General features: G+C 42.6%; 1 protein-coding gene across 3 annotated transcripts; it reads left to right on the forward strand.

Annotated features, from left to right (window-relative positions):
• Window positions 1-22502: 22502 nt before the first annotated feature.
• Window positions 22503-116869, forward strand: Sema1a (semaphorin 1a). 3 transcript variants are annotated; one of them, XM_071688954.1, is made up of 15 exons: window positions 22503-22653; window positions 24786-24831; window positions 73433-73603; window positions 76102-76189; window positions 82736-82840; window positions 82961-83049; window positions 86022-86163; window positions 86988-87190; window positions 91808-91953; window positions 94985-95073; window positions 99386-99614; window positions 105317-105537; window positions 106671-106878; window positions 107705-107834; window positions 114081-116869. In XM_071688954.1, the coding sequence occupies exons 1-14, from the start codon at window positions 22535-22537 to the stop codon at window positions 107790-107792; spliced, it is 1944 nt and encodes a 647-aa protein (XP_071545055.1). In that variant the 5' UTR covers window positions 22503-22534; the 3' UTR covers window positions 107793-107834; window positions 114081-116869. The 3 variants fall into 3 exon arrangements, with proteins under 3 accessions (XP_071545055.1, XP_071545046.1, XP_071545036.1); XM_071688945.1 differs by having other exon boundaries at window positions 107685-107834; window positions 114081-114218; XM_071688935.1 differs by lacking the exon at window positions 107705-107834.
• The last annotated feature ends 19238 nt before the right edge of the window (window positions 116870-136107 follow it).

The following is a 136107-nucleotide window of genomic DNA, read 5'->3' on the forward strand; positions in this document are numbered from 1 at the left end:
CAGGGATGGGGAAAACCGAGAGAGAGGTTTGTATACATCCCCCGGAGATGGGAGAGGGAGGGAAGCCTCGAGGCTCCGGAGGGAACCGAGGGAGGAAAGACTGCGACTAGACAAGACGATCCCCTGGTGTGATGATGGTGAAACTCAAGGTCAGTGAACGTGTGTGTGTGTGTGTGTGTGTGTGTGTGTGTGTGTGTGTGTTCTAAGTGCTCGTGATTTATTTCCTGCCTTTGCCACATACACACACACCCTGGCAGTACATCGTGGGCTACACTACACCCAAGACACAGCGCGCCAGTGTAGCTGCCACACTGCACCGTGCATTACTTCAAGGTTGCAGCGTGTCTAATAGCCCCTTGCAGGCTGGCAGCCCTAGCACCTCCTCCTCCTCCTACCCCCCAGCATTGCTGCTATTTGTGGCCTGGAGCTGGTGTCGCGCACTGCTTGTGTCCACACCTCATTACTGCAGGGGTTAACTGGCTCACGGGTGCTGCTTGGGGAGAGGGAGGGAGTAGACAAGTGTGTCTGTATGACTGTCAGGACAGCAGTTGGTGAGAGCACCCCCCGTCATTGCTGTGTTGATGCGGTCGTCATATATGATAGTAAAGATATGTGACATAGTCATAGCCTCCCCTGCCATCTGCTAGTCCCTTACCCACGGAGAGTTCGAATCCCACTCGACGCTCAAGTAGTTCTTTCCTTATCAGTGTGAGAGGATAGTGGACGACTTGTAAAATAACATCATTAGAATCAGATGCTGCCATAAGGACCATACTACAATAAACAATTATATGTCTGGAGCCCGAGACGACGTCGCCCTTACTATATTCCAACACATGATCATTTAGACCTACGTCCACAACATGTGCCTGACTAGTTAGGATGTAGAGGGTACGTTAGACCTGCGGGGTCTCAGCTTCAAATGATCAAAGGATGAAAGGAGTGCTTTGGAGGTAGAAACGTGTCCTCACAACCTATGTATGTTAAGGTGGGAGGTGAAGATGTGCATTTGTAAGACTCCCCAGCGTGAGTCTCTTCGTCAGGAGCAAGGAGAATCTCCTGGTCATTAAGGCCCTTTGGCCTCACTGAAAGCTCACCTTATCTTCAGTAAGTCTTCTCCTATATCAGTAAAAGTCTCCGACAAGAGTCTTCCCCAGTAAAGAGACCCCCTAGTAGGAGTCTTCCCCAGTAAGAGCATCCAGCAGAAGTCTTCCCCAGTTAGAGCCGCCCAGCTAAAGTCTTCCCCTGTAAGAGGCCGGAACATTAGTGGAGACATGACGACCATGATCATCCAATATTCCCGTCATCAGAATGCGTAGCCCACACCAGTCAGGTTCCAGCTCAGCAGGAGTGGACGTCGTCTTCCACTAAGCGGAGTAAAACCCTTCTCCCTGGAGTAAACCCTCTCTCCCCGAGCACCCGTAAGTGGACTCTCCTCCCGCCACAACTATAGAGAAATAGGGCGGCTTCATCTCCCGCCACGGAGAAACAGAGCGGACTCCCCTCCCGCCACAACTAGAGAAACAGACCGACGGCCTCCTTCCCTCCCTCTCCTCTGGGGACTCAACACACACAAGCATCCGAGTGTCGCTATGGCGTGGTTGCAGACACCTGGCTGGGTAATGTACCAGCCGCCGCCATATATGTAACATGTTGTCCACTTGCGCGGCTCAGGTGCGACCCGCCTCCACACCTCTGGCGTCCTGGGCATACTCTCCTCTCTCGCTTAGTTTATGGGTCACCATTCTCGCCTTGCGAAACTTTTTCCCGTTCTCTTCTTTCTCTAGTTTAGGTCGAACTTTCTTCCCTTTTTCTCTCTCTCTTCTTTTTACCGTTAATTCATTTGTGTCGGTGTGTCTTTCGCTGACACCGTCTCCATATTGGATTGATTGTATTTTCATTGTATCTCTCCGTTTTTCGTCGCATTGTTACCCATATTCTACTCCTCCTCCTCCTCTTCCTCCCTCCTTCTTCTTCTGCTGCTGTTCTTTGTTCCTCCCCCCCCCACACACACACAGTTATTTCTTGTCTTCGCTTAACTCTTATCTTTCGTTTGCCTTTTTAGAGTAATCTGCGGTGATTTCCTTACTTAAGTCTCTTTATACACCACCTGCTCTCTCTCTCTCTCTCTCTCTCTCTCTCTCTCTCTCTCTCTCTCTCTCTCTCTCTCTCTCTCTCTCTCTCTCTCTCTCTCTCTCTCTCTCTCGTGTGGTGCCTTCCTCCCAACCTTGTTGTCCCCCCCCCACCCCAACCATTCCCCTGCACAGTGCCTCTCTGTGTCCCCCTCCACCGTCTTTGCTCTCCTCTGTCTCCCTAATGTTTCCATGGTTTCATAATCACCTGTTTTACATCTTCCCAATTTCGTTCTCCCGCTTTCCATCACCATTTGCATCTCCTCAAGCACCCTCTTGTCTCTTGCAACTTTGCCCCACTTCTCTCTCCATAACCCATTCTCGCCATCTCGCTAGCACGGAATCATCACCTGGTCTTTGCTCTCCTCGTCTTCCGCTGTCGTGTTCCTCACCAGTCCAGCTCTATCACCTCCTTCGTCAGGAGATTCGCCCGTTTTATAACTGTGGCGAGGATGTGTTAATTCTGTCAGGGATTCACCCGACCTGTATGGTTTATGGGTTGCCCGTATGGGATATGACAGGATTATAAGGGATGATGGAGGCCTGCAAGGAATATAATGGGTTTGCATTAGGTATATGAGCCCCATTCTACATGAACAGATCAAACAGCCATGGTGACATTACGTTCGCACCTCTGACGCAAAAACCCGCTTCGATCGGGAGCAACTCACCATCCCCTCCTACTCGCACACGTGCCTCACTCCTCCAGTAAACTCTCATCATTACATCGGATAACTTTACGTTTACCTCATAGATCCGTAGCTCATTTCCATTAATGCACCTGCGTCTCTCTTCGTACACCATCGGAGACTCGTAAATACCACAGACAAGTCTTTCTGTCTCTCCAATATTTCCCTCCTATCCTTCACAACACCGTCTTGCAACGACCACCCATTCCTTCTGAGAACTTGGTGCTTCTCCCGTATCACTTGCTCTCTGCATGACACAACCCTATCAGCGACCACTCTCCCACACACCGTATCAAGGTACAACTCAAGAGGTTCAACCCGAACACTCGTCCTTGTCCTCTTTGCTTGCAGTGCCAGGCACCCCGTCATTTCTTTCAGGGCACCTACCTCACCGTAAGGCCATATACCTAACGTTCACCAGCCAGACAAACCCAGTCGAGAGCACCGTCACCCACGCTCTTGAGGAACTGAGGTGCATGCAGTCATGTCCACTCCCGACGCCTCTCACATGTCACCTTGCAGCGGGGTTCTTCCTCCGCCTCCTCACTTTTCATCATGCCATTCGCCTTGACTGAGTGGGATCTCTTAGGGCCGCATACCACCTCGTCCCAGACGCACCATGTCCGCCACATTTCAGGAGTTCTTCAGAAATACTCTCTCTCTCTCTCTCTCTCTCTCTCTCTCTCTCTCTCTCTCTCTCTCTCTCTCTCTCTCTCTCTCTCTGCACGGTACGTCACACCAGAGCTCTTTCTTAAAAACTAGTCTTGGGATAGTTATAAAAAAATAGGAGAGAATATATATATATATATATATATATATATATATATATATATATATATATATATATATATATATATATATATATATATATTGCATGTAAATCACAATGATGCGTGTGATCTAAGTGTTTACTGACAACCACAAAGACATAGTTAAGCACGATAACCTTATCATGTTTTATATCCCTTCGTAGTTACACACACACACACACACACACACACACCATAATCAGCACCTGTAATGTTTATTGTTGGCGGTGGTGATGCAGGAGTAATTTTGTGTTCAGCTTTTAACATATTCATGTAATAATTACCTTCCGGAATGGGAATGTGTTTGGCCACCGATATTTTGGCCAAAGAAAAAGATTCCTGTATTCTGTTCCATAAATAAATAGGTCGTGTTGTTTTAGGGCCGAAGCGTCCCTCTCCTTATGGCCTCCAGTAACGGGTCGGGGATGTGAGGTGTGTGTGTGTGTGTGTGTGTGTGTATGTGTGTGTTGTTACCGCGGGAGATGCCTCTCCCTATCCCTTATCCCCCGCGGGTGCGCGAGAAATAATTTAGCCCAACGTCCACTGCACCATTTACTTCCCAAGGGGGGGTTATGGCTCCACCAATATGTGCTAAGTTCAGGGAAGGAGGGAGGGAGGGAGGAAGGATATTATGTGGGATCAGCCTTGTGTGTGTGTGATGTGTGTGTGTGTGTGTGTGTGTGTGTGTGTGTGTGTGTGTTCCAGTTGCAGTGTGATTTATCAGGTGTACAGCAACGAGCTGGAGATTCTGGGACTCCCAAGTGCCTCGCTTGGGGTAGTGTCCCTCGAGATGGCGCTGTTGGGAGATAACGGGTCTGCCACAGGCACCCAGAGTGTAGGTAGGTATGTGCTGCTACACTTGATCTGGTCTGACCTGAGGGTCATGTGCTACTATTGCTGACCTGACCTGGTGTGAGGGTGTAGGTCCTTCCTACGTAAGTACTGTTGCTGCTGAACTGCCCTGGCCTGAGGGTGTTGGTCCATGCTCTTTACGAACTGCTGACCTGACCTGACCTGAGGACGTTGGTCCATAGTCTTCACGAACTGCTGACCTGACCTGACCTGAGGGTGTTGGTCCATACTGACCTGACCTGAGGATGTTGGTCCATAGTCTTCACGAACTGCTGACCTGACCTGACCTGAGGGTGTTGGTCCATACTCTTCACGAACTGCTGACCTGACCTGACCTGAGGGTGTTGGTCCATGCTCTTCACGAACTGCTGACCTGACCTGAGGGTGTTGGTCCATACTCTTCACGAACTGCTGACCTGACCTGACCTGAGGGCGTTGGTCCATGCTCTTCACGAACTGCTGACCTGACCTGACCTTAGGGTGTTGGTCTAATGCTCTTTGGTAAAGTTGGCTTTACAGGAGTTAAAGTATGGTAATATTAAAGGTATGTTTGCGGTATCCGAATTAATATTAGCATCAGCTGTGTGTAAGTCGGGCATTTACGAGTATCTGGCGAGCTTCTGTTGTGAATGATTTTACAGCAGACTGGTGTTGTATTTCTGGAGGCCTTTAGATTCATCTATGGATCACTTGAACTCAAAAAAAAACCCTCAAAATTCATATCGGAAATGCATTTATATTTTCTTTTTTTCGTTAATCTTGATGTCTCTTTTCCCTATTTTGATTATTAGTGTTGATTTTTTATTATTATTATTATTATTAGTATTAGTATTAGTATTAGTCAATTGGGAGGTGAGTTTGAATGGTGAGAGGCTGGAGGAAGTGAAGTGTTTTAGATATCTGGGAGTGGATCTGTCAGCGGATGGAACCATGGAAGCGGAAGTGGATCATAGGGTGGGGGAGGGGGCGAAAATTTTGGGAGCCTTGAAAAATGTGTGGAAGTCGAGAACATTATCCCGGAAAGCAAAAATGGGTATGTTTGAAGGAATAGTAGTTCCAACAATGTTGTATGGTTGCGAGGCGTGGGCTATGGATAGAGTTGTGCGCAGGAGGATGGATGTGCTGGAAATGAGATGTTTGAGGACAATGTGTGGTGTGAGGTGGTTTGATCGAGTAAGCAACGTAAGGGTAAGAGAGATGTGTGGAAATAAAAAGAGCGTGGTTGAGAGAGCAGAAGAGGGTGTTTTGAAATGGTTTGGGCACATGGAGAGAATGAGTGAGGAAAGATTGACCAAGAGGATATATGTGTCGGAGGTGGAGGGAACGAGGAGAAGAGGGAGACCAAATTGGAGGTGGAAAGATGGAGTGAAAAGGATTTTGTGTGATCGGGGCCTGAACATGCAGGAGGGTGAAAGGAGGGCAAGGAATAGAGTGAATTGGAGCGATGTGGTATACAGGGGTTGACGTGCTGTCAGTGGATTGAATCAAGGCATGTGAAGCGTCTGGGGTAAACCATGGAAGGCTGTGTAGGTATGTATATTTGCGTGTGTGGACGTGTGTATGTACATGTGTATGGGGGGGGTTGGGCCATTTCTTTCGTCTGTTTCCTTGCGCTACCTCGCAAACGCGGGAGACAGCGACAAAGTATAAGAAAGAAAGAAAGATTATTATTATCATCATCATCATTCCATCTCTGTTCGTGTTTTCTGTATTGATCATATAGCGTCCTCTCTCTCTCTCTCTCTCTCTCTCTCTCTCTCTCTCTCTCTCTCTCTCTCTCTCTCTCTCTCTCTCCACCACCGCTCACCACATCATGGAGCGACCGCCGCTCCTTGCAAAAGATGGCAGGTTGGATACTGCGAGCCTTCAATAACGAGAGATGGAAAAGCCAGTGTCGGCGCTTTTCAGGGCACTAATATTCTCCCTCGAATGGAATACTAGCGTGTGATAGCATCACCTTTCAAGACGGGTGAAATTGCAGTGTTAGAAAGTGTGCAAAGATATCTCTCTCTCTCTCTCTCTCTCACACACACACACACACACAAGGCTCACATCGGCGCCGTCTAGATCCTCCTGAACTTCTGAGAACGACTGAAAGCAATCGGTGTATATACATAGAGCTGGGACGGACTTGGAGACATCACGATATACATATAGAATAATCCTGGAATATGTGGTTTCCAGTTTTTTTTTTTTTTCCACATATCTGCCATTTCCCGCGTACGCAAGGTAGCGCGAAGATAACTGGGGCTTAGAGGGTAAAATACTCACTTGGCTCCATTGTCTTTGGGAAAGTAACTCAGTCCTGTCCTCTGTCCGCAGACACATCGAGAAGTTTCCGGACGCACGATGACAAACCCCCTCCATACAGAGTTGCCAATGATTCGGTCATAGCCCCGACCGGAGAGATTTCGTAGAGATATCGTAGTCTGATGGAAGGATATGTATTTTTGGAAAAATATGTCATTTAATCTTATATACTGTTAAAAGCTGGTCCTGTCTGTCTTCCGTCCATAGACGTGCCGAAGAAGTTGCCGGCGCACAGCGACTAACGTCCATACACAGGAGCCAGTAATTCAACCATATCCTTGATGGGGAAAAAATTGCTGGTTGTGATAGATTCCCGGTATAGAATGCTACAGCTTAGCGTGAAGAGTGTGAGGTCAAGACGGGAGGTATAAAGAAGAAAAATGACAGGAGCAGATGGTTACATCATTAAACAATGCCATTCCGCCGTTCACCGACACAACACGACTAGGCTTCGTTTTGCCGGTGCACCTGTTCGGTGTAAGTCCGATTCCGGAGTTTAATGGCCAACTGGGTACCGGCCTTTCCAGCCCTACGCAAGGGGTAGCAGACGAATGCCCCGTGGGCCCAAATCTGCTAGTTACCACTGAAAATGAAAGGTGCAGTGATTTCAGAAGGGGGCACACTAAACTACCAGGACCCAGAATTGGGTAAAGCATGGTCTGCATCCATTAGAAACAGTTTGGACTGTACAGTACAGAACTTTGACAATGGTGTGGACAAGCAGCTGTAAAGCGTAGCAGATCTGCCTGAGCGGAGGATCAAGATGGCAGCTTGGCCGGAGAAGGAGGATTGTTAGCTTCACAGTGATCATATTATTCTTCCATTCACTCCTCCTCCACCTGGTGGTAGTACTTCTGCCCCTCTCCTCTTCTCGTATTCCATGGCCTTCTTGGTCGTGGTTCTGGCCCCGTGTGGGGCTCCATCTCTTGGTCTGGTGGCGTCTGGGAGGGAAAGGCCGCCGGGCCCCGTCTCCCCTTCCCTCCCGGAGTGCCCATGTCAGTGTAAACACGGCCACTGGAGTGAGATAATTCTCGAATCGCATTCCTGCCGACTGACGATTATCTGGAGCGAGGATCAAAGAGCGTGCGGCCGCTTAAGACCACACTGACGGAGGAGGGGCCGGGGCTTTCACGATTCTTCGTATCGAGATCCCCTCCTCTCCCTCCACGGTCTTTCTCGTTGCCGTCCATCGTCCGCCTTGGTCGTCTCCACCTCCCACTGCAGCGTCATTGACTTCCCCTCCCTCTGTCTCGTCCTCCTCGTATATCTCCCCGCTGCATATTTCCTCCCTCCCTCTCCCTTCTCTCCCCTTGTTCCTCCTGCACCTTTTATCGGTACATCTCCGACCCCTCTACCCTCTTGCTGTCCATACATCCGCTCTACTTCCCCTCCTCCTCTGCTTAGCCGAGGAGCGTCACGGACAACGACTGCCAACTCGGGGAGCCGCCCCTGCTGAGGCTCCTGCTGGTGCCGCGCACTGCTCTATCTCCCTCCTGATCTGCAGTCCGACTATCCTTTCCACTGTGTTTGAATCCCCTCACGTCCCTCCGTCCGGCTGTATGGCTCCTCTCTCGTCCCTCTGTCCGTCTGTGTGGCTCTTCTTTCGTCCCTCCCTCCGTATCTGTGGCTCCTCTCGTCCCTCCATCCGTCTGTGTGGCTTCTCTCATGTCCCTCCCTCCGTCTCTGTGGCTCCTCTCTTGCCCATCCCTCCGTCTGTGTGGCTCCTCTCTCGCCCATCCCTCCGTCTGTGCGGCTCCTCTCTCGTCCATCCCTCCGTCTGTGTGGCTCCTCTCTCGTCCATCCTCTCCTGTCCCTCCGTCCGTGTGGCTCATCTCTAGTCCATCCTCTCTTGTCCCTCCGTCTGTGTGGCTCCTCTCTCGTCCCTCCCTCCGTCTGTGTGGCTCCTCTCTCGTCCATCCCTCCGTCTGTGTGGCTCCTCTCTCCTCCCTTCTTTTATCTCTAGTCTTATTTAAAGAAAATCAAATTATCCAGAAACGCTTTTATTATTTATTCCGGCTTTGTTTTCAGGCGTTTCTGCTCTGCAGCATTTATGATCATTTTTTTCTCTCTAACTTCCCTTAATAAAAGTTTCCCTGAGCCCCTCTTCCTCCTCCTCCTCCTCCTCCTCCTCCTCCTCCTCCTCCTCCTCCTTCCTCCCTTACTTTTCAGCTTGCGAGTGCGTAGAGGTGGTATATACTTCACCTGCTCCCTTCGTCTCCCTGTCATGGCCTCTTCCCCCCAACCAGTCCGTCTCCTCCCTCCTGATTCCATTACCCAGGTGTAGCAACACCACCACGTACTTGACGGGAATTTTGAATTTCGTGGGAAAAAAAAAACTTCGCAGGGTGAGACTGCTGGTTGTCTGGAGGTTTAACTTTCTCTTGGCGTTGCATGAGCAAGGATGGAGCTTCATGTGGCGGTCGACGAGACGCCGTGGTCTCCACTGCCCGGTGAGGAGAGGCCGGAAGGCGAGGGAATATGACTGAGTGGCCTGTGGGCGCCCTCCCTCCCGAACGATGGGTCTTGGGAGATATAGTCGGAGGTCATAGAGCTGGGTCGCTGGGCTTATATCTCAGGCTCATATCACGGGGTTAGGTCACAAGACCTTTGTTACGAGGGTCAGGGCATGATAGTGACGCGTTACAGGGTCAGGTCATAGGGTTGTGGTAAGAGAACGGTGTCAAATAAGACTGTGCCACGCGAGCAGATCACAGGGCCAGGTAGAGAGGCCATGTTTGTCGAGTTACATCGCAGAACAAGATTACGAAAGCCAGACCATTTATCTCGTCCCAAAACTAAGGGGTGGGCTCCAGTATCACAACTCCGGACTAGCTTTGTAGTCGAGACTGAGTGAGCTGCTGAGATATTCATTGTGTTTGTTGGTAAATGTGATTAAGATTTCAGATGTTAACTAGTTCCAAAGAGGTGTCTTTTATTAGCACTGTCCACCGTATGGCATTAAAGATCTTAATTAATTGAATGGAATTATATAATCTACAGTATCCCAGGGCATCATGTCTCCAGAGCGGGAAAATCGTGCGTTTCTCATTTACTTGATTATTTTGAAATTGTAGAGGCGAGTGAGAGTGATTGGGAGGAGAACAAGAGAAAGTGGCAAGAGGTTAAGAGAAAGGTGCAGGGGCTGAAAAAAGAGGGCAAATGAAAGATGGGGATAAGCGTATATCTTAAGGAAGAATGCAGACGTTATTTATTTATACAGACTTCGTAAACGCCTCTGGCAAAGATGTGACAATGGCATCGTAGCAAAGAGAATGCGAAAATTGGAACCTACTCTAAAAGCAAGAAATCTAGATCACAGCTTCGTGATTGAAAGACCTCCTCACGTTGTAGATCAACCAGTTTCTAACACTTCTAAGGAGTGCGTAAGGAGGACAAGCGAGAACACCTTGAACATCCGGGTGCCCAAGAGTGTACAAAGCACCGCCTGTAAACCATCAGAAACACTTAGAGAGCGTACAGTGGAGGGATTCAAGAAATGCCCTGGGTTTGAAGTGAAGATAGTAATACCAGATCAGCCGAGTTGTTTGTTTACATGGGCCTGCGGGTGGCGGATTCTAAGAACTTGGTCGATCAACGATCCAACTCGGTCAGCAACTTGAACTCTGCCCGAGCTGTGGTGAGGGAAGACCTCCGAAGCCTTTGTGAGGTGTGGGCGGCTGTAGAGTTTGCCGGACTGGCGAGGATGTGGCGATTACTTGACCCTGCTGGCCTTGGCCTCCAGCATCCTGACTGACTTAGAGGAGCAACACAACAGCTAGCTGGAGGGTGACTGGAGTGTTGGGTAGAGGCTCTCTGAATCTATCTTAAGGTATGATAAGATCCCAGACAGAGATGTAAGGGGAAGAGAACGTCAGAAACCATCGTAAGGTTCAGTAAGGTACTAGACAGAGCTGTAAGGGGAAGAGAACATCAGAGACCATCGTAAGGTTCAGTAAGGTCCTAGACAGAGCTGTGGGGGGTAGAGGACGTTCAGAAACCATCGTAAGATACAGTAAGGTCTCAGAGATCAGAAAGCATCGTGAGGTATACGTAAATCATTAATGGTTTCGATGATAATCTCGATCTCGCGTGCTATTTACAAGGACAAATTCGTCTAATATCACTCGCAGTAATGGATGTTAACTCATAGGCAAACATTTTACCTTAAATGAGGCGAAGTATTTTTTCTTCAGTTGTAAACTTGTGGAACGATTTACTAATTAGAGAACATGAAAGCAAGGCCATTTGTGTGTTTAAGCACAGACTTGATAAGCATCTTGCTTCAGATCCAGAACTGATGTTATTTGTACCTCCTTAGCTGTTCGATAAGTTTACTAGGCTTCCTCTTTGAAAACCTTGCAAGGCTTTTTACTTCTGCCTGATTAATCAGTAACTTTTTGATCTCTTTCCACTATCACAAACCGCCTCGTTAGGACCCAATTGTCTGTTGCTGTCTGGTTTCAGTTGCATTTAATTTTGAGGTTAGGGTAGCTCCCTGAGCGAGCCCAGGGGTAGATGAGTGTACGTAAGGTAAGATGCAGTATCTCTCGAGCTAGCACAATTGGTAGGTGCGAACAGGACCATCGAGATCTTGGAGTTGGTGCAGCTTGTGGTAATATGCTCCTGGAGGAGGAGGAGGAGGTGTACCTTGTCATTAGGAAGGGACACTGGAGTCGGTTTTCTGCTGGTGGTGATAGGTTGACCGTGTCAGTGCCAGCTGCGGTTGCCTCGCGTCTCCGCCAGTCTTCGGGACTCCCGTTCCAGCTCTGATTTTTTTTTTTTCTTTCTCCACGACTCTTATTTGCAGCCTCGCTGCTCACTTCCAGGACATTTCGCTCGTGTTGCTGTCAGGACGCATGTAGTGCAGCAACAACCCTCACGACCCCCATGGCTCAGACGAGACGTTTCCACCATACCATTTCCCAGCTCGGTCTCGTCACACTTTAACAACACATTTCCAGTACCCGACACATTTCCAGTCCATGTCAGACCCGTGGAGACCGAGGCAGCACCAGCCATATGTGGTTACGTTACCAGGTCATTGGCAACTCCCGAGGTAAAGAGGAGGGATGTTCTGCATAAAGGATAAACATTATAGTGGACCCTCTGGTAGGCAGCACGCTAAGGCCGTGACAGCCTCGGTTCCTCCACCTAAGGGAGGGTGGTCGGGGGCTCTGCCCACCCCACCTACTCCCTCCCACCCGCCGCCTTCCCTTACACTCTCCTTCTCTCTGGAACTTCTCCTTCCCTCACCCCTCCCTCCTATCACCTCTCCATCCCGTCACGTCTTTCTTCCTCTCCTTCTTATCCTCCATTCTTCCATCTCCATTCTGCTCTCCCTCCCCCTCCTTTTCTGATCCTAGTATCAACCGCCCCCCAACTTTCCTTCCCTTTCCCCTAGCCTCCCTCTCCCCCACCCCCCTTCCTTCCTCTCCGTGCGCTCGCGCGCAAGCCGCCCCCCACTCTCTCTCTCGTCCCCCTCTGCCGCCCGCCCCCCTAACACGTCATCAGGCGGGACCCAGCCACTCGCGAAATTACCCTTTCCTACCTTGTTATCGGCCCCATTCCCGACTCCCCAACTCCCGCCCGCTTACTTCCTCTCTCCCTCCCTCGTCGAGACCCGGATCCTTGGCCTCTACAGACCCCGCCGGGAGCATCTTGGTTGCCTTTCCCGTCTTTCCCGCCAGAGTGTCCATATTTCCAGGGGTTCGGGCCGCCGCCCGCCCGCCCCCCAGAAGTTTTCAAACCCCCGGAGATCCTTAGCACCAGAAGGCCTGAATCTCAAGTGCTCTTGGTTTCCAGGCTGTTCCAGGGGATGATCCTGGAACACACCTCCCTTCCCCAAGGGGTCTTGGAGTCACCGCAAGTCCTTGGTTCTCTGGTGGTACTGGTTTACCCGACTGTCTGGGTTGTTGGATAGGTCTCGTTCGCCAATTAGTCGTGCTTCCATAGCAGTCGTGGTTCCCTAATGCTCGTGGTTCCCCAGTAGTGGTTTCCCCTTAGTCGTGCTTCCTCCGTTGTCGTGGTTCCCCAATAGTCGTGGTCCCCCAATAGTTGTGGTTCCCCGATAGTCGTGGTTCCCCAACGGTCGTGGTTCCCCAATACTCGCTGTTCCCCGATAGTCGTGGTTCCCCGACAGTCGTGGTTCCCGAGGGTCGTGGTTCCCCAGTAGTCGCTGTTCCCCGACAGTCGTTGTTCCCCGAGGGTCGTGGTTCCCCGACAGTCGTGGTTCCCAGAGGGTCGTGGTTCCCCGACAGTCGTGGTTCCCAGAGAGTCGTGGTTCCCGACAGTCGTGGTTCCCCAGTCGTGATGGTTCCTCTGTCATCGCGGTTTTCCCCGATGGTCGTGGTTCTCGGAGAGTCCCATCAGCCAGTTGGCTCAGCTTTCCCAGATTAAAGTCTAAATGCCCGAAGAAGCCATTTGATCTCCCGTGGTCTTGCTTTAGCCTTCTTCTGAAGATCCCAGACGCCCATCCCGCAAAAAAAAAATAGAAATAAGAATAAGATCTTGAATCACAAGTGGTAAAGACCCTCTCTCTCTTAACACACCTCAAAGTGCGTGATACCTGAGTGTTCTTCCACTTTACATGTCTTTCCTCTGTAAGCTTTTGGGTTCCCGCCAAGTCCTACAGCACCCCACACCACACCACCCGACCCCTCAAAAGAAAGGTTCAGATGGTCCAACGGAAACTTGAAGACTACGAAACTTTTCTGGCTCCAGCAGCTCCTCCCACGTCGCCGTTTCTGACCCCGCAAGTTTCAATTTCTGACCCGCAGTTCCTGGAACGCTTCTCGCATCCCTAATCTGTTGCAGAATCTCTCTCTCTCTCTCTCTCTCTCTCTCTCTCTCTCTCTCTCTCTCTCTCTCTCTCTCTCTCTCTCTCTCTCTCTCTCAACTCAGATCTGAGTACGTGTTGCTAGACTCCCACCTCTCGTACACAAGTCTTCACTGCGTCCCTGCGCTACGCCTGTTCGTATATGCAGCGTCTTGTTGCTAAATCGCCGGACACTAAGGCTCCGTTAATCCCTGAAGTGTGTGATATCAGGGATTTATCCATCATGCCAGATTCATAACCGTATAACGCAGACACACACACACACACACACACACACACACACACACACACACACACACATATATATATATATATATATATATATATATATATATATATATATATATATATATATATATATATATATTTTTTTTCTTTTTCATACTATTTGCCATTTCCCGCGTTTGGGAGGTAGCGTTAAGAACAGAGGACTGGGCCTTAGAGGGAAAATCCTCACCTGGCCCCTTTCTCTGTTCCTTCTTTTGGAAAATTAAAATCGAGAGGGGAGGATTTCCAGCCCCCCGCTCCCTCCCCTTTTAGTCGCCTTCTACGACACGTAGGGAATACGTGGGAATATTCTTTCTCCCTCATCCCCAGGGAAAATATATATATATATATATATATATATATATATATATATATATATATATATATATATATATATATATGTATATATATATATATATATATATATATCTGTGTGTATGTGTTTGTCTGTGTGTGTGTGTGTGTGTGTGTGTGTGTGTGTGTGTATGTATGTGTGTGTGTGTGTGTGTGTGTGTGTGTGTGTGTGTGTGTGTGTGTGTGTAGCTGGAAACTAACTCCTGGAACTTTGTATTCATCGTTGGCGTAAATATTACTCAGTAAACAAAATGTTTTACAGACGTTTGTGCTGTAAATGTTCTCGATTCTTTTTTCCCTATCATTCTTTCTTTATTCAACATCGAAGTGTTTATTGATGTGTTGCAGACGATTCTTTGTCAGTGGGGTTTTTTTTTAGTGTTTCACTCGAATGTTCTATTTTTCTTTCAGTGGGATGTTTACGAGAGAGGTGTTCGTTAAGCATATGTTGATCAAGTTGTAAATTTTGTCCAAAAGGTTTATCCTAGTGGCGTAGTTGGTGAAGGAGCTGCTTGTTCGTCAGTGGAATGGTTGAGAGATGATGTTGGTGGGTGGACACCCTCCACATGTCGGGTCTTCATTCACCCTCCACATTTCAGGTCCTGGTACACACTCCACATGTTGGGTCCTCTGACACCCTCCACATGTCAGGTCCTCCACACCACACCACACCACACCACACCACACCACACCACACCACCACACCACACCACCACACCACACCACACCACACCACACCACCACCACACCTGTGCTAATTATGTTCCCCTCCCCCTCACCCACCCACTCCACTGCCTCTGCAGAAAGGAGAAAATTGATATTCCGAGCCTGACTGCCTGGCAGACTGAATGAAGCCAAAAGTTTGCTCTTTAATTGTTTTGTTTCTGAGGCTGGAAGCTGTGGTCCTGCCTCACGGCCATCTTACCTCCCCCAACGTTTTCTTTCAAACTTTTTGCCGGAAATTATATGTATTACGTTTTTTCTTTGAATATATATATATATATATATATATATATATATATATATATATATATATATATATATATATATATATATATATATATATTCTCCTTAGTTTTATAGTATTACTCGTTCACCTGTGTGTGTGTGTGTGTGTGTGTGTGTCTTTTACCGGCGTGGAGGGCCTAGAATGGTAGGGTTGGGGGTCTGGGATGGGGTGAACATATCGGAGATAAATATGAAAATGGGGGGGTTGGGGGTTGGGGCGGGGGGGTGAGTGTGGCGGAGGCAGAAGTTTGCCTGCCGCAGCTGCTTCAGGAGAAGTCTTGATTTAATTACGTGAGGTGTTGGCCCGGGGTGCTAAGGGGAGGAGGGACTAAGGGGTTGGCTGTGCCCTCACTGTATCACACATCTGAGGTAAAAGTCTATATATATATAACCTCGATGTCTTAGGGTTGGACTGCAGCTTAGATTGAAGCTAGTATTAACGTCTATATAATCTATATGAACCTATGTGTCGTGTGAGATCCTCTTCTCCGCTGGTTGACTATAAGATCAGTAAAGGGTTTCAGTAGTCTTCCTCCTCCGGTAATGTGGAGGAACACATGTTCATTTCTTTTCCGAAATTAGCTTTGGATTGGAGAAGGTTCCCAGGCCCAGAGCCTTTCAGCTCCAGAAGGGCTACTGTTCTCACACACCTGTGGAGGGAATGTTCAGGTACACATCTGTTGGCGGGCGAGTCCTGACACATCTGTTGGCTGGCAGGTCCTGACACATCTGTTGACGGGACAGTCCTGACGCATCTGTTGGCGGGCGAGTCCTGACACATCTGTTGGCTGGCAGGTCCTGACACATCTGTTGGTGGGCGAGTCCTGACACATCTGTTGACTGGCAGGTCCTGATGCATCTGTTGACGGGCAGTCCTGACGCATCTGTTGGTTGGCAGGTCCTGACACATCTGTTGCTGGTGATAGACACACTGCAGCTGTCGATGTCTCTAGAATAAGAGAGCAACTCCTGGTCCAGGAGGACGGACTGGCCGGTCCTCTTTGGAACTCTCTGGATGTGGCTCCAGGCCAAAGCCAAAGGCATTGTTCCAGAGCGCCTGTGCTCTGCCCTCCACCGTGAGAATAATAGAGTCCGCCAACGTCACCGTGGAAGATGGAATGGAACTGTTTACGCCGTGGCCAGCCTCGGTTCAGTCAGAAATGAAAAATTCGCGAGAAAACATTTGAAAATTCCTCAGATTTAACTTTGTGGACGTAATACTGGAACGCGTGTTACCTCTCTTCTCGAGAAAATTTATTCCCTTCTGGAATAGCAAAGAATACATGACATAGAAAGCCCTTGGAAGAAGCCTTTATGCTGTCAGTCTTCTAACCAGCAAACGGTCGAAACGATAGTAACCAGGGAGTCGACACATCCAGTCATGTTGTAATGGATTATTATCTTAAAGTGTAACTGGTGAGTCGAGGGGCAGTGATTTCAGAAGTCGTATGACCTTGACCAGAAACGAAGTGATGGGTGATTTAAATGGGAAGGTGGGGGTGATATGGGACTGAAGGCGAGGGTGGAATGAGCCCAGAAGGCGAGAGTGTCCTGGGACTGTGGTCAAGGGAATAGCAGACCTGCCTGATCCTAGGTGATACAGGTGGTGGTGGTGGTGGTGGTGGTGGTCAGGGAATCTACGCGAAGCCGACGTAAGATGCACGTAAGGCAAGATCCAACAGAGTACCATCCGTCATCATAGCACAGCCAGTTACTATAATTTTTCCTCCTTGACGCGTCTGGTCTGGGTCTAGCTCATGATTTCAGGGTTATATTTCTCCTCACATCTTAAGGACAGATTTTCATTGTTGCTCGTCCGATGTATTGTTTGGCTACGATAAGGGACCTACACATGATGGTATGTTAAGGACAGATACTTAACTCTCCCTCATGTCATATATGTAACTGGGCGATGATTTGAAGTCAGTCCTTTAAGTTACAGGGCCTCTCTGATGTGCCATATGCTGAGGGCATATCATGTAATATTTCGGAGCATGTGATGTGCCTCCCTCGCTCTAGATACGATGTATTCTTAGCGATATTTTTAAGGTCAACCATAATTCCGCCTCCACAGATGCATGTGGAGCGTTAAGGTAGGGTAAGACATTGGCGATATCTTAAGGTCAGATCATTAACTTTTTCCGCGCCATCTGATGCATTGTGTGTGTGTGTGTGTGGAGGGGAAGGGGATGGGTGGTGTGTGATGATGACCAGATTGGAGGAAGAGAAGGAGGAGGAGGAGGAGGAAGAGATGATAAAAGGCTGTGTCCGCTCGGTAAACATAGATCTCTCGTCCTCATTCAACTTTTTCTCTCGCCACTTATAGCCGCACAGTTAGGCTCATTAATGATATGGTCGCGGGTTTAGTCTTGGACTGGAGCGCCCTTCATTCACTCCTTTGAAAAGAAGGAAAAAAGAAGAAAAAAAAGGACTGAAGCGTCCCTCTTCCCAAAACGGAATAGACCATCGATTTTTGGCGTTGAGGGAACTTGGGCTGGAACGCTCTGGCTTCCATTGGAAATGTAAACTGAAAGATCGTATTCCTACCCTGGGGAATGTGGAACGGAACGTCCCCCTTGCCTTAATGGAGGGATACGGACCTGAGCCCTACTCTTACCTCATCCTGGATCATGGACTGGAACGCCTTACATCTTTCCTGCGTAATATTTGCTGGAATACCGCAGATCTCCCACCAAGAATGTGGACTGCAACGCTCTCATCCCTTTTACTGGAAACATGGACCGGAACGTTTCCTTTCATGGGAGTGCTTGGCCAGTCATGGAAATGCTCGAGCATCATCCTGGAACCGCCAGCTTTCCAGGAATTAAAAGACTCTTGTTGATGATTAGTTCCATTATCTTTTCTTCGTCCCGGCTTTCCATGGCTTCCTCTATCTTGCCTTGCATCCTCTCCTCATCAGGATTCAATTATCCCGACGACTGTATTTTCCTGAGCTCAAAGTTAACCAGTTTTCTCTTCTTGGACGAGACAAGAGGATATTTTCCCTTCACTCTCTGATCTACGTCGCCCGGATTGAAAGTCATCAGCATCTGTGCCGAGCGATCTTATGATGATGGGTGGTTCCAGTTGTGGATGTCGTCTGGCCGACGACCACGGCGCGGCGCGGACGAGGCTGGCTGGCTGGTAGGCTGGCTGGCAGGGACCCGCAGTACTCGCTGGTATTTGTTCAGAGTTAAAGGTGCGATGTTATTGGTATATGTTAAAGTGTGAAGTATTGGGAAGGTCACCGACTCGGACTTTGATGGGCCCGGTTGAGGGAAGAGCCATTGCCCAAGGGTTTGCCTGGACGCTGAGCGAGCAGAGGAGTGACGTGAGGTATGGTTTGGTTATTCCAGTGGCTAGCCATCTGGTGCTGGGTGTTGGCGGGAAAATATTGTTCATGTCGGTATTGGCGTTAGCTTCTGCTGCTCACAAATGACTTGCTCACCCACGTTACCCAGACACTGCGCGTTTCTTGTCATTTAGAGCGGAACTTCCACGTATTAATTAATCTCTCCTCATCCAGACTACGACGTATTGGCAGATGCGTTCCAGGTGTGAGGTTTTCATCGTTGAGAAGGCGTCGCCCCGATGGCAAGGGAGGTGCACCGATGCCTGGAATAGTCTTTACGGTGGGGGGTCTTCTACTCACCACACCACCCGGTCTGGGCCCAGCCACCAGAGATGACGGGGATGACAACAGACAGACGGTGGAGCCGTCGAGACCAGAGAGGGAGGAGGCATGGTGACACCGCTTGTAGTAAAGTGTCGTGTGTGGTGCTCCCCAGACTGCGCCATCTCGCTGTGAATTTATTTCACCAGCTAATCCCAGAGAAGAGCTGTAGCGCGTCAGGAAAGATGGAAGGGAGTACTGCTCACACACACACACACACACACACACACACACACACTCATCCTGGACTGTTTTATTCCCTCGCTCTGTCTCCTGTTTCCTGTACTCAAACTTTGGTCTCGGCTCTCTTCCCCCTTTGCCATTTCCTCTATCGCTGAATATAATGCAGCTTGCTTTTCCATGCAGACTGGGCTGTGTGTCATCAGGATCCAACCCTACCCCCATGGCGTCATAGGACTGACAGTGCGCCCAACAGTAGCATTTATGGTGGCGAGTTAACCCACCGTGAAGTGCCGCATGTCTTTCTAAATCAGTGCCACTTTGACATCCCCCTAGCGTCTTTTTAACATGCCAGCCTCACGCCTCCTTGTATTCCCTCTGTGACTAGTACCATTCCCTCCTTTTGTACAGCCTTCAACTCAGCTGTTTCCAGCCCTCACTCACCCATGCCCCACCTCTCACACAGCCATTTCCTCCCCTCGCACAGCCGTTCCCTCCCCTCAGACGGCCGTTCCCACCCCCTCACACACACACACACCTCTCCTGACCTCTATATCTGCTCCACTGTAGTGGCTACCCCTTACCCTGGAAACGTAGCTTCAGATGCCTCGTCTCACCTCACCCATCGAGCGTGTGGTTGCGAAGTCCACGTTGTACCTCTCCCTCTCGTCACCATAGTGATGGCTGCCTCTTCATAGCAACATTTACGGTCCTCTCGTTGCCATCAGAAACGTCACTTTCATCGTGTGATCCTCGTCTAAACATAGGTTCGCTATGACCCATTAGTCCTGAATATAAGTTCAGTCAGAACCCGTTGGTTTTGTTCTACGTTCATCCTGACCCATTGGTCCTGAATATAAGTTCAGTTTGAACCCGTTGGTTTTGTTCTAAACATACGTTCATCCTGACCCATTATGGTCTTGAATTTAAGTTCAGTTCACCCGTTGGATCGTTCATCCTGACCCATTGGTCCTTGAATATAAGTTCAGTTCACCCGTTCGTTCGTTCATCCCGACCCATTCATTGGTCCTGATTATAAGTTCAGTCTAAACCCGTTGGTCCTCCTCTTGTAAACAAGGCGTCGTCACTCTTACTCACTCGCCATTACGTCGGTTTTCGAGGCTTCATTTTACCTCCATATTTCTCTCCGGGACGAAGCTGCTTCGTTGTCCTTTGAGCAGCCAGGCTGTTTGAGTCCGCGGCCTGCAGATCTGAGTTCCTTTTGACATCCTGGCTCTCCGGGTGCATCCTGTTGGTGTTCGTCGAGAGAAATTGACTCTTATTTTATTTCATGCGACTCCTTCTTAGATTTTGCGGTGCCGTTGCTCAATAGGAAATGAGCTTATCTCATCTAGTGGTCCTGTTTTAATGTATTGTCTTAGTCAGAGGCCATCTTAGATTGGCTGTCTGTTTGTCTGACACACACACACACACACACACACACACACACACACTCACACACACACACACTCACACACACACACACACACACTCACACACACACACACACACACACACACTCACACACACACACACACACACACACACACACACTCACACACACACACACACACAGACACACACACACACACACACACACACACACACACACATACCAGTCATAAGCCAGTGTGTGTGTGTGTGTGTGTGTGTGTCTGTGTGTGTGTGTGTGTGTATGTGTGTGATGCTGAGCGTAGTCACCACTAGAATCAACAAGGGTTTGTACACAGTGGAGTAGCGTGAATATCACTGGAAACATTTCTACTGAAGGTACCCACCAGAGCAGCCAGGATGGGAAAGGGACTCGAGGTCTGCAGGCTGCGGCCTCAAACAGCTTGACTGCTCAAAGGGACAACAAAGCAGCCTGATCCTCGCGCGAAATGGCAAGATAAAAGAAAATAATCGACCAGTGTTGTGTGTGTGTGTGTGTGTGTGTGTGTGTGTGTTACACCAGTGTGACTCTCTCTCTGAATGTCAGAACACAGAGGGCCATCAGCTGGCTTGCTAGCCGAACTCCCCTGCCATCCGTTCCTCCTCATCCCACTACAACCCCGATGGTGCTCGCCAGGCGGCGCTGGTCTTCAGCCAGTTCCCTGGTGGCCCTTCCTGACCCCATAGGAGGACGAGACGTTACGGAGACTCCGCCTGCTTGTGGAGGGTTACGCCGCGGGTGGAGAAAAGGTCACCTGCCGTGAGTTCGTGTCCCGCCGAAGGACTTCTCGCCGGAAAGTAGTCCATCCGAAGCTGCTGCTGATTGTAGCGCAGCTTTTGAAGGTGCAGGAGACCCTGGAAGAGTGGAGGGGAAGGGGTGTGGGTGTTCTTGGGGTTTATATATGATATTGATCGCTGAAGGTCCTCCATGGAATTGGCAAGTTCACTAACGCGAGGTCTGAACCCATTGGCTGCCTCCTTGTGACTTCTGTACGAGAGACGGTGCGGACGCCCGACTCTGAGGCTTGTTAGCGGAAGGGAGAGTGTGGTTAAGGAAGTGAGGTGTAAGGGGGGAAGGTAGAGTAGAGGGAGAGAATGAGAGCGGCGCGAGCGGAAGGGAGAGTGTGGGTAAGGAAGTGAGGTGTAAGGGGGAACACAGAGTAGAGGGAGTGAATGAAAGCAGCGCGGGGTGGGCTGGTTAAGAGAGGAGGAAGACCTTGGGGGAACTCAATGAGAAAGGGAGGTGAGGTGTGGCCAAGGGGGACATAGGATGATCGTGTAGAACACTGTGAGGGACATATACCAAAAGACTAGGGAGAAATGTATATCATTTATTTCCTTTTCAGAATCGTGATATGATAATGAGATGGTGTTTTTTTTTCTTCTCCTGATTCCCTGCTTAGGGTGGGTAAGCTATCATGTGTTGCCGATAGTGCAACACTCATATGACATGAATGTTGTTTTGTGTTGCTGATTACCTTGTCTTTGTAAGTGTTACATGTTTATTGATATCTTGCTTGTGTTCTGTAAGATGTTTGATATCTAGATTTGTGCGTTACTTTCTAATTTGTTTTTTCTACCTTGTGTTTCTGTGTTGTTCGTGCTTTGTCTCTATATGATTGTGTTGTTACTGCCCTATTTGTTTTCTTATTTGTATTTGTGGTGTGTTCCTGCCTTACCTTTGTTGTGTTGCTATGTGTCCTCTATTGTCTTCCTTCCATACCTGTGTTGTGTTGTTATTTTTCCTGTATTGTCTTCCTACCTTATCTGTGTTGTGCTTCTGTCTTGTGTTTGTTTTTCTACCTTATGTGTTGTGTTCCTTCCTTACCTGTGCTGTGTTGCGATCTGTCCTATACTGACTGCCTTTGTTGTGTTGGTACGTGATATATAATGTCTTCCTTAATACCGTGTGTTGTGTTGCTCTCTCGTGCATTATCCCTTGTTATCTTGACCTGAATTGTGTTACACCCTGGTTGACAGCATCATTCACCAGCATGTTCTCTTCTGTTGCAGGGGACCACGAAGTGATGCGTTTCTTGGGCAACGACACTCACGACGAACACTTCAAGCTGATTCTCCATGACTCCTCCGGGTCGCTGCTGGTCGGCGGGAGGTTAGTACGCCACACTTCGTCCACATGACCCAGGTCCTCTGGGTGCCCTCTCCCTCGACAGGTCCTTCTGCTGCCTTCCTCCTAGCCACGTCCTTTAACTGCCCTCCACCAAACTAGGTCCTCTTACAGCTCTTCACGAAATCAGGGACTTCCACTGCCTTCCACATAGCTAGTTCCTTCTACTGCCCTCGATCTACCTAGTCCACCATACTGCCCTCCACGAAGCCAGGTCCTCTGACTGCCCTCTACTGCCAGCGCACCACAGAGCCAGGTCATCGTCCTCTCCTCCATTTCGCCAGGTCCCTTACAGCTAGCTTGTTAGTCAGGTCCTGTGGCTGCTCTCCATACGACCAGCTCCTGTAGTGTTCCACCATCCAATTATCCATATCCCTTTACTACCTTCCATAGAGGCAGGTCCTGTTACTGCTGCCCATGTGATTAGGTCCTTTATGCCAAATTGGCAGGCCCTGGCACTGCTGTTCAGGTAATTAGGTCCTACTATTGTTGATCAGATAACCAGGGGCTGCTACTACCGGTCATGTAACCAGGCATGATTGTTACACATCCCTCTAATACGTAGGTACTTTTAAGACTCCAGTTCCCATGTAATTTTCTTGTACCTCCCTGGAAAGAGGTCTCCTGGGTCTTATGTAAGGACAGAGCAACCAGATAACATAGCATGAAATTAAGCAAGAGACTTATTAAAATAAAGTGTAAAGAGTTACTTCTAAAGAATAAGAGTGGAGGATGGATGGAATAGCATGACTGAGGACGTGGTTAATGCAGACAGCAGACATAATTTTGAGTTGAATGACAGTAGAGAACAAGCAAGAGATGGGGGTCCAACGAGTGTAAAAGTCCCCTCCACGTACAGTACAAATAGGTAATTACACATACGCCACAAAACGGTGTTGTATATAAGGTTCTAAAAAAGATTAGAAAGCATTTAGATGACATTATACAGAGAATGTACTTGTAGTGAGAGACAGCAAGGTTTTAGGCGAATAAAGTCATGTGTTATAATCTTCTAAGAGTTCTGAGAGACTGAGTTCAGTCTTAGACAAATAGGAAAGCTGTGTGGATTGCCTGTATTTGGAGTGTCGAAAGCATTTGACGCTGTGCTGCATGAGAGGCTGATTAAAGAAGCTGGACCATCAAGTAGGAATAAGGGAGGAAGTTCCTTCGATGGACTGGAGATCATCTTGGTCCAGGGAAACAAAGGATGCAAGTTAGGGGAGCCTTTTCCATTTGGGTCGAGGTGACCAGCGAAGTACCACAGGGTTCTGTTCTGGGACCATTATTCTTCTTGAACAGTGTAAATGACTTGCCTGAAGGTGTGGACGCCTGCCTGAGAATGTTTGCAGATGATACAGACGACAAAGGTCATGAGTGAAGTGAGAAGCGAGGAGGATTGCATCCACGTACAAAGGAACCCATGCAGACTCTAAATCCAAAGTTGGTCTGATACATGGTTGATGAAATTTAACTCAAACAGATTTAAAGTAATGCTGTAGGGACAGAGTGAAAGAGGACCTCTTAATATGATTATTGTCTAGCATGACACAAGCTTCAAGATTCTTTGTGTGAGAGGGACTTGGGAACTCGACATTGTCCCTAAACTGTCACAGATTAGGAAAATGATATAAAAACATCTTTTAAGTTTAAGGTTGGAGGAAATTTTTAGCTGTTCTTATCTAAGTAAGGCCAAAATTAGAATATGCTTCTCAACTTTGGTCACCGCACCTGAAGAAGCGACAAAGAGCTAATTGAGAAGGTCCAGAGGCGGGCAACAATGGTGGTGCCAGGATAAAGAGAGATGAGTTACCGGAAGAGACTTGGATGCTTTAGATTTGCCCACCTTGTGTGTGTGTGTGTGTTTGTGTTTGTGTTTTTGTCTGTCTGTCAGTCTGTCTGTCTGTCTGTCTGTCATAGATTAGGCTATACAAGATTGCCCAGAGGTGCGGGAGGGTGTGCATGGTACATCATGAAAGGCTGCCACAGGACTGCTTGCACTAACGTGCACCTCGCCTGCTTCTGCATGGAGCTCTCACTGAATGCTACATATATATATATATTACATGGAGCATCACTACCCCAGGTCACCTGTTAACCCGTCTTGGTGTTTCTTGCAGGAATGTGATATACAACCTGAGTGTGTCGGATCTTCAGGAGCAGAATGTGAGTATTGCTGCGTCTTCTCTGTAGACACACCTTACATTTAGTGCCACCTTATCTGATGGTTAGGTCGGCCAAACAGGATGCGTTATCTGATGGTTAGGCAGGCCAAACATGGCAGGTTATCTGATGGTTAGGTAGGCCAAACAGGGATTATGATCATGATTATGCTGATGTACAGGTGCGTTTTAGCGGACCATGACGGTTGTGGGTGTGTGAATTATTGTGGCTGATGATGATAACTGACATTATGGGTGTTTGTAGTGGTGATGGGGGAGGGCTTTTGTGGTGGTGATGGGAGGGTTGTTGTGGTGGTGATTGGTTGGGTGTTTGTGGTGGTGATGGAAAGGGTGTCTGTGGTGATGATGGGGAGGGTGTAATTGTGGTGGTAATGGGGAGGGTAATTGTGGTGGTAATGGGGAGGGTAATTGTGGTGGTGGTGGGGAGGGTATTTGTGGCGGTGGTGGTGATGAGAATGAAGGTTGTGGTTGGTGGTGTCTCTAGACGTGGGGGCCTACCACAGCCCACAACGAGCGATGGTTACTGGTAGCTCCTGACGTGGCGGGGTCCTGCCCATGTGGGCTGCGGTCGGTGTTGTCTCCAGACGTGGGGCCCTGCCGCAGCCCATAGGGGTTGGTCCTCCTCGTTACCGCACCTCCTCCACTCGACTCTGGAAATGGCGAAGGAAATGGTCGAGTCTGAGTGACGTTAATGATGCCATGAGGGACTGCCACGTGCATTACCTGCCACTCGTGGTCCAACCGTAATTATGTGGAGGGTTGGCGCGTGCTGGTCCAGGGGCTACGCCACAGACCTGGAACCTGATTAAGGAGTCACTAGACTTAGATGTTTACCATGTGCGTCACATGGTAAGTGTAAGGGGTTACGAGGCGTGCATCACATGGTATGTGTGAGGGGTTACGAGGCGTGCATCACATGGTATGTGTGAGGGGTTATGAGGCATGCGTCACATGGTAAGTGTGAGGGGGTTATGAGGCGTACATTACATGGTAAGTGTGAGGGATTGTGAGGCATGCGTCAAATGGTAAGTGTAAGGGGGTTATGAGGCGTGCATCACATGGTAAGTGTAAGGGTTATGAAGTGTGCATCACATGGTAAATGTGAGGGGTCATGAGGCATGCGTCACATGGTAAGTGTAAGGGTTATGAGGTGTGCATCACATGGTAAATGTGAGGGGTCATGAGGCATGCGTCACATGGTAAGTGTAAGGGTTATGAAGTGTGCATCACATGGTAAATGTGAGGGGTCATGAGGCATGCGTCACATGGTAAGTGTAAGGGTTATGAGGTGTGCATCACATGGTAAATGTGAGGGGTCATGAGGCATGCGTCACATGGTAAGTGTAAGGGTTATGAGGTGTGCATCACATGGTAAATGTGAGGGGTCATGAGGCATGCGTCACATGGTAAGTGTAAGGGTTATGAGGTGTGCATCACATGGTAAATGTGAGGGGTCATGAGGCATGCGTCACATGGTAAGTGTAAGGGTTATGAGGTGTGCATTACGTGGTTGGCTTTATTACTAGTTATTAGATTATTTTTGGAAATGGTGAGGAAGATTTGTAATCCTTTGGAGCCCCTTCTTGTTTCACGGGTCTTCGGCTATCGCTGAAGTAATACATGTTCGTCCCTTCCGTACACATCTTCTTCCCTACCTTCCCATGGTGTCATCTTGTGGACTCTTCCAGCTAGAAGCAGCTGTTCCACGCTAACGCCATCATGGCTCCTCGGGAATTTTAATGTAGATGTCGTGTCTTTCCTTACTTTTCTCTCTGCCACAGTAGACAGATCGATGGCTCACTGTTTTCAATGCATTCCTTTGTCCTTTGGACCTTCTCTGGTAGTTCACTCAGACTCTTCCAATGAAAATGCCGTATTGTTACATTATTTACCTGCGCTTAGTGCAGGTATACGTTATTTATACTGTCCTGGACGTCTCAGGTCTCCGTGTGCTGTTTTAACAATGGGCAAAATGTAATTTGCCTCCGTAACGACCCTTGTGACATGACAGTGTGATGTTGTTTTGCATGATATCAGCTTGTAGTCACTTTGCTTTCACAGTACAGCTTTTGTGTTTACCTCTCCTGATATTGTGTTCACCTTTCGGGCCTGTTTGTATACCTCCTCATCTTCGTCACTTTCCGTTTTCCAGAGTTGAATTTCATGAGCCATTCGTCCGACCGCAGCTCCCTAATGTCAAGATACCTTTAGAGTCTTTCCCTCTTCCATCATAATTTTGGCATCATCAGCAAACATATCAAGGCAAATCATTTGCGTCCATCAGAAATGGTAATGGCCCCTCAACACTGAATCTTGAGGGACCTCACTTATCATCCTCACACAGCTTGAGAAGTCTTCCCTGACATACACTCTCTGTTCCTACTTACTTAGTGTTGCTCTGAGCCCAATGGAGCAACTGTAGGGGATAGTGTCAAAGGCTTTCGGGCACTGTTTTAAGGGAGTACAATCCTCCCACTCTTGTTTTTTTCGCGTCCTTTGTGAACGTTCGTAGAAATCCGGCATGTTCGTCACACAAGATCTCTCTAAATCCATCGTGGCTTCCTGCTTCCATTACTATCGCCGGTCAAGAACTCGTTTCGTCTATTTTCATCATATTTTCTGTAATATCCCGTAGGCTAGGATCGTTAGTGATACTGGCGTAAAGTCACCTTTTTTTTTTCGTTGGTACTAAGTTACTTTGTTACTTTATTGTTCTTAAGTGGCAATGTATATGTCAAATAATGACCGATTGTATATCTAAAGTGAATCTAGAATTCTTCTTCACGCTGAGAAAATTCAATTTTCAGATTCTCTCTCTCTCTCTCTCTCTCTCTCTCTCTCTCTCTCTCTCTCTCTCTCTCTCTCTCTCTCTCTCTCTCTCTCTCTCTCTCTCACAGCTTGGGGTCGCACTGTTTCCTAACTTGGGATTAATCTGTTCTCAGACTTTTCACCAACCTTACAGAAGCTATCTTTCAACTCTGTCTTCTGATACTATAACTGATTATATATATATATATATATATATATATATATATATATATATATATATATATATATATATATATATATATATATATATATATTTTTTTTTTTAACTGGCTTTGCTTTATAGATCATTCGAGTAAAAAAAAAAGTCAATCGTCATTTAAATCAATGTCTATTGTCTTGTGGTAACCTGGCATTAAGTCCCAGTTTCTATAGAATCCACTGATGCCAACTCATCCCGAAATCCCCTCCCCAACGTAGACTCAATTCTAGCCTTAAGCTTAGAAGTGCCAGTCATATGTACTTCGTTTTGAATGGCTGTACTGCACAGCCGATATGGTCATTGGACAGCGTTCATGCGTTCGCCTCTCCTCCCCCCTGTTCAACACTTGACTCAAGAGCGATGATGGTTGGTCTACTATGTAGCTCAGTGTGAATGACATTTACCAATTACTGGCGAGAGTAGTCGACACACTTAATGGCTCGGGCGAGTATGGCCGAGAGCTTTTGTTTGTTGTTTTGAGTGTATTAAAACGTAGTCTAGCGGGGCCCTGACTTGCTTGCTGTACGTATTGTGTTGGGAGAATGTGTTCATAATGCTGTTAAAGGGGGCGTGTGTTTGTGATCCGAGGCTCATCAACACATGCTTTCATGAGCCACAAGAACATATATGCTCCCAGCAGCTGCTGCGTCATGAACACTAGGACTTTGCGTGAGCATGACGGTATTTTTGGAGCATATATTCATTAAGCAATTAGGAACATTCTTCACGACTTATCTCACTTTTTTTTTTACGTGGAGTCGTTGCCTTGAGAACTTTCTTATTATTATTCATTTTTTCAGGCGAGACTCGTAATTTTATCTTCATTTCCTCTTCATTTATATATATATATATATATATATATATATATATATATATATATATATATATATATATATATATATATATATATATACCGGGGTTGACGTGCTGTCAGTGGATTGAATCAAGGCATGTGAAGCGTCTGGGGTAAACCATGGAAAGCTGTGTAGGTATGTATATTTGCGTGTGTGGACGTATGTACATGTGTATGGGGGGGGTTGGGCCATTTCTTTCGTCTGTTTCCTTGCGCTACCTCGCAAACGCGGGAGACAGCGACAAAGTATAATAAATGAAATAAATAATATATATATATATATATATATATATATATATATATATATATATATATATATATATTGCCGGGTTAAATTACACGCCTCTCTTGGTATTAACGCTCCCTCCCCCCCTTTCTCTCTGTCTCCCAACGTCATTTCCCGGGCATTATCATGCACTGGCCTTCTGCCACAACCCCGCCACAGTCTCCACCTTGCCACTACCCACCTCCATTATTACTCTTCGTTCATTCTCGCTCTTTTAATAATGGCTGGGGACCAGCTGGCGAGGTAACTTTTTCCTCCGTGTGTGTGTGTGTGTGTGTGTGTGTGTGTGTGTGTGTGTGTGTGTGTGGACGCGTTCACTGTTATCGTCGCCTTCATTGCTGCCATTATCCTCTTCATCCTTCATGCAGCGTCCCACTAATGAACGATGAATAATGACCAAAGTTACACTCTTAATTGTCAGCCATTTTTGTCTCCCCTTGCTTGCTCGGGCTGCCATTGTGGCTCTCCTCACGATGAAGCTAGATCCTTGGGATGGTAGGAGTTGGGGGTGGTGCATGGTGGTACCTTCAGAAGGTTGGTACCACGATAGGATGGTCACAGTCTCGAGGGTGGTGATGGTATACCCATATGGAAGACGGTTCAAGGGAGGGATGGGCGGTACCGTTTGAGGATTGCTGGTGATGGTGCCCTCTGGAATGATGGTACAAGGAAGGAATGGTACAGTTTTGAAGGTTGTTGGTGATTGGTGCCTTCTGAAAGATGGTACAAGGAAGGAATGGTACAGTTTTGAAGGTTGCTGGTGATTGGTGCCTTCTGAAAGATGGTACAAGGAAGGAATGGTACAATGTTGAAGGTTGCTGGTGATTGGTGCCTTCTGAAAGATGGTACAAGGAAGGAATGGTACAATGTTGAAGGTTGCTGGTGATTGGTGCCTTCTGAAAGATGGTATTACTGTGGATCTTGTGGAGAGTCTGAGGGTTTGTTGGTATTGTGACATTCTGAACATCGGTCAATTAGTTTATGGAGACGACAAGAGTGCAAGGTTTGTTGACGATGACGTATGATAGTTCTTCCCCTGAAGCCTAGGAAATGCTGGCGATGACGTATGATAGTTCTTCCCCTGAAGCCTAGGAAATGCTGGCGATGACGGATGGTAGTTCCATCGGAAGCCTAGCTTTGAGGATGTGGCTGAAGGAGAGTTGGTACTGATGGAACCTTCCAGGTTGCTGGGGGCCTATGGAGTGGATGATACTGCCTTGATACGTTGGTTTTGGAAGTTCCGTCTTCTTCCTCCACAGCTGGCTCTGGGATCAAGCTTCATTTTGTTCCTCTCGTCAGTCTGCCCGTTTAAGCCGTGGCTATTATTCGTATGTACTTATCCCTCCGTTCGCAAGCTGGGCTGGTCAAGTGTGCCCTTGTAGTAGCTTGTCCATTGAGTTTTTGAAAGGATACTTCCCTATTGGCACGACAGGGTTGGATAACCGTAAAGTATTGCCATAATAATGGAAAGTTGCAGTAATTACAAAACGAGGATACAATGTACGCATCTGGTGCCCGAAAAGAATGTTTGATATGTTTACTTGTAGCCATGAGGAACACTAAGGGCTTTTCATTCGATATCTTTAAAGACAGGTCTGGATATATATATATATATATATATATATATATATATATATATATATATATATATATATATATATATATATAAAGTGTATCAGACCAGTCAGGATGTGATGGTGACTTAGGCTTGTGGGCCAAGGCCACTAACTGTCTAATTAGGCAGACGAGCAACACGCGAGCTTGGTTGGAGACCAAACGACAGGAGGGAGTTGGGGCGTCCTTAGCCCCTGGAAGGTATGTTAAACATATTTTGGCCCGGAAAATTTTCCATTGTTTTCTTGTATCGTATTTTATATACAGCATATTATGCCAGTTAGGGATTAGATGCATGTGAAAATATACATATAGGGACTGCGCTTTTGGTTTTTGATAGCGCGAATTGCAAATGATATTGGCATAATCTCTAACGTTGCTGCCTCGGAAGCCATAAAGGATAATCTTGGAGTGCAACAGCATTGAGTGTGGAGAATAATGATTGCAGATTTCCACTGTCGAATCTGCTTCAGTCGTCTTCAATTCAGGTTTGGGAAGTCCGCTCTACCATCTTGGATAGAGCGACTGTTGTATTGTTATACTTGTTGAAGGGGACGTCATTAGATACAGTTGTATAGCGTTCTGTACGAGGCTTCATTTCTTTTTCTGTCGTTAAACAGTGCGTCATTTTTCGGTGTTCCACTGGAAGACTTGATACATATCAGCTGGTTGTAATCAGTCGATCTTTTACCAGTGAAATTTTCGTAAGTATTTTGGTATCACAACTTTGCACCATAATAAAAGGGCATTACTGTCTGTCTGCAGGAACGCGGGGGAAGTTTCTGGACGCACGATGACTAACCCCAGTGCATAGTTGCCTGTGATTCTTTCATTTCTTTGGCAGGATAGAAATTACTGACTCCTTGTGGATAAATCCTCGGTACAATATGCTATTAATGAGCAGGAAGGTTGTGCCGACAATGTGAGATATGAAGAGGACAATTGCGGGGCGAATGGTTACACTACTTAACAGTGTCATTCCGCCGTTCTCCAACGACGTTATGGGAGCGTCTGATCAGCCTAAGTCCGAATCCAAAGGTCAACGGCTAGCTGGTCAAGAGTCTGCATTCGACTAAGTTTTGGGCATGCCTATGATCTAATATCAGGCCTTCTGCAGGATCTTGCAGAGTAGGGCCCAATGCTGCTAGGCTGGGTTTTAGACTAGGGCCCGATGCTGCTAGGCTGGGTTTTGGTAGGCTTGAAGGTTTGTAAGGCTGAGGGATCGTTAAAGCCTTTCTCAACCTTTCACTACGTAGGGAGTAAGGACATCCTTCAAAGAAGGGCGGAATTGTTCGGTTAGACTTATAAATACACGTCTGTGAGACCCCCCTACCCTCATCATGACTGTTGAAGATCAATAATACTGCAGTCTGTTTGGACGCGTTCTGCAGAGCGCAGACGAGTAACGTGTATCATTATACTCATGGACAGTCCTGAAAGGCAAGGTTCTCCGTTTGTGTACACACACACACACACACACACACACACACACACACACACACACACACACACACACACACACACACAGACATAAGGAAAATCATTCTCTGTTGGCATAATCGGGAGCGATAGATAGCTCGGCATAGAAGAACCACCAGGATCAAAAAAATGCCAAAGAAGATAGCGTCAGCCTCCAGAGGTCGAAACAGCACAGATCCTCCCTTGCATAGGTTCACATTATGGACCATCCGCTGAGTGAGTTGTGACAGTGTCGCGCGAGATACGAACCTCGTCGCTGTGTCCTACAGAAGAAAGCGCCGCCCTTGCCTGAGTCAGGACACATTGTTCATTTGTTTCTTTAGTGGCACGTACTACCTGTTGTATATTATGGGGGTTAGTTAAGGTTGGGAGCCTTTATCTATAGAGCGTCTGTCTATTGATTACCATTCGGGTGTGATTCCCGTAGTTCATCGTCGACTTCGTGACCCAGAGTATATAGACAGTATACTTCGGGACGTGGGGGGGTTATGTTAACATACGCTCTGAACTCTTGGTTGATATCTATAATCCAGCCGCTTGACAAGCCTTAGATTTGATGTGTCGGGTGAACGTGTCACACAATGTGAAGTTCGCTTCATCTTTTTCATCTCTTCGTCTGTAGTACTCAGGGAGAGGCTTTGTTTGACTTGAGCGATATTGCTTCCTGTCCATTTCCGCCGTAATTGCTGTTATCTTGGAACATTTGTCTGGCGAGAGCATGATGACAAGATTCAACTTTCATCCTGAATTGTTTTCTGGATTTCTGTCCTTTCTCCGTCCGATGGTTTGTAGATGAAGACTGTAAGTAAATGAGTGGAAATCTTTCAGTCTGGTGACTTAAGACATCTACAATATTATTTGGAGCTTTGAACAGTTCCGTTCTTTATCTGACCTCTCTCTTAACCCACTTCCCAGAGGGCTTTCGTGTTTCGTAACTCCATTATGATCTGTCATTCGAGATCCTATTCATTTTCCCTTATATTTTCTTGTATATTATTTATGTACATTTTTTCACAAAGGCTTCGACCAGCGGATTTGTCTTAGGAAATCGCTTATGAAAGGGATTGGATTCCTCGTGTACCATCCTACCTCTTGAATTATACTGTCGTGTAAGAGAGATGTTGCGTTTCTCGCTGCTCGGTTTGCTGGGAAAGTTTTCCAAAAAGGAAAAAGAAATATCTTTTGTTCACTTGTGTCGTTCAGTTTGCCTTGATGGTTGTTGAGTCGGGTGGAGTCAAGTCTTCAGTGCCTCCATCTCTTTGACGGAGAGCAGACACTGAAGTCTTTGTCTAGTCGTCAGCTTGTTTTATAACCCATACTTTCCTTTGCCTCCACATTATAATGCGTGTACTTAGGGTCCTGTTGCTACTGCAGCTCATGTACGTCACATCTCTGCCATGTACTCCTCCTCGCACTTCAGGACCGTCAGAGTGTGACTTGTTCTCAAATGGTGACTTCCAGAGTACAAATGGATAGAACTTTTACTTGTCCTTCACACGTCTTTTTTTGCCTTTGTTCAGCTTGCGGTTGCTGAAGTCTCACTCCTTTTTTCCCCTTTGCCGCAATACTTTTGTCCTTCGTATACAATACACCTTTAAACCCGCTGCCGTTTCGCTTCTATTCAAGACTACGATGTTCAAACCTTTTTTCTTTTTTTTTCTTCTATATTTTCGTGTCTTTTAATTGGTTTTTAGCTCTTCCTTAACTTCTCTATTGTTAATCGAAAACAATCTGGTGTTTCATTTCGTGGATGTCCACATATTCAGAGCCTTCTGATGTTTCTAGAGCAACTAGTACTGCTTCGTTCTCTCGACTGAGTAACTCCATAGCTCTCTTTTAACCTTCCTATTTTATATATAACATAACCGGGTTTGTTTGACTTACAGATGTGAATAGGGAGAAGCCCAGTGACACTCCTCACACAAACCCCACATTTTACCATAGAGTTCACTTCATTAGCAATACCTCAAGTTATTTTTGAAAGCCCAACTTATTAGCTTAGATAACTTGAAAGCCCAATTTATTAGCTTAGTCTATGAGCGAGCCAGATCTGCCTCCCTCCCTCCCTCCCTCACTTGTTCATTTGATCGGTAAGGCCATCTGAGGCTCCGGCCGAACCACTGGAGTCTGACTGTGGAGTCAAGCCACACTGTTACACTCGTCAGGGTTCAGGTTAGGAGGATGTTCAGATTTTATTCTTTTTTTTTATCCGTTGCATCTCTAGGTTGGGAGCAGTGATGGGTGTTTGTGTTTTGTTTTTGTTTTTTCCTCTGCTTTCGTGAATTGTTATGTCTTCCGTCGTGTGTTTTCCCTTCGGACGAAGGCTAAAATGTCTGCTGATGATGTTGGTAATGACTGATGGTGATGGGAGTGGCTAACTTAAGTTAGTGGTTATGATGTTACTGGGTTGTGATTATGTTCGGTGATAATAGTGACCTGATATTCGCATGTGATGAAGAAAGGTTGTTAGGGCTAATGCTTGTGTGTTTTTGGTTTTTTTTGAGTGATTTAAGATGGACTTGGTCTCGTACCTACATTTACCAGATCCACCAAAGATATCTTGGTTATATAGGTTTATGGACCGCGATTTCCAACCACTCGACCTGTTGGAGAACGAGTTATTATGGTAAGTTAAGGTCCTAGACTAGGCTGGAGGATGGAAAACCTTCCAAACCATAATATTGTATATGTAAGGGAAGGTAAGCTGCTAGATTAAGCTGTGGGTGTTTGTTTACCTTGTTGAGTTCGGAGGTCCTTTACTACTCGTACAGCTCAGGCTGAATCCATGTTGTTGAGTTGGGTCGCTGGTTAATCGTGTTGTTGGAGGGCGCGGCTTCAAGGTGCAGGAAAATACTTATCCAGGGCCTTCTTAAGGGTCTCCCCTGTGTATCCCACGGTGCATCTGATGGTTACAGACAAAGCGTTGAACAGTCTTGGGGCCCCAGATATTCAAAGTATGCTTACCACACCTTTTGATTTCATTATTAATAGTTTGCAGTCTTCCATGTCGCTATCGTGCTATTAGAGAACTGGTTTTGAGAAAAGGTTGGGAACTAAAGCCTTCAAGGTTTTCCAAGTGTAACTTATGATACAAGTCTTCAGTTGCCCTCGATACAACGCAGCTTCGGAGATTTCCGTCGTTTGCAAGAGTTCGGATCCTTTTATAGTGCTGACTGTGAAGGTTCTTGCACACTTCCTGATTCTGCAATACTTCCTGCCCGGGAAACTGATGTTAGGGAAAATGGAAAGTGATGTTAGCATACAGTCGTTTTCTGTTCGTGAGAGTATTATGGTGCCTTGAAGAACGACGCCACTGGATTTTTTCCATTGCCTTGAAGGTCCGCAAGATCCATTTTACCGTCTTTTTGAAAGCGTTATCCGTTGTTGCCGTCTTGTGTTTGTTGAAGACAAAAGTCTTCAGACTCTTATTCCCAGGGTTTGCACATTGTTCAGTCGTGATATGATCGTGGCTACGTCTGCCCAATATTCTGTGATGTTTTTTTATTTCTTCATATTTCCCATGTCTGTGGACAAGTGGAAGTCTTTGTTTATTATACTTGATTCTTCGTAGTCGTCTGATCTTATTTTCACCCTCATTCCTGTATCATCTTCACAAGCTAAATATGAAACTGTGAAACATGTTTACGTCAGTGTCAGACGTGAGAACAGAACATAAGGGGTGCAAGTGGAGCTCCTTGAGGAACTGAGCTTTTTAAGGGTGAGGTACATGAGACTAAGGAGCGGCACTGGAGTTCACTATTTATGGAGACTCTGTTGCTGAGGCCACCCGTCTGGAGGGAGTTCCAGGTGGGAACAGGCGTCAGAGATATAGATAGATAACATCTTCGGTTCAAATGTTGTGTACCCATCTCCCAGTTTTTCCCTCTTATTCCCATCTTGCGCTTTTTTGTTCGCTATGACACCATGGTCACATCGACGACTTTTATAAAGTCTGTATGTACCACACTTCCTTCTTTCTCTAGTACCTCTGCAGTTTCATCGTAGTGGCGAAGGAAAACTGAGAAAAAGGCATGATCATCCTGCCCTGAAACCATGTTGTCTTGGATTATGTAGATGATTTGATTATCTAAAGTGAATATAGTTACATCTTAGGACTTGAAGATTTGGATAATGAATGATGTCAGTGCTATTGGTCATTTATTTTTTTTCTTTTTGATTGCTTTTCTTCCTCTTTTGTGGGGGTGGGGCGATGTAAGTCAGTTTTCAACACTCGATACTTCATACTCGTGCAAGAGGTGTCTTGCATTTCTTTTTAACGACAGATATCCAGGGTTTAGGTCGTGGTTCATTCTCACTGGCTCTCTCTCGAAGTCCTGTGGCGAGGTATTGAGACCTGATATGTGTGTACCATGGGGCATTACACTTTAGGTAGAAAGTCGGCTGGGTCGTTTAAGGTAATTATTTGGCTCACTGGGCGCCAATTCTTATTACTTTTCAGGATGACATATCCAGGCCATCATCCGCGTACATACCTTCATCTGTTCTCAGTAGATCAGTGGAGCTGAATGTTCTCCTCGATCAGCATTTTGCATATGAATGAAAGGCCTTTCTTTCCACTGATCATTTCTTTCTCTTTACTTTTCCTGGGTCTCGTATGACTTCTTGCGTTCTTGGTTCATGTCTTTCTGTTCATCTGAGAGGTTTTCTAGTCTTTGTTAGAGCTGTGGCTTTTTCAGGAAGCAGAAGACCTTCAAAGCCATCGTAAGATATACGTGAGCTGTAGGGGTAGAGGACCTCTGAAACCATCCAGATATATATGTGACTAAAGATAAGGTCCCACACCAAACTGTAGGGGCAGAAAACTTCCAAAAACATCGTAATGTTTACGTAAGGTCAGATAAGGTCTCAGGCTAAGCTGTAGAAGACCTCTGAAATCATCCTTAGAAATAAGTCAAGTAAGATAAGGTCCCAGACCCAAGTGTGTAGGGGTGGAAGACCTTCGAAACCATTCGTTGTTATACGTATAGTAAGTTGATGTTAGTGAGCAGTTCCCATGAAGGTAGAGGTCAATACTGACATGTGATGATAACGGTGGTTATGACATGGAGTCCCCAGTGACCACTTTGGACATGGTGACGAGCACAGCGACTTATCTGTGAAGAGGTACCTCTGTGGTGGTGAGGGCGATGGTTGTGTAGTGTGGCGTCCGCCGCCTAACTTAACCCAGCGACGCTTCATCTTCTCGTCCAGGAAACAGCGGAGTGATTGTTGATGTAATCCATAGGATCCTCACTACTTCAGCTCCCCAGACACACCTGCTTCCAGCCTTGCAGGTGGTTATCGTATTGCAGGGTTCTCTCGAAAGGGAGCATGTTTATATCCTGGGCCAAATGTGTGACCAGAAACATTAGAGGTGAAGTGTACCCTCGAGATGGTAATGTTGCTTTTGTGCCTGCCCACGTCCGCTAGATGACCTGGTTAGCACTGTCTCTCTGTATCTCGCTCCCTCCTCCTCCTCCTCCTCCTCTTCCTCCTGATGTATATATGACAAGTGGAAGAGGGTCATATCTTGTGCATATGGCAATGGCAAGGTCATGTCTCCCCCTCCCTTGTACCCATGGCATGAGAATTGGTGGTCAAGCAGACGGAAGAGGGCTCTTCGCCCCCACGTCATGAACATGGTGTGTCACCGGCCTCTCCATATGCACTCCCAGTGGATGCGATGATACGCCTTGCGTGTCCCACCACCGGATCCTTGTCGCTGCTGCTCCCTGGGATTAATAACTGGCGAGAGTGGCCACCACGTCCCATGTAATCTGGTTTTAATATTTGTGTGGCAAGTGGTGCATGCTGGTGAGGGCGGCGATATTGCCAAGGGGGTCCTGCCGGCTGTGTCTGACATTCCTCAACCTCCTGGGGGTAATAATCCTTTTGTATCTCTTCTCCCTCCATCCTAATGCCTCTCCTTCCCACCTCCTACTCCCTTCTCCTCTCCATCTTGCCTTCTCCTACTATCCCATCGGCTTACTTCTATCCTCCTCTTCTTCCTTCCCTCTTGCCTACCCGCTTACTTCATTCATATCTCCTCGTTCCTTCCCTCTTGTGTCTCATCCTTGCGTTCATCCTCATCCTGCTTCTACCGTCTTGATAGTCTGCTTTCACTTCCCACTCTTTCTGCTTCCTCTCTCGTAACTTGTCTCATATCTTCCGCTCTTACTCTTCCCCTTCCTCTCCCTCGCTCCTCCTAGATGTGGTCTTCTCCCTACGCTGCTTTCTTTAACCTCTCTTCTCTCTCCATCTCCTCCTTTCCTCCCTGTTGCCTCCTCTTCTCCCTCCCTGTTCTGGTCGCCCCACCTCTCCTATATCTTGCTGCCGTCTCCGTGGGTTCGTTGCTGTAGATTACCATTCCCAATTCGACCTTGTCCTCCCTCTTTCCTCTTGTGGTACACACAAGATTTTTTCACCATCCACTGCCCCAAAGGTGGAGAGTCTAGATGGCGGTACGGAGCTATATATACTCCGGTGAGGGTGTTCCTTCAGTGTGTGTGTGTGTGTGTGGCTGTACCTCATGCGTCGAGCGGGAGAGGATCCGTTGGCAGGCTGCGTCGAGTGGGAGAGGGTGCGTTGGCTGGCTGCGTCGAACGGGAGAAGGGTGCGTTGGTTGGCTGCGTAGAGTGGGAGAGGGTGCGTTGGCCGGCTGCGTCGAACGGGAGAGTGGTTCGCTGGTTGATTGCGTCGAGCGGGAGAAGGGTGCGTTAGCTAGCTGCCTGGCCGACCGTCTCCCAGGCTGTGAATAGTGACTGACAGCCAAATGAATCAGAAATCTTAGTGTGGTGTGTGATCCTGGGTACCCGTTTCCCTCGTCGGTAGGGAGCTAGCGAGCGAAGGAGTCATGTCGGCTACCTACGTATGTACACTAGAAAGCGCTTCATCAAAAGCGTTTTCGAGGCCTCTCACGCCGGCCGGCCGATATACCTCCTAACCTCCGAGACTTCTTCGATGGAGTACAGCTTGGCTGTGATGCACTCTTCACCCACCGGAGTTCATGGTGAGAACAGAGAATGTCTTGAGTGGTTGTCAGGACCAGTAGGAGGAGCAGTTACAGAGGACGAACCATCGGTGAGTGCTTGCGAGCACTAGCTGAAGGGAACAGTACCTGTCTTTGGTAAGGTACTCTTCTACTACGGTGAGGTGCTGCTAGGGACGTAAATCACCAGGGATTATTCCTCGATATTTCTAACTGTTCGAAGAACCCTGAGGGGCCATCCTATTAGTCCCTCTCACAGGGAAGGGAGAGGGCGGGCAAGTTGCTTGCGCTCTGTCTCCCTCGCCTGTCCCCAAACACGAACTCTGATCAGTTCTCAAGACTAACTTCTCCCAGGCAACGACATTAACGTTCCCTTACCTTGTGTCTCGCTGTGGAGGAAGGCTGGAGAGAGAGAGAGAGAGAGAGAGAGAGAGAGAGAGAGAGAGAGAGAGAGAGAGAGAGAGAGAGAGAGAGAATAGTAGTAGTAGTGGCGTGTGCTGAGGATGAGCAAGACGGAGATTGCTGAGATTAACCCCAAGATCTTTGAGATTTGAGTTTCAAGACTTTGCAAGATGGGAAGATGTTCTGGTGATAGGAAAAGAGGAGTTGAGAGAAGGAAGGTTTGAGATGAGCTTAAAGGAGATGTGAGAAGGGTGAAATTATTGGAACGATGAGAGTGGTGATGGGAAACTGAACCCGAAGATGAGGAGGGAACATGAATGAAAATGTAATGATGTGGTGATTCTGGGAAGATGAGCTTGAAGAAGTGTGGTTATTGATGACCCTCCTGCACCACAGGGTGGTCAGCCACGACCCTCCTGCACCACAGTGTGGTCAGCCACGACCCTCTTGCACCACAGTGTGATCAGCCACGACCCTCCTGCACCACAGTGTGGTCAGCCACGACCCTCCTGCACCACATTGTGGTCAGCCACGACCCTCCTGCACCACAGTGTGGTCAGCCACGACCCTCCTGCACCACAGGGTAGTCAGCCACGGCCGTCCTGCACCACAGTGTGGTCAGCCACGACCCTCCTGCACCACAGTGTGGTCAGCCACGACCTTCCTGCACCACTGTGTGGTCAGCCACGACCTTCCTGCACCACCGTGTGGTCAGCCACGACCCTCCTGCACCACAGTGTGGTCAGCCACGACCCTCCTGCACCACAGTGTGGTCAGCCACGACCTTCCTGCACCACTGTGTGATCAGCCACGACCCTCCTGCACCACAGTGTGGTCAGCCACGACCTTCCTGCACCACAGTGTGGATCAGCCACGACTCTCCTGCACCACAGTGTGATCAGCCACGACCCTCCTGCACCACTGTGTGATCAGCCACGACCCTTCTGCACCACAGTGTGGTCAGCCACGACCCTCCTGCACCACAGTGTGGTCAGCCACGACCTTCCTGCACCACAGTGTGGATCAGCCACGACCCTCCTGCACCACAGTGTGATCAGCCACGACCCTCCTGCACCACAGGGTAGTCAGCCACGACCCTCCTGCACCACAATGTGGTCAGCCACGACCCTCCTGCACCACAGTGTTGTCAGCCACGACCCTCCTGCACCGCAGGGTAGTCAGCCACGACCCTCCTGCACCACAGTGTGGTCAGCCACGACCCTCCTGCACCACAATGTAGTCAGCCACGACCCTCCTGCACCACAGGGTAGTCAGCCACGACCCTCCTGCCTCTCGATGTTGTCAGCCAACTGTCCTCTTTACTTCCCCATCCTCCTCACTACCCTGCTACCGTCATACTTCGCTGACTTCACCTACTTGCCCTGAAGTCTCTTCCTCCAGGATGTATGTTAAAAGAATGGGAATACGTACCAAGTTAGAATCTTCGTATAGAGCTGGAAGAAGGACTTATATATGATATACGTGTCCGTCGGAGGTCGTGTCTTAGACGTTATATACGTTACGTCACCAGTAGAGGCCGTGTTGTGGTGGTTGATATACCCGTACGTCAGTTTCGGAGGCTGTGTTGGCTTACGTCACTATCGGAGGCCTGTTTGTAGTGGTGGTATACGGTACGTCACTGTCGGAGGCCGGGTTTTAGTGGTGATAGACTCTACGACATTGTCGTAGTCCATGTCGAAGTAGTACATGATTACGTCACTGTCGGAGGCCGTGTTGTCGGGGTGATATACGTCACTGTTGCAGGCCCTGGCGTAGCACTGATGTATTCGTCACTGAGGAACTCACCCACCTCTAGTACATGACAGACTGCCAGCGCCACCTTGAATATTCATACCTCGAGTAAGTGGCGAATCAGAATCTTAATTCAGAGATTCTGCTGCAGAAGGAAGGCATCTGTCCGGGCTGGGCTGGGAGCCTGTGAATTCAAGAAGGGGCTGGCGGCGCCACTACCAAGGCCCTACTAAAGGGCGTCTGGACCGACATCACGCCTCAGTCTGACACGAGTCTTCCAGGGTCATTCCAGCCCTGGCTACATAGTTATAGCCAGAGATGTATCAACCACGACTTTGCCCAGAAAATGGAAAGAAGATAATCTCAAAGGAACAGGACTAGTGAGAAAACTCAGGGCTTTAGGAAGAACTACTAGTTGTCTATCTGACGCAAGTAGACTTCATGCAGACGAGCAGATAGATAAATAGATAGATACGGGTTGATTATCATCATCGCAGGCCAAGGACCAAAGGACAAAGGTACACTGGAAAGAAAACGGAAAGTATTGTTATCTCTCCCCAGCTTATAAATATCCTCCCCAGCTTACCTAGTGGGTGGAAGTGACAGTCAAATATATATATATATATATATATATATATATATATATATATATATATATATATATATATATGTATATATATATCGGCCGGGGAGGGAGGCTCGCTCGCTCTCCCTCCTCCCCAGACCCAGTAGGGTGAAGGGCAATTTCAGTGAGTGACAGTAAGTACAGATACGTCCTCAGCCTTTACCTGGAAGATTGTGTCGCTGGAAAATGCCTTTTATATCATTCTGTGTCCAGGTCGTCCATACCTGGCGCAGGGTATGTGGATTTCTCTCTCTCTCTCTCTCTCTCTCTCTCTCTCTCTCTCTCTCTCTCTCTCTCTCTCTCTCTCTCTCTCTCTCTCTCTCTGCGGCATCATGATTTGATGGTCAGATTAGCTGGGACGTGTCCCAGATCAGTCCCTGGAAAAGACAGATTTGGAGGAGGGTTTTTCAATTTGTCCGAAACAACTTTGCAAAAAAAGAGAAAAAAAAGTATATGGGATGAAAGTTTTTCTTTTTTCAAACTGTGCACGTAGTATAATTGGCCATGTAGACAGATTATATAAAAATGGAATAAACACAATTAGTATTTGTCGAAATGTATTTATCCAAGTGATCACATATTACGAGAAGTGAGACATTAGGGTCAAAAGACAGACGACTCCCCCTGTGGATCTCTGCCCTGGAAGGTGGTCTTCGTTCAGTGTCTATCTATATAGACATTGTCGAAGACCGTTCATCTTTCCATGGCTGGAAAAGCAAGTTTCCAGCTGCATCGTGTGAGTCGAGAGGTTGTCCACACGAGGCGTCATTAGTGAGCGGGGAAGTGTTCATATCCCGAAGTCTGGGACGGTCCCCAGGTTCCTCATAGCCCCGCCGGCAGTCAAATGGTTTGCGTGGTAGTGACTTGACACCCCTCAACCTGGGGACAGTCTAGCCCGCGCCAAGGGGCCCCGCATGCCTGGAGACTGGTGCACCAGCACGTCAGGTACTGTATCATTCTCGGGTAGAATCGCCTGGGTATGTCCGACCTCTTCCTTAGCTAGAAAAGAGCGTTTGAGTCGAGAGGGTCGTCCTCCAATACTTTGGTCAGGAAGTGCGTGGATAAGCCACTGTCTTGAGTCGAGAGGGTCGTCCTCCAATAAGGAAATGCGTGGATGAGCCACTTTCTTGCATCTTTTTCTATATCCAGTTTATGCTGGTCAGTGACCTGTGCTGGGGAAGATACCAATCACTGGATAACAGAGATAACCTCGCAGAAACCTTTGCCAGATGTGATCCTAACGTATTATTACACAGATTTGTAAAGATGGGAGCTTCATCTGGTCAGGTTGGAATATGTATTTACGTCTTGGTAAAGGCCAGATCACAACACAGCTGTTGTGATTCAAAAGCTCTGAAGGGAAGTTGTAGTTGTGTTTCAGGTTTATATTGGCAGTGATGATAATCATTCAGACTTGCTCTCTGAAGTTCAGACGAGAGAGAGGTGTGTCCAAGTCTACATCAGGAAAATCCGTAGCAGACTTTGTGCCCAGTTGATGCTGTGAAGCTACTCCACATGGGCACGACAAACTGGAAAGACTTTTGTATGGAAGCCTCATGGAACTCAAAATGAGCTCACCAGTACCAACCATAAGAGGAAACAGTGTAGACATCTGAGGCATTGAGATGTTCAGCGTTCTCTCTCTCTCTCTCTCTCTCTCTCTCTCTCTCTCTCTCTCTCTCTCTCTCTCTCTCTCTCCTGTTAGCATAAGAAACAACATGGACGAGCCACTATTAATCAGAAATCAACCTGGCAATCATATGCGATGTGTAGTTGACCATTAAGCTTATGGGCTGCGGCCTCAAGACATCTTAACTGATCACAGAGGCACATGTGCAGATGGCACCAAGCCTCCAATATGCACGTGAAGTAATGTGAGGAACATGTATACGTGATCTGTGGCAATAGTCGTACCCCGTATGAAAGACTTGGCCTGGGAACAGGCCAGGTAACGCTGTGTGTACCATCAAAGGAGAATGGCTCTCCCCTTGAGGTCTTTGCTTCAGCAGTCGGTCACTCCAGGGCCTTGTGTTCGTCGAGGCCACCACCAGCCAAGACTCACTGGATCTATAGGTTAGGACGCAGTGGTTGACCCTCACACCTCTGTGTGTCCTCCACTCACACATCTCGGTGGTGGAGACTGCGTCATCCCGCGCCTCCCAGTCTCTCTCATTCTACGAGTCAATCCTTCTACTCGCTTACCCTCTACCCTAACGAAGGTGCAGGGAGGGGTCTACCTTGAGGGATGAGAACACCCAACCCACCTCCTGTCACGCAGTGTGTGTGTGTGTGTGGGGCGGCGGCAGACATCGTCCATCTACTGCTGGTGGGTGTAAGTCTTTTGTCTTTCTTCCGAATGGTATGCCACAGTGTTGCGTTCATGCCTACGTACACAAGGTGAGAGTTGACATAGTTGAGCCGACGACGTAATTGCAGTGAGCCTTTGTTATTTTTTTTTCATTCTTACCGACATTTCGTGATATGAATTGTAACGAACGAAATCTGATTCGTGTCGGGAATTGTTATAAACGAGCTTTGATAAACATGATGTATCTTATGGACGAGTTGCTTTTATGACAAGCTTAGCGTATCATATATCTGGCAAAGTGTATCCTATATATAGCTCCCATCAGACGAGTAGATATACCTTAGTATGCCATGTATATATTTTACCTGCATTAGAACGGACGGGTATAGCAATATGCCATGAATACAAGAAAGTATACCATATATCAGCTACATGAGAGTGGATGGGTATATCAAAGTATGCCATCCAGAATTGGGAAACTATATTATGGTTAAATTCAACACAGAAAAAAAATAGCAACATCTAAATTTCACTCGTTTCTTGTGATTGAATTCCAAAACATTACAGTAGGGTAAACATGTTGGGCATGACCCCATATCCTCCCTCCACTTTGTCTTGGAAACCCTACATGATGAACATTTTACACAATCTGCGACTCGAAGGAGGATTACGATGCTGTATAGATGCCTGTGTTATTATATATGAGTAGCTGATTCCATGTCTATTGGGGTTCTCATTCGGTCTTTTATGGAAACCTTCTCACATATCACCTTCTGCCTATCTCTTAGCCAGAGTGGAACCAAGAGCTTTCTGCCGTATCAACTCTCTGTCCACTGGCTCTCTTCAACCACCCCTTCCCGTCCACTCTGACGTTGCTTCTTGCCCTTTGGTCTTCAGGTATTATTTTGGCCACTGCTCTCTCGTGTGTGTGTGTGTGTGTGTGTGTGTGTGTGTGTGTGTGTGTGTGTGTGTGTGTGTACCATGTCTGGCTGTTGCTTCCTATAGTTTCTGTGTGGAGACCAGCCACTCGAGGATGAATCCTTGTGATGCCTTCTTTCCATGCACTGCGATGTCCTGGAATTCTCCATCATCTATCGTCTTTCCCTCTGGAATTCTCCATCATCTATCGTCTTTTCCTCTGGAATTCTCCATCATCTATCGTCCGTTCCTCTGGAATTCTCCATCATCTATCGTCTTTTCCTCTGGAATTTACCATCATCTATCGTCTTTTCCTCTGGAATTCTCCATCATCTATCGTCTTTTCCTCTGGAATATTCCATCATCTATCGTCCTTTCCTCTGGAATTCTCCATCATCTATCGTCTTTTCCTCTCGAATATTCCATCATCTTTAGTCTTTACCTCATCACATAACCTTTCCACCGTTAAGAGTCGGGTCGCCACACACATAAAAAGCATATTTCAATGATATCTGCTGTGTTACGTTCTCTTCACACTCATTATCCCTGCCTGTCAGATGATGGCCCGTGATTGAAGCATGACGTTACCTCTGTCATGTCGGCTTGGGGAAAAAAGGAGAGGAAGAGATAATGTGATGCGTAATTCCTTTCACTCGAGCCTTCACAATGGTACATTTTCCCCGAGTCGACATTGTGGTAGGGAAGGCAGCATATGTTGTGGGAGTCTGTGGCGGGCCGGCCACAAACAATTACCTAATGGATGTCCTGTTGTTTGGCCTTTCTTTCGTCGCTCCTGACACAGCTATGGCTTTTGATATTACTGGCACACCCACCTCCCTCCGCCTCCTCCTCCTTGTCTGTCTTCGTCATGTCCTGGCTACATGATAAGCAGCAGGAGGGACCTCGGGCTGAGCTAATAAATATTTTATATACTAGCAGGTACACCGTTCCGTGGACACCTGTGAGTATACCAGCATGCGCAGCTGCAGATAGACTGGGAAATATACCAACCCTACGAGTTTACCTTGAGGTGTCCAGCTGGCAAAGTATACAAGGAAGTGTGTAGACCGTGGTGTAGCGGTTTACGTTCCCGACCATGACGCATTCATGGGCCGTCCAGGGTCGAGCGCATAGGTTTGAATCCTAGTTTGCGGTAGTTGGTCCACAGTCAACCCAGCTGTTCATCCTTCCATATATAATGGTCGATAGATTAGGTAACTGGCTTATATATATATATATATATATATATATATATATATATATATATAGAGAGAGAGAGAGAGAGAGAGAGAGAGAGAGAGAGAGAGAGAGAGAGAGAGAGAGCGTTGATGAGATAGCCCTGATTAGGGCAACCAATTGCTTGTGCTGTCTTAGCTACTGGAGAAAAGGTACACAAACAGATGCGTCAGCATTATGTCGCCACACACACACACACGTTACCACGCGCGTCGCTGCCTGTGTCATACAACGTCACCTAGATGCTTCTCCACTTTGCCTGCCCATGTTCTCCCGCTCGCTATCTCTCCCTCCCCCAACCCCCTTCGCCGTGCCCTCTGCTCTGAAGACTCCACAGATGCATAACGTAATCGTCAGACCTCAGTGGTTGGACTGATGACCAGAATATTGAATCGTTTGAGCTTCCAGTTACAAGCCTCGAGTCGCCTCCCGCCTTCCCTCCCTTCCTCCGTGGTATCTCCACACTGCTTCCCTCCCTCCTTCCCTCCTACCTCCACACTGCTTCCCTCCCTCCCTCCCTCCCTCCCACATCACAATGATTCCCTCCCTCCCTCTTTCCTTCTTGTCGTATGTCCACACATCACACTGCTTCCCTCCCTCCCTCCCTCCCTCCCTCTCACCCTTGTCAGTTCATACACCACCACACTGCCTCCCTTCCTCTCTCGTCTCAGCACTATCACACTGCCTCCTTTCCTATCTCCCTCTGTCTCATATCCACACACTATCCATCCTGTCTCTATCCTTCCCTCCCTCTCTTGTCTCGTCACCTCCATTTTACCTCCCTCTCTACCTCCCTCGTATGTCTGCACCCTTCCACACTGCTTCCTTTCATCTCTCGTATATCCACACTCTTCCACACACACGCACACACAGCCAGCGTTCCTTCCTCCCCTCCCATGCCCACACACCACACTGCCTCCCTCTCCCGTGATTTGTGAATATATCACGCTCGTCCAGACATTATTAAAAGTCGAAGAAGAAAAAGGTCTTGGTAGTGTTTTTAAGGAATGACTTAAAACTACTTGAAGCAATGCTTGTCTGCTTATAGTAAAGTAAGGAGTGTTAAATTCCATAGCTAGATATGTAAACTTCAGATCGAAGGGTACAAAACTCAGCTCTCCATAATACCCTGGTCAGACATTATATGGTATACACGGTTCATTTCCAATCACCAGACTGGACCGATCGATCGAGGACTTCGAGAAAAAAAAACACACTAGAATGAATACAGAAGCGAGCACCAAAACGAATTCCTTAGCTCAGAAATACACCTTATGGTAGGGAAGACTCGAGATATTGTATTACTATGTCTCAAAATGCTCTCATTCCGGAAAGGTTTGATAAAAGTTTTTTTTTGAGGAGGGGGTGGGAAAAATACCTCATAATTCTGAGAACATAACACAGTGGCAATTTTCTTCAGTGGGATTCAACGACCAGAGATAACAGTAGGGAATTAAAAGGAATGAGATGCAATTCTGAATGGACGAAAGCTTTTTCCTGATGTAGAATTGCCGAGCATTGAAAGAAACTACCACCACCAGCTGTTGTCAACGAGAAAACCTTTTTTTTTTCTTTATATTTTTATGGTGGCTGAGACGGCACGGGCAATGGTCGTATCATTAACGCTGTCTGTCTGTCTTTATATCTATCTTTCTGTCTATCTGTCTGTATGTCTTCCTATATATCTATCAATTTGTCTGTCTATCTATCTATTTGTCTGTCAGTCTGTCTGTCTGTCTGTCTGTTTGTCTGTATATCTATCTATTTGTATGCCTGTCTATCTTTCTGTCAATCTGTCTGTCTGTCTGTCTGTCTGTCTTCCTATATATCTATCAATTTGTCTGTCTATGTATCTATTTGTCTGTCAGTCTGTCTGTCTGTCTGTCTGTTTGTCTGTATATCTATCTATTTGTATGCCTGTCTATCTTTCTGTCAATCTGTCTGTCTGTCTGTCTGTCTGTCTGTCTGTCTGTTTATCTGTCTATCTATCTGTTTATGTACCTATCTATCTACTTATCTCTATATGCACATCCTAGCCTAAACCACATACACACTTTATCGACCAAACCCGAGAGAGGGATGAACATCTAGGTTGACTGTGGACCGACAGCAGCAACCAGGTGACAGTTATGATAAGCTGTTTAAGAAGAAACGCATCAGCATTTCCTTCCTGACAAAAAAAAAAAAAAAAATATCACTTTCTTTTTCAGATTTGAGCCTCCTCTAAGAAGTGCCGAGCTTACAAAAAAAAAAAAAAATCGTTGGGTTTATTTGGTCCTTTCGCACTTTCCCATAAAACTTCCGCGGCAGTATATTCCACCTGTGCCACACGTTACACCCCCCTCAGCTTTACGTCCTACTGGCTGCTGTGCCTGAGGTGGTGGTGGGGTGGAGAGGTGCCCTATGCTTTACTATTCCGTCCTCATCTTCAGTAGTTTAAGGTAACCTCGTCATAGAGCTTCAGGTCACCTGATGTCTTTTCCTCCCTATGTACTCTCGTCCCTCCCGACTGGTCTCTGCATCTCCACTCTGCCTCCCTCCCTCTTTCTCGCTTATACCCACTCCTTCACACGGTCTCTCCCTCCCGCCCTCTCATGTCCCCACTCTTTCATACTCCCTCCCTCCCTCCCTCCCTCCGCCTCATGTCCCCGCACTCTCTTATTTCACGTAGATTTGTGAGACTTGGGATAATGTAAAATATATTCCCTGATTTATGACCTCACCATTGTTCGGTCTCTATATCCTCAGATAAATCTTAGGTGTTTTGTCTTACGAGCCTGGGGAGGAGAGCGAGGGAGGAGGGAGTCTGGGTGAGGTGGCTAGGCACAGTTGATGATGAGGCCTTATGTGAGATGCCGCCTGGAACAGTGAGGAGGAACGGACGTCACCATTATCAAGAGCATATGTTCACCAACCCTCCCTTTCCTCCTCCTCCTCCTCCTCTACACACACACACATACCACACTACCGTGTTGTACACAGCGTTCCCACCTCCTAGTGTTAAAGGCCAGACAGACACACGCCCCAACCCCCCTTCACTTTAGGGGTGTCTGTGTGGTCTGTGTAACTCACAGTGTTGGTACATAAGCATGGGCGCTCGACAGACCCCCACACGCTTGTTCATATCCAGATGAAAGACCCGACTGCTGTTCGGCTTTAAATGAAATACGTGTGGATGCAACTTGCCGGGCTGCGTTTTATGTGCTGGCTGTGTGTGTGTGTGTGTGTGTGTGTGTGTGTGTGTGTATATACCTCCTGTTGTGTCTGACGTTCCTTCCTCTACCGGCAGCTACAATGTGGCAGTCTGTTGTGGCACCTCAGCAGCTAGAATGTGGCCCGATAAGTCCATTGTGGCACCCCAGCAGCTAGAATGTGGCCTAATAGTCCATTATGGCACTCCAGTAGCTAGAATGTGGCCCGACAGTCCATTATGGCACTCCAGTAGCTAGAATGTGGGCCGACAGTCCATTATGGCACTCCAGTAGCTAGAATGTGGCCCGACAGTCCATTATGGCACCCCAGCAGCTAGAATGTGGCCCGACAGTCCATTATGGCACTCCAGGAGCTAGTATGTGGCCTAACAGTCCATTATGGCACCCCTAGCAGCTAGAATATGGCCCGACAGTCCATTATGGCACCCCCAGCAGCTAGAATGTGGCCCAACAGTCCATTATGGCACCCCCAGCAGCTAGAATGTGGCCCGACAGTCCATTATGGCACCCCTCAGCAGCACAAATTTATCGCAAGATGGACCTACCCCTTCCACAAGCTGCTTTGCCAGTAGTCATGGTCGTGAAAGATGGGAAGAATGGGGAAATGAAAATGACTCACACCAGATTCGCCAAAGCCCAAGAGCGTTCGTAAGCGGGATCGAGGAATAATAGCACATTCGAGAGGCACTCAGGAAATAACTGTCGAATGACAACGGCGGAACTCTTTTAATTTCCTAATAACACGGGAACTTTTAATTTCCCTCGTAACATATCCTTTAATTTACTCTTAAACGGGCAAGACCCCCCAAATTTTTCACCGTGTAAAAAAAAAAAAAAGAGCAGCGTAGTTTGACCAACTAATCCCTGACCATTCTCGTTAGCTCGGATTTTCAACTGTGGGGCGAGCAGTGGTAAAATAGTTTACACTGATTTACATGCGAACATTACGAGTTCGGACATATGAAGTAGCGAGGCGTACATTAGCAGGATCCGCTGAATGTCGAGTCAAACTCTCTCTCTCTCTCTCTCTCTCTCTCTCTCTCTCTCTCTCTCTCTCTCTCTCTCTCTCTCTCTCTCTCTCTCCCTCTCTCTCTGGATACAGTAGTCGTTCATCCACCGTCGCTCAGTATCTGGGCCTTGCTAGCGACACAGAATATAGCCTCCAGACAAGAGGCTACTGCCTGTATACCAGCCAGCGTTAGTATGGCTCACGCAGGATCACACAGCGAAGTACACGCGTAAATTTACTGACCCCCCAAGCTCCTTGTATAGTCGTAATACCGTGCGGCGGAGGATCACGTGATGTTGGAGTAATATCTAACGCCATGCTAAGCAAGGGCGGAACTTGAGTGGACACTCAGCCTGAGGGAGAGTTCGGGAGGTCCTTCGAGCAGGAGCGAGCCAGTACCTCTCATTCATCCACGCCCGTCACCCATCACCCTCTTACAACTGGACTCTCCGGACGCGTCGGGGGTCCTTACCTGCCAGTCTCGTCCAAGCTACTGCTCCTTCATATTTAGACACTGTGGTACGCGGTGCTGAACTCCTCCTCCTCCTCCTTTCACATTTCCTTCGGGGACAAGTTGTCATGCCATCTAGTCACTTCGGGAGACGTGTTTATCATTTCCTCTTTTTGCCGATCCCCTTGCGATTGCGTTGAGCTTCGATGCGACGGAACTTGTGTGTCATTTACTTACATCCCTGACGACCGAGTGTGACCTGGTAGTCTGGAAATGCTCCTGGCAGGTCTGAAGTGTGGTTCGTCCGTCCATTTATGGTCACCAGCAGCTAAAGGTTCACTTCTTCCCCTCACCCACCAACCCATCGATTGTGGTTCTGGCAGGTAAAGTGTGGTCCGTCAGCCCATTATGGTCTTTACAGTTAAAGTGTGGCCCGTCAGTCCATTATGGTCTTTACAGTTTAAGTGTGGCCCGATAGTCCAGTATGGTCCCGGCAGTTAAAAGTGTGGCTCAGTAATCTAGTCGTGGTCCTGGCAGTTCATATGTGGCTCAGCTGCCCAGTATGGTCCTGGCAGTTCGTGATCCAACGGTCCATCAAATTCCCTGGAGCTACAGCGTGGACCGGCGGTCCAGTATAGCTCCAGCAGTGTAATTGCAGCCTTGTCCTTCATTAGGATCCTGAAAGTCTAGTGTTATCCTGATTATAATTAGCTGCGGCCCCAGTAGTCGAGTGGAATCTCCTGCAGCAAAAGTCTAGCCCCAACAATCCAGTAGGACCACCCCCAGCAGCTAAAGTGTGGGCATGACAATCCATTATACCCCCCAGCAGCTAAAGTTTTCCCCGACAATGTAATATGATCCCCGGGAGCTACAATATGGGAATCCATTATGGCACCCCAGCAGCTAAATTGTGGCCCGATAATCCGATATGGCACTCTGGCAGCTAAAGTGTGGCCTGGTGGTCCGTTATGGCACCCTGGCATCTGAGGTGGGGCACGACAATCCATTATGGTACCCTGGCAGCTGAGGTGTGGCGCGTCACTCATGTACTGTTCCAACAATCCACTATAACTTTGAAAGCTAGACTCCCGCTTGGTGAAGTTTACTCCAGGCTGTTCTGTGCCATCCATTGATGGGATTTACACAGGGCCGCTATGTGAGTGCTGCGACACAGATCAGAGCTCTTGCTTGGATTAATGACAGAGCCTTTTATTTTGTTGAGCGACACAGATCGCAGCTCTTACTTGGATGGGTAACACAGATCGCAGCTCTTACTTGGATGGGTAACACAGATCGCAGCCCTTACTTGGATGGTTAACACAGATCGCAGCTCTTACTTGGATGGTTAACACAGATCACAGCTCTTACTTGGATGGTTAACACAGATCACAGCTCTTACTTGGATGTGTGACACAGATTGACTCATAATGCGATTCGACACGACATCTTTTTAGCGTTCTGGAGGTGCCACATAGCTAATGGGGCCTCGTAGACGCTTTGATTACTATCCTTGGGATAGCGCGAGATCACTCCAGGAACAGATGAACGGCCTCACTTGCTCGCAAGCCTCACAGACCATTTCATGGTGTCCTCTGACCGTCTCATATTACCTGGTTCAGTGCATCGCCCTGTGTTCCACATCACTTCATTTCGCTCTATCCCATGCACGCCTATCACCCTCCTGCATGTTCAGGCTTCGGTGTTCGTAGACCTTTGCCTTCCTCCTCTATCACTCATTGATTCATCTACCATCGTTCCTTCCACTGTCAGATACACTCGCATGTACCCAAAGCACACCGCTTCCTCCAAACCAACATGTCTCGCCTTCTTATCAAACCTTATTGCCTTACTTTTCTTCACATTGACTCCCATCTTCTTCCTTTCACACACACTCTCCTAAACTCTGATACCAGCTTTTGCAACTTTTCTCTTGAATACGCCACCAGGGCTGTGTCATGTGCAAACAGCAATCGACTCACCTCTCCGCTGCATACCTGCCCCCCTCTGGAGCCAAGAAAGAACCCAGAGGCCGGTGCTGCCCCAAAAGTCAGGTAGGACCCCCAAAAGGCCAGAGCGGCCCCAAAAGCCAGATAAGACCTCGAAAGACCAGTGCGGCCCCAAAAGCTAAATGAGACCCCCAAAGGCCAGTGCGGCTCCAGAAGCCAAATAACCCCCCCCCCCTCCAGAAACCATTGCGGCTCCAGGAGCCAAATAAGACCCCCCCCAGAGGTCAGTGCGACCCCAAAATCCAAATATGACCCCCCCCCCCCCCCGAGGCCAATACGACCCCAGGAGCCAAATAAGACTCCTAGAGGACAATACCACCCCAGGAACTAAATATGACCCCGAAGAAGACAATACTACCCCAGGAGCCGAATAAGACCCCCAGAGGCCAGTGCGGCCTCAGGAGCCAAATAAGACCTCTCAGAGGCCAGTGCGGCCCCCAGGAGCCAAATAAGACCTCCCAGAGACCAGTGCGGCCTCAGGAGCCAAATAAGACCCCCCCAGAGGCCAGTGCGGTGCGAAAATCCACTGCTGTCTGGAGGCCCGGTGCGGGCCAGACAGTCCAATTTGGACCCGGAAACTGTCAGTAATAACAGCCGCGGACCCTGCCATTACATCCTCGGAACATTTCATTGTTGGAAGACCAATAATGATTCCCTCCCTATAGGAGGGTGAGGGACGGCCAGGGAGATGGGTGGTGGGAGGGGGGAATGAGGGACGGCAGGGAGATGGGTGGTGGGAAGGGCAATGAGGGAGGGTGAGGGACGACCAGGGAGAGATGGGTGGGGAGAGGGGAAATCAGGGAGGGTGAGGGACGACCAGGGAGATGGGTGGGGAGGGGAAATCAGAGAGGGTGAGGGACGGTTAGGGAGATGTTTGGGTGGAGGGAGGGTGAAGGACGGCCTTGCAGGTGGGTGCCGAGGGAGGATGAAGGATAGTTATGGGGTGGGAGGTGAGGGGTGGCCACAAGGGAGGTAGAAGGATAGCCAGGGGGTAGGACAAGGGGCGATCAAAAGAGGGGGGGTGAGGATTTGCCACGGAGGGAGGGGGAATAAATGAGGGGGTGGCCATGGGGGGGGGGGAATACATGGAGAGGGCAGATAGCTGGAGACTTGGTGATCCACGAGAAGGTTATTTTCCGGAGGAAAGAAATCGTATTGTAAATTCCTAATCTTGTACAAGATGGAAATAGGATATTCTAGCAAGAAGGCACCTCCCAACCCAAAACTTCCTCCGGATCAATACCTAGTAGGATAACACCTGTGGAGCGTCATGTAGTATAGTGAAGATATACTGCAGTGGATATTCTATAGGAAAGTAAGAATGGGAAAAGAAAACCTTATCAGTTTCTGAAGCTGGATACGCCTGGAGGAGGCTCAACTCTGTAAATATTTCTGAAGTTGGTTACTCCTGAAGGAGGTTCATATCTGTAAGTGATTTCTGAAGACAGATAATCCAGGGGGAGGCAAAAATCTGAAACTGTTCCAGAAATTGGACATTCATGGAAGAGGCTCAGATCTGAAACTATAAATGGAATGAAATCATGAGTGAACAGGAAAAATTTAAATGCGTATTTTATCTTTCTTGACGAGTCCAATAGCTGATAACTGATATCAGTAATGCATTTCTTTACGTGTTATTTATAGGTACTGATATTCTTGGCATAGACCCCCTGAGTTACCCATTTTATCGACCAACCCCCAAGGCTGGATGGACACCTGGATTGACTGTGGACCGAGTGCCACGACCAGGATTCGAACCGATGCGCTCGACCCTTGAATACGTCACGGTCAGGAATATTACCCGCTGCACCACGGAGTTCCATAAGATCTTATTGTAGTTTCTTCTGGTGTTCTGCAACTCAACAGCTGAAAAGCTATCGACCACTTCAGCATAACGTATCCTTCCTCTCAGTGTATTTTATTCATTTATTTCTGACTCGTTGCGTTGCCGAAATCGTTTAGTATATTCAAAACTTCTGATAGATCTAGTCTGCCCATTTATAGTAATAGTTTTGTCTGTATTTTCTGTATTTGTTCCAGTGTTTTCCTCGTCCTTCATCAAGGGAATCGAACGGCGACTTCCAAATGAGGTCTGACCAGTTCAGTATAAAGAGTACTACTGTGTTGGCTTCACAGTACATTTGTAGCTACGAAAACTGATCGTCACTTGTCCTTTATTCATTTTAACCCGATCCGCTGCTTTGGGTATTGTAATTCATTACAGATCATCACCCTGAGGTCTTTTGGTCATGTCCTTCCAGTATTTTGGCTTACGTAACATTTTGTATTTGCTATTTATATACTTTTTTTCCTCACAAGGATGTATTGACTTTTATTTTCTAACATCGAAAGTCCATTTGCCAACTTATTGTAATGAATCTTCCTTTTCACACGACTTTATTTCTTAATTTCATGTCATCTGCGTTTAGGTAGACCACGGAATGCTAGGCAAGTTGCTGCGTCACAATCTTGCTGTGTGGCTGTTGGCAACGCACGGGTGGGCCGTTTTGATAACTGTTTCTTTCCCTACACTTCGAAGCTTTGGAGCTTTCTATCGTTTCCTATCTTTCCCAGTAACTATGACGTGGCACATTTTAAAAGACAAGTTTGACACTCCCTCCCAAACTCGTGAATGCTTTCCCATCTCTTTCCCCTTTCATAATCCTTTCCATACTTCAATTAAGGCCCGATCTTGATGTGGACTTTTTTGTCCGTGACTGGAACCTTAAACGTAAGAAAGAAAAGAAAAGGAAAAAAAAAAAGATAAGAAAGGCATCTACTGTAAGGTACTGTCTGTAGGTTATTCCTGAAGGTGATGAAGATGGTTAGGGTCATGGAAGTGAGCCTTCTTCATCCTCCACTATCACCCTGAGTTTGCCGAATGCTCTCAGGTTTAGATTCAGGCCTTATCACCTGCCAGCATCATTAAGAGCCTTGAAGGTCAAGCTGATTATACTCACGTACTGAAGAATTCAGAACACCTTCAGTATTTTTTTGGTTTTATACATATCCGCCATTTCCCGCGTTAGCGAGGTAGCGTCAAGAACAGAGGACTGAGCTTTGGAGGAAATGATAAATCCTCACTTGGACCCCTTGGCAGGCGTTGAGTTGCTGCTCATTTTCTTAAGACTTATTTCTTCAAAATTCTATTCCATTAGATTCTCTACCTCGCTTTTGTATACGGTGAGGGAGGGTGAGGGTGTGGCCACAGGCGAAAGCGAGGAGTGGCCATGAGGGGGGGGTGAGGGTTGACCACGAAGGAGGGTGAGGGATGGCTTACAGAAAATCCCCCACATGCCTAGGAAACTATGCCCCATCCACACCTGTACTACCACTCCAGTCTTCGTGTACCACTTCAGACTAATCCCTTCTTTTATCTCGTCTCACCTCTTCTTCCTCTCCTCTCAACCACCTGCTTAGAAAGAATAAAGAATAAAAAGAACAAAAAGTGGATGATGAGGGTTGATGAAGGGGATGAGTGGGAGGGTGCAAGGGAGTAAAGGGAGCGTCCGCCTGAAAAAGGGAGGTAACTGGAGAAGATGGAATGAAAGTAATAGGATAATTCGGAGTTGGGGGAATGATGATTCAGTGAGGCAAAGGAGAAGGGGCGCAAAACCGTCACTGCAGCGGGGAGGCTGTAGAGGAGACAGGACAGTAGCCAGACGGGGAGGGAAAGTGATTAGAAATGATGACGAATTCGTTGACGAAATGAGGAAAGAGGGGGAACAGGAGACAACAGAAGGGACAGTGGTGTCGGAGGCGTAACACAGTGATGGTCCGTGCGCAAGCAGCCTAGCCTGTGGCGCAAGCAGCCTAACCCGTGGCGCAAGCAGCCTAACCCGTGGCGCAAGCAGCCTAGTCTGTGGCGCAAGCAACCTCGGGGCGAACCTACCCACCCCAGTGGCTACCCTTGTATATCTGCTAAACTCTGTCATGCATTGGTGATGCAACTCTCTCCCCCCCCCCCCAAAAAAAAAGAAATATATATATACGGGTTGGGGGGGTTTTTTAAATTCCGAATTCATATTCCTCCACAGCGAATTATTATTTATAGACATTTCTGTTCCCATGTGGAGCGGTATCGTTTTGAATATTGATGCACATTGATTCAGCAACCCGCAAAACATGAATTATGCAAACGCTGCAGCTGGGCTGGGGAGGGCGGCGCCCGCTCGCAATCAACACTAGACGAGTTGGATTATTTTCTTACACTGGTACGTGATACTTGATACGGTCGAGACGTCAGCTGCGTGAGCTGGTGTGTGGGTGGTGTCTCCTCCTCCTCCTCTGGGTGTAGGCGAGGTGGTTAAGGGGAGCGTGGGTGGAATTGGCTAGGCTGGATATCTTGGCGGTGTAGGTGTAGGAGTGAATGTATGACGCGGGTTTTAGTGAGGTGGATATGCCAGGAGGAGTTAGTGCGATGTGATGGTAGATTGCATGTAGTGGGTGGGTGGGGTGTAGTTGAGTTCCTAACGTACACTCGGAAATTATTTCCTAATGACACGACGGTCATAGAAGACAGTACGAAATGCGGCCTCGTTCTCCAAAGGTGCGAAATGTACGAAAAGAGATAGCCCCTCAAACACTCGGGGTCTAAGACTATACACCATCTTGCCTCCTTGCATCAGAAATACCCCGAAATGCACAATAGACAAGTTTAAGAGAGCTCTGGACAAGTATTTAAAAGTATACCACACCAGCCAGGCTTGTGGGGGCTACGTGGGCCTACAGGCCGTGGCTCCCAACAGCTTGGTCAACCAGCGTCCCAACCCAGCAGCCTGGGCTTAGCCAGAAGACAACACCTGTTACTCACCTTGGGTTTTTTACAGAGGTGTAATAGAGTGGGTACGGGAGCATAGGCTTTACTTCTTCCAATACTCTTAGATTATTTTATTTTCTTCTCTCGTTACTTGTCTAGCTCTTTAATTATCTTTTGCATTTCATTAAAGGCCTGACCCCGATGAAGACATATGTCCGTGACCGTAAACTTCGAGAGAGAGAAAAATAATTGACTTGGTTGTATTGGTGTGTTGATTACGTGACGTAGGTGTTGTAGGGTGGATGTAAACAAATTGATAAGAACTTTTTTTTTTTTTAATTCAGGCAGCTTTTTCGGATGAAAATATACAGTTGAGGAATTACATAACTTGGGGTCATAGTAGTAACGAGTTGATTAATCTCCAAAGAGCTTAAAATCAAGGTAGAGCTGGTTTATAATACAATTTGAATAAGCTCATGTATGACGAATGAAATGTATTTACGTATTACAGGAAGTTTTACAGAGCACATTTCATGGTTCATGCATTTATACATTTAGCGGTGATTTGTTGAACATTCAGTGATGTTAAAGTTACATTTTGGTTGAATTGCAGTAGTATTGTGTGGACATACATTATTTATTTAATGGTGAACATCAAGTAATGAATATTTTCACGTTGATTGTGTTACAGTAATACAGTAGTTGACATACACACACATAACGATGGGAAAACAAGGCTATTTGCTTGCTTAGTTTTTTGTTTCATGGTTTCTTCATGACATTCACAGTAGTAGGTAAAGAACAAGTTCTTGTATCTATACGCGAGCACTGGATGGTACAAGGTGATTGTGGTGAGGGTCGTCGGTCAGCTGGATCACAACCCCAGCCGTCGCTGTGGTCAGCTGGATCACAACTCCAACGAAGGTCGCTGTGGTCAGCTGGGTCATAACTCCAACGAAGGTTGCTGTGGTCAGCTGGATCATAACTCCAACAAAGGTCGCTGTGGTCAGCTGGATCATAACTCCAACGAAGGTCGCTGTGGTCAGCTGGATCATAACTCCAACTAAGGTCGCTGTGGTCAGCTGGATCACAACTCCAACGAAGGGCGCTGTGGTCAGCTGGATCACAACTCCAACGAAGGTCGCTGTGGTCAGCTGGGTCATAACTCCAACGAAGGTCGCTGTGGTCAGCTGGATCATAACTCCAACGGTTTAAGGACCGAGGAATAAGTCCACGTCCTGTTGTAAACATTGAGTCTACCGCAGCTCCCAGACGTAGGCCTCTCGAAAGAGACTCCTGCTAGTTCCCTGGTAAAGGTGTCTAATTTGTATACATCTCTCGTAGTCGGATTCATTGGAGGTAAACTCTTGTGTGAAGATGGTCGGTCCAATCAGGTGTTATTTAAGTATCAAGCCATGCATGTTGTTATTTATCTTTACTGTATGGGGAAGAGAGTTCTAGAACACACTCGTGTGGGCACCACCGTCTCCTGAACTTTCTCTACCATCAAATAACCTTTAAAGATAAAACTTTGTAAACTGCCAGCATACGCTGCCTCATTTGGAAGTATACCCCAACCGTCCACCGTCCTAACACTTTTTTTGTCAAGTTAAAATCTTTTTTCTTTCTTTTTGTCTTTCTTTTTCTTTTTTTCTGGGGGGGGCGGGGAGGTAAACAACCCAGTAGTGGACCAATCAGGCCTCCTGTTATCTGTCTTTCTCAAGTAAACTCATGTAAACAAGCCTTTTTTGCTCCTTATTTTTTTTGCCGTGGCTTCTTGCTATACTTTAGTGTTGCATCTGTTGCAGATCTGTTCCTTGATCAGTCTCGTCCAGCTGATTTCGAAACTTGAAGACGACTGTTGTCAGATCTCCCATTCTCTCTCTCTCTCTCTCTCTCTCTCTCTCTCTCTCTCTCTCTCTCTCTCTCTCGCTCTCGCTCTCTCTCATGGTGGACAGCTTTGTTGCCCGCAGCCTCTTATTGTAGTTCATTTCTCTTAATTCAGGTATTTATCTTCGTTGCTCTTCTCTGTACCCTTTCCTCTCGATCTTTTGTGCTTGCTTCTTTAGGTGGGGTGACCAGGCTCGTGAGGCATAGTCGTATGTCATGAATGATTTTACGAACATGTACTTGACCCTATATATCTTTCATACTATTCGCCATTTCCCGCGTTAGCGAGGTAGCGTTAAGATCAGAGGACTGGGCCTTTGAAGGAATATCCTCATTTGGCCCCCTTCTCTGTTCCTTCTTTTGGAAAATAAAAAAAAAAAAAAAAACGAGAGGGGAGGATTTCCAGCCACGCGCTCCCTTCCCCTTTAGTCGCCTTCTACGACACGCAGGGAATACGTGGGAAGTACTCTTTCTCCCCTATCCCCAGGGATATATATATATATATATATATATATATATATATATATATATATATATATATATATATATATATATGCATGCAATTTTTATTATACAAGCAGACAGTTTGTCTCTTTCACAATCCTCGTAAATGTGTAGCTTTGCCATCGTCATCGGCTGATCTAGCATGCCCTCTGTGTTCATCCTGTGAGCGGTAGTACTAGAGGATTATAAAGGTCAAAAAAAAAAACAGGGTCTGTCAGGCCCCGTAGGTAGATAGGTGTGACAGACTTGGTTCTGCACATACTGTCTTTATATATATACTGGGGACTCGTTTGCCTGATGTGGAGGAAAGTGGATGCAGTCTCAATATTCCCGGTCTGTTTCCATGGAGAATTAGGTGCACTGCCATTTCTCGTAAGATTACTTTTACATCTGTCTCAATCATGTCGACCTGACGTTTATTCTGTTCATTGAACTCATTCTCTGCTACTCTTAAGTTCCCCAGTATTTTTTCGTTTTTCTTAAGAGTGAATCTTTCCCGAGTAACTCACCATATTGTATTCATTGTGAGTATACAGTCTATTCCTGTGAGTGACTTTCATTTATTAAAGGTTAATGGACTATTTAGGGTAACTTTCGTCTGTGCTTGAGCCAGCCAGGCTGTAGGGGACTATGTGAGCTTCCAATAGATTTATGGTCGACCAGCGACCCCATTCCAGAGGCTTGGGCTCAGCCCGGCCTGTAGGGGATGAAGACGACCTCCGAAGATTCCAGTAGGTATTCACCTGGTAAGTTCCCATCTATCCAGGTGGGTTTCCCCTGAAGAACATTATCCTGCACCACTGTCCTCGTGCCCTTTGTATTGCCTACTGCTGTCACTCTTATCTACATGATCTCTTCCTCTTTTCAATACATGCTTGCATGCTGTCATACTTCTCTTACACACTTCCTCATTCTGTCCATAGTTTAGTGCTTGCTGACACACCCTCCAACCCGCGCATTCTCTCACTTTATCCACACTTTACGTATTATCTGACTCTCCCCTCACTCTGTGGTATTTTCGTCCGTGCTGACAGCCTCCCTCCTACACACTCCTTCGCCCTGGATATTTATACATGTGGGCACCCATCCTCAGTGAGTGCCTCCTCATCCACTCTGTCCATGCTGACAATCTCTCACTGTTTCTGTCCATATTTTCGTGCGTGGCGACACCCCTCTCGCCACTCGCTCCTCATTCCTTCTCCCCAGCACTCCCTGGTTCCCTCTCACTCACCCCGCCACACACATACTATCCTTCATTCTCCTCCCGCATCTCACTCTGGCTTGTGCACTTCCTCCATGCATCGTCCTGGCTGGTCCCATCCTTTCCAGTTGAACGTAGCTTCTCATAACTGATTTTAGCTTTTAGACCTCCTTCCTCTCCTCTTGCCTCCTAGATCCTCATTTCTCATGGTTTCCTCCCTTCGCCTCACAACCAAAGAGTAGAAAAAGTCACATACACTTCCACACCAACAACTCGTACTCTCTTACTCTGTCTGTTGCTCTACACTCCCGTCTCGTTCCCATGTATCATAAGATAATGCAGACCAAAGCACTTTAAAGCTGGGTCGCCAGCGCTTGCAGACTCGCATTCGGACCACCTCTTGCAACTTTACGTAAAGCCTCAAGCAGCTGGCCTCTCCTTTTTCACAGTTCGTCAGAAATAGCCATTTTAAAGCAGTGTTTCTTGGACTGAGGATTGGTCATGCTGTGTTGACCCATGGTCACTTAATGGACAATAGGCACACCTGCAGTTGTATTGATAACCTGGATTATGTACTTGCGGAATGCCCCCCAAAATTTTTAGAAGTCTCAGAGTCAAAAGATGAATTGTTTAGGAGTTAAAGTACTGGAGAAAGTTTAGGCAGTACTGTCATTATAAATAGGCTGAAAAGAATTTTTTAAGGAAGCCAAAATATATGATTTTTTGTAGACAGGAATGGTTCTTATCTTCTTTTTTTATCTTGCTAAAAAAATAAAGCGCTGAATAACCATTTGGTTCTAGTGCTTCACAAGTTCCACAATATCAAATCAAATTCTCTGTCAACACTGTCACCAGTGTTGCGTTGTCCAGTTCACCATCTTGAGTGAAGGTATTCTCCAAACATATGAATCCCCTTTCCTCTTCAGTCTCTTTGTGGTGCATTTGACAGGTCACTACGAAGTGTACCTGACCAATCAGGTTGTGAGGAGGGCTATTTAATCCTGAGGGCAGCAGCTTCCAACAGTTTGGTCGACCAGTGACTCATTCCAGCAGCCTGGGCCCAGCTCGGGCTGTCCGGGTGGGTGAAGACCCTCAAAGACTCAAACAGGTATCCACGAGATACCCAGGTCTTCTTTCTTAGCTGCTAAAATTTTGGTGGTGTTAACATTCACTTTGTCCTTCCTCTTGTTACTCTTCCAGACGCCTTCACAGTGTCTCACAACTCTCTTCTCGTCTTGTTTATTAGAAGTGCATCATCTGCAAACTGTAGCTTGTGGACCTTCTGTCTCCGACATTCTCCTGGACCTTTGGTGACTTCCATGATCCTTTTTTGGAATCTATTCACACCGACACCGAAATATCTCAAGTCCATGAACATATCCCCTGTTGTAAAACAACACAAGCCCAAACTACACACGTGTTTCTTTCGTTCCTCGACATTCACCACCCATTCGGTTTTTCTTTCGCCTCCACAAACTCTTTGTTTCTCTAGCGTGGTCTCTCTTCTCATGGTTAAGTGGTGGGAATATCGGATCCACACACCCACACTTCCTCCAGAATCCCTCTACCTCTGGACGTACTCATGGTTGTATATCGTATTCATCCAACAAGACTCCGCTGAGGATGCAACAGAGGTGATTGTTGTGGGTATATATATATATATATATATATATATATATATATATATATATATATATATATATATATATATCACATATATCACCCCTTTCCCTTCTTTCATTAAGACTTTCTCTTCATCCAGTCTTTGGTTCTTGTACCATTCTTCTTCTGAGACCTCTCGGTGGAAGGGACCTGACAAATCTGACCTAGAAAAAGTTCCACCCTCCCGCGACTCCCATTTTAAACTTTCATTTCTCCGTCCGAAATCATTGTAATTTTTGGAGGAGATTTCGTGGGGCCAAGCGGTCTTATCTGTCCAGTGGAGGTGTGACCACCTCCACTCCTCTTCTAACAATGGTAGATCTTTTCGTTACTGAGGCCAGGGTATCTCCTAGCGATTCCTGTCTCGTTCCAACGACATTGTAGCTCTCTCCCAGACGGAGCAGTTCTTTGTTGACACTATACATTATATCCCCGCCTCCCTGACGCACCTCTCAGTAGTCCAACGCCTCCCCCTCATAATCTCCCTCTCTCTCTCTCTCTCTCTCTCTCTCTCTCTCTCTCTCTCTCTCTCTCTCTCTCTCTCTCTCTCTCTCTCTCAGTACCCATCCGAAAGCACTTTACGTCCGTAGACGCAAGTAAGACCTGTTCGGACCAGATGGCACTCCGTCTTGAAGTGTTTTGCTGGAATTTGTTCCCAAACTTTGCACACGTCCTTGCTCGTCTTTTCCGCTACTTAGCCAGAGGGTTTTCCATCATCCTGGAAACGCTCATTGGTACAACCTTTTCCAGAGAAGATGGGACGGTTCGAACCTTTCCAGATACTATTGTTCTGACCTCTTCCGTTTCTAAAATCTTCAATTCTTCTCGTCTCCCAAACGTGTAATTAGCATCCTGAATGGAAATCTTCTTTCTCTTGATCGTCAGTGTGGCTTTTCGCAGAGCCAAACTTTTAGTTATTTCTGTGTGAGAGGCTTGAGGGGGGGAACAGTGGGTTGTAGCTGAATTATATCGAATGCTTTCGACAAGGTGTGTCATTGGGATCTAATCTCCAAACGCCTGTCGTCTGGATTTCATTCGTCACTTTCGTCACTCACAATCGTCTTCTTTCTGCTCTTTTGTCCTGTTTCTACGATTCTATTGAGTTGATCGTAACAGAAGAGCCTCCTTATGGACGTTTCAGGTCTTCTGTTATCTGTCCTTGCCATGTCCTATCCCTGTTGCCCGTCATGTCATTGAAATGGTTGCGGATGGATCCGTCTCTCCCGCAGTCCACATCAACAGCGGTGTGTGTCTCAGGGCTCCTGTCGTGTCTCCTACTCTCATTTTCATTTTTTTTTGTAGTTTTATGATTTCCTTCGACAAATGAGTATATTACTCATAAGCTGACGGTGCGACACACTAGCCCTCCATTTTCTTGCTGATCTTTCTGCATTTTCTCTCGCTTCATTTACGTCTCGTCGCTTCACGTCTGCTTCCAGAGAAATTCAGATTGGGACTGGATTTTCTAACGGGATAGTCGCAATTGAAGTAGGTCTAATGCCTCCGAAATCTGATTTCTTCCTATTTTCTTTACCTAAAAGCACTCACAGCTTTTCTCTCTTCCTCTCTCACGGCTCTGTGACCCCATCACTCAACACTGTAAACATACTGGGTAGCATCGTGACGTCTATACTGCCGGCTTTAAAAAAAAAAAAAAAAGTTCAGTAGAGAAGCAGTTACGTTCTGCCACTTCAAGAAACTCTGAATTCTGTTTAGATGCCGATTATTTGTGTTTTAATTCTCTTTTGAGCATTTGATTCGATTATACCAAGAACTGCTACATCCTGATAGGGAGGCTGTGGCTCTACGTACCTAAAAGCGCCCATAAGAGGATCCGATTCAAACCTTTTGGTATTATCTCTTGCGTTTAGTACTGGTGGAGATCCCCATTACTTATACGCTGGCGCCATCTACAGAGCTTGGTATGAAACTGTGGTCTGGTGTTCGAGTCAGTACTGAGTTCTGTTATATGGTTCCTTGTAGAACGGAGCTTCTTTTTATCGTAGACATAAATCAAGTCTAATGGCTGGCTACTGATGGATGATGATGATGATGCCTCGTAGTGGAGAGTTTCAACTGCCTCGCTCAGAATGTTTCAACTGCCTCATCTGCCTCGCTCTGAGGAAGTGAAAATATGAAGGGAAAAAAAAAAGATTAATGGGGAATACTGGGCAGAAACGGACGCCATTTCATGGAGGAGAGAAATTAGAAAGAACATGGGAGTGATATTATCTGATGACCTGACCTTCAACAGACACAAGCAGAACATCCAGGGATGCCACAGGTCATGGGTACACCAGCAAGGGACCGTCCAGGGATGCCAAAGGTTCCATCAGCAGAGCGTATACAGAAACTGGAGGTTTATATTCGAATTGTTGACTTGTGACTTTACACAGAATACCAGTTGTAAGATTAGCGTGTCGTCCTCCCCGCTTTCTTCTGCCCCTTCGCCTCGCCCACTTCCTTCTACTCCTTCGTCTCTCCCACTTCCTTCTGCCCTTTCTTCCCTAATTCCTTCCGTCTTTTCGTCTCTCCCACTTCCTTCTGCCCTTTCTCCTACAAGTGGAAATGGAAAGAGAAAGCCAGGTTTCTCAGCAAGGAGCATCGACAACAAAACACTGTGGAAAGAATTCTGACAACATTTAATACTCAAGTGAGACCACAACATGAATATACAGCCCAGTTCTGGTGCCCGACCTGGAAATAAAGGATGAAGAGGAACTGGAACATGGAGAAAGGCTGATTTCCAGCTCTGAGAAATATGACAATTGAAGAGGAACTAAGACGATCAAGACTCTTTTGTGCTAAGAAATGTAGACTTCGCAGTGACCCAGTACAGATTTGCTAAATTCTTAATGAATTCGACGTCGTTTATCACAAAAGATATTTTTGAAACGCAAGAAAATGAAGTTGTCATTAGCGAATGGGATGAAATTTAAAAAGACGTAAGTCTGACGCATGAAATACTTTTTTTTTTTTTTTCAAAATAGATTTGTGCTCACCTCTGGAACAAGTCACCATCAAACGTTGTCAGTGCAAAAGGAATACCTCAGCCTCGACAGTGTTCTGTCGGTTCAGACATTTCCTGAGTGAACGCCAAGGAGAGAAGGATATACAGCAGTGCTACCTTTTTTCTTTTTTTCATCATTCCAGAACGTAAGAATGTATTGCAGTGCACCAGAGGGTGGGGAAAGTGTAACGAGATTTTACCTTACGATTTTCCATTTTGTTCTATCCTGTTCAACTCCATGTAAGCTTACTCAACTAATGCATAGTATTTCTTCAGTTCTCTCTCCCCGCGGATATTGTTGCCAGAGCGGAGTAGAGGATGGGGAGAGAGAGAGAGAGAGAGAGAGAGAGAGAGAGAGAGAGAGAGAGAGAGAGAGAGAGAGAGACTTCTTACTGTTCTGTCCTTCCTTCATCCAGTTAAGATAGAAATAAACTTATGGTCGAAATAAATTACCTGGGTATGGGCCAGCGGGCCCTATGTTTTCTGGCTTTCCCTTGTACTCCTTACTCTTCACCACTTTCTTCTACTTCCTCCTCTTTCCCACTTCCTCGAAGCCCCTTCCTTCTTTCCAGCTACGTCTAACCCCTCCTTTCTTCCTCCCTGTACCTCCTTCTTTTCCCCACTTACCTCTTCTAGCCCTTCCTCCTCCTCCCCTTCCACTGGCAGGGGTTCCTCTTCCATCCTGTGAACTTGCCAGATGACAAATGTTCAGTTATTGTGATGGCAAAACTGTTCTTTTAAAAGCTTTTAGATTTCGTCTTTTTTTATTTGACGATTCGATGACTTTTTTTCATTCCTGTATCTGAATTTTTAAGCCCACTCTTTTTTAACTGGGTTTATTTGTTTTAGGTTTTTTTACCATCGGTTGAGGATGAATATATTTTAAACTTTTGATTTTATCTTTTGAACCTTTATCTGTTGAACATTTAAGTTTATCTTTTGAACTTTTAAGTTTACCTCTTGAACTTTTAAGTTTATCTCTTGAACTTTTAAGTTTATCTTTTGAACTTTTAAGTTTATCTCTTGAACTTTTAAGTTTTTTTCCTTTTTAGTCTTGTAAGTACAACTTGTGTAGATTGTGGCAGGTCTGACGGAGTGCACCACTGAATTGTTACGAACATAATGAAGTACATCACAGGCGCCACATACGCTCGGTGAGAGAGAGGACATCATATTATAGAGGTATAACCACTGCACTGTACACTGATAGCCTCTCATACACTGGACATGTTCGCTTTTGGTTTCCCAACCAGATGTAGTATTAGAATCTACGTTGAAAAGTTTCGTGTCGCGTAGCCGTGGTGGCCAAGATTACCTTATGTTTTACCCTGGTCGTACGTCTGTTTTTGGAGGTTCGTCTCTACCTCCAGATCTTGGTCAATTCCCTTCTGATCAGTATATTTAAGGCGTGGTCCCGCAGGCCTGTTTACCCTCCACAACTTGCCTAATGAGATACCCTTTGGAGATATTTATCCCCTGAGTTTCTGGGGTTTGTTTGTGTTTTTCGTACCGTTGTTTTGTTCGTAATGTTTGCCCATAGCAAGGGGTATTCGATACAGAATTTGGTGTTGAAGGACAGCACAGACTTTGACAGATGCGAGTGCAAATAAACCTTCGGACTTGATTTGACCTCAAAGATGGACGATAAATGGCTTACTGCTCTATAATGAGATATACATAACCTGTAAACTTGATGTTCTACTAGCAATAGATGGTTAGAATCGGCACGCGTAACAAAGGATCACTCAGAGCGCTGGCGTCACAGGGGCTCTCAGGGGAGAAGCCATTACAGGCAATTAGTCGCCATCATATACCCATCGTTATCAAAGGACAGAACGACTCATTGAAGCGATCGTTCAACAAAGAAGACATTCCATTTATCAAGTCGGGCTCGCTCTTGTTCAGTTCAACGCACGGAAAAGGACGCAGAACGTAAGGAAAAAAAGAATATAATATAAAAACAGTAACAATGTCTGCCGCCGTAACGTCTATACGAGACTAAAGAATCTTTTGACATCTCTTCAGTGAACAGCCCATGTTGCAGGCAATGTATGAAACAGTTTCGATGACGAATATTTTAAGTGTTTTACGGCAAGAAATGTTGCATCCCAGGGGTGTGCAGACACTTCTTCCCATTCTCATGTCTAACGTAGGTCCAGATACAAACCATTCTTTCATATTATAATGTGTAAATAAGAGAATGAATTTGAGAATCTCCTCTGCAGAAGACAGTCGAGTCGTGTGGGACTAGTTATTCCGTGTTTAAAGGAGGAAAGTTTTAACTTTGTAATGGGAGAAATTAAAATTTGTACGGAAATTCGGAATGCAAGGCATTAAGCAAAGGTCAGTATGTTACAGAACAGAATAAAAGATGTAGAAGTGGTTGTATGATGACGTAAAGCGGGCAAAACAAAGTATCCGTTGCTTTTTCCATAATTGGTCAGCTAGAAGGAATTAAGATTATAGAAATTCGGAAGAGAAGATCAATAGAAGATCAGAGTGAACGATGTAGAAATGGTTGTGCGATAAACTAAAGCGATCAAGACAAAGCATTCGTTGCTCTTTTTCAAAAATGGTTCGCGGGATTCCGTCCGCTCGCACTCGGACCGAAATATACTTAGGCTTTCCCCGTTAGAATGTTGTGGCGGTAACACTTGAGTTTTATGGTAGGCGATATTAAGTTGATTAATATACAAAGGATATGACAGGCCTAGTCCCTAGTCTGGCAGGCCACAGAATACCAGAGTTGAGAAAACAAAGGTACCACATATACAATATCGCCGCACCCTGGCTAGCATCGTCAGGAGCACGAGTGCTGCTCAGGGGAGAGGCAGTGGTGATGAAAAGTAGTATGAGTCGAGAGAAGTTGTTTATCGATATTAGAATGAAGGAAAGTGTGAGTGAAGGAATTGAAAGGAAGTTGGATAGCGTGTCGTTGTGAGGCTGGATGTCAGTGTGAGAGGTAGATTAAGTTGCATGACATTCTAAGGGAGGTTTTGTGAGAGGACTGTGTTAAGGGGAGCTGTATGTTAAGGAGAGAGTGAAGGATACTAAGGATGGTGGACAGTGTTAGTGAGTATCGTGATGGAGCCATGCAGGAAGTTGGTCTTGGAGAGCATTGTGAGAGGCAGTGTCGTTTATTCAAAACGCACGGGTTAATGGTGTAATTTTTGTGTTATGTAACGGTTTGAGGAAGGAGCAAGTGTTGTCAGTTTAAAGGAAATGTTGATGGTGAGAGGCATAGTGAGAGAAATGGTGAGGATGGAGGACATTGTTGGTGGAAAACCGTATTGGTATTGGGAGACATTGTTAGGGGAATGGTGGTGATGGTGACATTGTTAAGGAAGTGCTTGTTGGCGATGGAAGATAAAGATCAGTGTTGGAGGACGTTGTGAGGTTAGTGGTGGTGGTTGTGGGGAAGAGGCTCCTCCCGAGGAGGGAAGGCAAGAGGCAAATGCCAATTTTCTCCTGTCATGGCCGATCCCTCCTGATTGGTCCATTGTCCCGACGACTTTCTTATTTTTGTCCGCACTTTTTTTTTTTTTTTTTGTGCGCGGACGCTGCGTTCGGTTGGCATCACCCCAACTCTCTTGTCCTCAACGGTGCTCCGGAATTACGCCTTAGTACCTGTGTTAGTGTGAAATGAAACCGTTATTTCGTTTCAGTTTAACGCTAGTTTTTGTATGCTGTGACTTTTGGATTGATTTACTTTTTTTAACCTCCGAATTAACGTTTTGTTTTTAACTCTCTGGCGTCGACTGGCTTGTTTTTAGAAGCATCAGGTGACTTAACGATGGTATTGTTCCTTGGGGCTAGGCTATGCTGCTGCTGCTGCTCCTTCCCCCACAGATGTCATTATTCTCCGATGCTGCATCAATTGAGCTTTGCTGATTCCACCACTTATCCTAAGGCGTCAGTAACATTCTCTTGCAACAGCTGAATAAAAGTACTGCACTTAGAAGGGTTTCCCCATTGTATAGCAGACATCTCTGATTACAACCTCCCATTTTATCCCCTTAGGGCGAAAAAGTGAAATTGCTGATTTCGCCTCCATGGCTTTTTATTTTTTTTTTTTTTTTTTAGCATCCACGCTTGTGGATGCTAAAACCTCAGGTTGTGGTCAGAGTACAGAGCGTTTGAGATGGTAATGTCACGTATTAAGTCCGGAAATAAAGTAGTTCTTTTGTGTTGTATCCTCTGTTTAGGTTTGTGATTTGCTGACAGGGAGAGAACTTGTCACAGGATCAAAATTATTCATTTCCACGCTGATTTTTTTTTTTTCCCCCGAGCTGCTTCTGGTGGAAATGTAAGCTACGATGTTGTTTCTTGTGTTTTGCCGTCGCAGTTGTTGATAGGTGGACGTCCCTAGAGAAATTTATTATTTGGACTGGATTTCAGGCAGAATTCTGTATATTTTTATTGTTTTGTAAATTTATGTGGCTTCGTATCTGGTGGGAATACTTGATGAATATACTTGGTGAAGTCTTCGGTGATCTTCACCATACAACCCGGGCTGGGCTTGCATAGGCTGTTGGATTGTGTCGTGTGTCTAAGCTGTTGGAAGCCGTATCCCCTCTCGCCATCCCATTAATGCTATATATATATATATATATATATATATATATATATATATATATATATATATATATATGTATATATATAATCGCCATTTCCGCATTAACGAGGTAACAAAGGAGAAAGAATACTTCCCATGTATTCCCTGTGTGTCGTAGAAGGCGACTGAAAGGGGAAGGAGCTGGGGGCTGGAGATGTTCCCCGTCTCGTTTTAAATTTTACAAAAGAAGGAACAGAAGGTGGCCAAGTGAGGATTTCCCTCACAGGCTCAGTCCTCTGTTCTTAGCGCTACCTCGCTACAGTGTTGATATTGCCCTTCAGTAAAGTGTAGTGCAGGCTGCTTCCACTACGTTTCTCCTTAGTTTGTCCAAGCCTTTGTGCCACCCATCTGAGGAGACGCCCCGCTTTTTCAACGTACACTGCTATTGCGTTGTTCATTTTGTGGTTATCAGGTCATTCCTGTGTTCTTTTATCATTGTATACACGCCTCTTTTTGTCTCTTCAACGTATGTCCTGTTACATCCTCTGTATGGAATTATGTACACCACACTTCTTATTTTGTATGCTTTGTTCTCTAGCCTATCACTGTCTCCTGTCTTGGTCCTGATCCTAATGTTATGTCCGTTGAGGCCCAGTTGAGAAATCTCCCAGATGGTACTTGCTCCCCTCGCGCTCTGAACCTCTATGTATTTTCTTTTCACTCCTCTTTTTGTCTTTACTCCTCTCCATGATTCTCTTCAGCTTCACTAACATGCCTCCTGGATATTAAAGTTTCCTGAAGCTTCAGTGTCCATTATCTGCTTGAGCTCCTCCTCCAAAAATTCCGGCCTGCATATTCTCAGTGCTCTTAGAAAGAGACTCAACACAGCGCTTTACTTGAACGTGCTGGCGTGAGCTAAAATGAAAAAAAAAAAAAAGTGGATACAGTCATCTCTGTTGATGTGCTTCTTATGTACTGAAATTTTGGCTTCGTCAGTCTCTCTCCGTTATCAATTTCCAGAAAAGTTAGTTTGTTGTCTTCTTTTTCTTCTACTGTGAGTCGAATGTCTTCATTGTAGTGTTGAGTCAGTGTAGAGTCCCTTTTATACGTTGTATACTGGGACCATGACCATCATATTCGTACATCTCATCTAGGTTTCCGTGTTGCCATTGATTTTCTTGAAGTGTTTGTTCTTCCTTCAACATCTCCATGAATAGACAGGCTAGAATGTCACTCATTGGTGAACCTATGGCTAGCTTGCTGTGCTACTGGTATTCGTTTCTCATAAATTCAAATGACATAGTCCCATCTCAGGAGGGAAAGGTCTTCAGCCCTTATATTATTGACCACCCTTTCCGCTGCCTGGATGGCACCCTCCTTAGGCAAATTGTTGAATAGCGACTTTCAAGACGAAACTTGCCCTCTTTTTGTTTGTTCCTTAATTTAGGCAGCCTTCTAACCAATCCTTGAGAGTTCTTCTGATATAATTCGCAGATTGCTTGTCAGCGTTGCCCTTAACTTTTCTTATTGTCGCCTCATCAGATGATAGGATGTACAGTATGTTTACATGGTCACTTTTGTCTATGATAATGATGCTTCTTCCCTTATACACTTGAAATATAAAGACGCTGTTGTCTTCATCCAATCATTTCAGAGCAGCAAGGTATCTTCTCAGGATGGCATTGTTAACTCATAGATTTTCTAGGAGAGTGATGGAGAAGTGGACGAGGGTTTTGAAAATAAGCATTATTCTTTCCCGCCTTGAAATTAAAGAAATACTTGTAAGAGTAAAGGATATGTGCAGAAACGTGAGCTAGCACATTTCATATGTCCGTGGTGTAATGCTGAAGTTGACATGTAAAGCCCCCTGAGGGATGGTGGGGCAGAGTGTGCATCACTATCTGAGGCTTCATTGAGTTACTACTTCACGCGTAAGCCAACAAGTAAGGCCATACCTAATCGCCATTCACATCTCGTTATATTGGCGTATTCCAAGCAAAGCCTGTGAAGCTTAGCATGGCTACAGTTCAAGCAAAGCCCGTGAAGCTTCGCTTGGCTTGCACTTCAAAGCCTGTGAAGCTTAGCAGGAATATTACGACTCCTGTCGACCTAGTAGGTCAGCTGCATACGACTGTCGTTGTTTGAGGGTTAATTGTTTGAGGAATATTGTTTTGTTAGTACCCGGCGAGTGTATACGTTGGTAATTATACATTTCTCGTTAAGCTTGCGACCCTTGTATGTTTTTTCCCTATTCTAATTTACCAAAACTCCCCACAAACGCTGTAGGGGGCTTAGCATAAAGATGTGTATCGTACTGGATTTTTTTTTTTTTATATATATATACAGTTGTACATTGTTTCGTGTGTTATGCAGATGTTATTTGTGGTATTTTAGAGTAAGATTAAAACAGCAAGGTAGCAAGACTTCCCTAAGGAATTGGGTTTCACAACCTTGTCTGTTGGCTTAAATGTTGGAGACCTCACTTTTGAAAAATCAATTTACATAAAAGGTGCAGTCGTATATGTACCAGATCCACTCATACTGAACCAGTAGAGAAAATAAATTTGTAAATCTATTGGACATTTCACGAATTGTATTGAGGGTAAATATGAATTATTCATTAGTAAATTGATGCTAGGGTTTTAGGTAAGGCTTATCTGTCATTGTGATGCGTGTCTCCGTTTCATTATGAGCAATCCATATAGATCTAATTGATATTAGAATTTTAGAATAGTGAACTTAGAATTGGAACTTTGGCATAGTGCATGAGTTATAGAATACCTTCTAATAATTCTTTGTTCATGTGTGTGTGTAACTTGTTCATGTTTCTTCGCAGAGGGTCGAGTGGCACCCCATCGCGGCCCAGATGAACTCATGCTACATGAAGGGAGGGTCAGAGGAGGTGTGCCAGAACTATGTGCGCATCCTCACTGAGAAGTCACCAGGCCACTACCTCATCTGCGGCACCAACGCCTATAACCCCCTCTGCAGGGATTTCAAGCTTGTGGTAAGCTGCTGTCTGTTGCTGGTTTCGGGCTCGTGCGATGCATTGCTCAGTAGTTGGACTCGAATATACGGTTGAAATTTTAAAAAGAAAATAAGGAATTAAGCTGATTATTTAAGTCACCTTGTTGTAGCTGTAGGCTAAAATCTGATTTTTATTCATCATTCAGATTGAAAGAAATTTACCTCTGCCATGATGTAAACATTACAATAACTTTCTGAAGAGCCGGTTGTGTAGTCCAAACACAATATTACCTTGAAATAAATGATTGGTAATACTATCGATACTGCAAGTTTTTTATCCAGTGAAATGGAAGTTATGGATAACTTTGATTACAGTGGATATGGTGTTTGTTTCTATGTATGTATATATATATATATATATATATATATATATATATATATATATATATATATATATATTTGTGTGTATATATATTTCTCTGTCCATACATGAATGTGTTTGTGATACATGCATGTGTGTGTGTTTCACTTACTGTATCCGACTGCATTGTATGGTTATTTGCGATAACTGTTTATGTGCTACGGTGAGAGTTTTACACACTTCTTGCTCCTTCCTTTAAACATTGTATCTATACCAAATCTTAAACACACACACACACACACACACACACATCAGTTTACACATACCCATTCCTCGACATCAAAGGGGAGGTTGAACAGCTTGACAGCTGGCTACCCTTTCCCGGCTTCGAACCTGGTCTTGTTAGATTGGTGGGTCGAATCATTAACTTCTTTGTTTATGTTTTGTTCATGTGTGCACATGTGTACTGTTGGTTTGTACTTACATATTTGTAATACATGGCGACGGAGTTTCATATTTATGTGCTGGCATATGTGTGTTTGCCACATCAGTGCGTATGATAACATGTTTTCATTTGCTTTTAATCACAAATTTGTGCAATACAGCCAGGAAGGTTAACCTTCGTTGGCTCATTGGGCCTCACTCTTGAGCTTTCTCTGCTATTGTAAAGCTTTTTAAACTGTACATACTATCAGTATTTATGATTTTATAGCTTTACTTATTCCATTCATCCATTGCTCAGATACGACTGTACAAGAATACTTCTTTACATCTTTTCTAGAAAGATTCTTGCTTAGCATCTTGTGATGGCCAGTAGGTGCTCAGTCTGTAACTTTTGAGGCACTGATCACTGTTGACATCATCAGTTTCCTTAAGAAACTTGAAAGTGACATCATCAATTTGCTTAAGAAACTTTAAAGTTTTTCACTCTAACTCGGCTCTTTTAACTGTGAGACAGTGTTTGTTGCCCTCTTTTGAACTTGTGATAAGCTTTTTGAACATTTCCTTTTCAACGCACTTACATGTTTCTTTAATATATGCAGTCAGACAGTTTGTCTCCTTTACAGTCTTCTTGAGGTGGAACTCTGGCAACATATTATGTAATTGCCTATTTGTAATCACCTTTTGTATTGTACAAAAAGTGAGTTCTACACTCCTGGGGTCCGATCCCTTGAAATTTCTTTGCTTTTATTTATCTTTTTTAAACTTTTGTATGCTGTCCACATTCACTTCTCATAACTCATTTCATTTCATTCATCCATTGCTCGTATACAATAAAATTACTTTCTTACATTCTTTCTGATAGAGTTCTTGCTTAATTTAATGTTATGACAAGGTTAACTCTCAGTTTTTCTCTGAAACAGATTCCTGCAGCTCATATACTACAAGATTATATTTATATTAAGACTTGCTTTTACTGTCTTTCCCTCGTTACTTTACATTTACTCATGTTGAATTTCATGAACAATTTATCATATCAGCTTTGGAGTTTGTGTAGGTTCTGTTGTAAATTGATGCAATCCTCTTCACTTTTCATTTCCCACATGACCTGTGCATTATCCACAAGCATATCTCATTAGAGATATCCATACCTTCTGATAAGCTATTTACTTAGATGAAGAAGAGTAGTTGTCCCAGGACAGAACCCTGTGGCTTGCTACTCGTAATTTTAGCTAGTTTTGGGAAGGATTCCTCGACATGCATTTATTGTTTCCTGCCCTCAAGATAATCATCTTTCCATCAAAAGTAGTCTCCCCCTTTTCCCTACCAGAAAATCTAGCTTTTTTACTGCCTTTCTATGTAGTACAGTGTCAAAACCTTTCTAGCACTCTAGATACAGACAAACCACCCAGCCCTCTCTTTAGACCAGAGCTCACTCTCTTGTAGTATTCTAAGAGGCTTGTTAGACATGACTCTCATTCCCTGAAACAGTGTTTTCTCTGTTTAAGGAAGTCTCAACTCTGCAAAAAGTTAACCATTTACTTTCTTGTGATTTTGCACTTTTTCTTATTTCTGTGTGCTTTGATGTTTAAACAAATTATTCAGTGACTCTTTAACTTAATCATGAATTTAGGGTTCTCTTGATGACTGCAGTATTATACTTACATGAGGATAATATTATCAAAAAAATTTGCCGTTAAAACCAGTTAACTCTTTTTTATTGGTGTGTTTCACAGAGTGGAGTGTTGGAGCGGGACCGAGAGTATGCAGGGCGAGGACTCTGCCCATTTGATCCCTCCCACAACAGCACGGCTGTATTTGCGGGTTAGTACTCTGTCAAATATGGTTTCTTGTCTACTTTTACACTGTTTCTTCACTGTTCTACTTTCCTTCCTCCTTTTATTGTTTGCAAAGCTCTTCATTTTCTCTGCTTTGGTCTTCCTCTCACATCACATCAGCCCCACAAATAGTGGTAGGTCAGTTCGCTTATGATGTGATTATCTGCAAGTTTCTCCATTAACACTGAGGTTGTTGGGTTTAGGATAAACAGTAAAAGTCCCTCTCCACACCCTTCACTCCCTTTGAAAACAGCAGCCTGTAGGAAAAAGATTGTATGAGAATTGTGCATTGCTGAGGTAAAGCAGGCAAATGATTATGCTCTACTACACCACACTCAAGCATTGCTTCAGTAAGTGATTCCTTTCATTTAGTCAGGAAAAAAAAGAAACCATAATAGTACAGTATATATTCATACCATTCGCCATTTCCCGCGATAGCGAGGTAGCGTTAAGAACAGAGGACTGGGCCTTTGAGGGAATATCCTCACCTGGCCCTCTTCTCTCTTCCTTCTTTTGGAAAAAAAAAAAAAAAAAAAAACGAGAGGGGAGGATTTATCATTATTATCATGCAATCCCAGGACTCTTTTTATGGGTTTCTGCACCACTGAGGCAAACTTTATGCAGGAGCAGGAAATCATGGACTCATAGAGGGCAAGAAGGTTCTCAGTGAGACTGTTTCACTCAATCCATTGATGATGGTTTACCCTTGCCAAGGCCTGTAGCCACTTTTAGGCAGATTCTGGTAACTCTTGTTAGAATAGGTGGAGTGTTTCAGATATCTGGGAGTGGACATGATTGTGAATGAAACCTTAGGAGTAGAGTTGACACATAGGTGAGTTGGGCGAAGGTTCTGGGTGCATTGTGAAATGGTTGAAAAAAGGTTATTGTCTATGAGGACAAAAATGAGTATGTTTGGTGGAAGGGATAGTATTCCCAATGGTGTTGTACAACTGTAGGGTATACGCCCTGTATGTCAAAAATTGGATGAGGCTGAATGTGTTGGAAATAGAATGCCTTCAGACATTATATGGTGTGAGGAGGGTTGAATAAGATATGATGGGGAAAGAAAGAGGTGTGGTAGTAAGAGAAGTAATTATGAGAAAGCTGAAAAGGATGTGGAGAAATTGTTCAGACATATGGGGAAGGTGAGTAAGTGGGTATATATGTTGGTAGTGGAGGGAACATAGAGAAACAGTGAAACCAAAGAAAGGGAGTTTAGAAAGCAAAGACTTAAGCCACATCATCTCAAATGATTTGGAGAAATGGAGGGCTATGACAAAGATTTCACTAAATTCCCTGAGAGGGGAGGACCAGAGTTAAATCACATAGGAGAGATCAACCGTAGACCCAGCACCACAAAATCCACATAGACAATCTGAAAGAAGAAAATAAGATTTTGTGTCTGAGAAAGTGAGAGTTTAGGAGAGTTTCAAAGACTTTAGAGATAGCAGAAATGAGGGCAATAGGGCAATAGTTTAAAGCATTAGAGCGGTCTCCTTTCATAACGATGGTCTGCACCAAGGTTTGTTTCCAAGCTGAAGGGAAATTCTGTGTTTTTAGACGAAGCAAAACGGATGAGCAAGGTTTGGTGCTAGCTCAGAGGCACAATCCCTTAGAACACAAGAAGGTATGCCATTTGAGCCATATACTTTGTTCACCTTGTCCACCTGAATCTGGTAGAGCATCTGGAGGACCTTGCATGAAGAGAATATAGGTGATGGCATAGATTCAGAGGTAAGTGACAGGAATGAAGGATTAGAATCTCAATCATCCAAAATTGAGTCAGCATAAAACAAGGTGCTAGAAAGAGTGTCTTTATCAGTTGGAAAAGAGGAGGAATGGTCAGATTGAGGAAGTTTTTGCTGCTGCTTTTGATTTAGGACCAAAAAGATTTGTCAGTAGAAGAACAACTTAAGTCACCTCACTTTCTTTTTATGAAAGGGCACTTGACTCTGAAAACCAGCTTTGCAATAATTTTTATGTCTCCATGTGAAACTTGTCTGAAATACACTGTGTACGAAAGGGGCTTGTGTACAAAGCATCATGCACTCACCGGTGGCTTTGCATTTGTTTAGGAAAGATAGTTGTTTGATCTACAATACATCAAAATCTATAAAAATGATGAGTCAGACCAGAAGGTTTGATGAGACTTCCTGGATGTATTCCAATTATACAGCTTGCAGACTCTCAGAGTTGTTGCTTTGTCATCATCACCATTACTGTTGTTAAAGGGATATGCACTGTAACTACCAGCCTCATCCTCATGCTTATTGTCTCTTTTATTTCTTTGTTGTCCTTTTGAGCAATGTTTTAGAACTTTCATGAATTACCTTATCATCTCACACTTGATATTTCTCCATATCATGAATATGTACAGTGGCCTTTTTCCCTTACATTACATAATTCCTTTTTTTTCTTTTTTTTTTTCTCTTTTTTTTTTGTCACTTTGGTATCAGTACCCACCATATCTGTCTTACTGTTAACATGCAGCAATTTGTAAACTTGAAAGATTCCCTCTTGTATTTCATACAATAGACATTTCAGAAAAATGAGTTCAGGATTAAGACTGCTTTATACTCGACAATAATACTTTCTACCTTACACATGTTTTGATTTGTTATTTCTGATAGTGCTAGTGCAGGTATCAGAGATGAGGAATAGCCCATGATCATAGAAATCCCAGTTTCATGGTACATTTAATACACCCTACCATCTTCCACAAACTGTCCCAGATGGATGAGTGATGCAACCACTGCTCAAACCAGGCAGGGGATTCTACATGCTAGGTGGTAAAAACATACAAACACAAAATATGGAAACACAATTGAACACATGTGCTCATGTAATGTGGTGTCAGCTGATATACAACTAATATTTCTTTCTTGTATCTCCCCTGATGACGTGATTGTTACATGAAAGTGCACTTGGGAACTTATCGTGTTTTATTTTCCCCGTGGACTCATTGGAATATACTTAATATATATATATATATATATATATATATATATATATATATATATATATATTTTTTTTTCTTTTTTTTTGCCGCTGTCTCCCGCGTTTGCGAGGTAGCGCAAGGAAACAGACGAAAGAAATGGCCCAACCCACCCCCATACACATGTATATACATACACGTCCACACACGCAAATATACATACCTATACATCTCAATGTACACATATATATATATATACACACACAGACACATACATATATACCCATGCACACAATTCACACTGTCTGCCTTTATTCATTCCCATCGCCACCTCGCCACACATGGAATACCATCCCCCTCCCCCCTCATGTGTGCGAGGTAGCGCTAGGAAAAGACAACAAAGGCCCCATTCGTTCACACTCAGTCTCTAGCTGTCATGCAATAATGCCCGAAACCACAGCTCCCTTTCCACATCCAGGCCCCACACAACTTTCCATGGTTTACCCCAGACGCTTCATATGCCCTGATTCAATCCACTGACAGCACGTCAGTGGATTATTCACTTTGCTTTGTCGCTGTCTCCCGCGGTAGCGAGGTAGCGCAAGGAAACAGACGAAAGAAATGGCCCAACCCACCCACATACACATGCAAATATACATACCTATACATCTCACCGTATACATATATACACACACACACACAGACACATACATATATACACATGTGCATGATTCATACTGGCTGCCTTTATGCATTCCCATCGCCACCCCACCACACAGGAAATAACAACCCCCTCCCCCCCCCATGTGTGGAAGGTAGCGCTAGGAAAGGACAACAAAGGCCACATTCGTTCACATTCAGTCTCTAACTGTCAAGTAATAATGCACCTGCAACCACAGCTCCCATTCCATATCCAGGCCCCACAGAACTTTCCACGGTTTACCCCAGACGCTTCACATGCCCTGGTTCAGTCCATTGACAGCACGTCGACCCCGGTATACCACATCGTTCCAACTCACTCTATTCCTTGCACACCTTTCACCCTCCTGCATGTTCAGGCCCCGATCACTCAAAATCTTCTTCACACCATCTTTCCACCTCCAATTTGGTCTCCCACTTCTCGTTCCCTCCATCTCTGACACATATATCCTCTTGGTCAATCTTTCCTCACTCATTCTCTCCATTTGACCAAACCATTTCAAAACACCCTTTTCTGCTCTCTCAACCACACTCTTTTTATTACCACACATCTCTCTTACCGTTATTACTTACTCGCTCAAACCATCTCACACCACATAATGTCCTCAGACATCTCATTTCCAGCACATCCATCCTCCTCCGCACAACTCTATCCATAGCCCATGCCTCGCAACCACATAAACATTGTTGGAACCACTATTCCTTCAAACATACCCATTTTTGCTTTCCGAGATAATGTTCTCGACTTCCACACATTCTTCAATGCTCCCAGAACCTTTGCCCCCTCCCCCACCCTATGATTCACTTCCGCTTCCATGATTCCATCCGCTGCAAAATCCACTCCCAGATATCTAAAATACTTCACTTCCTCTAGTTTTTCTCCATTCAAACTTACCTCCCAATTGACTTGTCCCTCAACCCTACTGTACCTAATGACCTTGCGCTCATTCACATTTACTCTCAGCTTTCTTCTTTCACACACTTTACCAAACTCAGTCACCAGCTTCTGCAGTTTCTCATACGAATCAACCACCAGCGCTGTATCATCAGCGAACAACAACTGACTCACTTCCCAAGCTCTCTCATCCACAACACACTGCATACCTGCCCCTCTTCCCAAAACTCTTGCTTTCACATCCCTAACAACCCCATCCATAAACAAATTAAAAAACCATGGAGACATCACACACCCCTGCCGCAAACCTACATTCACTGAGGACCAATCACTTTCCTCTCTTCCTATACGTACACATGCCTTACATCCTCAATAAAAACTTTTCACTGCTTCTAACAACTTGCCTCCCACATCATATATTCTTAATTCCTTCCACAGAGCATCTCTGTCAACTCTATCATGTGCCTTCTCCAGATCCATAATTGCTACATACAAATCCATTTGCTTTTCTAAGTATTTCTCATATACATTCTTCAAAGCGAACACCTGATCCACACATCCTCTACCACTTCTGAAACCACGCTGCTCTTCCCCAGTCTGATGCTCTGTACATGCCTTCACCCTCTCAATCAATACCCTCCCATATGATTTACCAGGAATACTCAACAAACTTATACCTCTGTAATTTGAGCACTCACTTTTATCCCCTTTGCCTTTGCACAATGGCACTATGCAAGCATTCTGCCAATCCTCAGGCACCTCACCATGAGACATACATACATACATTAAACAACCTTACCAACCAGTCAACAATACAGTCACCCCCTTTTTTAATAAATTCTACTGTAATACCATCCAAACCTGCTACCTTGCCGGCTTTCATCTTCCGCAAAGCTTTTACTGCCTCTTCTCTGTTTACCAAATCATTTTCCCTAACCCTCTCACTTTGCACACCACCTCCACCAAAACACCCTATATCTACCACTCTATCATCAAACATATTCAACAAACCTTCAAAATACTCACTCCATCTCCTTCTCACATCACCACTACTTGCTATCACCTCCCCATTAGCCCCCTTTACTGAAGTTCCCATTTGTTCCCTTGTCTTATGCACTTTATTTACCTCCTTCCAAAACATCTTTTTATTCTCCCTAGAATTTAATGATACTCTCTCACCCCAACTCTCATTTGCCCTCTTTTTCACCTCTTGCACCTTTCTCTTGACCTCCTGCCTCTTTCTTTTATACATCTCCCAGTTATTTGCATTATTTTCCTGCAAAAATCGTCCAAATGCCTCTCTCTTCTCTTTCACTAATAATCTAACTTCTTCCCACCACTCAACCCTTTCTATATATATATCTTTTTTCTTTTCTTTCAAACTATTCGCCATTCCCCGCGTTATCGAGGTAGCGATAAGGGATAAGGGAGAAAGAGTACTTCCCATGTATTCCCTGCATGTCGTAGAAGGCAACTAAAAGGGGAGGGAACAGGGGCTGGAAATCCTCCCTTCTCATTTTTTAATTTTCCAAAAGAGGAACAGAGAAGGGGGCCAAGTGAGGATATTCCCTCAAAGGCTCAGTCCTCTGTTCTTAACATTTCCTTGCTAACGTGGGAAATGGGAAATAGTATGAAAAAAATATATATTTATATATATATAATGTTATTTTTTATATTTATTATACTTAATCACTGTTTCTTGCGTCAGTGAGGTAGCCCCAGGAAACAGACGAAGAATGGCCCATCCTCTCATATACACATATATATACTAAATGCCCATACATGCACATATGCATACATGTATGTATACATATCAACATATACACATACACGGACTCATACATATGTACACATGTACATATTCATGCTTACTTGCCTTCATCCATTCCTGGTGCTACCCTGCCCTACAGGAAACAGCATCACTACCCCCAGCTTCAGCAAGGTAGCACCAGGAAAACAGACAAAAATTGTGTGATGATGATGTCTTGCTTCCCCTTATGCAGATGGTCAGCTGTACGTAGGTACTATCGCGGACTTTGCAGGACTGGAGCCTCTCATCTACCGCGAACCCTTGCGGACAGAGCAGTATGATCTCTCCACCTTAAATTGTAAGTGAGAGATAATCTTCTCTTCCTACCCTTTTTACATATGTTCTGAATGGTATATTTTTGCATAAACAATAGTGTACAGTATTGCATTGTTAGCACTGAAAGAACTTGTCTTTACAGCTCCCAACTTTGTGAGTTCTTTCGCTCTGGGAGATTTCGTTTACTTCTTCTTCCGGGAGATCGCCGTAGAATACCTAAACTGTGGCAAGGTAAGCCCATCTGCTGTGGAGTACCCCATTAATGGTAAGGTAAGTTTACTAGCTGTGAAGTGTCTTACCAGTATTATATTAATCCTACCCCATGTGGAATACCTCACCAGTGGCAAGACAATCCTGCCCAGCATGGAGTACTTCCGCAGTCGCAAGATTGCAAGGTAAGCCCATCCACCTTGGAGTAATTCACTACTAACTAGCAAGGTAAGCCCACTTCATAATTGGTAAAGTTAGCCCACCCAGTATAGAGTACCTCACAGGTGACAAGGTAAGCCTGTCTGGTATGGAGTACTTTAACTTTGACAAGGTAATCCCACCCACAGTGGAGTTGTTTGTGACTGATATGCCATCAACAAGCTGCTGGTCAGGAAATGGTAAGTGATGATATCAATAATAAATTATGATATTATTGATAAACATAAGTCTAATGTTACTGCAGATAACTCCTATCTGGTTAAATATTCTAATATCCTTTTACTGTTAAAAGAGTAATCACCAGGATATCACTCCCAGTCAATAACCATTTGAGAAAGCAAGAGAGAGTTCCCTGCGTGCTAAAATTAGGGGTTTGTACGTTTTCATGGAAGAACTTGTTTGTGCTCAGTGTTCATGCTCTTAGATGGCATGCACAGTTTACATTAGGAAGAACTGAGTGGTACAGTATGTGTTTTGCCATTATTATTTTGTAACCCTAGGACCCCTTTCAGTGGGCTCCTGCAACTTTGAGGTTGTGCTCCACATGTAAGCAGACATGGGGTGGGTTACTTTGGGGAGAGAAGGTCCTTGATGATGCTGTACTGCTTTCTGTCTGTAGATGATGATACAGCCTCATCAAAGGTGACTTTTCACTGATGGTGTTACCACTTGCAGGTGGAGTCGATTAACAGCTGTATACCGAGCATAGCTTACCTTCCTGCCCTAGGGTCCCTTTCTCTGAGGCTCCTGCAGTGCTCTGGAAGCTGGCCAAATCCAGTGAGTGGGATCATAGGTCAAGAAGGGCTGTCATGTTGTGTGTGTCTGTATTGGATCGTGGGGGACAATCAAGGCTTAAGTGTTCAATGTCTTTAGTATAAAAGTTGCTTCTTGGGCTTGAGGATATGTTATATTGGTGTTTTTGATTTTGGAGATATGGATAGTGTCCAAAAAAACAGACAAGAAAGCATAACTTATGTATCTGGTGGAGATTAAGACTGAGTTGAGAGGGCTCTTGTTTAGTGCATGTCATGTTATTACATGTATGTTTGTCAACATATTTGTTGGAAGAGAGATCTGTAAGTATAGGTTGCTGAAGTGTAAAGTAGGGGTAAGCTTTTTATCTCTATTTGAGGTTTGATGTGTTGTTATGAAGTGGTTTGGATGGGAAAGAGCGATCTACTGTTGCAATGAAGTGAGTGCCAAGCATGTTGATATGAGTTGTACTGGAAATAATATTTTTGTTTTGTTGTGCTGATGTTGAATGTTTGTGGTTAGGAGGCAGCCAGTGATTTCTCTGATTGCCCTGTTTTGTGGTTTGCATCTTTTTTATGACTAGGCAGGTATGGTATTGTTTAGGGTGGAGCTGATGAATTCTTTTTAGATGTTAAAGGATTACTTTTTTGTTTTTGTCCAAAAATGGTGCTGGTAAGTTGTCCAAGTTCATTCATCTTTTTATGGCATTTTTGTTGATGTTTGTGGCATAGGTAATGAATGTTGTGTGTTTTGTGTGTGATACCTAGGCAGTGAGTGGTTAACTGTGCAGGATTTATTGAAGGGTGGAGATTGAGTACATGTTTGTCAGGGATTAAAAGGGTAATTTTGCATTTTGTGGGGATGCAAACATTATGTTTTGGGTGAGTTAGCATTCTTATTGATTTAATGTATTATGTTTGTTGTTGCTTAAGTAGTGTCAAGGTGCTGTGATATGATTGTGAGGTCATCTCCTTATCCATATGAAATGACCTTTACATTGTGGTTTGCAAGAGTTGAAAGAACATCTTGTAGGAAGAGACTGAAGAGGGTTTGAGAAAGAACTACTCCCTTAGGAGCTCCATTGTAGAGCTTGAAGATTTTAGATTTGAAGCCTCTACGAATGGCTATTGATTAGTGACCAGCTATGAAGCTGGCTAATAATTTTGTGCCATTTTTGTGGAAGGCAGTGTCATCTATCTTTTGTGTGAAAATGTGTTAGGGAGTTATGTTAAGGGTTTGTTGTCTGTTGATGTTTGTTTCCACTTGTATTGTGTGGAAGGGGGGATTGTGTTTTGTTAAAAGCATCCAGGATTGTTTTTCTGAGGTTCATGCACAATGTAGTTGTGGAGTACTTCATGGCACTTCCAGTGACCACAGCACGTCACCCAGCTTGCCCTTTAGAGATCTTCATGATAATTTAACACAACGAAAAGGTGGGTTTGCACCAAGACCACATGCTTTTCTATGACCAAAATATGGAATAGACTGAGAAATTTAGACTGCTGGAATTACAGCAGTCATATCAGTCAAGCATATGCTTTTGTTAAAAATGAAAATGAAGAAAAGCAACTTCTCTAAACTTCCTCAAGAATGCTTATGAATATTAAAAGAGCTAAGAAAGTTGTCTTATGAATCCCTCATTAGTAGTTAGAGCCCTGACTCAACTTCATATCAGTAATTCTTGTATCACATATTTTATTTATAAGGATGGCTGCTACAACAACAAAAATTCAAAAGTTGGATAACCCTCTTATCTCTGTACCATTACCAATTACATCCCGAAAGAGATGATAGAAATATGACAGTAAGTAATGATAGCATTGAGTATATAGTACTGGGAACATGATGAATAGTTTTACCATTGATAGAAAGTAATTGTTGCAACTTGGTGGTAGATTTACTTGTATAGAGTGGTGGTAATTGGTAAATTGTTATGATGTCAGTAAGTTGTGTTTATGGCAACTTTTATTTGAAATAATATTTGTAGGAATAATGTGGTATCCTTTTGTCTTTATATATAGACGCTGTATTCACGTGTGGCCCGGGTGTGTCGCCACGATAAGGGGGGACCCCACAAGTTTCGCAATAAGTGGACCTCTTACCTCAAGTCCAGACTCAACTGTTCCATCTCTGGGGACTTTCCATTTTACTTCAATGAGATACGTAAGTTACCATAGGTTATCTTGTATGATTCTCAGGAACAGTTTAAACACATGCATAGACACATACTCACAGGAGCGGCAGCCATTTTGCCAAGTTTCAGAGGGACTTCATCTCTTCTGGCCTTTTGAACAAGTAGGGAGTAGGAGGAATAGATCATACAGGTGCTTGAGTAAAATATCTCAAGAATGAAACATTCCTCTCTGGCAACAACATGCTTCATAACCACAATCACCACTTCCTCTCCCCTGGCTACCATAGCCTGTCTCATTACAACCACTCCTGCCCTAGCCACTGCACCCTGAATGGTTGATGGCATTTTTTCGGTTGTATAACCATTCACCCCATCATTTTCCTTCTCCATACTTTCCACATTGCCAGCACAACCTTCACCATACAACATCATAATATTTTCTCAAACATATTTCACCCCAGCAACCAACATTTTCTTTGCTACCAAGTAAATCGATGAATTATTGGCAACTGTGTGAGGGGGTTAGTCATTGTGTGCCTGGCAGCTTCCTTGTCATGTCTATAGACCAGGGTTGAACAAATGGGACCATCACTTTATAGTGTACATGTTAACATTCCTTGTAGTTATCCTATTACTGTTTACCTTTATTTTGTATTAGAAAAGACCTTAGTAGAAAATAAAATGAAATTCTGTGTTGTATAAGATTTTTGTCTCTGTATGTGTTCAAGGGACATACGAACAGATGTCACTTGCATATTTCAGTATTTTCTGTATTGCATTATTATGGAGGAAAACAAGATCTTGAAAAATATAAACACATACGCCACATTTTAACCCAAATGATTATTCACAGAGGCAACAACAGAACCTGTTGAAGGGCGTTATGGTGGCCATGCTACAACTCTGCTGTATGGTGTCTTCACCACTCCTGAAAACTCCATACCTGGGTCCGCTGTGTGTGCATTTACGTTTCAAGATATAATGGACACCTTTGAAGGTCCATTTAAGGGGCAAGCTTCTGTAAATGCCAACTGGTTACCAGTTCAGGGTAATAAGGTAAGTTACAACATTTGAATTAAGAGATCATACTTTAAATGATGTCAACTGAAGTTGGCATCATTCATTTTTCTTTTTTCATTATTGTTTTTTCACTCACTCTATTTCATTTGACTTACTGAAATATTGATTTCATCATATACTTCATCTGCATCTTCGTATGCAACTGAGTACCTGTTTTATTTGCGTGCAGTTAATCTTTATATTGATTACACTTTTAAAGTTTCTTTTTCCATTTTTGTTTATGATATTTATTTTTTCTTGCCTCCTGGCCTTGCAGTTCATTTTTTCAATCTCTAGACAGTCCTGAAAGAGCAGTTGCTTTTGGGGGCTTCAAATGCCATTTTATCCCTCTTAAAGTTATATCTGCTGGGATATTACCATGTTCACCACATTGTCTGTAAGATTAGCAGATCCTTGGTCACAGAGAACCAATAAATATAGAGCAACTCACTTTGGTCTGTGATGCCAGGATATAGTAATGAGATGGTGCCAGCTGCCCACCACTCCCCACCACTCACTTTTTCTGTGATGGCTAAGATAGCATAGGCAGCTGAATGCCCTATTACATACACACACACGAAACTTGTTAAAAAGATGTAAAGAAGTACTTTTATATTATAAGAGTGGTGGATGGGTGGAATAGAGTGACCGAGGACTTGATTAATACATAAACTTTAAAGACTGTGTGATAGAAAATGTTCAATAGATGAGGCCCCATGAGTGTAAAATTCCCTCCCCATACAGTACAAATAAGTAATTACACACAACTTTAGTGAATCTATTTATTCTAATTAGTTTGCTTTTTATAAGATCAGGTTTTAAGGAGAGTGAGTGACTAACCTAAAGGAATTGAACAAGTTTAGCAAAATTATAATATATAAAAATGCAGCTGTGACCATAGAAAGGAACAAAGTTGTATTGTAACCAAAGGCAACACTGTCAGTCAGGTAAAGATTTGGATTCTCCTTGTAACTGAAGCTGTTTTTAAGCTATATTATTGTTATTAGAATTACTTAAGGGCCCAGTTTAAGACCATTAGCTTTGCCTGAGCCAAGAAAAGAACTAGAGGTCCTAAAGAAGGCTGAGAAATTAGACAAGAAAGCTAGGACAAGCTTGTCAACAAGCACTAACAAAGCTAGATACAGTACTAAAGTTTTTTATTCAAATTGGACCACAAGTTTGATATAGATGCCAAGTAAGGGAATGTACCAAGATCTTTCATTTATAACAAGATCCATAAGGAAGAAACAGAAATAGGTAAGGATGAAGGAGGAACACAAGAGAACAGGTACCTGGAAATGTTATGGAAAATGAAAAACAGGACCAGAAGTTAATACAATTAGAGGAGGAGTTATAGAAACAGGAATAGATTCAAGGATCATGAAGGGTATCATGAGATGAAAGAGGAAGTTAGAGATTGTATATATGTAGCTCTATTTATGAATAAAGCTTCAGCTTAATGGATGAGATTCAGGAGGTACATAACCAGAAAAAAGGTGAATTCTTTAAAATGCAAATAAGGTCTGAGGGGTCTGTTCTTAATGTCTTAGATGTGGTTCAGTTGAAGGAAATTACTAATATACTTACAGAATCTATTGACAGTGGTGCATAGAAAGGTGCAGAAGGAGCAATTCAACCCAAGCAAAAGTAAGGTAATGAGGATTGGACAAAGCTCTTGGGAAGTCGGGTTGTCTCCAGTACTTTCGAAGTTTTGGGAGTATAACTTTCTGTTTTATCTTAAGTTGAGAAAAAGTCTGGGTTTAAGTTGTATATTTCACCTACCTCTGTCAAAAAAAAAGTGGTCAGCTGCAACTCTGCTATTACAGCTATGCATAATAGAAATGTTAGGAAAGGATACTGTAGAACCTGTACGGGGGGTCTAGATTTTATCAACTATTTTTCCAGTCCATAAAAAGGAAATCAAGAGAAAATTATTTTAGGCTTGTATTAACGTAATGCTGTTATTCCTAATCACAGTTTAATATGATCACTTCTCAGAGCATCCACCAGACCTTGTAGTTAAACTACTGGACAGTTATCCTAGACTGAAAGGATGCCTATTCACTCATTCCAATACATTCAAGAATGAGAAAGTTTTTGATGATGCCTTTTGGTTTATGCATAGCCACTCCAAATTTTCTTTTACAAAGTAAACTTATCTTTCTCAGAGTGATAGGTTTGGCTTACCACAACAGTTTGCTGGTGCTGTCACCATCAAAGGAGGAATGCACCAGACAAGGTTTTTGAAAAAGGGAGACATTTCAAAATGTAGGTTTCATCATCAGATGGGATTAATCCCAGGTTCTCAGCTAGATCTTTACATGGCTAAGAATAGAGTGCAACTCTCAGACTGGCTGTCTTTGTCTCCTCCAGGACAAAGCTTGTGATTATGCAGATGCTGTGATTACCTTACAATCTAAGGCCTTAGTTCGTTAACATCATCAAAAGCAGATCCTGGTAAAGTTCACTTTTGCAACCCAGTGCAATGACATGGGGTAAGGCTCCAGTCCAAAAGGTTGGATAAATGCTATTTCTGCAGAAAGCAGGGATCTTCCAAAAACTCTTGCCAGGAGCTTCTTAAATCGTTACTTTGGTAGACCAATGTGAAAAAAAGGGGGCTATGTCCTTAGCCTATACCATAAGCTACAAATTTAAAGTGATGCTATATATCTAGGAGTGTATACATGACATACACAGTTAAAACCACAGGACATGAAAAAACTATGCAGTAGCTTTGGCCTGTTGTGCTGGTTGCATAAAACTGTCATTGTTTTTGATATTGAAAAGGAAGACATAAGCTAAAGAAGAAATTGTTTATATTGTATTTGTTCATGCTCACCAAAAAAGTCTGGATAGCTGGATGAAGAAAACTGGCTTGGTACTGTGGTTGCCAACATTGTGGGCAGGGGATAGTGATAGACTCTTAAGAAAGCCAGCTCTTCCAGTGTGAGACCAGCTCAGAGCATGTAGAACTAAGGCAATAAAAAAACGGTGGCAGAATTGAAGACTCAAATTAAGTGTCATTCCTGGTGCACTGAACCAGTTACAACCTTTGAATGCATTTGTAGATAAAAATGTGTGAACCATGAAAAAGTGGATGGGAGACTTAGATCACATCCTTACACCTACAGAAGGATAAAGCATCCCACCATTTCATAGCAGTTTGTAAGAGAAAAGAAATCATAGTATGCTGTGAGAACAGAAATGATTTTGTAGTCATTCAAAAAGTGTGGCTGTAGTAGTGCCCTTGATGGAATAGAGGACATGCTGTGATTAAAGATAGTAATACAGGTAATTCAGTTTTTGTAAGTAGCACTAATGAAGAATTTTCAGGCTCTGAAGACGATTTAAGGGTGTTTGGTAACAGAACAATAATTTTATATTAGTTTTTTTGCACTCTGTCTTATTGTGTAGAGTACCAGTACCATTTAGATTTTTTTTTATGCAGATTTGATGTTCTATGGAAAGTGACATTTGAAAAGGATAATGCTTGTGATGAAATGCATTTTTCTGCTATGCACAACTGATTTTCATGTTGTATGTTGCATGTACAATATTTTGATTAAAAAAGGCTTTTCTTGATGTGCAAATTTCATGATTTATGCTCCTGATTTGAAAAGTTCATAGCATTTTACCTAGCTATGCACTACTGATGTTTAATGCCATATGCTTCTAAGTTTACCCACTAGAATTATCTTTGAAAATTCATTCCATTTATACAGATTTAACGTCATGTTCTGTATTAGAATGAAAAAGCATTCAATGCTCTGAATTTTTTTCCTAAATATTCCTTGCTTAGATATAGGTGTGTCTTACTTGCCCAAGTGTCTTATATGCCACAAAATATGTTAATCATTTTGCTCTCCTCTTTTGACATATATTGAAAAACCATTATCAGTGAACTGTACACATTTTCATGATAAAAATGTTTTTAATACCAAATAATGTTTTAGTAGAATTTATATGCCGGACAAGAAAATGTTATGGTCATTTGAAATTGGAAATGCGTGAAAAAAGTAATCAAATTCAAACTTAAATTCTTTCATGAAAAATTGCACCTAATGGGAATGCCTATGGAATCTAGTATACAGTGAGTGTAATATGCTCACATGTATGAGATTAGTAAACTCCTGTAGCATCATTGAGTGTATTAAGAAACTGATTTTTATGGTTGTTTCAATTTCTAGGCCTCTATTTTAATAAAATTTATGGCCAATTTTACTTCAAAGATGCTAATAAGCTTTGCAATTGAACAGTGATTTTTCAGATTATTTTTATGCTTCTGCTAATATTACCAAGGGCAAGTAAGGCTTAGTATATACATATTTGCTTATATGTTGATATGCAGTTTGTTTTGCATTCAAGATGGCATAAGATTTATTGGAATGAGCATTGTTGTTCATGGACTCACCTCGTATAAGTTTCCTTGAAATTATGTGCTGATGCAGAGCTAGAAATCTTGTCAAGACTCTGTTGACAGAAGAACAGTTTTAGCAAATTATGAGAGTAAGTTTTGTTATTAAAGCCTAAATCCTTTAAGCATTCAGGAGGATAGACTTAGGATAGGCTTGTTTTTTGTTGATTTTACGACAATTATGAGATTTTCTTTCCTAGGTACCAGAACCAAGACCGGGTCAGTGTGTGAAGGACTCAAGTACATTGACTGATGTCACTCTCAACTTCATCAAATCACACTCACTCATGGATGAAGCAGTGCCAGCTTTCTTTGGTCAGCCTATCCTCATCAGCACCAGCTTTCAGTAAGTTGCTTTCTGTGTGTGAACATTTATATCATGTAAACAAACAGCATGCTGACTGCAGACCGTGATATCAGTAGTTATTATTTTGTTGTCTATGAATGTATTACTCTGGGAAAATTGAAAAGAACTGTATTGCTTGGGTGTCTCCCAAATTTATTTGATGGAAGTTGAGAAATCTCACAGTTCTCAATTCAGCAAATTTCATTTATATTTACTGATTTATTTGTACTGTGTGGGGAGGGAGTATTACACTCATGGGACCCCATCTCTTGAACACTCTGTGCCATCATACAACCTCTTGGATTTATGTATGCTGTCTGCATTATCATGTCCTTGGTCAATCTGCTCCAGTCATCTACTAAACTTGTATTATAAAAGTATTTCTTTACATTCTTATTTACAAGTTTCCTACTTAATTTCATGTTATGGCCTCTGGTTCCTCTATCCCTGAACCTTTCAAAGTACTGTCCACTAGACACTCCATCAGTCTCTTTAAAAACTTAAAGGGTGTTATTAGGTCATCTCTCACTATTCTCTCTTTCAAGGTTGATGAATTTAAAGCCTCCAGTCTTACCCCCTTAATTTTAGTGCCATCTGTGTTTGCCTCTTATGGACCTTCTCTTTGAGTTCTTTAGACACAGTGCTGTAAAGTGTACTGCACCGTTTTTGTTAGCTTATTTTCCCATTAACATAGCTTATTTTTTAATCCTTTGATGTGATCCACAAGATTATTAACAATCTGATCTTCTCTTTGAAGCTTAGTGTTCAATTCATGGAGATGAGCAGTCAGAACTACTAAAAAGGCCAGGTCAAAAAGCCAGTTATTGCTGGATAGATTTATGTATTGGCTGCCATTGTATATCCATGAACAGTTCCACCTCATCAAGAATGTCATAAAATCTTAGTGCTTTTATTTTTAGTGCTTAGCTATCGCACTTCTCAGTGATAATTGATGTCATGGTTTCCTAAACCAAGATCTCGTAAAAATTCTTTAAACTGACTGTGATGAAGACCATGTTCTCCGATATAGTTGACAGTAGAAATAACAATGGCATTATGTGATTCACATTGACTCGTGTGTGCACAAGTGTTCTTGGTAAATAATCCAGTGAAAACAACAGTCTTATGAGTTCCTTCCTTCTTTCTCTTGTTCGGCTGCAAATCTTGCAGCGGCATTTTTATTCTACCCAGCCATTGTTGGAGCTTCATCTGTTTTTATCCCTGTGAGTTTCTCTCACTTTGAATTGTGTTTTAAAAGTGTCTCCATCACTTCATTCAACACATCTTCACCTGTACTGGACCCTTTCATGCTTGCTAAATGCACCAGTTCACTCTTCCTTCAGAATTTGAAGTCATGCCACATACAGAAATGGTAAGCTAAGCAGTATCACTGATGTGAGTAGATTCATTCATACGTGTAGAATAAGACTCAAATTTATTAATTTTGTCCATTGTTTGTTTCTATATATTGTGTGGCATGTCATCAGTCCATCGAGCACCTGTTGGCCATGAGAGACTAATACAAGAAAATAACTTTCTTTTCAGGACACACAATTTCTACTGAGGTTACAAAGTACTCTTTTACAAACTCCCTATCTGCATATAGTTTAAGTCATTTAGAAGTTAGTTCACTGATATAATAAATTACTTTTTTACTACCTTCAGCATTAGCATTAACTTTGGTGAATAATTCTATTTGTCCATCTTTTCATAGCTGTCCTTTAAGTTCATTTTATTTTTCTGCATGTGTTGATGTATTGTGACGGTGAATATTGTATTCTTTCATCTCTGCGACAAATTCTGAATATACCAAGCATATTGGTCTGGCTTTGAAACTCACAAAAAAAAATATTTTTTAGTAGTCATTACTAAACTCTCTGCATTCACTATTAACTTTCCTCTTCTTTGTAAAAGACCGCACCATAATGTATCTTGAAATAAATATCATTGCTATGATAATAGAACAAGTGATACACTGTTTATTAATAGCTGGACATGACCACTTGCCTGCCCTTTTCATGGGTAATTGACACACAACAGAGTGGCAGAGTTGGGCCTGGTGGTGAGTGCAGAGTCTGAATGTGTACATAGCAGTATAGCAGAGGTACATAAAATGCCACGTGTCACTTACACACAAAAAAGAATGAGTGCTACTGCTAAGACTGTGTGGATATTTAAATTTGACATCATATAAAGTAAAAGAGAGACAGGAACAGTGAGAGCGGTTGATTTCAAATTAATTACTACAGAAAGCTAAGACGTTTTACCTACTGATTTGTTCCAGGTACCATATTTGTAGCTGACTTACACTGAGAAGGGCTTATCTGATAATGAAGCCTTAAGCAGTAACTCCATATGCTTGAGGTATCATGAATCATGCTCCACTTAGATGTGAATTTGTGCAGTCTGATACAGGAGGATAGATCATGACTTTCATTAGCACTGAATCTCTTGTGTATACAGACAGTACTCCTACAGATATATTGAAGAACTAAGAAAGTGAAGAACAATTTTAACATCATGTTGCCAGAGTTTTTGACCCCAAGGTATAACTTGGTTTACCACCTCATAAGGAAAGTAGTTCATCAAGGTGGTTGAGCATTTAATTTTTTGCAGCAGGCTTTACTGGAATAGCATGTCATTGTACCCGTGGAATCCATCTAAAAGACTCCTACATTGTAAACACACCCCTTTCAAGGCTGTAGCAGTCCTGAATTTACTGTACCTTCATTCTAACGTGTAATCACACAGGCCATTTATATGAAAGAAGTATTCACATATTAATCTCCATTCACCAGTCTGTTCATATTTCCACTCCCTAATTATGAAAGTTGTACTGTCATCAGCTTTATGATGTGCTAATTTGAACGTAGTTGAATCTTTCATCACGAGATAATCCTCATATTGACATTGTTATTAGGCAGTTGATCTTATATTATGTTTGAGAGGTTATTTTACAGTTTCTAAACTAAAGAAATATAAATGCTGAATCATATGATTTTCAGTTTTTTCAGTTTTTTATCACTTACAGCTACAGTGGTCGCTTCACATCTATAGCAGTTGATGCACAAGTCCGAACACCTGATGGGAAGGCTTATGATGTCCTTTTTGTTGGTACAGGTAAGTGCATAGTGTCAAAATCATTGGAACTTAACTGGTATTAGTACCTCAAGAAATTTCAGTAACACTTAAATTAGTATTGGTTTATCATTCTGAAAGTGCATGCATCTTTCAGTTTACATGTTAATTATGGTCTTGAAAATGGTCTGGTTAATCAAAAACACATAAATCAAACAAGGCAAACAGTGGAGATTAGGGGGCTTTATGAGTTCAACACTTACTTTTCCTGCTATTCCTGAATTGCATGTTGATGCTGATGGAGAAGGAGGAGGTGAGTGGAGGAGTTACTGAGAAAGGGGGTCATTTAGGTCAGATGACATAATTGTTGGTCGAGTGGGTTTAGCAATTACTTTGTTAGATAGTGATGGCTGGTCCTCCTTATGAATGGTCCTTTTCTTTAGAAAGAAATCTAGTGTTGTCTGGTTAGCCTTCATCATCTTCTCATGGTGGATTTCTTTATAGCACCTGATGTCAGCTAGGACATATTGGGCCACCTTTAAAGTGTGTTGTGTGTTCGGGTCTTCCTTATCAAATTTATTAAGAGCAAGGTGAGTGTAGTGAAATGCTTCAGATAATCTCTTGCTTGTGAGGAAGTGCACTTAATCATCTTCCCCTTCTCTACTACTACTTTCTTCTGGCATTCCTTTTTCATTTGAAGATCTCATTTGAAAATTCATCGTTATGCATTTCTAGTGACTCTTCCACATCACCCTTCTCAATCTCATAAAAGCCAACTTTTATAACTTATCCACAGTGTGTGCATGTTTTCTTGATATGTTGGTGTAACCATCATAACCCTGGAATTCATGAACAAACTGATGGCAAAGCATCTGCCATACTCCATTCATACAAACACTAATGATTATGATGGCATCCTTGATGGTGAAGGACTTCCAGAATTCCCTCAGAGTCAGCTGGTTATTCTATGTAGCCTTCATGAGCTTTTGTAAATGTTCTTTATAAATAGTAGGCCTTGAAAGTAGATATCCCCCCCTGGTCCACTGGCTGGATTAGAGATGTAGTGTTGGGTGGAAGAAAGAATACTTCGATGTTCTCACAAAGGTCTTTTACTGAAGGTGAAATGGCCAGGGGTATTATTGATAAGACTAGTGAAACTTTTATTCTCCTTTACACAGTACTTCTTCAGCTCTAAGTAGAGCTTTGCAGCAAAATAATCTTGGAAAACTCTGCTTCACACATCTCTTAAGAGCCCTGAGATTTTCTGAATGGTAGACCATTAATGGGTTAGTTTGCAGTCCCTTTCGATGTTGCCCCCCCCCCCACAAGCAGCTTGAGGTGATCCTAGGGGCTTTGAATCCTGGTCCAGTGTTTTCTTCACAGGGAATGTGCATTCTCAAAGGCATTCTTCTACAAAATAATCCATTCCGTCCATGTTAAAAATCATCTTTGGAGAATAAGTGCCTTCCTCGATAATGGACTTAAGAGTCTCCAGGAAATTTTCAACAGTAACATCAACAGCTAAAGTAGCCTCACCAGTCATCTTGATGTGGTAATTGTAGTGATTATTAAAATTTGTGAACCAACCAAGACTTGCTTGAAATGTCTTCACTGCTCCTTCTTCTGCTGCCAGGTCATCGTATACACTCCAGGCCTTCGCTTGTATCACAAACTCACTGATGGGAACGTTTTCATGAGTTTGGCATTCGTTCGGTGTGCTCAACTTTAGTTCCATTCTTTCTGTAATTGAACTTTAGAATATGAGTCTCAGATCTGCTGATTTTTTCCCCTCTCTTTGATCTTTTCAACACAGTCATGAATAATCCATAAAGCAGATTCACCAAATCCAAGGGCACACTTGATATTAGCCATTTGTTCACCTCTCTCATAACATTTGAGCACATCCATCTTGACCTTAATGGTGATGGCCTTATGCTTCTTAGCACCACTAATACCAGGAGAACTTAAAAGATGCTTTGGTGGCTTGATGCAAGGTGTGAAATATGTGCAATATTCAGTACACTGCAGTACTGAATACTTTAGCACTCAATGATGATAAACTGTATCCATGCATTAAGGGCTGCAAGGTGGGAAGCTGCATACCCATGCTTCACATATGTACACTTCTTATACAGTGCTGGTAACACCACATCAACTCGCTACCAGCCCAGTGATATAAGCATTATTCCAAACATAAGCCCACATGAATGTTAAAGGTGTAATTGAACTGTGTACATTTTTCTGAAAATGGTGTAAATCAAACATATGTAGATCAAAAGGTCCCTGTTTATTAAACAATATATCCACCTGGGTATATTTCATGCCTGCTAACTGTGCCTCACTGCAAGCATAGTGTAGTTGTCTTCTCTGTTCCTTGTCTATATGTGAACATTTTCATGTTTAATGTATGCATTTGTAGCAGTCACACCAACTGATATGCATAATCTCCATATTTTCTAACAATGGTATTTACTCCATTGACTTCAGATCTACAGTTATTTCTTATTTTACTCTCTCCTTCACCCATCAATTCGTGTTTCCCATCATACATATACTTTTGTTCATGAATCTGCATACCCTCACTGCTTTTTGAATAAGATTAAAGTTCATAGCATAGGAATTCAAATCTGGGCATGGATAGTGAATTGGCTTTCTCAATGAAAGAAGAAAGTGGTATCAAATGGGGATGCATCTGAATGACTTCATGGTGCTACTGGAGTTTCACAAGGCTCAGTCCTAGAACCCATAATTTTCATTACATACTTCAGTAACCAAGAGAAGAATCTCAAAATTAAAGAATGGAAATGGTAGTTGGTCATATTTTATTGTTTTCTATTCAAGCAAAGCCATAAAGTTTTCCTACATAGCATTAGTATATCTAAAAACATCATCTGAGAGCAGAGAATAGAAATAAAGAAAATTGAAAATGAAATGAAATGTAAATGGTCTGACACTTGCTGGATGGTATCAGCTTCTTCAGTTTTAATAGATATGTTGTTTCTTACACTCAGAATGATGAACAAACTGTAAAGGGCATGAAAATATTCAAGGGTTGAATTCAAAGGGAAGCTAAGCAACCTTGTGCTACCAACTCATGAGCACTCATCAGAAACATTGCATATTATGAAGCAGCCTCTCACTGTCCACCCTCAAATATCTTACATTATCATTCTGTATCAATATTTATGCATTATTATACATAACACAGCTTACACAGCATATCTCAGTGTTATGATTTCCACAAATTGTGTAAGTAATGGTAAAAACATAGTAAAAAGAGAAAGGATGGATGAATGAATCAGCATATGGGTAGTAACTGTTAGCTCAGGATTCACTGTTAACGTACGAGGTTTAGATCATTCACTTTGTGGGGGCAGAATCTTAGGGACTGTGGTACATTTTCCTGGCTAGGGGAGGGTATGTGATCCCCTTGGGATATACAAAATGTTGTTTTATGGCTGTGGACTTTCAATGTATTTCATGGTTAGAGGAAAAATTGTGTTTTGACATTTGTTGTTAATCACAGCCAGTGTTTATAGGCTGAACAAGGATATGTATAATATTATGTGAGTGTAAATCAAGTAGATTGTGGGGCTTGGCTCTGGATGTAATTCTCTAGATGTGGTACATTATACATGATAGCAAATACGCAGTACAAGATGCATATGAGGCCATTGCATGTTTGTTCTGAATGCTACCTTGCTAAAATGAGAAAGGAAGATAGTTAAAACAATTTGGGTGATGGTGAAGTTAGCTGATGAGAAAGTGGTTATATACAGAGATGTGAAGAGGAGATAGCATGAGCATAGTATTTTAAAGAATTGCTGAGTGTTAGATTCTAGGAAGATAGTTTTGAATGTTTGGGAAAAAGTGGCCATTGGATTGGGGGTCATAGCAAATGAGCCGCTTTTCATAAATAAGTCTTAGTTTATAATTAGAGAACCTACTGCAAGTGTATAAAAAGAACAGTTGGCCAAGTGAGGAATTAAATTTTTGTCCATGTAATTAGGAAATAGATTTATAAGAGTTATGTGAATTCATAAGTCCTCATGTTCATTACTGGACTAGCAGAGTGTTTTTTCCATGAAAATATTGCAAATATCTCTCGGATTTCATTTATAAATGGCACCAGGTATATATTCATATAGGTATCAGGAAACTGATAATTTAAAAGACAGATGTTTTATCTAATACCAGAGGCTTATTATTTAACTTCGCAGTCTGAATTTGAAAGAGCTGCTTATATCAGTAGAATATGGTTTGAGGGGGTTTGAAATTGAGTATCTCACATTATTTTGCTGCCAGATGCATGGAAAGGAAGTTGTGAGTTTTTAAAGTTTTTTCATATTTACAGATGATGGTAAGGTTATTAAAGCTATCAACACCAGATCAGCTGACTCTTATCAAGAGGTAGAACCATTCATTATTGAGGAGATTTCGGTTTTTCCTTCACATATTGCAGTCACATCCCTGCAAGTGATCAAGCCAAGAGGAAAACAACCACGACTTATAGTCAGTTCACGTTCAATGATCCATTCCATTTCTTTGAATCGCTGTTACACTGACAAGAGTGTAACTTGCAGGTATGTTTGTTTTTATTTTTACTTACGTAAAAGGCATTGGTCTTTGTGCTTAGTTAATGAGTAGATTAGCCCAGGCTACTTTTGAAAGCATTATATAGGAGAAATACAGTTTTCTTCCTGCCAAAGAGGTAGCTTTTCTGTATCTACATTCAAATTGCATCCCACATGGTGACTGAGATATAACAAAAACTTTACTTAATCTTAGTGGTTTCTGTATTCTCTCTTTTGCTTTTCTTTGGTTTATGTATCCTCTTCCTTATATCTTTCAATAAAAGTGTGTTTACATTTAAAGACATCAAACTGCCATTACTCCCTGCTTGGGATGTGAAAGATTTTAGACTTTATAGAAATAAATCTATTGGACCTGAGAAGGCTCTTTATCTACTGAAATAAATCTATTGTACCTGAGAAGGCTCTTTATCTATAGAAATAAATTTATTGGACCTGAGAAGGCTCTTTATCCATAGAAATAAATATATTGGACCAGAGAAGGCTCTTTAAAGAAGTAAACGCACTCAAAGCTCATGGTCCAGATGGCATCTCACCCTTGGCACTCAAAGATTATGTGGAAACTGTTCCACTTTCAGGTTATTTTTCTTGCTCTTTTATTTCAGAATGATTATAATGGAATAATATTCAGGACAATTATTAAGACTGAGAAACAAAGAAAAAATAGAAAGTATTATTGTAAAATCGAAGAAGAGATTGATTTCTTCCAAGTTCAGCTGCTGATTGCTATTCTAAGAGCTGCTAATTGCTATTCTAAGAGCATGGGCAGACACCAGATGTTGTGACTTATTTTTGTTTGTTCTTGGATCTATTCATGTCATTTCACATTTATGGCTTTTATGATTTACTTCGAAATGTAATCGAACATTATATGAAACAGTTATTAGACTAAAAAACTAGGATAGAATAGAGAATATTATTGTGTAATCGTAAAAGAGATTGCTTCCTCACTACGAGTTCAGCCATGGACAGCCATTGTAATCATGGGCACACAGCTAATGAAGGCTCATTTTTATTTGCATATACATATACATTCATGTTCACCTTACAAATACATTTCATGTAATTTGCAGCTAAATGTAACGGAACAAAACATAAGACATACAGCGTTCCTCACCATGACACATTCACAGGCCCCCCAGGATTGAGTGCATAGGCTTTAATCCTGGTTACAGCAGTCATTCCACAGTCAACCCAGCTGTTCGTCTCCCCTAGAAGTTGGTTGATAAAATGGGTACCTGGCTCAGGAGTGAAAAAGGTTTTGAACAATCGGGGCCTGAACATACATGAGGGTGAGAGGAGCGCAAGGAATAGAGTGAATTGGAACAATGTGGTATACTGGGGTTGACGTGCTGTCAATAGACTGAACCAGGGCATGTGAAATATCTTGGGTAAACCATGGAAAGGTCTGTGGGGCCTGGATGTGGATAGGGAGTTGTGGTTTCGGTGCATTACACATGACAGCCAGGGACTGAGTGTGAATGATTGTGGCCTTTTTTTTTTTTTGTCTGTTTTCTTGGCACTACCTCACTGAAGCCGAGGGTAGTGATGCTGTTTCCTGTGGGGCAGGGAAGCACCAGAAATGGATGAAGGCAAGCAAGTATGAATTTATACATGTGTATATATGTATATGTCTGTGCATGTGTATGTATATGTATGTACATGTGTATTGTTGATTTATTTATTTATTTATTTTGCTTTGTCGCTGTCTCCCGTGTTAGCGAGGTAGCGCAAAGAAACAGACAAAAGAATGGCCCAACCCACCCACATACACATGTATATACATACACGTCCATACACGCAAATATACATACCTATACATCTCAATGTACACATATATATACACACACAGACATATACATATATACACATGTACATAATTCATACTTTCTGCCTTTATTTATTCCCATTGCCACCTCGCCACACATGGAAAAACAACCCCCTCCCCCGCATGTGTGCGAGATAGTGCTAGGAAAAGACAACAAAGGCCCCATTCGTTCACACTCAGTCTCTAGCTGTCATGTAATAATGCACTGAAACCACAGCTCCCTTTCGACATCCAGGCCCCACAGAACTTTCCATTGTTTACCCCAGACGCTTCACATGCCCTGGTTCAATCCACTGACAGCACGTCGACCCCGGTATACCACATCGTTCCAATTCACCCTATTCCTTGCACGCCTTTCACCCTCCTGCATGTTCAGGCCCCGATCACTCAAAATCTTTTTCACTCCATCTTTCCACCTCCAATTTGGTCTCCCACTTCTCCATGTTCCCTCCACCTCTGACACATATATCCTCTTGGTCAATCTTTCCTCACTCATTCTCTCCATGTGACCAAACCATTTCAAAACACCCTCTTCTGCTCTCTCAACCACACTCTTTTTATTTCCACACATCTCTCTTACCCTTACATTACTTACTCAATCAAACCACCTCACACCACATATTGTCCTCAAACATCTCATTTCCAGCACATCCACCCTCCTACGCACAACTCTATCCATAGCCCACGCCTCGCAGCCATACAACATTGTTGGAACCACTATTCCTTCAAACATACCCATTTTTGCTTTCTGAGATAATGTTCTCGACTTCCAAACATTCTTCAAGGCTCCCAGAATTTTCGCCCCCTCCCCCACCCTATGATTCACTTCCGCTTCCATGGTTCCATCCGCTGCCAGATCCACTCCCAGATATCTAAAACACTTTACTTCCTCCATTTTTCTCTCCATTCAAACTTACCTCCCAATTGACTTGACCCTCAACCCTACTGTACCTAATAACCTTGCTCTTATTCACATTTACTCTTAACTTTCTTCTTTCACACACTTTACCAAACTCAGTCACCAGCTTCTGCAGTTTCTCACATGAATCACCCACCAGCGCTGTATCATCAGCGAACAACAACTGACTCACTTCCCAAGCTCTCTCATCCACAACAGACTGCATACTTGCCCCTCTTTCCAAAACTCTTGCATTCACCTCCCTAACAACCCCATTCATAAACAAATTAAACAACCATGGAGACATCACACACCCCTGCCGCAAACCTACATTCACTGAGAACCAATCACTTTCCTCTCTTCCTATACGTACACATGCCTTACATTCTCTATTAAAACTTTTCACTGCTTCTAACAACCTCACTCATTGCTCACAACTCACAGCTGGCTTTTGGGATTGAATGTTGCATTATTTAGTATATCTCTTCTCTCCTTTAATTCTCCTTTTTTTCTGTGTTCAGAATATTGCACAGTACATCCAATACTATTACTTTTTTTCTAAAAATGTGATAGAATCAATAGTATTCAGCGTTTTTGTGGGGAAACGATGTACTTACACCACAACTGTTCCTTTACTCACCTGGCCACCGAAGTAATTAGCTGTATTGTGTGTATCGTACTTCTTTCCTTTAGTTCTACACTCAGCGTTTGTACAATACATCCCCTATTACCATTGTCATCCATTGCAAATGTGATAAAAATGATATTCATGAAAAAAGAAAGAAAATCTCCATTTAAAGACATACTACATCTGTATTCAACTCATAGGTCAAATCAAGGAAAAAATCACCAAATATACCACGATTAAGAGCCCTCTAAACATATCACCCTCTCCACCAAGCATCAAGAATTTTACCACCACTCTTCACAGGCAATTACTCTTTTTTGGCCTTTGCACGGTTTTCTCACAGTATACTTAGATATTATATATACTACAGGGTAATATGGTACCATTACCATACTGTTATATTGTCCATATCCTACACCAGGCTTAGAACCTGCATTTATGTGATTCCCATAGTTCTCAAGGACCCCTAAGAGGCCCAGAAATCAGAGATTTCCTTGAGTCTCTTGAATTTTACTTTCATTATACGGTGAAGAAATGTGGAATAATCATGAATAAGGAAGTACATTTATGATGTTGAGATGATTAATGATATAATCAGCATTAAATATCATATTTGACAGGTCTCGGATTCACAAGATACGGAATTGTGATATCATATCAAATGCTTTTTTATTACATATACAATAAGAGCATTATAAAGATTAATTTAAGAGAGGTTCAGTCTAGATCCTGGAAGCATCCCAGTGAAATACAAGCAGTGCAAGATTGCATTAAGTGAACTGTGTCTTGGAACACAACCTCAACATCAAGAGAGGACTAGATATATTATAGTATGATAGATAGTCTCTGCTCTGTTTATACATTTCATAAATTGAAGTGCTTAGCATCATCTGGATCCAACATATCCCTTTGCTGTTATTGTAATTAGTAAAATTCGTTCCGACACTCATAGTGCCTAGTTATATATTTATTTATTTTGCTTTGTCGCTGTCTCCCGCGTTTGCGAGGTAGCGCAAGGGAACAGACGAAAGAAATGGCCCAACCCACCCCCATACACATGTATATACATACACGTCCACACACACAAATATACATACCCATACATCTCAATGTACACATATATATACACACACAGACACATACATATATACACATGCACACAGTTTACACTGTCTGCCTTTATTCATTCCCATCGCCACCTCGCCACACATGGAATGACATCCCCCTCCCCCCTCATGTGTGCGAGGTAGCGCTAGGAAAAAACAACAAAGGGCCCATTCGTTCACACTCAGTCTCTAGCTGTCATGCAATAATGCCCGAAACCACAGCTCCCTTTCCACATCCAGGCCCCACAGAACTTTCCATGGTTTACCCCAGATGCTTCACATGCCCTGATTCAATCCATTGACAGCACGTCGACCCCGGTATACCACATCGATCCAATTCACTCTATTCCTTGCCGCCTTTCACCCTCCTGCATGTTCCCGATCACTCAAAATCTTTTTCACTCCATCTTTCCACCTCCAATTTGGTCTCCCACTTCTCCTCGTTCCCTCCACCTCCGACACATATATCCTCTTGGTCAATCTTTTCTCACTCATTCTCTCCATGTGCCCAAACCATTTCAAAACACCCTCTTCTGCTCTCTCAACCATGCTCTTTTTATTTCCACACATCTCTCTTACCCTTACATTACTTACTCAATCAAACCACCTCACACCACATATTGTCCTCAAACATCTCATTTCCAGTACATCCACCCTCCTGTGCACAACTCTATCCATAGCCCATGCCTCGCAACCATACAACATTGTTGGAACCACTATGCCTAGTATATTGACTAATTATTTAGATAGGTACTCTAAGTGATGGTTAGATATAAATTTCTCTTCCTAGTGATAGTATTAACTCTTATATTTGTGATTAGCAAATTTTTTTCCCTGCTTTTGAATGTGAATCAAGTGATATTTACAGACATATATTGGCAATTCTCCCGCTGGCCTTTTTACCTCATCATTATGTGCCGACTTTAGGAACATTTCTTTCCAAACATTATCTAGGGGTCAGGTACAAGATGATGTTATTGCACTGCTTCAGTTTCTTCCTTTATCATCTGCCATCACCACTCTTTACCAGAGATTCAAGAGATTGTAATTGAAAAGTTTACTGTTGAGTATATTTGAAAAGTTTACTGTTAGGAAAAGAAAGGTGTGGTGAAAGGTGACTTATTGAATAAGCAGTAACTTATTTTCATCTTTATGACCAAGATTTATTTACATAAGAATGTAGTGCTTTTTCTTTTGTATTTATTGCTTATAACTGAAGCTGTATCTTTTCAGTGAGTGTGTTGCTCTTCAAGATCCTTATTGCGCATGGGACAAGAATAACCGTAAATGTCGCATGCTGGGAGTTGGGAAAGAATTAATCCAAAATATCAGTGATGGCGTTCATAGTGATTGTGGAAAGCCAGAAAAGAAGCCTAAGCTACCATTACACTCTGCTTCTATTGACCAGGAAACGTCAGGCACTCCTCCTCCAGTCCTTACCCTAGATGATCCAGGTAACCACAGTAATCTCTAGGTAATCTTTCTTTTGGGCTTGAGAGATATCCCAGTGTTCTTTGGATATAGACACCTCTTGACTCCCTGCCTTCTAGTGAGGTTTAAGCATCTCACCCCTCACTACCTTGTCCCTGGCTGCTGAACTCTATTTCCCTATCTGTATTATGATAGAAATTCTGAAGTTGTATGTAGTTTCCATGATTATATCTCCTCCTCAAGTCCTGTCTCCTCTCTGCTCTTTTAACTTCCTCGTTTACCACATAATCAAACTTAGCTATTAAAGATCACTTTTTCCAGTTGGTGTATCACATGATATTTTCTGTATTCATGCTAGCCTATGGAAAGATAGGATCTAGTAATGAGCATGAATTGGTCCTAGGAAGTTTTTTATTACATACTCTAGGAACTTGTGTCTCCATGATGCCATGAGAATCCAAAACCTACCAGTATGTCTCCTTATAATTGAAATCCCCCATTATGTATGTGTGTGTGTGTGTGTGTGTGTGTGTGTGTGTGATGACCTGATTCTAATGACCAAAATGTATCACACTTGTTGGATCCCTTCTCTTAAGCTTTCTTTATGGTCATATGATATTTTAGATATGTATTTATAATTTACATTCAGATTCATTAGTTAGCTTGTTCCATTTTTCCACCATTGTTTTTAAATGGAAGTACTTTATTACATCTTTCCTAATGTGTTTCTTTCCTAGTGCTTATGATTTCTTTGTAGAGCGAGAACTGACGATCTTGGCAGAATCACTTTGCTTATATGAAGATAGCAAGGTTTATTTAAACTTCAGACATTGTGTGATCTGACATTTATTTTTAGTTGCCACAGTAAAGCAGATTCAAACTTCAACATGGCAATGGCAGTGATTTGGATACTTGTAAGGGCAGTTGATGACTCAACATAAGATCTATCAGGTTTTAGCCTAAGCCAGTACAATGGCAATGATTTACAGCTTCCTTTCCAAACTTGAAACAAAGTTGTGCATTTATCAGATGAATACTAGGGGTCATAAGCTAAAGCACTTGATTCTTTAGAGAGATGAAATATGTGAATTGACCTGCATAAGTTGTATAGCAACAAAATTGAGATACAGGGAACTAAAATTAAAATCTTTCACAGATCATGAACCACCAACTAGCAAGAGTATTCCCTTACATTTCACGGCTGAAACTCTGGCCATAGCTGTGGCCTCTGCTACCATTGGTGCACTCATCCTAGGATTTATTACTGGATTTTTCTGTGGAAAAAAGTGCAATAAGGATGAAGATAATCAGTTATATGCTGATACTGATTATGAGTATTTTGATCAGAGACAGAATGCCAATAGGTGAGTATATGTATTTTTCTCTCTTACTTTTTTTTACCATGTACAGGTGAAGTATTCAGATGAAACATTTTAGAATATTTTATGGTTTTAAGCTAATTATCAGAGTAATTTATACAGCACTTTTAGGGTGATTTTCTTTATTGTCTCCCCACTAAGTTTAGACGGATGACTACACTGGTTGAACCACATTAAGGAATTGTGGCATCAGTAGATGTGAAATGATTTTAATAAACAAATCGTCAAAATTATACTTCAAAAATTGTCTTTTCTTTTTGGGGAGTTCAACTTTTTTTTTTTCAATAATACTGCCTCATGTAGTTGATCATTCCTTTAGAGATTTAAACTAGCTTTAGGTATTTAACTGTGCTGTATCTTTGTTCATTTTTCAAAAAAAAAAATTCATCAAGCTTAATACAAGTTTCAAAATGAGAGCAATTACTGCATGTCTACTTTTACTTGTAAATGATTTTTTTCCCTCAGGGTGTAATTGCTTTCAGTATTTCCCAACTTCATTATTTTTGCACATTTTATTTTTCCCTTTTTCTTTTTTATTTCAAGTACTCAATTTCAGTAGTCTCTTTTGAATAATATTTTGTTTTTAATGAAAACTACAAATGTACTTCAGAGCCAATGTTATGGTGCAGGTGCAACTTCATATATGTATTCTTTTAGGTTTATCTTTCCACAAGCCCTTATGGTTTCCACTTGTTTTTTGCATATTTCTATATTTCACTGTCAGTAACATGAAGAGTGGAGAGAATTCCCCCAAAAATACAATTATGGCCAGTAACATAAATTGACTCCAGTTTCACTTGTAAATGGAAAGCGGTCATGGTCAGGCTGGGGAGTTTGGCGCCATGGCACTGCACGGCTCTTGCTCATCTCAGTACCCGTACTCGACTGCCTCATCCTGAAGCGGCTGCTCACTTCCATCCACCTCCCAACAAGATCTAGAGGTACTAATGCTTCAAAAATCACTGAGACACATACACTGCCACCGAGGCTAGAAACTTCCCTGCCATTTCATTTCATTTGCTCAGGTTCATTTGAGCATCAGGAATTTGTTTCTGAGCCACGTTGGCATGAGCAAGGGCAATATTGTGTATGCACCTTCACAGTAGAGGTGAGATACTGAAGTTTATTAGTTGCCTATCAGCAGGCACCTATGGAGAGTGGCATTAGGATTGGCAAAACCATAGTAGGACTTTGTATTGTGAAAGTTGAGCTATGCTCTCTGGCCAGTGAGACAATTGACAAGAAGCACCATGTGAGTGCATGATTTACCACCATACATTAATCACATAAATATTTAGGAGGTTTTCTATAAATGGAACATAATTTAACTGGTTAATGTGTATCTGTCTGCTAGTAGTCCATAATTAACAAGTATCTCGGTTGTGCTGGTCATTTCAACAAGTGGAAATCATGTGAAGCTGTGTTATGTCTTCTGTGTACTATCTGTTATAGTTTACAAAATATTTCTGTTCTGTCACATTTTTTTACAGTTGGATAATAGAATGATTTAAAGGAATTTTGTTTTCTGCAGATGTGGATTTACATCATGTAAATAGCATTTTAAAGTTTTCATAGTTTTTTATATATTTTTGTTTGGTTCGTTGCATAAGAAAACAATAGTTTTTCTAAGATATATATAAGAAATTTTTTTCATCAAAATAGGCACTCTGACATAAGGTTTAAAGATTGTTAGCTGATCTAGTTATCATCAGCTCATTCTCTTGTAACACATAATATATCTTCAAATAGTCCAACTTATGTATAATGTATATTTGTCATTCGTAGCCCTGAGGGATGAAATAGATTATCTCCAGGATTTTATTTTTCACCCCCTCCCACCTTGCATTTGAACTCAAAACTACAGCAAATGAACTATTGGAAGAAAACCAGGATGAAAAAAGCAATATCAGACATAATCACTTAAGAGTTGGGCAGGCGATTTTTTTTTTTTTTTTTTCTATATGTCTTGTAAACCATTTGTCAGAGTGCAGATATTAGCCTCTCCAGTCTAAACAAATTATCTGTTTTTGGTTGCATTTGAGGGATGAGTTATAAGTAAACAAAAGCTTTGTATAGATGGAGAGCTAAACAATAGCTTTCCACTTGCCAGAGGTGTTTAGTCACACATCTCTCCAGCCACTTAATAATACTGTTATCTAAAAACTGTGAATTATTCATATGGGCATTTATTGCAGTTCTAGTTGACTCAAACGACTCAACAGATGTGTTAATGGGAATATATTGTCCTTAGAATAATCCCTATGTAATTCTTAAGTGAAGAAGTTCCTCAACTGATATTTTAGAGACCTATAATTTTATGGCTCGAAACATTGTAGGGATTAGTGCTGATTAACAGAGATTTATGTAAAGGAAAGCCAGGCAATAGCTTTCCAATTACCAGAAAGCTTTATTCATGTACTTTTCCAGGCAAAGCAAGTTACTACTAAGATCAAAATGGTGATTTTATTCATGGGAATAATAGTGCAGTTCAGGTTGACTAGAGCCACACTCCTGACCTCTTACTATGAATATATGGTCCTCAGAGAACTAGCCCCATTAAATTTTGAAGTGAAGTAATCTGTAAGCAATATTTTAGAAATCATGAATGTCTTGGGTTAAAGACTTGTAGTGAATGAATTTTCTTCATGCACTACATCTGTAGCAGTCAGTTTTTGAGAATCTTGAATTGATATATCTATCTTGAACAACTAATGTAAACTTTTTATGTATCAAGTCTGAAGATGACACACATTATGAGATCTTGTACAGGTAGTTAACTTTTTCATCTACTTTTCCAGTCTGCAGAAAATCCTTTCGGGGTGCACAGAACATGATAATATGATGCGTGGATTAGCAGCATTAGCCCCTTGAGCAGACATTTGAAGTTCCTGTTCTTTCTGAAAAATGGGTTTTTACAAGAAAAGGGAAGAACTACTTTTCTTGTAAGAAATGAAATTCCATTACATAAGAATAGTGAAACAAACAATATAGGCTTCATCTAACCCAGAGAGAAGTGACAAACTTCTTATGGGGGCCTATGGTTAAGATATCACTTGATTGTTTGACTTTAGTATTTCTTGCCAGGAAGTACTGCCATCTTGTTTCTCCTTTTTTCACATTTTAGTGACCAGTAAGGCATGGGGAAAACATGCCCCAGTCATGGCCATCTTGGGTAGAAGAAAATGTAAAAGGAAAAGAAAGAAATTAATCAGGACTCTGCTGATGTTTGTAGACCTGACTCTTAAAGAAAGAAATTTTGGTTATATGTAAAGACAGAAGTAGGAAGAGAATTCCAAGGCTTATCTGCTGAAGGGAAGAGGGTGTTATCATGTAATCCAATCCTTATAGAAGGTTTTGGTTCACTTAGTTCTTCTTATAAAAATGTTATGCATTCTTTTTGTGGAAAGGACACTAAATTCTAATATTTACAATTATGATGCAGTAATTATTTCATATAATAAGATGAGAGGCTTAACATTTCACAAGTTTCCTCATTTTTCCACATGGGTTTGCTTATGTATTTGTAATGCATATTTTTCTTCAAGAATTTTTATATTCTAGAAAACAGAATTATTTCGTGACTTTAGATGTTAAACAAGCTTCGTAAGTCTTTGGTTTAACATAACATATGATTATTTATGCAGTACCTCTGGCAAGTTTTTTTTCTTTTTCATGCATATTCACCATTTCCCACGTTAGTGAGGTAGCGTTAAGAACAGAGGACTGAGCCTTAGAGGGAGTATCCTTACTTGGCCCCTTCTCTGTTCCCTTTTTTTTGGAAAATTAAAAATGGGAGGGGAGGATTTCCAGCCATTGCTCCCTCCCCTTTTAGTCACCTTAAATGAAATGCAGGGAATACTTGGGAAGTATTCTTTCCCCCCTATCCCCAGGGATAACATTTACTATCTCACAAAACATTTCGTGCCACAAGTATAGAAAAATTACATGTTGAATGAAATTGTATGAACTCCTGCTGAAATGCGAATTCACCTTCATTTTTTTTTTCATTATACTCAATTGATGTCTCCTGCGTTAGCAAGGTAGTGCAAGGAAACAGACGAGGAATGGCCCAACCCACCCACATACACATGTATATACATAAATGCCCACACACACACACACATATACAATTCACCATATACATACAGAGACATATTCATATATACACACATGTACATATTCATACTTGCTACTTTCATCCAATCACGTCTCCACCCTGCCACACATGAAATAGCACCCCCCCCCCCCTCTCTCCAGCAAGGTAGCGCCAGGAAAAGACAAAAAAGGCCACATTTGTTCACACTCATTCTCTAGCTGTCAAGTGTAATGCACCAAAACCACAGCTCCCTTTCTACATCTAGGCCCCACAGACCTTTCCATGGTTTACGTCAGACGCTTCACCTTCACATATGTATATATTTGATGCAAGAATCCCTTCAGTGTTTAAGGTCTTAATTTAAAGTGTTCTGCAGTGATGTGGGCATGTCTCTGTGGGTCAAGTGCAAAGCAACTGAGCAGTTAAAAGAGTTTGGTGTCTTCAATGTGGTGCTGTAATCATATTAAAGAAATGAAGGGTCTTCCCGTGATATACTGATCAGTGTTTTTAGGGATGGATGATGTCCATAGCATAGACAAAAAAAAACAAAATTCGTGTGTATGGGGAATGTGGTTTCAGTTGTATGTATGCTGAATGGTCTTTGAGTTGTAAAGATAAGATAATTGTGTAGTTCTTGTCAGGTTATATCATGGTGTATCTGTTTCTTCAGTGTTGTGTTTTTAGGGGTTAAGCATCTTATTTCTGCTTGGGATTTGAAGATCAGTTATGGAGTGGTTTAGATGGGATGGGTCTAGTAAAGTAGCAAACAACTGTGTGCTAAGAATATTAATATAGGATTGCACTTGGAGAATCTGTTTTATTATGTATGTGTTGAGTGTTTGTAGTAGCTATGTAGTCATTGATTGTTCCGAGTGTTCTATTTTGTGTGCATTTCTTATATGGGGCACAGAGGAGTGTTGAGATTAATAATCAGAGATTGAAGTAGAGATTTACCTTCACAAAATAATGTGCTATGCTTACGAAGTTTGTATAGGAAAAAACTGCTCATCTAACATTGCATTTAAAAAAAAATCTTTAATATAAAGTATAGGATAGTGATACAGGCAGTGATCTTTATCAGAAATTATAGTATATCTGCAATGTTGTCATTTTATATAACATGGTGGTGTTTACAGTTTGCTTAGTTTGGTTCTGTATTTATTCCGTCATTTTGATATACCCACATTTAACATTAGTACAAGTTCGTACTAAATCTTTATGCCAGGGTGATTTTGATTTAACTACTAATTAGATATTACTGAATGATTCATGCATTGTATGAACAATCCCAAATCTGAAAAAAATTGCCCCTGCTCACACACAATTGGGATAATTCATACACTGTATGAATTCTCCCAGCCTTTTAAGAAACCAACCCAAATGACCATGCTGCTTGTTGTAATGATATAGTGATTATCTGGGAGGGTCTTGTATTGTCAGTTGCAGCTGTGTACAACAGTAAAATTCCTGTAAGTCCAGTTGTAAACTTAAAAACTCATCCTACTTATTTGTGATTAAAGTTATAGAATACCACTTTTACAGAAAGGTGTTGAAGCATGCATGGACTTTTCTCCATTAGTTTGCACTGTAGCTTTGTTTTAAAGGATTTGAGGATTTATATTTTCTGTTCAATGATAAACGTATGCTTTTTTAGTTAGTTTCACAAAATTATCCTGGAACAAATGGTTGGTATTTTAGACTGTGTATCAAAGAAGGTAGTTGAAGGTAAATGCTGGTAAGAATGAAGATATTTTTGAAAAAGGGGAAAAAGTATTGGTAAACTTTTAAGTACCATATAGATTGATTATAACTGGTGAGAAGAAATGCAAGATAAGTGGTGAACTGTTGAAAGAGGTTAGAGAATTTATAATTTGGGATTGGTACTACGCAACTAAAGGAGAAAGCTGTTCAAGGAAGATTTTTAAATCCTTTGGAAGAATTGAGAGGAAAAATGTGAGCATGAATGTCAAAAAAAAAAAAAAAAGACTTCAGAATGCATACTTCTGGAACGAGGCAGATAGTTCTAGGATTCAGGGTACTGAAATGGTAGAAGACACAGTGCTAACCAATGAGAATGAAAAGTGGACATAGAATGAAACAGGCAGATGTGGGATTAAGGGTACTGAAATGTTTTTTTTATTTTTTTTTAGGGATGTGTGTTGCAGAGAAAAATTGTAAAGTAGTTTAGTCATGTAGACAGGATGGTAAAGAAAATATATAGGAAGAAGGCAGAAGGAAAATTATGGGAACACATTGGGTAGAGGACACAGGAAACTGCAAGAGGGATTTGGCATCTTAGAAAGGGATATTTAGTTAGCTCAGCTAGAACCTTACCCCTTCCCCTCCTCAAGCAGAAACTCCCAGGGGAAATGAGGCTTTGGAGATATACATATAGGTATATAGAGATCTTTAAAAAATGATGTTTCCATTCTTTGTAGGTTATTCTCATCCAAAATGGCTGTTTTTTGTTTGTTTGTTTTTTGGCTCGTCATATTTTCCCCTACTCACTGAGTGCATTGGACCATCTTGGTATATGTTAGATGCCTGTAACTTCCAAATATTATGTTTTAAATGTAAATTTCTAAAAGCTTAGCTTGATTAGATTTTACCTAAGTACATAATGTGAGTGCTGACATGTGATAAACATACACATATATGGAGATGCATGCACATAGTGTCATAGACGGGTCCAGTTATTATTAACATATATGATATTTCTCAACATCAGGTTGTTTCAGACAAGTGAGTGTAATTCCATAATTATTCATTTAATGTCCAAATTAGATTTTTTCATTTTATATTAGAATTAAACTTTCAAAAGAAAGGAAAACTCATTTCCTTGAGTTAAAAAATTTGTGCATGTCTGTTATTTGATATTTACTGTAGTTGGTATGCACCCTACTAAGTTGACTTGCTGCCAACTGAACATATTGATGCTATGTCATAAGTTAAATATGTTCAGGGGTTGATAGTATTACATTTCCTCAAGACACTGAGCAGGTATATTAATATTAACTGCAGGTTTAGGTATGCTCTTAAAATGTTCCTAATTCATGAGTGATTCTTCATATTATCTTATATTTCCTCACAGCCGGCTGACAGGTGAACTTCAAGAAGAAGTGACATATGCAGAGCCTGTTTTGGTTCCTCAGGCTCTTAATAAACCTGTTAATCTTGTGCTGAACATGTCTCCTAAGGCTACGTTAAAGACACCTGGCTCCAACACTCCTGGAGGGAACATGGGGACTGTGGGAGCCCCCATGGGACCATCCCTAGGGCTTCCTACTAGTGGAGTGTCAGCAGGACCTCATGATATCCCCTTGCATTACACACCAGAGTCATACTCTACTCATGGAACTCTGCGCTCCTCCGAGAAGTATGGAACAAGGGGGCGTGATCATCGGCCACGAGATTATGATCATAGGTTGGTTGATGGATACTCAACCACTCGCTCTGTGAAGAAGGTTTACCTGTGAGGTGCCTGCCCCCACAAAACCCCAGCCCCCCCTTAAAGGGTGCTCAAGTCTCTTTGTATTGGGAACTTGAGCCACAAACTCACCATAGCTTTGCAAATGCTGGAAGAACATGGGTGGGCTGGCAAGGTGTGGGCATGTGGGATAGACGGAATTAATGCGAGCTCTAAGAGTCCCGCTCTAGTCCCTACTCACCGCCAGTATTATGTACATACCACCCTAGTGCCAAGAGACACTTCTACTCCTTCGATGAATCTCCTGTAATCAAAGTATTCTGTAGCTAGTGTCATGTAAATCAAATTCTTGAGTCATGAGACACTGCTGGCAATACTCATTGTGACTTTAGCAAGCATGAGAAGACGTAGGGTGTAAGAAGTGACTTAGTTTAAAGTAGAAAAACATTACAATAATAATATGGAGGTTTAAAAAGACTTGACTTTACCAGTATATTTGTAAAATACAGGACAATTTTTTTACAGCCATCAGTCAGTGAATGAAAAGAGAAATAGGTTGATACCATTGGCTACTATGATATGATTGAATAAAGGTGTAGTTTTACAAACATCCAATTCAGTATGATGTAAACTATCTAGAATTGCAAAACATGATTAGAGATGTCTAATGCAAAGTTAGACAATAGTCTGAGTATTCATGGTGTTGAAAGAATATGCACAGTATATGAACAGGAGTATGAACAAAGCTAATGGTGGTTGATACAGATGTTCAGTTATATTTTTTTGGTCAAGTTGAGAGTTGATGGGTGTGAACACCAAAGCATCATATAGCTTAGTTAGTGGTAATTACATTGAAAACAAATTACTCAGCCTGGTTATAGTTGGGTGGTCCAAACACCAGAGAAGACATGATTTAACAAAAGTACATTACCTGCACATAAAATAATTATATAGCCTTACTGGAGTTCAGTACCAGATTATAGGACCATTTAATGTGATGTTACATAATCTGGCAGGCTTATTTTGTGCATTTCTTGTAAGTTGTATAGGGCCTGTGATAAGTGATATTTGCTTGGACACTCGACATCACAACTGTATGTAAGGCATTCTGTGGGGTCGTTGACTCCTCTGCTCTTGTCTAGTATATATGCTATGTAATATATCACCCAATCCTATTGCTACATTCTCAGACAGTTTTGCTCGAAATTCCTTCTGTCTCGGACTTCACTCTGATAATTTTTATTTAGACTGGATGATCTGTATATAGTGTACTCTTGTCCATTGTAGAAGTATTTAATAATGAGTGGCAGGATCAGTGATTTTGGAGCCTTTGATATTGATTGTCCAAGGTTATTGCTCCCACCTGCAGATTGGGATGGAATTTAATGTAAAGCATATTAAAGGTTATTAATTGCTGATCTTTTCACAAAGATGAACTGACAAGTCATATTTCCCACAGTACATTGTGTCTGACAAGGAATGATATGGGAAATTACATGCTTAGGCTGACATAGTTTTTCTCATCATTGAGGCACTAAATGCACACACTTTGATTAATACAAAATTAATTCATAATGAACAAAGAAACTCAGAACTTGAAATTTCGGCTTTTTATAACTCAATAGAGAGGAATTTTGTCTACTCAAGTGTGCAATTTCCCTTTGAAGTTGGTTCATGGTAATTACTCCATTTATGCATTATTTTTCATGCATTAATTTTTGAATTTCATTTGTCTTTTAACAACAGTATTTTTTTCTACCTCTTGTACTTTTGAAAGAGGCACAAATTAGGCACAAACTAATGGTGCTGTCATATAATTCTGTTTTTTTTTCTTAACAGGAAATATTGGTGTAGTTATGTCAATTGGTCACATTTTTTTTTTCTTTGTGTGTGTGTGTGTGTACCGTACTGTACAGACAGTAAGGTGGGTACTGGACAGGACAGTGCAATTATAACTTATAGATTCAAGGTTAAGCATGGGTGCTGAGCTAGGTTACCAGGTGTTATTGGCTGTGGTACATAGAAAGCTTAACAATTAGCTTACAAATAGATGGCTCCATCTCACCTGAGCCTGTCAGCATCACTTGTGTAAAAAAAAAATATATTTTTTTGGTTCCATACATTTCACCAGAAAACTTAAGGGGAGTTAGCCAAGAATGGACATTCATTGTAAACTCTTTAGGGCTTTTGTACTGCTAATAAAATTTTGTGGTTACCTTGACATTTTTTGTGAATAACACTGAAGATTAATAGGATACACACTAAAACTAGAGTTTGTAGTTTTCAAGCTCCACTATCATCAGTTTGGTTGGGAGTGCTTTGGTTTGGTTGGAAATGGTACAGTTTGGATGGTATTACACACCACTTTCAGGATAACAATTAAGTTGAATAATTTTATATTTCCTATATGTATGATCAGATTACCAACAGAATAAAAAAAACATTAATGTAAACTGACTGACTTGTGAACTTTCCTGCTGTTGCTCAATACCATGTAATGGTATAAGAAGCATTTATTTCATTTTTTCATTCCCATGTATCTCATCCTAGGTCAAAGATTGCAATCTTTAGAAGTACAGATTAAGAAGGAATTTTTTGGGTGTATTGAAAGAAAAGTTACTGTACAGCATTGCTTTGTTGTGGTAGTGTAGTGTGGGTATCACTTAAGGCTGTAAAGATGAGGAAAAATGAGATGAGCAGTCAGATCAACAAACTTCCTTAGCACCATCTTATTCCATAATAAAGCTCCTGACCTTTCTCTCTGAAATCACTCATTAGGGATGTCATAATCTTTTTCATATTTGTTTGCTATTTTTTCAATAGCAAGGTATAACCAGGAGCAGATTAAAGGCCTGTCTACACGAGCGGGCCTGATCGGCGGGCTTGCCCGTTAACGGGCATATTTGACGGGCAAACGATCAAATTGCCCGAAAGCCCACCGAGCGAAATCACTGAGCTGGTGCCCGGTAGCTGGAGTTTCTACCCTGCCAGACGCAGAATAATATCGTGAACCCACAGCAGGCCTTCATCCCACGGCATAGTAGCACAGTGAACATTCAACGATGGCAGCCCAGGATAACTCTAGTGAGCCACCAAGTCTATATATACACGAGAGACAGAAATGTTAATAGATATGACTCATCAAATTAATTATCAATACCCATTACATAGGTATAGTTACTTATATCACAACATTATTTACACGTAACATGTTTATAACAGATTCACTTACCTGTAAGTAGTCAGCCTTCAGCACCTCGTATATGGCCCTACATGTTTCTGGTATTATGCGGGAGAAGCTTTGCTTTGATATGCGTGTACTGTACTGCAACTCCGAATAAGTAGACCCACTTGCTAAAAATTGCAGAGTTGCTTCCAGACGAGCTTCTGCTGCAATGCTGTTTCTCATAACTGTGTCTTTCTTCACTATGTATGGCTCCACCTTTGGTAACAAGATGTAAAAAGTGCTTACACTCATCCTCAGGTAATTTCTGAAGTCGTGGTCCTCACTACTTTGTAGTTCATGAAGTATTGTTGCAGTGCTTCCAAACATACTTCTTTTCTTTAACAAATCTTTACACCATATCCTTTTCTTCTTTTTCTTCTTGAGACACAAAGCTATTATCATAGAGCACAAAATCTTTTTCTTGACAATGCTAGGCACCATGGTTCTCGTACCGCACTCCACCCGCTACTGGCAACATCGTCGGGCAGGTCCGGCTGTTCATCACTTCGGTTGTGTGGACAACATTCACAGGCAGGCCTGCCAGAATTTGCCCGTTAACGAGCAAACCTGCCGATCAGGCCCGCTCGTGTAGACAGGCCTTAAGAAACGACTTGTTTTCTCACATCCATTCTCTGACATGTGCAATGCATCAAAACCAGGGGCCCACAATCCACAGCCAACCCCAACAGACCTTTCAATGGTTTCTTCAGACATTCTTTTGCTCTGGTTCAACCTATCGATGATACACTGCCCACTGTATATCACATTGCTTCAGTTTGCTCTATCCCATGCATGCCTCATACCTTCCTGCATGTTCAGGCTCTGTTCATTCATAGCATTTTTCATGCTACCATTTCACCTCCTCCTTGGTTTCTGCTATCTTGTACCTTCCACTTCTAACATGTGTACACTCTCAGTCAGCCTCTCCTCACTCGCTCTACCATTATATCCAAACCCTTTCATCAGACTTTCTCCAGCATTCTCTACCACATTCCTCATATTACCATATATATCTTGTGCCTTATCAGTTTTTACTCAATCAACCCTCCTTATACCACATATGGTCCTCAGAGACTTCATTTCCAACACACTCGTCCTCTTCCATACATTCTCATGTAAAGCCCATACCTCATATCCATACATCTTAGTTGGGACTAATGTAACTTCAAACATTCCTCAATTATGTTGATGGAAAGACAAATAAATAATCACTATGGGTTGCATTCAAACCCTGCATGGGGTGCGCAGCTACCTCAGCCACATGGAATTTAAAGACACACACCAGAATTCCGTTTTTTTATGTGCTCCATCATCATCTCAGTAGGGTGGCATGGACTTTAATCTCCCATGGCTCCAATGGGGTGACAAATATGCTGATGGACAGAGAAATGTATACACACCATGAATCATATTTGATCCCTGGGTAGGAAGCCTGGCTATCTTGGCTACAGAGTTTAAGAGAGACATGTAAAAACACTAGAATTCTGGTGTGTTTGTCTTTTAATCTCCATGTGGCTGAAGTAGCCAGGTACCCTGCCCCAGAGTTCAAATTCAACCCTTAGTGTATATACATTCATATTTGCCAAACCATCAGAGTCAAGGTAGGGGCATAAGTAAAAGCACAAGAATTCTGGTGTGTGTGTGTGTGTCTTTTAACATTCATGTGGCCAAGGTATTCAGGTGCCCTGACCAGGGCTTGAATCCTAGCCATGGTGTATATACATTCCTCAGTGTTCCTAAGGCCTTCACAACCACTCTTATAACTTACCCATGGTTCCATTCACTGCCATGTCCACTTCCAGTTATCTAAAATACTTCACTCCTAAGTTTTCTCCTTTCAAACTCGCACCCTAAGTAACATGTTTCTCTCCACTGCCACAATAATATTCACATTTACTCTCAACTATATGCTTTTACACAATCTCCAAACTAAGAAGCAGGCTTCTGCAATTTCATCATCAACAAATGATATCTGATTCACCTCCCAAGCCCCTGACAGAATGCAGACCTGTTCCTCACTCCAAAAACCTTGCTCTCACCTCCCTCACCATTCCATTCAAAAAGAAATTAAAGAGCCATGGTGACATCACACACCATATCACAGAACTACCCCTTGCCTTTAAAGAATGGCACTATATAGGAAATTTGCCAATCTTCAGGTACCTCACCATAAGCTATACATACATTAAAATCCTAACCAACAAATCATTAAGACTGTAACTGAAAAATCCTAACCAACCAATCAGCAACATGGTCACCTCATTCCTTAAGATGTTCAACTGCAATCCTAAACACTCCAGCTGCTCTGCCACACTGTATCTTCATTAAGGCTTTTACAAACTCTTTTCACTAATCCACTTGCCAAGACTTTCACTCCACCTATCTCGCAGACCCAAACAACCCATATCTGCCACCCTATCATCAAACATATTCAATTATCCTTCAAAATACTAACTCCATCTCCTCTTCACATCATCTCTATTACTACTTCACAGTTCACAGTTCTATTGGAAAGTCATGAGGGGAAATAATAAATAACCACACATCTTTTGAATTACTGGCAACAACATTTCTCATGAGTTATGGATGAAATTTGTGCATAAAATGTTAAATCAATCCAATATACCAAAATATACCTAGAATAAAGAGAAAATGGACTAATACCTAAAAACTTTGGAGCTTCATTGAATCAAATGTCTAAAAAGAACAAGTACCTTGCATTTTGAATACATATGATGACAACAAATTTGCTTGTAATGTAAGTTCGTAATTCTGAATTTCACTCTACATTGTTAATCACTTCATCCATGAACAACTGCATTTTTTCAATTTAAAAATGCGTACCCAAATGTTTATCTATTATTAATTCATATGAATTATATTACAATATGGACTTCTGTGGTATAGGGGTTACTGTTCCTGATCATGATGCATTCATCAGCCGCCCAGCATCGGGTTCATAGTTATGGGTACCTGGCTTATGCTCCGGTATATATATTTATATAACGTTAACAGGATGGCCTTGATTATAGCCTCAGCTGCCTGTGCCATCTCGGCTGAAAGAAAAAAAAAAATATTTTAGATAAAAAAAATATTAAAGCTGTTAAAAAAAGGAACTGCAATATTATCTGCATGAATGTTATAAAGCTATGTAATATGTGACTCATTTAATAGTGAAAAAGATGTAATCAAAATAGGTTTTGAATATTTACATCATTATAGTTTTTATTACCAAATCTGTGATTAATACATAATATATGTACAGGTCTAATAACAGCAACACTGGATAGGCATTAAATCCACCAAAATATATGCATACAATCAACAGAGGATGGTCTGTCACATAAAGGTCTAATGACAGCAACACTCAATAGGCATTAAATCCACCAAGATGTGTACATACAAACAACAGAGGATGGTCTGTCACAAACCACAAGTCCATGCCAGGTGAGGACCTAGTGAGTCTAACACAACTTGATTATTGATCTCATTTTTTGTATCTAATACAGCTGACATATGTTAAAGTTTCAGGTTCCATAGTGTTTAAAAAGTGATTACCATTAAATCCAATTATATGCAAATATATCTATTCAAATGCATGATTTTCATGTATGGCAAGGATTCTGGGTTAATGATTAATGAGACTTGGTTGTTCATAATCATTAGAAACCAACAAACCACATAAATACTGACCCTAGAAAGAATGGGCTGTTCCAAAACAAGGGTATGTGCCAGGCAGACATCTGCAGAACGAAAGAAAGAACCACAACAGCTGCTGATCTAAAACCATTTTTATTTTCATATCTTATGTATATGATGCATAGTAAGAATTATGGCTTTTTATTTTTTGTGTTAGCTGAGATGGCATGGGCAACTGAGGCCCTAATCAAGGCCATCCCATTAACGCTACATATATATGTATTTTTTCCATACATGTTTGCCATTTTATTATGTGGACAAGAAAAGGAAGTTTACAAATTTTGCCTACAACAAAGCTATCCAGTCTGTATAGACCTTCACTAATATTAGTACCCAGGCACCCACTTTATCGACCAACCCATAAGGGTGGATGAGCAGCTGGGTTGATTGTGGACCGACTACCGCAACGAGGATTCAAACCTATGCGTTCGACCCCAGGCTACTCATACTCATGTCATGGTCAAGAATGCTAACCACTACCACAAAAGTGGCATGTTGTTTATGGCCATTATTTCTATCAATTTACAAACTCATACAGCTCAGAATACAGCTCATGTTGAAGTTCAGTTATGTTTTGTTCCAACTTTTCTTACATACTTGATCACCATTTCCCACATTAACGAGATAGAACCAATTTCCCACGTTAACAAGATAGAACCAAGAACAGACAAAGAAAGTTCACATTTGCTTACATCCATCCTCTAGCTGTCACTTGTAATGCACCAAAACCAAAACTCCCTGTCCACAATCAGGCCCCACGGACCTTTCCATGGTTCGCACAGCCCTAGTTCAGTACAATGACAGCACACTGGCCTCTGTATAATACACTATTCCTATTCACACTTATCCTATGCAAGCCTTTCACACTTCTGCATGTTCAGGCCTCTATCACTCTAAATCTTTTTCACTCCATTCTTCTATCTCCAATTTGTTCTCCCCTTTCTTGTTTCCCCAATTCTGACACATATATTCTCTTGGTCAACCTCTCTTCAGTCATTCTCTCCATGTGTCAAAGCATTTTCAGCACACCCTATTCAGCTCTCTCAACCACACTTTTTCTTACCACACTTCTCTCTTACCTTTTATTACTTACTCAATTCTCTCTTACCTTTTTATTACTTACTCACTTCTCTCTTACCTTTTTATTACTTAATCAAACTACCTGACACAAGAGCTTGTCCTGAAACATTTCACTTCCAACATGTCAACCCTCCGCAGTGCATCCTCATCTACAGCCCATGCCTCTCATCCAAATGACTTTCAAACAAACCCATTTTTGCCATCCACATGACAAACTCTCTGCACATTCTTCAATGCTCCCAAAACCTTTGTCCCCTTAACAACCCGATAACTCACTTCTGCAACCATGCTTCCATTTTCTGCCATGTCCACTCCCAGGTATCTAAAACACTTCACATCCTCCAACTTTTCTCCATCAAAAGAAAAGGGATGACTGTGTTGTTATATAGTCATTCCTTTTCTTAAGAAATTCAGCTACAATAACATTCACTCCAGCTGCCTTGCCACATTTCATCCTATGAAAAGCTCTTCACTCCTCATCAAACTACTCTCCATGGCTCTCTCACTTTGCATACCATCCCATCCCAAATAGCCTACATCTACTATCCTATCATCAAACATGTTCAACAGTCCTTCAAAATACTCACTCCATCTCCTCCTCACTTCATCACTACCTGTTACCAATTTCCCTTTTGCACCTTCACTGATATTTCCATTTGTTCTCGTTCTTTTGCACACTATTAATCTCCTTCCAAAACAGGTTCTAATTTTCCCTAAATTTTACCAATTATTGCTCACCTCACAACTCTCACTTGCTTTCTTTTTTAACCCCTGCACCCTCCTCTTGACCTCCTGCTACTTTCTCATATACATCCCCCAATCATTTGCACTCCTTCCCTGCAAACATCACCCATATACCTATCCTTTCTCTTTTACTAACTACTTTACTCTGTCACCCCACCACTCACCAGCCTTCCAAATCAGCCCAAATCCCACCTTACACATACCATATGCATCCCTTGTACATGCCACCACAGCCTCCTTAAATATCTCCTATTCTTCCCCCACTGCTCTAGTTTCGTTAACTCTCACCTTTTGCCATTCAACACTCAGCTATCCTGGTATTTTCTTCACACAAGTCTCTTTTCCAAGCTCACCTACTCTCACCACTCTTTTCTCACCTATAACGTTTCCACTTTTCCATAAACCTTAACTAACCTTCACCTTAGCCTCCACGAGGTAATGATCAGGTGCCCTTCTCTCTACATTCATATCCTAGTCTCTCTTTTGCACACCTAACAATCAGTATGTAATCCAATAATGCCCACTGACCATCTTTCCTATTCACATACATATACTTGTGTATGTAACTTTTTAAAACAGGTATTCCCAGTCACTCATCCTTTTTCAGCACAACTCTATAAGCTGTTCAGCATTTCCATTCAATTACAGAGTACCCCCCCCCCCCCCAGTTATACCCTAAAATGCCACTTACCTTTGTATTTGAGTCACCCATCACTAATACCCAGTCTTGCATCAAAACTGCTGACACACTCAGTTGCTCCCAAAACACTTGTCTCATGATCTTTCTTCTCATAGCTAGGTGCATTAACATGAATAATCACCCATTTCTCATAATCAACTTTCATTTTCACCCAAATCAGTCTAATGCTCTTTTCCTTACCTTTCCTTGGCTCTTCCCTCTCATCAACCCCTGATTTTGCTCTTATGACATTTCCAAACCATTCTTCCTCTTTACCCTAGAGGTTTGTTTCACTCAGAACCAGGTTTCTTTCCTCAAACACACTCCCACCTTTCCTTTCTTCTCATCTTGGTTACATCCACACACATTTAGACATCCCAACCTGAGCCTGTGAGAATGATAAGTAATCACAGCTGGGGTCCTTATTCTGCTCCAACTTTTAGAAACCAAAATACAAGAAGAGGGCAGGGGGTTCAGCCCCAATTCACATCCATTTTCTATTCCCTATTTCCTGAAATAAAATGAGCGACCACTTGCGAGTCAACATCTTGTACTATGAAAGAACTTTCGCATCTGGAATGACCTCATTTAATAGAATGACTCCTTTCTATTTTCATCTTTTTACGTTTAGGATGCCAATGCATTTTTATTAGTTTTTCACCACAATATTCTAGAACACCCATCTACTGATGCTTTTATGGAAAATATTTTTCGGTCATCCTCCACTCATTTCCTTCAATTCAGTGACTGGTCACATGTCACAGTCGATACAAGAGTTCAGTTCCGCAGAGTCACATCCTATCACTGGGTAGTTGACGTGTTGTACAACCACACATCTCTTTCTGGGTTGCCAAAATCACATCAGTATGAATTCAGGTACAACGCAAATCAATCATTTATGTGTTTAAACAAGTTCTTGTGGATTCTAAGACCACTTGCTAAATTCAACTGATGTGAAAATGAGAAATTACTCACAATTTCTACGGAAAAGGAAGGATATACTCGAATATTCCTATTTTTTCTCTAAAAAAATCTGAGACAACTGCCAGATTCTTCCATCTTACAGGAGGGGTTCCTATTTGTCCTAAATAATTACAAAACCCCCCTTGTCTTTACAATCATGAAAACTGATCCATCACTCCAGGTAAAACAGCACTGCTTTATATTTTATTTGCATTACAATCGTTATATGAGGCTAAGTCTGTCAAAAGAAATCTGATGGCAGAAGAGAACTCAAAAGGGGACTTTTCTTCTTATTTCAGTCATGTTATGTTACTGTACTCCTCAGTCACAAAAGATCTCATTAGCAGCTTATCCTCCAGCTAGAGTTAATTCTAGTAATCAGTTTTACAACAAAAATATAAGCTACAACAGGCAATATAATATATCCTTGATCTTCTTTATCAATGGTGTTATCATTCAGTTGTTTCCTGTCAATGGTCTGATACTTTTCCTATCATCACATGACTGACTAACATGTGTTCATTAGCCAAAAAATCTCTACATGTTCAGCTTACCTGTCAACAGCATCAAACAAGTCCTGGCTTTATGAAAGGATAAAACTGAACATTTTACATTGGATTTCAAATTCGGAGACACTAAAAAAGGTTTCCTGAAGATGAGTTTAAATCATCGAGTACATCTAAGATGGGTAATGGGGAATTTTGTTAAAAGAAAAATAAATGATTCCACCACCTAATCCAACATGGAAAGGGTCAATGATATATCTTAAACTTCAGAAAATTCTTGTTGGATTGCAAGATTTCATTCATCTCGGTGACTCTAAGCATTAACTGCAAAAAATATTGTCATGAAACTTGAAGATGTTAATAAGACCTGCAAAAAACTATTAGGGTGCTTTGTTATAAATTTACATATATATCTTTTTTTCCCTTTGGAGAAGTAATAAAGAAATAATCATGTAATAATGTCAAGTAATTGATTATTTAACTCAAACTTGAGAATCTATCTACTAATCTGTCTATATTTCTGACGTGTATTCCCAACTGGAACTCCCTCAAGAGGGTGGCCATGGCAATAGTCTCCATAGCCAGTGATCTCCAGAGCAAACTTATGAACCAAGTACATTATAGCTATAATAAGGTCAATTACCATTGCTCATGAGTCTGCTTCCAGATTCTTCAACTCCTAAAGCTTGTTGCTCCAACACTCAACAATTAACCTCCAGTTGCATGAACATGGACATGTGAAATTCTTTGTAAAGTTAATCTATACAGGCTTAGTAATAAAACACTGAGTCCGGAGTACCTTCTATTCACTAGAGCTCCTGAAGAAAGTTTACTCTCTACCACCTATTATGATGTCCACACCAATCATGTCCGACATGCACATGCAGAAGCGGGTCATCTGGCTCACTGTAATTTCCTGGAAATTTTATTGCAATGAATAAATCACTGAAAAGATAGTGTCTACCTGTTACACTAATAAATCTTGCATTCAGGGAGAAATTGCAGGTAGCTGAGAGGGGTTTATTTACTCTACAGATGATTTGAGAACTGTGTCCAATTTGCTGTAGACAATGACGTTCTTTTCAATGAATATTCTATGAACACCATTCTCTCAGTCTACCCCCATAATGCTGCTAACTTCGCCTTCACTTGGAGTCAGTACACTTGTGCTGAAGATCATACTTGCCTGTAAAGTCCCTGAATTCCTCTGATAAATTGTGGTACATTGTCACTATTGAGCACTGATGGAATTCCATATCTTGCTAAGTGAGATTTCAGTTTTCTGATAACTGCGCTGCTCCTTATGGACTTGAACCTATTAACTTCCTAAAAGTTGCTAAAATATTCCACAGTCAGTAAAAGGTTCTGACCCTTCATCTCAAACAAAGTGACATCTACTCCCTCCCATGGTAGGTCTGCTATCTCATGAGACATTTGGGTCTCCTTTTTGGGGGGGCAATGTTGAACTGGTTGCATATTTCACACTGAGTGGTGTATTGATTGATCTTAGCATTCATACTTGGCCAGTATGCACATTCTCTTGCATGCCCGACACTTCTATAACTGTTAGAGTGGAGTGTATTACTGCCTTCTTGATCTCTGCACACAAAGCATCTCTTTTAAATTTCAAACCATTCTGTGTTGAGAACTTATTTCTTGAACAAAAATAAGGTGGTAGCTGGTATGGGACACTATCTTTGGTTTTAAGCAACCCAGAGATTATGGTGTCCAAGAGGAAATTCATGTCTCAGCAATTGCTGTTGCTCTTTTACCTTCTCCAAACACCTAGGAAAGATACCATATTCATGTTCTCAAACATCTGTCCTCCATTCTCTAGTGTTTCTGTGACAGAAAATCTGTACTGTGCATGTCCCTCCCAAATTGATATTCCAATTCTATGTCATACTGGTGAGCTAGGGGTAAAGTTCTCTGCAGTCACTCTTGTGCTCATTATAGTGTTTTTTTATGATTGATTGTAGAGTTTTATGGGCACATATCACTTTGCTGTCTCCCAACTTTATGCTGATAAAATTCTGTTGGTAAATACAACTGTCAATATGTCTTTTTCTATCTGTGCATACCTAGTATTTGTAGGAGTCAAAACTCTACTTGCAAAAGATACAGGTTTACCTCCTTCATTAATGCAGTACATACGCCTGTCTGACTAGTTTCACACTGAATAACAAGTGGTTTGTTTTGGTCATAGAAACCTAACAGTAAAGAGGATGTCACTAACTGCTTGACCATGTCTAGAGCTTCTTTCTGTGCTCTTTCCCATTGCCATTCAACATTTTTATCCGCTAGTAGACAGAAGGGATCCATTAAATAAGATTATTTAATGAAGATTCTAGCTAAATAATTCAATATGCATGCTAATCTCTCGAATCTCTCTGCCTCATTCACATTTTGTGGTTTTTATATTTATAAGATCATGTTCCAGCTAATATCTTACGTCCCGGAAAAGATATCTCAGACTTCTTCAATTCTGTCTAACAATTGTTTACACACATTAGTACCATGCTCATCATTAGCTATTACATTACTGTCTCCAATACCATAAACTAATATGTCATCAGGTACATTTACAACTCCTTTCAGACCCTCAAGGGATGCATTCAGCCCCTTTTTGGAATATTTCACTACTCACAGCTAAACCAAACAGCAACTTTAACCATCTATTTGTTCCTACTGGTGCCTAAAATGTAGTAGGATAGCTTGACTGTTCACCTCATATACAATGCCAATAACCAAGATCATGTTCCAAACCATATCTAATACCTTACATCCCAGAAAAGAAATCTCAGACTTCTTCAATTCTGTCTTACAATTGTTTACACATATTAGTACCATGCTCATTATCAACTAATGCATTATTGTCTCCGATACCATAAACTTATATGTCATCAGGTACATTTACAACTCCTTTCAGACAATCATGGGATGCATTCAGCCCCTTTTTGGAATATTTCACTACTCACAGCTAAACCAAACAGCAACTTTAACCATCTATTTGTTCCTACTGGTGCCTAAATTGTAGTAGGATAGCCTGACTGTTCATCTCATATTCATTACCAATAATCACTCCTCGGACCAAACTCTGAAAACAATTTAGCCTTTAAAACATCAGGTAATACACCATCTATCATTGGTAATGGATGTTTTGGTCATAGAAACCTAACAGCAAAGAGGATGTCACTAACTGCTTGACCATGTCTAGAGCTTCTTTCTGTACTCTTCCCCATTGCCATTCAACATTTTTATCCGCTAGTAGACAGAAGGGATCCATTAAATAAGATTATCTAATCAAGATTCTAGCTATATAATTCAGTATGAATGCTAATTTCTCGAATGTCTCTGCCTCATTCACATTTTGTGGTTTTCATATTTATAAGATCATGTTCCAAACCATATCTAATATCTTACGTCCAGGAAAAGAAACCTCAGACTTCTTCAATTCTGTCTAACAATTGTTTACACACAATAGTACCATGCTCATCATTAGCTAATACATTACTGTCTCCAATACCATAAACTAATATGTCATCAGGTACATTTACAACTCCTTTCAGACCCTCAAGGAATGCATTCAGCCCCTTTTTGAAATATTTCACTACTCACAGCTAAACCAAACAGCAACTTTAACCATCTATTTGTTCCTACCAGTGCCTAAATTGTGGTAGGATAGCTTGACTGTTGACCTCATATTCAATGCCAAAAATCAAGATCATGTTCCAAACCATATATAATATCTTACGTCCTGGAAAAGAAATCTCAGACTTCTTCAATTCTGTCTTACAATTATTTACACACATTAGTACCATGCTCATCATTAACTAATGCATTATTGTCTCCAATACCATAAACTTATGTCAACAGGTGCATTTACAACTCCTTTCAAACAATCAAGGGATGCTTTCAGCCCCTTTTTGGAAAATTTCACTACTCACAGCTAAACCAAACAGCAACTTTAACCATCTATTTGTTCCTACTGGTGCCTAACTTATAGTAGGATAGCCTGACTGTTCATCTCACATTCATTGCCAATAATCACTCCTCGGACCAAACTTTGAAAACAATCTAGCCTTCAAAACATTAGGTAATACACCATCTATCATTGGTAATGGATGTTTTGGTCATAGAAATATAACAGTAAAGAGGATGTCACTAACTGCTTGACCATGTCTGGAGCTTCTTTCTGTACTCTTCCCCATTGCCATTCAACATTTTTATCCGCTAGTAGACAGAAGGAATCCATTAAATAAGATTATTTAATTAAGATTCTAGCTAAATAATTCAATATGCAAGCTAATCTCTCGAACCTCTCTACCTCATTCTCATTTTGTGGTTTGTATGTGGTTTTTATATTTACAAGATCATGTTCCAAACCATATCTAATATCTTACATCCCAGAAAAGAAATCTCAAACTTCTTCAATTCTGTCTAACAATTGTTTACACACATTAGTAACATGTTCATCATTAGCTAATACCATAAACTAATATGTCATCAGGCACATTTAGAACTCCTTTCAGACACTCAAGGGATGCATTCAGCCCTTTTTGGAATATTTCACTACACACAGCTAAACCAAACAGCAACTTTAACCATCTATTTGTTCCTACCGGTGCCTAAAATGTAGTAGGATAACTTGACTGTTCATCTCATATTCAATGCCAATAATCAAGATCATGTTCCAACCTATATCTAATACCTTACATCCCAGAAAAGAAATCTCAGACTTCTTCAATTCTGTCTTACAATTGTTTAGATACATTAGTACCATGCTCATCATTAACTAATGCATTATTGTCTCCCATACCATAAACTTATATGTCATCAGGTACATTTACAACTCCTTTCAGACAATCAAGGGATGCATTCAGCCTCTTTTTGGAATATTTCACTACTCACAGCTAAACCAAACAGCAACTTTAACCATCTATTTGTTCCTACTGGTGCCTAAAATGTAGTAGGATAGCATGACTGTTCATCTCATATTCATTGCCAATAATCACTCCTCGGCCCAAACTTTGAAAAAAATCTAGCCTTTAAAAAATCAGGTAATACACCATCTATCATTGGTAATGGATGTTTTGGTCATAGAAACCTAACAGTAAAGAGGATGTCACTAACTGCTTGACCATGTCTAGAGCTTCTTTCTGTACTCTTCCCCATTGCCATTCAACATTTTTATCCGCTAGTAGACAGAAAGGATCCATTAAATAAGATTATTTAATTAAGATTCTAGCTAAATAATTCAATATGCATGCTAATCTCTCGAATCTCTCTGCCTCATTCACATTTTGTGGTTTTTATATTTACAAGATCATGTTCCAAACCATATCTAATATCTTACGTCCCGGAAAAGAAATCTCAGACTTCTTCAATTCTGTCTAACAAATGTTTACACACATTAGTACCATGCTCATCATTAGCTAATACATTACTGTCTCCGATACCATAAACTAATATGTCATCAGGTACATTTAAAACTCCTTTCAGACCCTCAAGGGATGCATTCAGCCGCTCTGGAATATTTCACTACTCACAGCTAAACCAAACAGCAACTTTAACCATCTATTTATTCCTACTGGTGCCTAAAATGTAGTAGGATAGCTTGACTGTTCATCTCATATACAATGCCAATAATAAAGATTATGTTCCAAACCATATCTAATATCTTATGTCCTGGAAAAGAAATCTCAGACTTCTTCAATTCTGTCTTACAATTATTTAGACACATTAGTACCATGCTCATCATTAACTAATGCATTATTGTCTCTGATACCATAAACTTATATGTCATCAGGTGCATTTACAACTCCTTTCAAACAATCAAGGGATGCATTCAGCCCCTTTTCGGAAAATTTCACTACTCACAGCTAAACCAAACAGCAGCTTTAACCATCTATTTGTTCCTACTGGTGCCTAAATTGTAGTAGGATAGCCTGACTGTTCATCTCATATTCATTGCAAATAATCACTCCTCGGACCAAACTCTGAAAACAATTTAGCCTTCAAAAGATCAGGTAATACACCATCTATCATTGGTAATGGATGTTTTGGTCATAGAAACCTAACAGTAAAGAGGATGTCACTAACTGCTTGACCATGTCTAGAGCTTCCTTCTGTACTCTTCCCCATTGCCATTCAACATTTTTATCCGCTAGTAGACAGAAGGGATCCATTAAATAATATTATTTAATGAAGATTTTAGCTAAATAATTCAATATGCATGCTAATCTCTCAAACCTCTCTGCCTCATTCACATTTTGTGGTTTTTATATTTACAAGATCATGTTCCAAACCATATCTAATATCTTACGTCCCAGAAAAGAAATCTCAAACGTCTTCAATTCTGTCTAACAATTGTTTACACACATTAGTACCATGCTCATCATTAGCTAATACATTACTGTCTCCGATACCATAAACTAATATGTCATCAGGTACATTTACAACTCCTTTCAGACCCTCAAGGGATTCATTCAGCCCTTTTTGGAATATTTCACTACACACAGCTAAACCAAACAGCAACTTTAACCATCTATTTGTTCTTACCAGTGCCTAAAATGTAGTAGGATAGCTTGACTGTTCATCTCATATTCAATGCCAATAATCAAGATCATGTTCCAAACCATATCTAATACCTTACATCCCAGAAAAGAAATCTCAGACTTCTTCAATTCTGCCTTACAATTGTTTACACACATTAGTACCATGCTCATCATTAACTAATTCATTATTGTCTCCGATACCATAAACTTATATGTCATCAGGTACATTTACAACTCCTTTCAGACAATCAAGGGATGCATTCAGCCCCTTTTTGGAATATTTCACTACTCACAGCTAAACCAAACAGCACCTTTAACCATCTATTTGTTCCTACTGGTGCCTAAATTGTAGTAGGATAGCCTGACTGTTCATCTCATATTCACTACCAATAATTACTCCTCAGACCAAACTGAAAACAATCTAGCCTTTAAAACATCAGGTAATACACCATCTATTATTGGTAATGGATGCATTTCTCTATTCAGTTCTTTCTTCGGTACTTATGGATTAAATGCAAATTCTACAGTTGCCTGACTTCTTGCTTCCATAACCATAGCACTTAACCATTCCATTGGTTCATCCAATTGGGCACTGACTTTCACTATCTGTAATTCTTTATGCCAGCAAGGTGGATGGTATTGCAGTGGAATTTATTAAAAAAAGGGAGTGACAGTGTTGCTGACTGGTTGGTGAGGATATTCAATGTATGTATGGCTCAAGGTGAAGTGCCTGAGGATTGGCAGAATGCATGCATATTGCCACTGTACAAAGGCAAAGGGGATAAAGGTGAGTGTTCAAATTGCAGTTTGTTGAGTATTCCTAGGAAATTATATGGGAGGGTATTGATAGAGAGGGTGAAAGAATGTACAGAGCATTAGATTGGGGAAGAGCAGTGTGGTTTCAGAAGTGGTAGAGGATGTGTGGATCAAGTGTTTGCTTTGATGAATGTATGTGAGAAATACTTAGAAAAACAAATATATGATAGAGTTGATAGAGATGCTCTGTGGAAGGTATTAAGAGTATATGGTGTGGGAGGCAAGTTGCTACAGTCAGTGAAAAGTTTTTATCGAGGATGTAAGGCATGTGTACGAGTAGGAGGAGAGGAAAGTGATTGGTTCTCAGTGAATGTCAGTTTGCAGCAGGGGTGCATGATGTCTCCATGGTAGTTCAATTTGTTTATGAATGGGGTTGTTAGGGAGGTGAATGCAAGAGTTTTGGAGAGAGGGGCAAGTATAAAGTCTGTTGCAGATGAGAGGGCTTGGGAAGTGAGTCAGTTGTTGTTCACTGATGATACAGCGCTGGTGGCTGATTCGGGTAAGAAACTGCAGAAGCTGGCAAATGAGTTTGGTAAAGTGTGTGAAAGAAGAAAGCTGAGAGTAAATGTGAATAAGAGCAAGGTTATTAGGTACAGTAGGGTTAAGGGACAAGCCAATTGGGAGGTAAGTCTGAATGAAGAAAAACTGGAGGAAGTGAAGTGTTTTAGATATCTGGAAGTGGATTTGGCAGCAGATGGAACCATGGAAGTGGAAGTGAGTCACAGGGTGGGGGAGGGGGCGAAAGTTCTGGGAGTGTTGAAAAATGTGTGAAAGGCAAGAACATTATCTCGGAAAGCAAAAATGGGTATGTTTGAAGGAATAGTTGTTCCAACAATGTTATATGGTTGCGAGGCGTGGGCTATAGATAGAACTGCGCAGAGCAGGGTGGATGTGTTGGAAATGAGATGTTTCAGAACAATATGTGGTGTGATCAAGTAAGTAATGAAAGGGTAAGAGAGATGTGCAGTAATAAAAAGTGTGGTTGAGAGAGCAGAAGAGGGTGTATTGAAATGGTTTTGTCACACGGAGAGAATGAGTGAGGAAAGATTGACAAAGAGGATATATGTGTTAGAGGTGGAGGGAACGAGGAGAAGTGGGAGACCAAACTGGAGGTGGAAGGATGCAGTGAAAAAGATTATGAGTGATCGGGGCCTGAACATGCAGGAGGGTGAAAGGCATGCAAGAAATGGAGTGAATTGGAATGATGTGGTATACCGGGGTCGACATGCTGTCAATGGATTGAACCAGGGCATGTGAAGCATCTGGGGTAAACCACGGAAAGTTTTGTGGGGCCTGGATGTGGAAAGGGAGCTGTGGTTTTGTGCATTATACATGACAGCTAGAGAATGAGAGTGAACAAATGTGGCCTTTGTTGTCTTTTCCTAGCGCTACATCGCGCGCGTTTGGGGGGGAGGGGGTTGTCATTTCATGTGTGGCGGGGTGGCGATGGGAATGAATAAAGGCAGCAAGTATGAAGTGTGTACATGTGTGTATATGTATATGTCTGTGTATGTATATATATGTATACGTTGAAATGTATAGGTATGTATATGTGCGTGTGTGGACATGTATGTATATGTGCGTGTGTGGACATGTACGTATATACATGTGTATGTGAGAGGGTTGGGCCATTCTTTTGTCTGTTTCCTTGCACTACCTTGCTAATAAGGGAGACAGCAACAAAGTATGATAAAAATAATAATAAAACAAACCTTTTGTTTGATACCGATTTGCATTTGATGATATTGCTACTGAGTTAGATGATGAATCAAGATTTAGCTTAACAACACCATGTAATCTCCTTAACTCTTCTGAAAACATCACTATAAACTGAGAATACATCTTCAATTGCACTAATATTCTCATAATTCACAGTCATCAGATTCATCTGTTCTGCTCTCTTACCCATAAATGGTACAACTCCCTGCTATATTACAAAGAAAAACCTACAGAATATTTCTTTTAAGTCTAACATTTGACAGTAACTATGCTACACTCCCAATGGGCTCATCTTAGAATACCTCACATACAAATATATAACAGGGCTTTAACTGCTTGTCAGGTACTATATGTTGAAGAACAACATTCACACTTGTACCACAGTCAACTTGAAACTTCACTTTTTGACCACGTACCTCCATGGATATGATGGCCTTGTCACTGCATCATGTTGAAAGCTTCGGAACATACTGGACGTCAGGATCATTTTCTCTGCCTGCATCCTCAAGAAGGCCACCGACACTTATCCTCCTAGAATACGTTTCCTGATTTGATCTGACTTTATGTGTGAAGTGATTCTTCTTGTTGCCCTTGCTACAAGTTGTACCATATGAAGGGCATTCTTCTTTCTTCCAGAACTTGTATTCCCTCGGGTTTGTGTCTAGGTGTGGTACTCATTCCTGATGTTTTCTTTTCATTTGTCATTTTTTGGGGGATTTCTTCAGCCATTTTGTTGGCAGTTTCAATGGTACTTGGGTGTGCTCACAGATTTTGACAGTGCAACAAAATCAAGGTAATCCTCTATACAGACTTTCTGACAGGGTCATTTGAGCATCCATATTCTGATCGATCTCTCATCTCATTTTCTTTCTGATCTTCATATTCACATTCCATGCATAGATTCCTGAGTCTGATGGTAATTTAGAATCTGTTTGTTGCACACACTTTCGAAATATATACCCGTCAGCCAGTGCATCATTCTTTGGGGGGGGGGGGGGGGGGAACTGTGTATCACATTTGTTAAATACATTCTGTAACACCGTAGACGAGGCAAGCTGGTTATCAACTGGAGCTAGTAACTCAAAATAAATCAAACCTATCACATAAGTTCATCTCCATCATAGGCTCAAAGTAGTGTAACCTTCTCCTCAAGAGATCTTAAAATCTGCTGCCAGAACCTGGGGTTGTATCCCTGCTTCAGTGGTCTTCCAGGATTGTACAATGTCACCTGTTTGGCATATATTACCGTAGGGGGGGAAGACTCGGGGTTGTGAAGTTGTCATTTTGCACCACGTCCTTACGTCGCCTCAGATCACAGAAACAGGAGCCCTCGTCATTTCCTCGGGTCATTGTAGTTTGTGACTGTTAACCATGTTTTCAATGCTGCCACCATATTTTTCTACTGTTTTTTGCGTCTTACACAAGAAGCTTCATATTAAGGACACAGAGTCAGAGATAACAATATCACACGTCAAAGTAGATTCTCAAAAACAAGTCGTTTACAGTCGTGTGGTGGAAACACATTTGCTGTTCGCTTATAGAAAACGTAATTTGGTACACTGCAGTAAATATATATATATTGTTAAAGTAATGATGAAAATGTTGGATATGCTTGACTGAGTTAATCAAAAGATAAAAAACAAATTAGTTATGAAGTGCAGTCATCATTTTCTATCTTTTGGCAATCTTGATATGAATTTAT

Source organism: Panulirus ornatus, chromosome 3, assembly GCF_036320965.1.
Source record: "Panulirus ornatus isolate Po-2019 chromosome 3, ASM3632096v1, whole genome shotgun sequence".
Classification (NCBI taxonomy): Eukaryota; Metazoa; Arthropoda; class Malacostraca; order Decapoda; family Palinuridae; genus Panulirus; species Panulirus ornatus.

Coding starts and splice junctions, on each gene's coding strand:
- Sema1a (XM_071688935.1), top strand. CDS start 22,535: ATGTTCTCTTCTGTTGCAGGGGACCACGAAGTGATGCGTTTCTTGGGC. Junction 87,191..91,807: donor TACCAGTTCAGGGTAATAAG/GTAAGTTACAAC, acceptor TTTCTTTCCTAG/GTACCAGAACCAAGACCGGG. Junction 99,615..105,316: donor GACAAGAGTGTAACTTGCAG/GTATGTTTGTTT, acceptor GTATCTTTTCAG/TGAGTGTGTTGCTCTTCAAG.